Below are 144,179 nucleotides of genomic sequence, written 5' to 3'. Positions count from 1 at the left end.
CCCTACACTCTATACCCTACACTCTACACCCTACACTCTATACCCTACACTCTATACCCTACACTCTACACTCTATACCCTACACTCTATAACCTACACTCTATACCCTACACTCTATACCCTACACTCTACACTCTATACCCTACACTCTATACCCTACACTCTATACCCTACACTCTATACCCTACACTCTACACTCTATACCCTACACTCTATACCCTACACTCTATACCCTACACTCTATACCCTACACTCTACACTCTATACCCTACACTCTACACTCTATACCCTACACTCTATACCCTACACTGTACACTCTATACCCTACACTCTATACCATACACTCTATACCCTACACTCTATACCATACACTCTATACCCTACACTCTACACTCTATACCCTACACTCTATACCCTACACTCTACACTCTATACCCTACACTCTATACCCTACACTCTATACTCTACACTCTATACCCTACACTCTATACCCTACACTCTATACCCTACACTATATACCATACACTCTATACCATACACTATATACCATACACTCTATACCATACACTCTATACCCTACACTCTATACCCTACACTCAATACCCTACAATCTATACTCTACACTCTATACCATACACTCTATACCCTACACTCTACACCCTACACTCTATACCATACACTCTATACCCTACACTCTACACTCTATACCCTACACTCTATATGCTACACTCTATACCCTACACTCTATACCCTACACTCTACACTCTATACCCTACACTCTATACCCTACACTCTACACTCTCTTCCATACACTCTATACTCTATACCATACACTCTATACCCTACACTCTACACTCTGTACTCTACACTCTAATCCCTACACTCTACACGCTTTACCCTACACTCTATACCCTACACTCTACACCCTACACTCTATACCCTACACTCTATACCCTACACTCTACACTCTATACCCTACACTCTATAACCTACACTCTATACCCTACACTCTATACCCTACACTCTACACTCTATACCCTACACTCTATACCCTACACTCTATACCCTACACTCTATACCCTACACTCTACACTCTATACCCTACACTCTATACCCTACACTCTATACCCTACACTCTATACCCTACACTCTACACTCTATACCCTACACTCTACACTCTATACCCTACACTCTATACCCTACACTGTACACTCTATACCCTACACTCTATACCATACACTCTATACCCTACACTCTATACCATACACTCTATACCCTACACTCTACACTCTATACCCTACACTCTATACCCTACACTCTACACTCTATACCCTACACTCTATACCCTACACTCTATACTCTACACTCTATACCCTACACTCTATACCCTACACTCTATACCCTACACTATATACCATACACTCTATACCATACACTATATACCATACACTCTATACCATACACTCTATACCCTACACTCTATACCCTACACTCAATACCCTACAATCTATACTCTACACTCTATACCATACACTCTATACCCTACACTGTACACTCTATACCCTACACTCTATACCCTACACTCTATACCATACACTCTATGCCCTACATTCTGTACCATACACTCTACACCCTACAATCTATACTATACACTCTATACCCTACACTCTACACCCTATACCCTACACTCTATACCCTACACTCTACACCCTACACTCTATACCATAAACTCTATACCCTAAACTCTATACCCTACACTCTACACTCTATACCCTACACTCTATACCCTACACTCTATACCATACACTCTATACCCTACACTCTATACCCTACACTCTACATTCTACACTCTTTTCCATACACTCTATACCGTACACTCTATACCCTACACTCTATACTCTATACCATACACTCTATACCCTACACTCTACACTCTATACCCTACACTCTATACCATACACTCTATACCCTACACTCTATACCCTACACTCTACACTCTACACTCTTTTCCATACACTCTATACCGTACACTCTATACCCTACACTCTATACTCTATACCATACACTCTAATCCCTACACTCTACACGCTTTTCCCTACACTCTATACCCTACACTCTATACCCTACACTCTACACCCTACACTCTATACCCTACACTCTATACCCTACACTCTACACTCTATACCCTACACTCTATACCCTACACTCTATACCCTACACTCTATGCCCTACACTCTACACTCTATACCCTACACTCTATACCCTACACTCTGTACCCTACACTCTACACTCTATACCCTACACTCTATACCCTACACTCTACACTCTATACCATACACTCTATACCCTACATTCTATGCCATACACTCTACACCCTACACTCTATACCATACACTCTATACCCTACACTCTGCACTCTATACCCTACACTCTATACCATACACTCTATACCCTACACTCTACACTCTATACCCTACACTCTATATCCTAAACTCTATACCCTACACTCTATACCCTACACTCTACACCCTACACTCTATACCATACACTCTATACCCTACACTCTACACTCTATACCCTACACTCTATATGCTACACTCTATACCCTACACTCTATACCCTACACTCTACACTCTATACCCTATACTCTATTGCAAACACTCTATACCCTACACTCTAATCCCTACACTCTACACTCTATACCCTACACTCTATACCCTACACTCTTTTCCATACACTCTATACTCTATACAAAACACTCTATACCCTACACTCTACACTCTGTACTCTACACTCTAATCCCTACACTCTACACGTTTTACCCTACACTCTATACCCTACACTCTACACCCTACACTCTATACCCTACACTCTATACCCTACACTCTACACTCTATACCCTACACTCTATAACCTACACTCTATACCCTACACTCTATACCCTACACCCTACACTCTATACCCTACACTCTATACCCTACACTCTATACCCTACACTCTATACCCTACACTCTACACTCTATACCCTACACTCTATACCCTACACTCTATACCCTACACTCTATACCCTACACTCTACACTCTATACCCTACACTCTACACTCTATACCCTACACTCTATACCCTACACTGTACACTGTATACCCTACACTCTATACCATACACTCTATACCCTACACTCTACACTCTATACCCTACACTCTATACCCTACACTCTACACTCTATACCCTACACTCTATACCCTACACTCTATACTCTACACTCTATACCCTACACTCTATACCCTACACTCTATACCCTACACTATATACCATACACTCTATACCATACACTCTATACCGTACACTCTATACCCTACACTCTATACTCTACACTCTATACCCTACACTCTATACCCTACACTCTATACCCTACACTCTATACCCTACACTATATACCATACACTCTATACCATACACTCTATACCCTACACTCTATACCCTACACTCAATACCCTACAATCTATACTCTACACTCTATACCATATACTCTATACCCTACACTGTACACTCTATACCCTACACTCTATACCCTACACTCTATACCATACACTCTATGCCCTACATTCTATACCATACACTCTACACCCTACAATCTATACTATACACTCTATACCCTACACTCTACACCCTATACCCTACACTCTATACCCTACACTCTATACCCTACACTCTATACCCTACACTCTATACCCTACACTCTATACCCTACACTCTATACCCTACACTCTATACCCTACACTCTACACTCTATACCCTACACTCTACACTCTATACCCTACACTCTATACCCTACACTGTACACTCTATACCCTACACTCTATACCATACACTCTATACCCTACACTCTACACTCTATACCCTACACTCTATACCCTACACTCTACACTCTATACCCTACACTCTATACCCTACACTCTATACTCTACACTCTATACCCTACACTCTATACCCTACACTCTATACCCTACACTATATACCATACACTCTATACCATACACTCTATACCGTACACTCTATACCCTACACTCTATACCCTACACTCTATACCCTACACTATATACCCTACACTCTATACCATACACTCTATACCCTACACTCTATACCCTACACTCAATACCCTACAATCTATACTCTACACTCTATACCATACACTCTATACCCTACACTGTACACTCTATACCCTACACTCTATACCCTACACTCTATACCATACACTCTATACCCTACATTCTATACCATACACTCTACACCCTACAATCTATACTATACACTCTATACCCTACACTCTACATCCCATACCCTACACTCTATACCCTACACTCTACACCCTACACTCTATACCATAAACTCTATACCCTAAACTCTATACCCTACACTCTACACTGTATACCCTACACTCTATACCCTACACTCTATACCCTACATTCTATACCATACACTCTACACCCTACAATCTATACTATACACTCTATACCCTACACTCTACACCCCATACCCTACACTCTATACCCTACACTCTACACCCTACACGCTATACCATAAACTCTATACCCTAAACTCTATACCCTACACTCTATACTCTATACCATACACTCTATACCCTACACTCTAATCCCTACACTCTACACGCTTTTCCCTACACTCTATACCCTACACTTTATACCCTACACTCTACACCCTACACTCTATACCCTACACTCTATACCCTACACTCTACACTCTATACCCTACACTCTATACCCTACACTCTATACCCTACACTCTATGCCCTACACTCTACATTCTATACCCTACACTCTATACCCTACACTCTATACCCTACACTCTACACTCTATACCCTACACTCTATACCCTACATTCTACACTCTATACCATACACTCTATACCCTACATTCTATGCCATACACTCTACACCCTACACTCTATACCATACACTCTATACCCTACACTCTGCACTCTATACCCTACACTCTATACCATACACTCTATACCCTACACTCTACACCCTACACTCTATATCCTAAACTCTATACCCTACACTATATACCCTACACTCTACACTCTATACCCTATACTCTATTTCATATACTCTATACCCTACACTCTACACCCTACACTCTAATCCCTACACCCTACACTCTATACCCTACACTCTATACCCTACACTCTATACCCTACACTCTATACCATACACTCTATACACTACAATCTACACCCTACACTCTAATCCCTACACTCTACACTCTATACCCTACACTCTATACCCTACACTCTACACTCTATACCCTACACTCTATACCCTACACTCTATACCCTACACTCTACACTCTTTTCCATACACTCTATACTCTATACCATACACTCTATACCCTACACTCTACACTCTGTACTCTACACTCTAATCCCTACACTCTACACGCTTTACCCTACACTCTATACCCTACACTCTACACCCTACACTCTATACCCTACACTCTATACCCTACACTCTACACTCTATACCCTACACTCTATAACCTACACTCTATACCCTACACTCTATACCCTACACTCTACACTCTATACCCTACACTCTATACCCTACACTCTATACCCTACACTCTATACCCTACACTCTACACTCTATACCCTACACTCTATACCCTACACTCTATACCCTACACTCTATACCCTACACTCTACACTCTATACCCTACACTCTACACTCTATACCCTACACTCTATACCCTACACTGTACACTCTATACCCTACACTCTATACCATACACTCTATACCCTACACTCTATACCATACACTCTATACCCTACACTCTACACTCTATACCCTACACTCTATACCCTACACTCTACACTCTATACCCTACACTCTATACCCTACACTCTATACTCTACACTCTATAATCTACACTCTATACCCTACACTCTATACCCTACACTATATACCATACACTCTATACCATACACTATATACCATACACTCTATACCAGACACTCTATACCCTACACTCTATACCCTACACTCAATACCCTACAATCTATACTCTACACTCTATACCATACACTCTATACCCTACACTGTACACTCTATACCCTACACTCTATACCCTACACTCTATACCATACACTCTATGCCCTACATTCTATACCATACACTCTACACCCTACAATCTATACTATACACTCTATACCCTACACTCTACACCCTATACCCTACACTCTATACCCTACACTCTACACCCTACACTCTATACCATAAACTCTATACCCTAAACTCTATACCCTACACTCTACACTCTATACCCTACACTCTATACCCTACACTCTATACCATACACTCTATACCCTACACTCTATACCCTACACTCTACATTCTACACTCTTTTCCATACACTCTATACCGTACACTCTATACCCTACACTCTATACTCTATACCATACACTCTATACCCTACACTCTACACTCTATACTCTACACTCTAATCCCTACACTCTATACCCTACACTCTATACCCTACACTCTACACCCTACACTCTATACCCTACACTCTATACCCTACACTCTACACTCTATACCCTACACTCTATACCCTACACTATATACCCTACACTCTACACTCTATACCCTAGACTCTACACTCTATACCCTACACTCTATACCGTACACTCTATACCCTACACTCTACACTCTATACCCTACACTCTATACCCTACACTCTACACTCTATACCATACACTCTATACCCTACATTCTATGCCATACACTCTACACCCTACACTCTATACCATACACTCTATACCCTACACTCTATACCATACACTCTATACCCTACACTCTACACTCTATACCCTACACTCTATATCCTACACTCTATACCCTACACTTTATACCCTACACTCTACACTCTATACCCTATACTCTATTTCATATACTCTATACCCTACACTCTACACCCTACACTCTAATCCCTACACCCTACACTCTATACCCTACACTCTATACCCTACACTCTACACTCTATACCCTACACTCTATACCCTACACTCTATACCCTACACTCTATACCCTACACTCTATACCCTACACGCTACACTCTATACTCTACACTCTATACCCTACATTCTATACCATACACTCTATACCCTACACTCTATACCCTACACTCTATACCCTACACTCAATACCCTACAATCTATACTCTACACTCTATACCATACACTCTATACCCTACACTGTACACTCTATACCCTACACTCTATACCCTACACTCTATACCCTACACTCTACTCTCTATACCCTACACTCTATACCCTACACTCTATTGCCTACACTCTATACCCTACACTCTATACCCTACACTCTGTACCCTACGCTCTATACCCTACACTCTAAACTCTATACCCTACACTCTATACCCTACACTCTATACCCTACACTCACTACCCTACACTCTATACCCTACACTCTATACCCTACACTGTACTCTCTATACCCTACACTCTATACCATACACTCTATACCCTACACTCTACACTCTATACCCTACACTCTATACCCAACACTCTATACCCTACACTCTATACTCTACACTCTATACCCTACACTCTATACCCTACACTCTATACCCTACACTATATACCCTACACTCTATACCATACACTCTATACCGTACACTCTATACCCTACACTCTATACTCTACACTCTATACCCTACACTCTATACCCTAAACTCTATACCCTACACTATATACCATACACTCTATACCATACACTCTATACCCTACACTCTATACCCTACACTCTATACCCTACACTCTATACCCTACACTCAATACCCTACAATCTATACCCTACACTCTATACCATACACTCTATACCCTACACTGTACACTCTATACCCTACACTCTATACCCTACACTCTACAGCTTACACTCTATACCCTACATTCTATACCATACACTCTACACCCTACAATCTATACTATACACTCTATACCCTACACTCTACACTCTATACCCTACACTCTATACACTACACTCTACACCCTACACTCTATACCCTACACTCTATACCCTACACTCTATACCCTACACTCTATATGCTACACTCTATACCCTACACTCTATACCCTACACTCTACACTCTATACCCTATACTCTATTGCAAACACTCTATACCCTACACTCTAATCCCTACACTCTACACTCTATACCCTACACTCTATACCCTACACTCTATACCATACACTCTATACCCTACACTCTATACCCTACATTCTACACTCTTTTCCATACACTCTATACTCTATACCATACACTCTATACCCTACACTCTACACTCTGTACTCTACACTCTAATCCCTACACTCTACACGCTTTACCCTACACTCTATACCCTACACTCTACACCCTACACTCTATACCCTACACTCTATACCCTACACTCTATACCCTACACTCTATACCCTACACTCTATAACCTACACTCTATACCCTACACTTTATACCCTACACTCTACACTCTATACCCTACACTCTATACCCTACACTCTATACCCTACACTCTACACTCTATACCCTACACTCTATACCCTACACTCTATACCCTACACTCTATACCCTACACTCTACACTCTATACCCTACACTCTACACTCTATACCCTACACTCTATACCCTACACTGTACACTCTATACCCTACACTCTACACTCTATACCCTACACTCTATACCCTACACTCTATACCCTACACTCTATACCCTACACTCTATACCCTACACTATATACCATACACTCTATACCATACACTCTATACCGTACACTCTATACCCTACACTCTATACCCTACACTCTATACCCTACACTCTATACCCTACACTCTATACTATACACTATATACCATACACTCTATACCATACACTCTATACCCTACACTCAATACCCTACAATCTATACTCTACACTCTATACCATACACTCTATACCCTACACTGTACACTCTATACCCTACACTCTATACCCTACACTCTATACCATACACTCTATACCCTACATTCTATACCATACACTCTACACCCTACAATCTATACTATACACTCTATACCCTACACTCTACACCCTATACCCTACACTCTATACCCTACACTCTACACCCTACACTCTATACCATAAACTCTATACCCTAAACTCTATGCCCTACACTCTACACTCTATACCCTACACTCTATACCCCACACTCTATACCATACACTCTATACCCTACACTCTATACCCTACACTCTACACTCTACACTCTTTTCCATACACTCTATACCGTACACTCTATACCCTACACTCTATACTCTATACCCTACACTCTATACCCTACACTCTATACCCTACACTCTATACCCTACACTCTACACTCTATACCCTACACTCTATGCCCTACACTCTACACTCTATACCCTACACTCTATACCCTACACTCTATACCCTACACTCTACACTCTATACCCTACACTCTACACTCTATACCATACACTCTATACCCTACATTCTATGCCATACACTCTACACCCTACACTCTATACCATACACTCTATACCCTACACTCTACACTCTATACCCTACACTCTATACCATACACTCTATACCCTACACTCTACACTCTATACCCTACACTCTATATCCTACACTCTATACCCTACACTATATACCCTACACTCTACACTCTATACCCTATACTCTATTTCATATACTCTATACCCTACACTCTACACCCTACACTCTAATCCCTACACCCTACACTCTATACTCTACACTCTATACCCTACACTCTATACCCTACACTCTATACCCTACACTATATACCATACACTCTATACCATACACTCTATACCGTACACTCTATACCCTACACTCTATACTCTACACTCTATACCCTACACTCTATACCCTACACTCTATACCCTACACTCTATACCCTACACTATATACCATACACTCTATACCATACACTCTATACCCTACACTCTATACCCTACACTCAATACCCTACAATCTATACTCTACACTCTATACCATACACTCTATACCCTACACTGTACACTCTATACCCTTCACTCTATACCCTACACTCTATACCATACACTCTATGCCCTACATTCTATACCATACACTCTACACCCTACAATCTATACTATACACTCTATACCCTACACTCTACACCCTATACCCTACACTCTATACCCTACACTCTACACCCTACACTCTATACCATAAACTCTATACCCTAAACTCTATACCCTACACTCTACACTCTATACCCTACACTCTATACCCTACACTCTATACCATACACTCTATACCCTACACTCTATACCCTACACTCTACACTCTACACTCTTTTCCATACACTCTATACCGTACACTCTATACCCTACACTCTATACTCTATACCATACACTCTATACCCTACACTCTATACTCTACACTCTAATCCCTACACTCTACACGCTTTACCCTACACTCTATACCCTACACTCTATACCCTACACTCTACACCCTACACTCTATACCCTACACTCTCTACCCTACACTCTACACTCTATACCCTACACTCTATACCCTACACTCTATACCCTACACTCTACACTCTATACCCTACACTCTACACTCTATACCCTACACTCTATACCGTACACTCTATACCGTACACTGTATACCCTACACTCTACACTCTATACCCTACACTCTATACCCTACACTCTACACTCTATACCATACACTCTATACCCTACATTCTATGCCATACACTCTACACCCTACACTCTATACCATACACTCTATACCCTACACTCTATACCATACACTCTATACCCTACACTCTACACTCTATACCCTACACTCTATATCCTACACTCTATACCCTACACTATATACCCTACACTCTACACTCTATACCCTATACTCTATTTCATATACTCTATACCCTACACTCTACACCCTACACTCTAATCCCTACACCCTACACTCTATACCCTACACTCTATACCCTACACTCTATACCCTACACTCTATACCATACACTCTATACCCTACAATCTACACCCTACACTCTAATCCCTACACCCTACACTCTATACCCTACACTCTATACTCTACATTCTATACCCTACACTCTATACCCTACACTCTATACCCTACACTCTATACCCTACACTCTATACCCTACACTCTATACCCTACACGCTACACTCTATACTCTACACTCTATACCCTACACTCTATACCATACACTCTATACCCTACACTCTATACCCTACACTCTATACCCTACACTCAATACCCTACAATCTATACTCTACACTCTATACCACACACTCTATACCCTACACTGTACACTCTATACCCTACACTCTATACCCTACACTCTATACCCTACACTCTACTCTCTATACCCTACACTCTATACCCTACACTCTATTCCCTACACTCTATACCCTACACTCTATACCCTACACTCTGTACCCTACACTCTATACCCTACACTCTAAACTCTATACCCTACACTCTATACCCTACACTCTATACCCTACACTCACTACCCTACACTCTATACCCTACACTGTACTCTCTATACCCTACACTCTATACCATACACTCTATACCCTACACTCTACACTCTATACCCTACACTCTATACCCAACACTCTATACCCTACACTCTATACTCTACACTCTATACCCTACACTCTATACCCTACACTCTATACCCTACACTATATACCCTACACTCTATACCATACACTCTATACCGTACACTCTATACCCTACACTCTATACTCTACACTCTATACCCTACACTCTATACCCTAAACTCTATACCCTACACTATATACCATACACTCTATACCATACACTCTATACCCTACACTCTATACCCTACACTCTATACCCTACACTCTATACCCTACAATCTATACCCTACACTTTATACCATACACTCTATACCCTACACTGTACACTCTATACCCTACACTCTACACTCTATAGCATACACTCTATACCCTACATTCTATACCATACACTCTACACCCTACAATCTATACTATACACTCTATACCCTACACTCTACACTCTATACCCTACACTCTATACACTACACTCTACACCCTACACTCTATACCCTACACTCTATACCCTACACTCTACACCCTACACTCTATATGCTACACTCTATACCCTACACTCTATACCCTACACTCTACACTCTATACCCTATACTCTATTGCAAACACTCTATACCCTACACTCTAATCCCTACACTCTACACTCTATACCCTACACTCTATACCCTACACTCTATACCATACACTCTATACCCTACACTCTATACCCTACATTCTACACTCTTTTCCATACACTCTATACTCTATACCATACACTCTATACCCTACACTCTACACTCTGTACTCTACACTCTAATCCCTACACTCTACACGCTTTACCCTACACTCTATACCCTACACTCTACACCCTACACTCTATACCCTACACTCTATACCCTACACTCTATACCCTACACTCTATAACCTACACTCTATACCCTACACTTTATACCCTACACTCTACACTCTATACCCTACACTCTATACCCTACACTCTATACCCTACACTCTATACCCTACACTCTACACCCTACACTCTATACCATACACTCTATACCCTACACTCTACACTCTATACCCTACACTCTATATGCTACACTCTATACCCTACACTCTATACCCTACACTCTACACTCTATACCCTACACTCTATACCCTACACTCTACACTCTTTTCCATACACTCTATACTCTATACCATACACTCTATACCCTACACTCTACACTCTGTACTCTACACTCTAATCCCTACACTCTACACGCTTTACCCTACACTCTATACCCTACACTCTACACCCTACACTCTATACCCTACACTCTATACCCTACACTCTACACTCTATACCCTACACTCTATAACCTACACTCTATACCCTACACTCTATACCCTACACTCTACACTCTATACCCTACACTCTATACCCTACACTCTATACCCTACACTCTATACCCTACACTCTACACTCTATACCCTACACTCTATACCCTACACTCTATACCCTACACTCTATACCCTACACTCTACACTCTATACCCTACACTCTACACTCTATACCCTACACTCTATACCCTACACTGTACACTCTATACCCTACACTCTATACCATACACTCTATACCCTACACTCTATACCATACACTCTATACCCTACACTCTACACTCTATACCCTACACTCTATACCCTACACTCTACACTCTATACCCTACACTCTATACCCTACACTCTATACTCTACACTCTATACCCTACACTCTATACCCTACACTCTATACCCTACACTATATACCATACACTCTATACCATACACTATATACCATACACTCTATACCATACACTCTATACCCTACACTCTATACCCTACACTCAATACCCTACAATCTATACTCTACACTCTATACCATACACTCTATACCCTACACTGTACACTCTATACCCTACACTCTATACCCTACACTCTATACCATACACTCTATGCCCTACATTCTATACCATACACTCTACACCCTACAATCTATACTATACACTCTATACCCTACACTCTACACCCTATACCCTACACTCTATACCCTACACTCTACACCCTACACTCTATACCATAAACTCTATACCCTAAACTCTATACCCTACACTCTACACTCTATACCCTACACTCTATACCCTACACTCTATACCATACACTCTATACCCTACACTCTATACCCTACACTCTACATTCTACACTCTTTTCCATACACTCTATACCGTACACTCTATACCCTACACTCTATACTCTATACCATACACTCTATACCCTACACTCTACACTCTATACTCTACACTCTAATCCCTACACTCTATACCCTACACTCTATACCCTACACTCTACACCCTACACTCTATACCCTACACTCTATACCCTACACTCTACACTCTATACCCTACACTCTATACCCTACACTATATACCCTACACTCTACACTCTATACCCTAGACTCTACACTCTATACCCTACACTCTATACCGTACACTCTATACCCTACACTCTACACTCTATACCCTACACTCTATACCCTACACTCTACACTCTATACCATACACTCTATACCCTACATTCTATGCCATACACTCTACACCCTACACTCTATACCATACACTCTATACCCTACACTCTATACCATACACTCTATACCCTACACTCTACACTCTATACCCTACACTCTATATCCTACACTCTATACCCTACACTTTATACCCTACACTCTACACTCTATACCCTATACTCTATTTCATATTCTCTATACCCTACACTCTACACCCTACACTCTAATCCCTACACCCTACACTCTATACCCTACACTCTATACCCTACACTCTATACCCTACACTCTATACCATACACTCTATACCCTACAATCTACACCCTACACTCTAATCCCTACACCCTACACTCTATACCCTACACTCTATACCCTACACTCTACACTCTATACCCTACACTCTATACCCTACACTCTATACCCTACACTCTATACCCTACACTCTATACCCTACACGCTACACTCTATACTCTACACTCTATACCCTACATTCTATACCATACACTCTATACCCTACACTCTATACCCTACACTCTATACCCTACACTCAATACCCTACAATCTATACTCTACACTCTATACCATACACTCTATACCCTACACTGTACACTCTATACCCTACACTCTATACCCTACACTCTATACCCTACACTCTACTCTCTATACCCTACACTCTATACCCTACACTCTATTGCCTACACTCTATACCCTACACTCTATACCCTACACTCTGTACCCTACGCTCTATACCCTACACTCTAAACTCTATACCCTACACTCTATACCCTACACTCTATACCCTACACTCACTACCCTACACTCTATACCCTACACTCTATACCCTACACTGTACTCTCTATACCCTACACTCTATACCATACACTCTATACCCTACACTCTACACTCTATACCCTACACTCTATACCCAACACTCTATACCCTACACTCTATACTCTACACTCTATACCCTACACTCTATACCCTACACTCTATACCCTACACTATATACCCTACACTCTATACCATACACTCTATACCGTACACTCTATACCCTACACTCTATACTCTACACTCTATACCCTACACTCTATACCCTAAACTCTATACCCTACACTATATACCATACACTCTATACCATACACTCTATACCCTACACTCTATACCCTACACTCTATACCCTACACTCAATACCCTACAATCTATACCCTACACTCTATACCATACACTCTATACCCTACACTGTACACTCTATACCCTACACTCTATACCCTACACTCTACAGCTTACACTCTATACCCTACATTCTATACCATACACTCTACACCCTACAATCTATACTATACACTCTATACCCTACACTCTACACTCTATACCCTACACTCTATACACTACACTCTACACCCTACACTCTATACCCTACACTCTATACCCTACACTCTATACCCTACACTCTATATGCTACACTCTATACCCTACACTCTATACCCTACACTCTACACTCTATACCCTATACTCTATTGCAAACACTCTATACCCTACACTCTAATCCCTACACTCTACACTCTATACCCTACACTCTATACCCTACACTCTATACCATACACTCTATACCCTACACTCTATATCCTACATTCTACACTCTTTTCCATACACTCTATACTCTATACCATACACTCTATACCCTACACTCTACACTCTGTACTCTACACTCTAATCCCTACACTCTACACGCTTTACCCTACACTCTATACCCTACACTCTACACCCTACACTCTATACCCTACACTCTATACCCTACACTCTATACCCTACACTCTATACCCTACACTCTATAACCTACACTCTATACCCTACACTTTATACCCTACACTCTACACTCTATACCCTACACTCTATACCCTACACTCTATACCCTACACTCTACACTCTATACCCTACACTCTATACCCTACACTCTATACCCTACACTCTATACCCTACACTCTACACTCTATACCCTACACTCTACACTCTATACCCTACACTCTATACCCTACACTGTACACTCTATACCCTACACTCTACACTCTATACCCTACACTCTATACCCTACACTCTATACCCTACACTCTATACCCTACACTCTATACCCTACACTATATACCATACACTCTATACCATACACTCTATACCGTACACTCTATACCCTACACTCTATACCCTACACTCTATACCCTACACTCTATACCCTACACTCTATACTATACACTATATACCATACACTCTATACCATACACTCTATACCCTACACTCAATACCCTACAATCTATACTCTACACTCTATACCATACACTCTATACCCTACACTGTACACTCTATACCCTACACTCTATACCCTACACTCTATACCATACACTCTATACCCTACATTCTATACCATACACTCTACACCCTACAATCTATACTATACACTCTATACCCTACACTCTACACCCTATACCCTACACTCTATACCCTACACTCTACACCCTACACTCTATACCATAAACTCTATACCCTAAACTCTATACCCTACACTCTACACTCTATACCCTACACTCTATACCCCACACTCTATACCATACACTCTATACCCTACACTCTATACCCTACACTCTACACTCTTTTCCATACACTCTATACCGTACACTCTATACCCTACACTCTATACTCTATACCCTACACTCTATACCCTACACTCTATACCCTACACTCTATACCCTACACTCTACACTCTATACCCTACACTCTATGCCCTACACTCTACACTCTATACCCTACACTCTATACCCTACACTCTATACCCTACACTCTACACTCTATACCCTACACTCTACACTCTATACCATACACTCTATACCCTACATTCTATGCCATACACTCTACACCCTACACTCTATACCATACACTCTATACCCTACACTCTATACCCTACACTCTATACCATACACTCTATACCCTACACTCTACACTCTATACCCTACACTCTATATCCTACACTCTATACCCTACACTATATACCCTACACTCTACACTCTATACCCTATACTCTATTTCATATACTCTATACCCTACACTCTACACCCTACACTCTAATCCCTACACCCTACACTCTATACTCTACACTCTATACCCTACACTCTATACCCTACACTCTATACCCTACACTATATACCATACACTCTATACCATACACTCTATACCGTACACTCTATACCCTACACTCTATACTCTACACTCTATACCCTACACTCTATACCCTACACTCTATACCCTACACTCTATACCCTACACTATATACCATACACTCTATACCATACACTCTATACCCTACACTCTATACCCTACACTCAATACCCTACAATCTATACTCTACACTCTATACCATACACTCTATACCCTACACTGTACACTCTATACCCTTCACTCTATACCCTACACTCTATACCATACACTCTATGCCCTACATTCTATACCATACACTCTACACCCTACAATCTATACTATACACTCTATACCCTACACTCTACACCCTATACCCTACACTCTATACCCTACACTCTACACCCTACACTCTATACCATAAACTCTATACCCTAAACTCTATACCCTACACTCTACACTCTATACCCTACACTCTATACCCTACACTCTATACCATACACTCTATACCCTACACTCTATACCCTACACTCTACACTCTACACTCTTTTCCATACACTCTATACCGTACACTCTATACCCTACACTCTATACTCTATACCATACACTCTATACCCTACACTCTATACTCTACACTCTAATCCCTACACTCTACACGCTTTACCCTACACTCTATACCCTACACTCTATACCCTACACTCTACACCCTACACTCTATACCCTACACTCTCTACCCTACACTCTACACTCTATACCCTACACTCTATACCCTACACTCTATACCCTACACTCTACACTCTATACCCTACACTCTACACTCTATACCCTACACTCTATACCGTACACTCTATACCGTACACTCTATACCCTACACTCTACACTCTATACCCTACACTCTATACCCTACACTCTACACTCTATACCATACACTCTATACCCTACATTCTATGCCATACACTCTACACCCTACAATCTATACTATACACTCTATACCCTACACTCTACACCCTATACCCTACACTCTATACCCTACACTCTACACCCTACACTCTATACCATAAACTCTATACCCTAAACTCTATACCCTACACTCTACACTCTATACCCTACACTCTATACCCTACACTCTATACCATACACTCTATACCCTACACTCTATACCCTACACTCTACACTCTACACTCTTTTCCATACACTCTATACCGTACACTCTATACCCTACACTCTATACTCTATACCATACACTCTATACCCTACACTCTATACTCTACACTCTAATCCCTACACTCTACACGCTTTACCCTACACTCTATACCCTACACTCTATACCCTACACTCTACACCCTACACTCTATACCCTACACTCTCTACCCTACACTCTACACTCTATACCCTACACTCTATACCCTACACTCTATACCCTACACTCTACACTCTATACCCTACACTCTACACTCTATACCCTACACTCTATACCGTACACTCTATACCGTACACTCTATACCCTACACTCTACACTCTATACCCTACACTCTATACCCTACACTCTACACTCTATACCATACACTCTATACCCTACATTCTATGCCATACACTCTACACCCTACACTCTATACCATACACTCTATACCCTACACTCTATACCATACACTCTATACCCTACACTCTACACTCTATACCCTACACTCTATATCCTACACTCTATACCCTACACTATATACCCTACACTCTACACTCTATACCCTATACTCTATTTCATATACTCTATACCCTACACTCTACACCCTACACTCTAATCCCTACACCCTACACTCTATACCCTACACTCTATACCCTACACTCTATACCCTACACTCTATACCATACACTCTATACCCTACAATCTACACCCTACACTCTAATCCCTACACCCTACACTCTATACCCTACACTCTATACTCTACATTCTATACCCTACACTCTATACCCTACACTCTATACCCTACACTCTATACCCTACACTCTATACCCTACACTCTATACCCTACACGCTACACTCTATACTCTACACTCTATACCCTACACTCTATACCATACACTCTATACCCTACACTCTATACCCTACACTCTATACCCTACACTCAATACCCTACAATCTATACTCTACACTCTATACCATACACTCTATACCCTACACTGTACACTCTATACCCTACACTCTATACCCTACACTCTATACCCTACACTCTACTCTCTATACCCTACACTCTATACCCTACACTCTATTCCCTACACTCTATACCCTACACTCTATACCCTACACTCTGTACCCTACACTCTATACCCTACACTCTAAACTCTATACCCTACACTCTATACCCTACACTCTATACCCTACACTCACTACCCTACACTCTATACCCTACACTGTACTCTCTATACCCTACACTCTATACCATACACTCTATACCCTACACTCTACACTCTATACCCTACACTCTATACCCAACACTCTATACCCTACACTCTATACTCTACACTCTATACCCTACACTCTATACCCTACACTCTATACCCTACACTATATACCCTACACTCTATACCATACACTCTATACCGTACACTCTATACCCTACACTCTATACTCTACACTCTATACCCTACACTCTATACCCTAAACTCTATACCCTACACTATATACCATACACTCTATACCATACACTCTATACCCTACACTCTATACCCTACACTCTATACCCTACACTCTATACCCTACAATCTATACCCTACACTCTATACCATACACTCTATACCCTACACTGTACACTCTATACCCTACACTCTACACTCTATAGCATACACTCTATACCCTACATTCTATACCATACACTCTACACCCTACAATCTATACTATACACTCTATACCCTACACTCTACACTCTATACCCTACACTCTATACACTACACTCTACACCCTACACTCTATACCCTACACTCTATACCCTACACTCTACACCCTACACTCTATATGCTACACTCTATACCCTACACTCTATACCCTACACTCTACACTCTATACCCTATACTCTATTGCAAACACTCTATACCCTACACTCTAATCCCTACACTCTACACTCTATACCCTACACTCTATACCCTACACTCTATACCATACACTCTATACCCTACACTCTATACCCTACATTCTACACTCTTTTCCATACAGTCTATACTCTATACCATACACTCTATACCCTACACTCTACACTCTGTACTCTACACTCTAATCCCTACACTCTACACGCTTTACCCTACACTCTATACCCTACACTCTATACCCTACACTCTATACCCTACACTCTATACCCTACACTCTATAACCTACACTCTATACCCTACACTTTATACCCTACACTCTACACTCTATACCCTACACTCTATACCCTACACTCTATACCCTACACTCTATACCCTACACTCTATACCCTACAATCTACACTCTATACCCTACACTCTATACCCTACACTCTATACCCTACACTCTATACCCTACACTCTACACTCTATACCCTACACTCTACACTCTATACCCTACACTCTATACCCTACACTGTACACTCTATACCCTACACTCTACACTCTATACCCTACACTCTATACCCTACACTCTATACCCTACACTCTATACCCTACACTCTATACCCTACACTATATACCATACACTCTATACCATACACTCTATACCGTACACTCTATACCCTACACTCTATACCCTACACTCTATACCCTACACTCTATACCCTACACTCTATACTATACACTATATACCATACACTCTATACCATACACTCTATACCCTACACTCAATACCCTACAATCTATACTCTACACTCTATACCATACACTCTATACCCTACACTGTACACTCTATACCCTACACTCTATACCCTACACTCTATACCATACACTCTATACCCTACATTCTATACCATACACTCTACACCCTACAATCTATACTATACACTCTATACCCTACACTCTACACCCTATACCCTACACTCTATACCCTACACTCTACACCCTACACTCTATACCATAAACTCTATACCCTAAACTCTATACCCTACACTCTACACTCTATACCCTACACTCTATACCCTACACTCTATACCATACACTCTATACCCTACACTCTATACCCTACACTCTACACTCTACACTCTTTTCCATACACTCTATACCGTACACTCTATACCCTACACTCTATACTCTATACCCTACACTCTATACCCTACACTCTATACCCTACACTCTATACCCTACACTCTACACTCTATACCCTACACTCTATACCCTACACTCTATGCCCTACACTCTACACTCTATACCCTACACTCTATACCCTACACTCTATACCCTACACTCTACACTCTATACCCTACACTCTACACTCTATACCATACACTCTATACCCTACATTCTATGCCATACACTCTACACCCTACACTCTATACCATACACTCTATACCCTACACTCTACACTCTATACCCTACACTCTATACCATACACTCTATACCCTACACTCTACACTCTATACCCTACACTCTATATCCTACACTCTATACCCTACACTATATACCCTACACTCTACACTCTATACCCTATACTCTATTTCATATACTCTATACCCTACACTCTACACCCTACACTCTAATCCCTACACCCTACACTCTATACTCTACACTCTATACCCTACACTCTATACCATACACTCTATACCCTACACTATATACCATACACTCTATACCATACACTCTATACCGTACACTCTATACTCTACACTCTATACCCTACACTCTATACCCTACACTCTATACCCTACACTATATACCATACACTCTATACCATACACTCTATACCCTACACTCTATACCCTACACTCAATACCCTACAATCTATACTCTACACTCTATACCATACACTCTATACCCTACACTGTACACTCTATACCCTTCACTCTATACCCTACACTCTATACCATACACTCTATGCCCTACATTCTATACCATACACTCTACACCCTACAATCTATACTATACACTCTATACCCTACACTCTACACCCTATACCCTACACTCTATACCCTACACTCTACACCCTACACTCTATACCATAAACTCTATACACTAAACTCTATACCCTACACTCTACACTCTATACCCTACACTCTATACCCTACACTCTATACCATACACTCTATACCCTACACTCTATACCCTACACTCTACACTCTACACTCTTTTCCATACACTCTATACCGTACACTCTATACCCTACACTCTATACTCTATACCATACACTCTATACCCTACACTCTATACTCTACACTCTAATCCCTACACTCTAAACGCTTTACCCTACACTCTATACCCTACACTCTATACCCTACACTCTACACCCTACACTCTATACCCTACACTCTATTCCCTACACTCTGCACTCTATACCCTACACTCTATACCCTACACTCTATACCCTACACTCTACACTCTATACCCTACACTCTACACTCTATACCCTACACTCTATACCGTACACTCTATACCCTACACTCTACACTCTATACCCTACACTCTATACCCTACACTCTACACTCTATACCCTATACTCTATTGCAAACACTCTATACCCTACACTCTAATCCCTACACTCTACACTCTATACCCTACACTCTATACCCTACACTCTATACCATACACTCTATACCCTACACTCTATACCCTACATTCTACACTCTTTTCCATACACTCTATACTCTATACCATACACTCTATACCCTACACTCTACACTCTGTACTCTACACTCTAATCCCTACACTCTACACGCTTTACCCTACACTCTATACCCTACACTCTACACCCTACACTCTATACCCTACACTCTATACCCTACACTCTATACCCTACACTCTATAACCTACACTCTATACCCTACACTTTATACCCTACACTCTACACTCTATACCCTACACTCTATACCCTACACTCTATACCCTACACTCTATACCCTACACTCTACACCCTACACTCTATACCATACACTCTATACCCTACACTCTACACTCTATACCCTACACTCTATATGCTACACTCTATACCCTACACTCTATACCCTACACTCTACACTCTATACCCTACACTCTATACCCTACACTCTACACTCTTTTCCATACACTCTATACTCTATACCATACACTCTATACCCTACACTCTACACTCTGTACTCTACACTCTAATCCCTACACTCTACACGCTTTACCCTACACTCTATACCCTACACTCTACACCCTACACTCTATACCCTACACTCTATACCCTACACTCTACACTCTATACCCTACACTCTATAACCTACACTCTATACCCTACACTCTATACCCTACACTCTACACTCTATACCCTACACTCTATACCCTACACTCTATACCCTACACTCTATACCCTACACTCTACACTCTATACCCTACACTCTATACCCTACACTCTATACCCTACACTCTATACCCTACACTCTACACTCTATACCCTACACTCTACACTCTATACCCTACACTCTATACCCTACACTGTACACTCTATACCCTACACTCTATACCATACACTCTATACCCTACACTCTATACCATACACTCTATACCCTACACTCTACACTCTATACCCTACACTCTATACCCTACACTCTACACTCTATACCCTACACTCTATACCCTACACTCTATACTCTACACTCTATACCCTACACTCTATACCCTACACTCTATACCCTACACTATATACCATACACTCTATACCATACACTATATACCATACACTCTATACCATACACTCTATACCCTACACTCTATACCCTACACTCAATACCCTACAATCTATACTCTACACTCTATACCATACACTCTATACCCTACACTGTACACTCTATACCCTACACTCTATACCCTACACTCTATACCATACACTCTATGCCCTACATTCTATACCATACACTCTACACCCTACAATCTATACTATACACTCTATACCCTACACTCTACACCCTATACCCTACACTCTATACCCTACACTCTACACCCTACACTCTATACCATAAACTCTATACCCTAAACTCTATACCCTACACTCTACACTCTATACCCTACACTCTATACCCTACACTCTATACCATACACTCTATACCCTACACTCTATACCCTACACTCTACATTCTACACTCTTTTCCATACACTCTATACCGTACACTCTATACCCTACACTCTATACTCTATACCATACACTCTATACCCTACACTCTACACTCTATACTCTACACTCTAATCCCTACACTCTATACCCTACACTCTATACCCTACACTCTACACCCTACACTCTATACCCTACACTCTATACCCTACACTCTACACTCTATACCCTACACTCTATACCCTACACTATATACCCTACACTCTACACTCTATACCCTAGACTCTACACTCTATACCCTACACTCTATACCGTACACTCTATACCCTACACTCTACACTCTATACCCTACACTCTATACCCTACACTCTACACTCTATACCATACACTCTATACCCTACATTCTATGCCATACACTCTACACCCTACACTCTATACCATACACTCTATACCCTACACTCTATACCATACACTCTATACCCTACACTCTACACTCTATACCCTACACTCTATATCCTACACTCTATACCCTACACTTTATACCCTACACTCTACACTCTATACCCTATACTCTATTTCATATACTCTATACCCTACACTCTACACCCTACACTCTAATCCCTACACCCTACACTCTATACCCTACACTCTATACCCTACACTCTATACCCTACACTCTATACCATACACTCTATACCCTACAATCTACACCCTACACTCTAATCCCTACACCCTACACTCTATACCCTACACTCTATACCCTACACTCTACACTCTATACCCTACACTCTATACCCTACACTCTATACCCTACACTCTATACCCTACACTCTATATCCTACACGCTACACTCTATACTCTACACTCTATACCCTACATTCTATACCATACACTCTATACCCTACACTCTATACCCTACACTCTATACCCTACACTCAATACCCTACAATCTATACTCTACACTCTATACCATACACTCTATACCCTACACTGTACACTCTATACCCTACACTCTATACCCTACACTCTATACCCTACACTCTACTCTCTATACCCTACACTCTATACCCTACACTCTATTGCCTACACTCTATACCCTACACTCTATACCCTACACTCTGTACCCTACGCTCTATACCCTACACTCTAAACTCTATACCCTACACTCTATACCCTACACTCTATACCCTACACTCACTACCCTACACTCTATACCCTACACTCTATACCCTACACTGTACTCTCTATACCCTACACTCTATACCATACACTCTATACCCTACACTCTACACTCTATACCCTACACTCTATACCCAACACTCTATACCCTACACTCTATACTCTACACTCTATACCCTACACTCTATACCCTACACTCTATACCCTACACTATATACCCTACACTCTATACCATACACTCTATACCGTACACTCTATACCCTACACTCTATACTCTACACTCTATACCCTACACTCTATACCCTAAACTCTATACCCTACACTATATACCATACACTCTATACCATACACTCTATACCCTACACTCTATACCCTACACTCTATACCCTACACTCTATACCCTACACTCAATACCCTACAATCTATACCCTACACTCTATACCATACACTCTATACCCTACACTGTACACTCTATACCCTACACTCTATACCCTACACTCTACAGCTTACACTCTATACCCTACATTCTATACCATACACTCTACACCCTACAATCTATACTATACACTCTATACCCTACACTCTACACTCTATACCCTACACTCTATACACTACACTCTACACCCTACACTCTATACCCTACACTCTATACCCTACACTCTATACCCTACACTCTATATGCTACACTCTATACCCTACACTCTATACCCTACACTCTACACTCTATACCCTATACTCTATTGCAAACACTCTATACCCTACACTCTAATCCCTACACTCTACACTCTATACCCTACACTCTATACCCTACACTCTATACCATACACTCTATACCCTACACTCTATACCCTACATTCTACACTCTTTTCCATACACTCTATACTCTATACCATACACTCTATACCCTACACTCTACACTCTGTACTCTACACTCTAATCCCTACACTCTACACGCTTTACCCTACACTCTATACCCTACACTCTACACCCTACACTCTATACCCTACACTCTATACCCTACACTCTATACCCTACACTCTATACCCTACACTCTATAACCTACACTCTATACCCTACACTTTATACCCTACACTCTACACTCTATACCCTACACTCTATACCCTACACTCTATACCCTACACTCTACACTCTATACCCTACACTCTATACCCTACACTCTATACCCTACACTCTATACCCTACACTCTACACTCTATACCCTACACTCTACACTCTATACCCTACACTCTATACCCTACACTGTACACTCTATACCCTACACTCTACACTCTATACCCTACACTCTATACCCTACACTCTATACCCTACACTCTATACCCTACACTCTATACCCTACACTATATACCATACACTCTATACCATACACTCTATACCGTACACTCTATACCCTACACTCTATACCCTACACTCTATACCCTACACTCTATACCCTACACTCTATACTATACACTATATACCATACACTCTATACCATACACTCTATACCCTACACTCAATACCCTGCAATCTATACTCTACACTCTATACCATACACTCTATACCCTACACTGTACACTCTATACCCTACACTCTATACCCTACACTCTATACCATACACTCTATACCCTACATTCTATACCATACACTCTACACCCTACAATCTATACTATACACTCTATACCCTACACTCTACACCCTATACCCTACACTCTATACCCTACACTCTACACCCTACACTCTATACCATAAACTCTATACCCTAAACTCTATACCCTACACTCTACACTCTATACCCTACACTCTATACCCCACACTCTATACCATACACTCTATACCCTACACTCTATACCCTACACTCTACACTCTACACTCTTTTCCATACACTCTATACCGTACACTCTATACCCTACACTCTATACTCTATACCCTACACTCTATACCCTACACTCTATACCCTACACTCTATACCCTACACTCTACACTCTATACCCTACACTCTACACTCTATACCCTACACTCTATACCCTACACTCTATACCCTACACTCTACACTCTATACCCTACACTCTACACTCTATACCATACACTCTATACCCTACATTCTATGCCATACACTCTACACCCTACACTCTATACCATACACTCTATACCCTACACTCTACACTCTATACCCTACACTCTATACCATACACTCTATACCCTACACTCTACACTCTATACCCTACACTCTATATCCTACACTCTATACCCTACACTATATACCCTACACTCTACACTCTATACCCTATACTCTATTTCATATACTCTATACCCTACACTCTACACCCTACACTCTAATCCCTACACCCTACACTCTATACTCTACACTCTATACCCTACACTCTATACCCTACACTCTATACCCTACACTATATACCATACACTCTATACCATACACTCTATACCGTACACTCTATACCCTACACTCTATACTCTACACTCTATACCCTACACTCTATACCCTACACTCTATACCCTACACTCTATACCCTACACTATATACCATACACTCTATACCATACACTCTATACCCTACACTCTATACCCTACACTCAATACCCTACAATCTATACTCTACACTCTATACCATACACTCTATACCCTACACTGTACACTCTATACCCTTCACTCTATACCCTACACTCTATACCATACACTCTATGCCCTACATTCTATACCATACACTCTACACCCTACAATCTATACTATACACTCTATACCCTACACTCTACACCCTATACCCTACACTCTATACCCTACACTCTACACCCTACACTCTATACCATAAACTCTATACCCTAAACTCTATACCCTACACTCTACACTCTATACCCTACACTCTATACCCTACACTCTATACCATACACTCTATACCCTACACTCTATACCCTACACTCTACACTCTACACTCTTTTCCATACACTCTATACCGTACACTCTATACCCTACACTCTATACTCTATACCATACACTCTATACCCTACACTCTATACTCTACACTCTACTCCCTACACTCTACACGCTTTACCCTACACTCTATACCCTACACTCTATACCCTACACTCTACACCCTACACTCTATACCCTACACTCTCTACCCTACACTCTACACTCTATACCCTACACTCTATACCCTACACTCTATACCCTACACTCTACACTCTATACCCTACACTCTACACTCTATACCCTACACTCTATACCGTACACTCTATACCGTACACTCTATACCCTACACTCTACACTCTATACCCTACACTCTATACCCTACACTCTACACTCTATACCATACACTCTATACCCTACATTCTATGCCATACACTCTACACCCTACACTCTATACCATACACTCTATACCCTACACTCTATACCATACACTCTATACCCTACACTCTACACTCTATACCCTACACTCTATATCCTACACTCTATACCCTACACTATATACCCTACACTCTACACTCTATACCCTATACTCTATTTCATATACTCTATACCCTACACTCTACACCCTACACTCTAATCCCTACACCCTACACTCTATACCCTACACTCTATACCCTACACTCTATACCCTACACTCTATACCATACACTCTATACCCTACAATCTACACCCTACACTCTAATCCCTACACCCTACACTCTATACCCTACACTCTATACTCTACATTCTATACCCTACACTCTATACCCTACACTCTATACCCTACACTCTATACCCTACACTCTATACCCTACACTCTATACCCTACACGCTACACTCTATACTCTACACTCTATACCCTACACTCTATACCATACACTCTATACCCTACACTCTATACCCTACACTCTATACCCTACACTCAATACCCTACAATCTATACTCTACACTCTATACCATACACTCTATACCCTACACTGTACACTCTATACCCTACACTCTATACCCTACACTCTATACCCTACACTCTACTCTCTATACCCTACACTCTATACCCTACACTCTATTCCCTACACTCTATACCCTACACTCTATACCCTACACTCTGTACCCTACACTCTATACCCTACACTCTAAACTCTATACCCTACACTCTATACCCTACACTCTATACCCTACACTCACTACCCTACACTCTATACCCTACACTGTACTCTCTATACCCTACACTCTATACCATACACTCTATACCCTACACTCTACACTCTATACCCTACACTCTATACCCAACACTCTATACCCTACACTCTATACTCTACACTCTATACCCTACACTCTATACCCTACACTCTATACCCTACACTATATACCCTACACTCTATACCATACACTCTATACCGTACACTCTATACCCTACACTCTATACTCTACACTCTATACCCTACACTCTATACCCTAAACTCTATACCCTACACTATATACCATACACTCTATACCATACACTCTATACCCTACACTCTATACCCTACACTCTATACCCTACACTCTATACCCTACAATCTATACCCTACACTCTATACCATACACTCTATACCCTACACTGTACACTCTATACCCTACACTCTACACTCTATAGCATACACTCTATACCCTACATTCTATACCATACACTCTACACCCTACAATCTATACTATACACTCTATACCCTACACTCTACACTCTATACCCTACACTCTATACACTACACTCTACACCCTACACTCTATACCCTACACTCTATACCCTACACTCTACACCCTACACTCTATATGCTACACTCTATACCCTACACTCTATACCCTACACTCTACACTCTATACCCTATACTCTATTGCAAACACTCTATACCCTACACTCTAATCCCTACACTCTACACTCTATACCCTACACTCTATACCCTACACTCTATACCATACACTCTATACCCTACACTCTATACCCTACATTCTACACTCTTTTCCATACAGTCTATACTCTATACCATACACTCTATACCCTACACTCTACACTCTGTACTCTACACTCTAATCCCTACACTCTACACGCTTTACCCTACACTCTATACCCTACACTCTACACCCTACACTCTATACCCTACACTCTATACCCTACACTCTATACCCTACACTCTATAACCTACACTCTATACCCTACACTTTATACCCTACACTCTACACTCTATACCCTACACTCTATACCCTACACTCTATACCCTACACTCTATACCCTACACTCTATACCCTACAATCTACACTCTATACCCTACACTCTATACCCTACACTCTATACCCTACACTCTATACCCTACACTCTACACTCTATACCCTACACTCTACACTCTATACCCTACACTCTATACCCTACACTGTACACTCTATACCCTACACTCTACACTCTATACCCTACACTCTATACCCTACACTCTATACCCTACACTCTATACCCTACACTCTATACCCTACACTATATACCATACACTCTATACCATACACTCTATATTGTACACTCTATACCCTACACTCTATACCCTACACTCTATACCCTACACTCTATACCCTACACTCTATACTATACACTATATACCATACACTCTATACCATACACTCTATACCCTACACTCAATACCCTACAATCTATACTCTACACTCTATACCATACACTCTATACCCTACACTGTACACTCTATACCCTACACTCTATACCCTACACTCTATACCATACACTCTATACCCTACATTCTATACCATACACTCTACACCCTACAATCTATACTATACACTCTATACCCTACACTCTACACCCTATACCCTACACTCTATACCCTACACTCTATACCATACACTCTATACCCTACACTCTATACCCTACACTCTACACTCTACACTCTTTTCCATACACTCTATACCGTACACTCTATACCCTACACTCTATACTCTATACCCTACACTCTATACCCTACACTCTATACCCTACACTCTATACCCTACACTCTACACTCTATACCCTACACTCTATACCCTACACTCTATGCCCTACACTCTACACTCTATACCCTACACTCTATACCCTACACTCTATACCCTACACTCTACACTCTATACCCTACACTCTACACTCTATACCATACACTCTATACCCTACATTCTATGCCATACACTCTACACCCTACACTCTATACCATACACTCTATACCCTACACTCTACACTCTATACCCTACACTCTATACCATACACTCTATACCCTACACTCTACACTCTATACCCTACACTCTATATCCTACACTCTATACCCTACACTATATACCCTACACTCTACACTCTATACCCTATACTCTATTTCATATACTCTATACCCTACACTCTACACCCTACACTCTAATCCCTACACCCTACACTCTATACTCTACACTCTATACCCTACACTCTATACCCTACACTCTATACCCTACACTATATACCATACACTCTATACCATACACTCTATACCGTACACTCTATACTCTACACTCTATACCCTACACTCTATACCCTACACTCTATACCCTACACTATATACCATACACTCTATACCATACACTCTATACCCTACACTCTATACCCTACACTCAATACCCTACAATCTATACTCTACACTCTATACCATACACTCTATACCCTACACTGTACACTCTATACCCTTCACTCTATACCCTACACTCTATACCATACACTCTATGCCCTACATTCTATACCATACACTCTACACCCTACAATCTATACTATACACTCTATACCCTACACTCTACACCCTATACCCTACACTCTATACCCTACACTCTACACCCTACACTCTATACCATAAACTCTATACACTAAACTCTATACCCTACACTCTACACTCTATACCCTACACTCTATACCCTACACTCTATACCATACACTCTATACCCTACACTCTATACCCTACACTCTACACTCTACACTCTTTTCCATACACTCTATACCGTACACTCTATACCCTACACTCTATACTCTATACCATACACTCTATACCCTACACTCTATACTCTACACTCTAATCCCTACACTCTAAACGCTTTACCCTACACTCTATACCCTACACTCTATACCCTACACTCTACACCCTACACTCTATACCCTACACTCTATACCCTACACTCTGCACTCTATACCCTACACTCTATACCCTACACTCTATACCCTACACTCTACACTCTATACCCTACACTCTACACTCTATACCCTACACTCTATACCGTACACTCTATACCCTACACTCTACACTCTATACCCTACACTCTATACCCTACACTCTACACTCTATACCATACACTCTATACCCTACATTCTATGCCATACACTCTACACCCTACACTCTATACCATACACTCTATACCCTACACTCTATACCATACACTCTATACCCTACACTCTACACTCTATACCCTACACTCTATATCCTACACTCTATACCCTACACTATATACCCTACACTCTACACTCTATACCCTATACTCTATTTCATATACTCTATACCCTACACTCTACACCCTACACTCTAATCCCTACACCCTACACTCTATACCCTACACTCTATACCCTACACTCTATACCCTACACTCTATACCATACACTCTATACCCTACAATCTACACCCTACACTCTAATCCCTACACCCTACACTCTATACCCTACACTCTATACTCTACACTCTATACCCTACACTCTATACCCTACACTCTATACCCTACACTCTATACCCTACACTCTATACCCTACACGCTACACTCTATACTCTACACTCTATACCCTACACTCTATACCATACACTCTATACCCTACACTCTATACCCTACACTCTATACCCTACACTCAATACCCTACAATCTATACCCTACACTCTATACCATACACTCTATACCCTACACTGTACACTCTATACCCTACACTCTATACCCTACACTCTATACCCTACACTCTACTCTCTATACCCTACACTCTATACCCTACACTCTATTCCCTACACTCTATACCCTACACTCTATACCCTACACTCTGTACCCTACACTCTATACCCTACACTCTAAACTCTATACCCTACACTCTATACCCTACACTCTATACCCTACACTCACTACCGTACACTCTATACCCTACACTGTACTCTCTATACCCTACACTCTATACCATACACTCTATACCCTACACTCTACACTCTATACCCTACACTCTATACCCAACACTCTATACCCTACACTCTATACTCTACACTCTATACCCTACACTCTATACCCTACACTCTATACCCTACACTCTATACCCTACACTATATACCCTACACTCTATACCATACACTCTATACCGTACACTCTATACCCTACACTCTATACTCTACACTCTATACCCTACACTCTATACCCTAAACTCTATACCCTACACTATATACCATACACTCTATAACATACACTCTATACCCTACACTCTATACCCTACACTCTATACCCTACACTCAATACCCTACAATCTATACCCTACACTCTATACCATACACTCTATACCCTACACTGTACACTCTATACCCTACACTCTATACCCTACACTCTACACTCTATACCATACACTCTATACCCTACATTCTATACCATACACTCTACACCCTACAATCTATACTATACACTCTATACCCTACACTCTACACTCTATACCCTACACTCTATACCCTACACTCTACACCCTACACTCTATACCCTACACTCTATACCCTACACTCTATACCCTACACTCTATATGCTACACTCTATACCCTACACTCTATACCCTACACTCTACACTCTATACCCTATACTCTATTGCAAACACTCTATACCCTACACTCTAATCCCTACACTCTACACTCTATACCCTACACTCTATACCCTACACTCTATACCATACACTCTATACCCTACACTCTATACCCTACACTCTACACTCTACACTCTTTTCCATACACTCTATACTCTATACCATACACTCTATACCCTACACTCTACACTCTGTACTCTACACTCTAATCCCTACACTCTACACGCTTTACCCTACACTCTATACCCTACACTCTACACCCTACACTCTATACCATACACTCTATACCCTACACTCTATACCCTACACTCTATAACCTACAGTCTATACCCTACACTCTATACCCTACACTCTACACTCTATACCCTACACTCTATACCCTACACTCTATACCCTACACTCTATACCCTACACTCTATACCCTACACTCTACACTCTATACCCTACACTCTATACCCTACACTCTATACCCTACACTCTACACTCTATACCCTACACTCTACACTCTATACCCTACACTCTATACCCTACACTGTACACTCTATACCCTACACTACACTCTATACCCTACACTCTACACCCTACAATCTATACTATACACTCTATACCCTACACTCTACACTCTATACCCTACACTCTATACCCTACACTCTACACCCTACACTCTATACCATACACTCTATACCCTACACTCTACACTCTATACCCTACATTCTATTCCCTACACTCTATACCATACACTCTATACCCTACACTCTATACCCTACACTCTACACTCTTTTCCATACACTCTATACTCTATACTATGCACTCTATACCCTACACTCTACACTCTGTACTCTACACTCTAATCCCTACACTCTACACGCTTTACCCTACACTCTATACCCTACACTCTACACCCTACACTCTATACCCTACACTCTATACCCTACACTCTACACTCTGTACCCTACACTCTATAACCTACACTCTATACCCTACACTCTATACCCTACACTCTACACTCTATACCCTACACTCTATACCCTACACTCTATACCCTACACTATATACCATACACTCTATACCATACACTCTATACCCTACACTCTATACCCTACACTCTATACCCTACACTCAATACCCTACAATCTATACTCTACACTCTATACCATACACTCTATACCCTACACTGTACACTCTATACCCTACACCCTATACCCTACACTCTATACCATACACTCTATACCCTACATTCTATACCATACACTCTACACCCTACAATCTATACTATACACTCTATACCCTACACTCTACACCCTATACCCTACACTCTATGCCCTACACTCTACACCCTACACTCTATACCATAAACTCTATACCCTACACTCTACACTCTATACCCTACACTCTATATGCTACACTCTATACCCTACACTCTACACTCTATACCCTATACTCTATTGCAAACAATCTATACCCTACACTCTAATCCCTACACTCTACACTCTATACCCTACACTCTATACCCTACACTCTATACCCTACACTCTATACCCTACACTCTACACCCTACACTCTATACCCTACACTCTATACCATACACGCTATACCCTACACTGTACACTCTATACCCTACACTCTATACCCTACACTCTACACTCTATACCATACACTCTATACCCTACATTCTATACCATACACTCTACACCCTACAATCTATACTATACACTCTATACCCTACACTCTACACTCTATACCCTACACTCTATACCCTACACTCTACACCCTACACTCTATACCATACACTCTATACCCTACACTCTACACTCTATACCCTACACTCTATATGCTACACTCTATACCCTACACTCTATACCCTACACTCTACACTCTATACCCTATACTCTATTGCAAACACTCTATACCCTACACTCTAATCCCTACACTCTACACTCTATACCCTACACTCTATACCCTACACTCTATACCATACACTCTATACCCTACACTCTATACCCTACACTCTACACTCTTTTCCATACACTCTATACTCTATACCATACACTCTATACCCTACACTCTACACTCTGTACTCTACACTCTAATCCCTACACTCTACACGCTTTACCCTACACTCTATACCCTACACTCTACACCCTACACTCTATACCATACACTCTATACCCTACACTCTATACCCTACACTCTATAACCTACAGTCTATACCCTACACTCTATACCCTACACTCTACACTCTATACCCTACACTCTATACCCTACACTCTATACCCTACACTCTATACCCTACACTCTATACCCTACACTCTACACTCTATACCCTACACTCTATACCCTACACTCTATACCCTACACTCTACACTCTATACCCTACACTCTACACTCTATACCCTACACTCTATACCCTACACTGTACACTCTATACCCTACACTACACTCTATACCCTACACTCTATACCCTACACTCTATACCCTACACTCTATACCCTACACTATATACCATACACTCTATACCGTACACTCTATACCCTACACTCTATACCCTACACTCTATACTATACACTATATACCATACACTCTATACCATACACTCTATACCCTACACTCAATACCCTACAATCTATACTCTACACTCTATACCATACACTCTATACCCTACACTGTACACTCTATACCCTACACTCTATACCCTACACTCTATACCATACACTCTATACCCTACATTCTATACCATACACTCTACACCCTACAATCTATACTATACACTCTATACCCTACACTCTACACCCTATACCCTACACTCTATACCCTACACTCTACACCCTACACTCTATACCATAAACTCTATACCATAAACTCTATACCCTACACTCTACACTCTATACCCTACACTCTATACCCTACACTCTATACCATACACTCTATACCCTACACTCTATACCCTACACTCTACACTCTACACTCTTTTCCATACACTCTATACCGTACACTCTATACCCTACACTCTATACTCTATACCCTACACTCTATACCCTACACTCTATACCCTACACTCTACACTCTATACCCTACACTCTATACCCTACACTCTATGCCCTACACTCTACACTCTATACCCTACACACTATACCCTACACTCTATACCCTACACTCTACACTCTATACCCTACACTCTATACCCTACACTCTACACTCTATACCATACACTCTATACCCTACATTCTATGCCATACACTCTACACCCTACATTCTATACCATACACTCTATACCCTACACTCTATATACCCTACACTCTATACCATACACTCTATACCCTACACTCTACACTCTATACCCTACACTCTATATCCTACACTCTATACCCTACACTATATACCCTACACTCTACACTCTATACCCTATACTCTATTTCATATACTCTATACCCTACACTCTACACCCTACACTCTAATCCCTACACCCTACACTCTATACCCTACACTCTATACCCTACACTCTATACCATACACTCTATACACTACAATCTACACCCTACACTCTAATCCCTACACTCTACACTCTATACCCTACACTCTATACCCTACACTCTATACCCTACACTCTACACTCTATACCCTACACTCTATACCCTACACTCTATACCCTACACTCTATACCCTACACTCTACACTCTATACTCTACACTCTATACCCTACACTCTATACCCTACACTCTATACCCTACACTATATACCATACACTCTATACCATACACTCTATACCCTACACTCTATACCCTACACTCTATACCCTACACTCAATACCCTACAATCTATACTCTACACTCTATACCATACACTCTATACCCTACACTGTACACTCTATACCCTACAACCTATACCCTACACTCTATACCATACACTCTATACCCTACATTCTATACCATACACTCTACACCCTACAATCTATACTATACACTCTATACCCTACACTCTACACCCTATACCCTACACTCTATGCCCTACACTCTACACCCTACACTCTATACCATAAACTCTATACCCTACACTCTACACTCTATACCCTACACTCTATATGCTACACTCTATACTCTACACTCTATACCCTATACTCTATTGCAAACACTCTATACCCTACACTCTAATCCCTACACTCTACACTCTATACCCTACACTCTATACCCTACACTCTATACCCTACACTCTACACCCTACACTCTATACCCTACACTCTATACCATACACTCTATACCCTACACTGTACACTCTATACCCTACACTCTATACCCTACACTCTACACTCTATACCATACACTCTATACCCTACATTCTATACCATACACTCTACACCCTACAATCTATACTATACACTCTATACCCTACACTCTACACTCTATACCCTACACTCTATACCCTACACTCTACACCCTACACTCTATACCATACACTCTATACCCTACACTCTACACTCTATACCCTACACTCTATATGCTACACTCTATACCCTACACTCTATACCCTACACTCTACACTCTATACCCTATACTCTATTGCAAACACTCTATACCCTACACTCTAATCCCTACACTCTACACTCTATACCCTACACTCTATACCCTACACTCTATACCATACACTCTATACCCTACACTCTATACCCTACACTCTTTTCCATACACTCTATACTCTATACCATACACTCTATACCCTACACTCTACACTCTGTACTCTACACTGTAATCCCTACACTCTACACGCTTTACCCTACACTCTATAACCTACACTCTATACCCTACACTCTATACCATACACTCTATACCCTACACTCTATACCCTACACTCTATACCCTACACTCTATACCCTACACTCAATACCCTACAATCTATACCCTACACTCTATACCATACACTCTATACCCTACACTGTACACTCTATACCCTACACTCTATACCCTACACTCTACACTCTATACCATACACTCTATACCCTACATTCTATACCATACACTCTACACCCTACAATCTATACTATACACTCTATACCTTACACTCTACACTCTATACCCTACACTCTATACCCTACACTCTACACCCTACACTCTATACCATACACTCTATACCCTACACTCTACACTCTATACCCTACACTCTATATGCTACACTCTATACCCTACACTCTATACCATACACTCTACACTCTATACCCTATACTCTATTGCAAACACTCTATACCCTACACTCTAATCCCTACACTCTACACTCTATACCCTACACTCTATTCCCTACACTCTATACCATACACTCTATACCCTACACTCTATACCCTACACTCTACACTCTTTTCCATACACTCTATACTCTATACCATGCACTCTATACCCTACACTCTACACTCTGTACTCTACACTCTAATCCCTACACTCTACACGCTTTACCCTACACTCTATACCCTACACTCTACACCCTACACTCTATACCCTACACTCTATACCCTACACTCTACACTCTATACCCTACACTCTATAACCTACACTCTATACCCTACACTCTATACCCTACACTCTACACTCTATACCCTACACTCTATACCCTACACTCTATACCCTACACTCTATACCCTACACTCTATACCCTACACTCTACACTCTATACCCTACACTCTACACTCTATACCCTACACTCTATACCCTACACTGTACACTCTATACCCTACACTCTATACCATACACTCTATACCCTACACTCTATACCCTACACTCTATACCCTACACTCTACACTCTATACCCTACACTCTATACTCTACACTCTATACCCTACACTCTATACCCTACACTATATACCATACACTCTATACCATACACTCTATACCGTACACTCTATACCCTACACTCTATTCTCTACACTCTATACCCTACACTTTATACCCTACACTCTACACCCTACACTATATACCATACACTCTATACCATACACTCTATACCCTACACTCTATACCCTACACTCTATACCCTACACTCAATACCCTACAATCTATACTCTACACTCTATACCCTACACTGTACACTCTATACCCTACACTATATACCATACACTCTATACCATACACTCTATACCGTACATTCTATACCCTACACTCTATTCTCTACACTCTATACCCTACACTATATACCATACACTCTATACCATACACTCTATGCCCTACATTCTATACCATACACTCTACACCCTACAATCTATACTATACACTCTATACCCTACACTCTACACCCTATACCCTACACTGTATACCCTACACTCTACACCCTACACTCTATACCATAAACTCTATACCCTAAACTCTATACCCTAAACTCTATACCCTACACTCTACACTCTATACCCTACACTCTATACCCTACACTCTATACCATACACTCTATACCCTACACTCTATACCCTACACTCTACACTCTACACTCTTTTCCATACACTCTATACCGTACACTCTATACCCTACACTCTATACTCTATACCATACACTCTATACCCTACACTCTACACTCTATACTCTACACTCTAATCCCTACACTCTACACGCTTTACCCTACACTCTATACCCTACACTCTATACCCTACACTCTACACCCTACACTCTATACCCTACACTCTATACCCTACACTCTACACTCTATACCCTACACTCTATACCCTACACTCTATACCCTACACTCTACACTCTATACCCTACACTCTACACTCTATACCCTACACTCTATACCCTACACTCTATACCCTACACTCTACACTCTATACCCTACACTCTATACCCTACACTCTATACCCTACACTCTATACCCTACACTCTATACCCTACACTCTACACTCTATACCCTACACTCTACACTCTATACCCTACACTCTACACTCTATACCCTACACTCTATACCCTACACTCTATACCCTACACTCTATACCCTACACTCTATACCCTACACTCTACACTCTATACCCTACACTCTACACTCTATACCCTACACTCTAATCCCTACACTCTACACGCTTTACCCTACACTCTATACCCTACACTCTATACCCTACACTCTACACCCTACACTCTATACCCTACACTCTATACCCTACACTCTACACTCTATACCCTACACTCTATACCCTACACTCTATACCCTACACTCTACACTCTATACCCTACACTCTACACTCTATACCCTACACTCTATACCCTACACTCTATACCCTACACTCTACACTCTATACCCTACACTCTATACCCTACACTCTATACCCTACACTCTATACCCTACACTCTATACCCTACACTCTACACTCTATACCCTACACTCTACACTCTATACCCTACACTCTAATCCCTACACTCTACACGCTTTACCCTACACTCTATACCCTACACTCTATACCCTACACTCTATACTCTACACTCTATACCCTACACTCTATACCCTACACTCTACACTCTATACCCTACACTCTATACCCTACACTCTATACCCTACACTCTACACTCTATACCCTACACTCTATACCCTACAATCTACACTCTATACCCTACACTCTATACCCTACACTCTATACCCTACACTCTATACCCTACACTCAATACCCTACACTCTACACTCTATACCCTACACTCTATACCCTACACTCTACACTCTATACCCTACACTCTATACCCTACACTCTATACCCTACACTCTACACTCTATACCCTACACTCTATACCCTACACTCTATACCCTACACTCTACACTCTATACCCTACACTCTATACCCTACACTCTATACCCTACACTCTACACTCTATACCCTACACTCTACACTCTATACCCTACACTCTAATCCCTACACTATACACGCTTTACCCTACACTCTATACCCTACACTCTATACCCTACACTCTATACCCTACACTCTATACCCTACACTCTATACCCTACACTCTACACTCTATACCCTACACTCTACACTCTATACCCTACATTCTATACCCTACACTCTATACCCTACACTCTACACTCTATACCCTACACTCTATACCCTACACTCTATACCCTACACTCTACACTCTATACCCTACACTAAATACCCTACAATCTATACTCTACACTCTATACCATACACTCTATACCCTACACTCTACACTCTATACCCTACACTCTATACCCTACACTCAATACCCTACAATCTATACCCTACACTCTACACTCTATACCATACACTCTATACCCTACATTCTATGCCATACACTCTACACCCTACACTCTATACCATACACTCTATAACCTACACTCTACACTCTATACCCTACACTCTATACCCTACACTCTATACCATACACTCTATACCCTACACTCTATACCCTACACTCTATACCCTACACTCTATACCCTATACTCTATTTCATACACTCTATACCCTACACTCTACACGCTACACTCTAATCCCTACACCCTACACTCTATACCCTACCCTCTATACCCTACACTCTATACCCTACACTCTACACCATGCACTCCATACTTTACACTCTACACTCTATACCCTATACTCTATTTCATACACTCTATACCCTACAATCTACACCCTACACTCTAATCCCTACACTCTACACTCTATACCCTACTCTCTATACCCTACACTCTATACCCTACACTCTATACCCTACAATTTACACTCTATACCCTACACTCTATACCCTACACTCTATACCCTACACTCTATACCCTACACTCTACACTCTATACCCTACACTCTATACCCTACACTCTATACCCTACACTCTACACTCTATACCCTACACTCTAATCCCTACACTCTACACGCTTTACCCTACACTCTATACCCTACACTCTATACCCTACACTCTACACTCTATACCCTACACTCTATACCCTACACTCTACACTCTATACCCTACACTCTATACCCTACACTCTATACCCTACACTCTATATCCTACACTCTATACCCCACACTCTACACTCTATACCCTACACTCTATACCCTACACGCTATACCCTACACTCTACACTCTATACCCTACACTCTATCCCATACAGTCTATACACTACACTCTATACCCTACACTCTAAACTCTATACCATACACTCTATATCCTACACTCTATACCATACACTCTACACCCTACACTCTATACCATACACTCTATACCCTACAATCTACACTCTATACCCTACACTCTATACCCTACACTCCATACCCTACACTCTATACCCTTCACTCTATACCCTACACTCTACACTCTATACCCTACACTCTATACCCTACACTCTATACCCTACACTCTATACCATACACTCTACACTCTATACCCTACACTCTATACCCTACACTCCATACCCTACACTCTACACTCTATACCCTACACTCTATACCCTACACTCTATACCCTACACTCTACACTCTATACCCTACACTCAATACCCTACAATCTATACTCTACACTCTATACCATACACTCTATACCCTACACTCTACACTCTATACCCTACACTCTATACCCTACACTCAATACCCTACAATCTATACCCTACACTCTACACTCTATACCCTACACTCAATACCCTACACTCAATACCCTACACTCTATACCCTACACTCTATACCATACACTCTACACTCTATACCCTACACTCTATACCCTACACTCCATACCCTACACTCTACACTCTATACCCTACACTCTATACCCTACACTCTATACCCTACACTCTACACTCTATACCCTACACTCAATACCCTAAAATCTATACTCTACACTCTATACCATACACTCTAATCCCTACTCTCTACACTCTATACCCTACACTCTATACCCTACACTCTATACCCTACACTCTATACCCTACACTCTACACTCTATACCCTACACTCTATACCCTACACCCTACACTCTATACCCTACACTCTATACCCTACACTCTATACCCTACACTCTATACCCTACACTCTACTCTCTATACCCTACACTTTATACCCTACACTCTATACCCTACACTCTATACCCTACACTCTACACTCTATACCCTACACTCTATACCCTACACTCTATACCCTACACTCTATACCCTACACTCTATACCCTACACTCTACACTATATACCCTACACTCTATACTCTACACTCTATACCCTACACTCTACACTCTATACCATACACTCTATACCCTACATTCTATACCATACACTCTACGCCCTACACTCTATACCATACACTCTATACCCTACACTCTACACTCTATACTCTACACTCTATACCCTACACTCTATACCCTACACTCAATACCCTACAATCTATACCCTACACTCTACACTCTATACCATACACTCTATACCCTACACTCTACACCCTACACTCTATACCATACACTCTATACCCTACACTCTATACCCTACACTCTATACCCTACACTCTATACCCTACAGTCTATACCCTGCACTGTACACTCTATACCCTACACTCTATACCATACACTCTATACCCTACACTCTACACTCTATACCCTACACTCTATATCCTACACTCTACACTCTATACCCTACACTCTATACCATACACTCTATACCCTACACTCTACACTATATACCCTACACTCTATACTCTACACTCTATACCCTACACTCTATACCCTACAGTCTATACTCTACACTCTATACCCTACACTCTATACCCTACACTCTATACCCTACACTCTATACTCTATACCCTACACTCTATACCCTACACTCTACACTCTATACCCTACACTCGAATCCCTACACTCTACACTCTATACCCCACACTCTATACCCTACACTCTACTCTCTATACCCTACACTCTATACCCTACACTCTATACCCTACACTCTATTCCCTACACTCTATACCCTACACTCTATACCCTACACTCTACGCTCTATACCCTACACTCTACACTCTATACCCTACACTCTATACCCTACACTCTATACCCTACACTCTATACCCTGCACTGTACACTCTATACCCTACACTCTATACCATACACTCTATACACTACACTCTACACTCTATACCCTACACTCTATATCCTACACTCTACACTCTATACCCTACACTCTATACCCTACACTCTATACTCTACACTTTATACCCTACACTCTGTACCCTACACTCTATACCCTACACTATATACTATACACTCTATACCATACACTCTATGCCGTACACTCTATACCCTACACTCTATACCCTACACTCTACACTCTATACCCTACACTCTATACCCTACACTCTACACTCTATACCCTACACTCAATACCCTAAAATCTATACTCTACACTCTATACCATACACTCTAATCCCTACTCTCTACACTCTATACCCTACACTCTATACCCTACACTCTATACCCTACACTCTATACCCTACACTCTATACCCTACACTCTACACTCTATACCCTACACTCTATACCCTACACCCTACACTCTATACCCTACACTCTATACCCTACACTCTATACCCTACACCCTACACTTTATACCCTACACTCTATACCCTACACTCTATACCCTACACTCTAATCCCTACACTCTACACGCTTTACCCTACACTCTATACCCTACACTCTATACCCTACACTCTACACCCTACACTCTATACCCTACACTCTATACCCTACACTCTACACTCTATACCCTACACTCTATACCCTACACTCTATACCCTACACTCTACACTCTATACCCTACACTCTACACTCTATACCCTACACTCTATACCCTACACTCTATACCCTACACTCTACACTCTATACCCTACACTCTATACCCTACACTCTACACTCTATACCCTACACTCTATACCCTACACTCTATACCCTACACTCTACACTCTATACCCTACACTCTACACTCTATACCCTACACTCTAATCCCTACACTCTACACGCTTTACCCTACACTCTATACCCTACACTCTATACCCTACACTCTATACTCTACACTCTATACCCTACACTCTATACCCTACACTCTACACTCTATACCCTACACTCTATACCCTACACTCTATACCCTACACTCTACACTCTATACCCTACACTCTATACCCTACAATCTACACTCTATACCCTACACTCTATACCCTACACTCTATACCCTACACTCTATACCCTACACTCAATACCCTACACTCTACACTCTATACCCTACACTCTATACCCTACACTCAATACACTACACTCTACACTCTATACCCTACACTCTATACCCTACACTCTATACCCTGCACTCTACACTCTATACCCTACACTCTATACCCTACACTCTATACCCTACACTCTACACTCTATACCCTACACTCTATACCCTACACTCTATACCCTACACTCTACACTCTATACCCTACACTCTACACTCTATACCCTACACTCTAATCCCTACACTCTACACGCTTTACCCTACACTCTATACCCTACACTCTATACCCTACACTCTATACCCTACACTCTATACCCTACACTCTACACTCTATACCCTACATTCTATACCCTACACTCTATACCCTACACTCTACACTCTATACCCTACACTCTATACCCTACACTCTATACCCTACACTCTACACTCTATACCCTACACTAAATACCCTACAATCTATACTCTACACTCTATACCATACACTCTATACCCTACACTCTACACTCTATACCCTACACTCTATACCCTACACTCAATACCCTACAATCTATACCCTACATTCTACACTCTATACCATACACTCTATACCCTACATTCTATGCCATACACTCTACACCCTACACTCTATACCATACACTCTATAACCTACACTCTACACTCTATACCCTACACTCTATACCATACACTCTATACCCTACACTCTACACTCTATACCCTACACTCTATATCCTACACTCAACACTCTATACCCTACAGTCTATACCCTGCACTGTACACTCTATACCCTACACTCTATACCATACACTCTATACCCTACACTCTACACTCTATACCCTACACTCTATATCCTACACTCTACACTCTATACCCTACACTCTATACCATACACTCTATACCCTACACTCTACACTATATACCCTACACTCTATACTCTACACTCTATACCCTACACTCTATACCCTACAGTCTATACTCTATACCCTACACTCTACACTCTATACCCTACACTCGAATCCCTACACTCTACACTCTATACCCTACACTCTATACCCTACACTCTACTTTCTATACCCTACACTCTATACCCTACACTCTATACCCTACACTCTATACCCTACACTCAATACCCTACAATCTATACCCTACATTCTACACTCTATACCATACACTCTATACCCTACATTCTATGCCATACACTCTACACCCTACACTCTATACCATACACTCTATAACCTACACTCTACACTCTATACCCTACACTCTATACCATACACTCTATACCCTACACTCTACACTCTATACCCTACACTCTATATCCTACACTCAACACTCTATACCCTACAGTCTATACCCTGCACTGTACACTCTATACCCTACACTCTATACCATACACTCTATACCCTACACTCTACACTCTATACCCTACACTCTATATCCTACACTCTACACTCTATACCCTACACTCTATACCATACACTCTATACCCTACACTCTACACTATATACCCTACACTCTATACCCTACACTCTATACCCTACACTCTATACCCTACACTCTATACTCTATACCCTACACTCTACACTCTATACCCTACACTCGAATCCCTACACTCTACACTCTATACCCTACACTCTATACCCTACACTCTACTTTCTATACCCTACACTCTATACCCTACACTCTATACCCTACACTCTATACCCTACACTCTATACCATACACTCGATACCCTACACTCTATACCCTACACTCTATACCCTACACTCTATACCCTATACTCTATTTCATACACTCTATACTCTACACGCTACACTCTAATCCCTACACCCTACACTCTATACCCTACACTCTATACCCTACACTCTATACCCTACACTCTACACCATGCACTCCATACCTTACACTCTACACTCTATACCCTATACTCTATTTCATACACTCTATACCCTACAATCTACACCCTACACTCTAATCCCTACACTCTACACTCTATACCCTACTCTCTATACCCTACACTCTATACCCTACACTCTACACTCTATACCCTACACTCTATACCCTACACTCTATACCCTACACTCTATACCCTACACTCTACACTCTATACCCTACACTCTACACTCTATACCCTACACTCTAATCCCTACACTCTACACGCTTTACCCTACACTCTATACCCTACACTCTATACCCTACACTCTACACTCTATACCCTACACTCTATACCCTACACTCTATACCCTACACTCTACACTCTATACCCTACACTCTATACCCTACACTCTATACCCTACACTCTATACCCTACACTCTATACCCTACACTCTACACTCTATACCCTACACTCTATACCCTACACGCTATACCCTACACTCTACACTCTATACCCTACACTCTATACCATACAGTCTATACACTACACTCTATACCCTACACTCTAAACTCTATACCATACACTCTATATCCTACACTCTATACCATACACTCTACACCCTACACTCTATACCATACACTCTATACCCTACAATCTACACTCTATACCCTACACTCTATACCCTACACTCCATACCCTACACTCTATACTCTATACCCTTCACTCTATACCCTACACTCTACACTCTATACCCTACACTCTATACCCTACACTCTATACCCTACACTCTATACCATACACTCTACACTCTATACCCTACACTCTATACCCTACACTCCATACCCTACACTCTACACTCTATACCCTACACTCTATACCCTACACTCTATACCCTACACTCTACACTCTATACCCTACACTCAATACCCTACAATCTATACTCTACACTCTATACCATACACTCTATACCCTACACTCTACACTCTATACCCTACACTCTATACCCTACACTCTATATCCTACACTCTATACCCTACACTCTATACCCTACACTCTACACTCTATACCCTACACTCTATACCCTACACTCTATACCCTACACTCCATACCCTACACTCTACACTCTATACCCTACACTCTATACCCTACACTCTATACCCTACACTCTACACTCTATACCCTATACTCTATTGCAAACACTCTATACCCTACACTCTAATCCCTACACTCTACACTCTATACCCTACACTCTATACCCTACACTCTATACCCTACACTCTATACCCTACACTCTACACTCTATACCCTACAATCTATACTCTACACTCTATACCATACACTCTATACCCTACACTCTACACTCTATACCCTACACTCTATACCCTACACTCAATACACTACAATCTATACCCTACACTCTACACTCTATACCCTACACTCAATACCCTACACTCAATACCCTACACTCTATACCCTACACTCTATACCATACACTCTACACTCTATACCCTACACTCTATACCCTACACTCCATACCCTACACTCTACACTCTATACCCTACACTCTATACCCTACACTCTATACCCTACACTCTACACTCTATACCCTACACTCAATACCCTAAAATCTATACTCTACACTCTATACCATACACTCTAATCCCTACTCTCTACACTCTATACCCTACACTCTATACCCTACACTCTATACCCTACACTCTATACCCTACACTCTATACCCTACACTCTACACTCTATACCCTACACTCTATACCCTACACCCTACACTCTATACCCTACACTCTATACCCTACACTCTATACCCTACACTCTATACCCTACACTCTACTCTCTATACCCTACACTTTATACCCTACACTTTATACCCTATACTCTATACCCTACACTCTATACCCTACACTCTATACCCTACACTCTATACCCTACACTCTACACTCTATACCCTACACTCTATACCCTACACTCTATACCCTACACTCTATACCCTACACTATATACCCTACACTCTATACCCTACACTCTACACTATATACCCTACACTCTATACTCTACACTCTATACCCTACACTCTACACTCTATACCATACACTCTATACCCTACATTCTATACCATACACTCTATGCCCTACACTCTATACCATACACTCTATACCCTACACTCTACACTCTATACTCTACACTCTATACCCTACACTCTATACCCTACACTCAATACCCTACAATCTATACCCTACACTCTACACTCTATACCATACACTCTATACCCTACACTCTGCACCCTACACTCTATACCATACACTCTATACCCTGCACTCTACACTCTATACCCTACACTCTATACCCTACACTCTATACCCTACAGTCTATACCCTGCACTGTACACTCTATACCCTACACTCTATACCATACACTCTATACCCTACACTCTACACTCTATACCCTACACTCTATATCCTACACTCTACACTCTATACCCTACACTCTATACCATACACTCTATACCCTACACTCTACACTATATACCCTACACTCTATACTCTACACTCTATACCCTACACTCTATACCCTACAGTCTATACTCTACACTCTATACCCTACACTCTATACCCTACACTCTATACCCTACACTCTATACTCTATACCCTACACTCTACACTCTATACCCCACACTCGAATCCCTACACTCTACACTCTATACCCTACACTCTATACCCTACACTCTACTTTCTATACCCTACACTCTATACCCTACACTCTATACCCTACACTCTACGCTCTATACCCTACACTCTACACTCTATACCCTACACTCTATACCCTACACTCTATACCCTACACTCTACTCTCTATACCCTACACTTTATACCCTACACTCTATACCCTACACTCTATACCCTACACTCTATACCCTACACTCTACACTCTATACCCTACACTCTATACCCTACACTCTATACCCTACACTCTATACCCTACACTCTATACCCTACACTCTACACTCTATACTCTACACTCTAATCCCTACACTCTACACGCTTTACCCTACACTCTATACCCTACACTCTATACCCTACACTCTATACTCTACACTCTATACCCTACACTCTATACCCTACACTCTATACCCTACACTCTACACTCTATACCCTACACTCTATACCCTACACCCTACACTCTATACCCTACACTCTATACCCTACACTCTATACCCTACACTCTATACCCTACACTCTACTCTCTATACCCTACACTTTATACCCTACACTCTATACCCTACACTCTATACCCTACACTCTATACCCTACACTCTACACTCTATACCCTACACTCTATACCCTACACTCTATACCCTACACTCTATACCCTACACTCTACACTCTATACTCTACACTCTAATCCCTACACTCTACACGCTTTACCCTACACTCTATAACCTACACTCTGTACCCTACACTCTACACTCTATACCCTACACTCTATACCCTACACTCTATACCCTACACTCTACACCCTACACTCTATACCCTACACTCTATTCCCTACACTCTATACCCTACACTCTGTACCCTACACTGTACACTCTATACCCTACACTCTATACCCTACACTCTACACTCTATACCATACACTCTATACTCTACATTCTATACCATACACTCTACACCCTACAATCTATACTATACACTCTATACCCTACACTCTACACTCTATACCCTACACTCTATACCCTACACTCTACACCCTACACTCTATACCATACACTCTATACCCTACACTCTACACCCTACACTCTATACCATACACTCTATACCCTACACTCTTCACTCTATACCCTACATTCTATACCCTACACTCTATACCCTACACTCTATACCCTACACTCTACACTCTATTCCCTATACTCTATTCCATACACTCTATACACTACACTCTAATCCCTACGCTCTACACTCTATACCCTGCACTCTACACTCTATATGATACACTCTATACCCTACACTCTATACCCTACACTCTACACTCTTTTCCATACACTCTATACCGTACACTCTATACCCTACACCATACACTCTATACCCTACACTCTACACTCTATACTCTACACTCTAATCCCTACACTCTACACGCTTTACCCTACACTCTATACCCTACACTCTACACCCTACACTCTATACCCTACACTCTACACTCTATACCTTACACTCTATACCCTACACTCTATACCCAACACTCTATACCCTACACTCTATACCCTACACTCTACACTCTATACCCTACACTCTATACCCTACACTCTAATACCCTACACTCTACACTCTATACCCTACACTCTATACCCTACACTCTATACCCTACACTCTACACTCTATAGCCTACACTCTATATCCTACACTCTATACCTCACACTCTGTACCCTACACTCTATACCCTACACTCAATACCCTACACTCTACACTCTATACCATACACTCTATACCCTACACTCTACACCCTACACTCTATACCCTACACTCTATACCCTACACTCTATACCCTACACTGTACTCTCTATACCCTACACTCTATACCATACACTCTATACCCTACACTCTACACTCTATACCCTACACTCTATACCCAACACTCTATACCCTACACTCTATACTCTACACTCTATACCCTACACTCTATACCCTACACTCTATACCCTACACTATATACCCTACACTCTATACCGTACACTCTATACCGTACACTCTATACCGTACACTCTATACTCTACACTCTATACCCTACACTCTATACCCTACACTCTATACCCTAAACTCTATACCCTACACTATATACCATACACTCTATACCCTACACTCTATACCCTACACTCTATACCCTACACTCTATACCCTACACTCTATACCCTACAATCTATACCCTACACTCTATACCATACACTCTATACCCTACACTGTACACTCTATACCCTACACTCTATACCCTATACTCTACACTCTATACCATACACTCTATACCCTACATTCTATACCATACACTCTACACCCTACAATCTATACTATACACTCTATACCCTACACTCTACACTCTATACCCTACACTCTATACCCTACACTCTACACCCTACACTCTATACCCTACACTCTACACTCTATACCCTACACTCTATACCCTACACTCTATATGCTACACTCTATACCCTACACTCTATACCCTACACTCTACACTCTATACCCTATACTCTATTGCAAACACTCTATACCCTACACTCTACACTCTATACCCTACACTCTATACCGTACACTCTACACTCTTTTCCATACACTCTATACTCTTTACCATACACTCTATACCCTACACTCTACACTCTATACTCTACACTCTAATCCCTACACTCTACACGCTTTACCCTACACTCTATACCCTACACTATACACCCTACACTCTATACCCTACACTCTACACTCTATACCCTACACTCTATACCCTACACTCTATACCCAACACTCTATACCCTACACTCTATACCCTACACTCTACACTCTATACCCTACACTCTATACCCTACACTCTACACTCTATACCCTACACTCTATACCCTACACTCTATACCCTACACTCTACACTCTATAGCCTACACTCTATACCCTACACTCTATACCCTACACTCTATACCCTACACTCTACACTCTATAGCCTACACTCTATACCCTACACTCTATACCCTACACTCTATACCCTACACTCTATACCCTACACTCAATACCCTACACTCTACACTCTATACCATACACTCTATACCCTACACTCTACACCCTACACTCTATACCCTACACTGTACTCTCTATACCCTACACTCTATACCATACACTCTATACCCTACACTCTACACTCTATACCCTACACTCTATACCCAACACTCTATACCCTACACTCTATACTCTACACTCTATACCCTACACTCTATACCCTACACTCTATACCCTACACTATATACCCTACACTCTATACCATACACTCTATACCGTACACTCTATACCGTACACTCTATACTCTACACTCTATACCCTACACTCTATACCCTAAACTCTATACCCTACACTATATACCATACACTCTATACCCTACACTCTATACCCTACACTCTATACCCTACACTCTATACCCTACACTCTATACCCTACACTCTATACCCTACACTCTATACCCTACAATCTATACCCTACACTCTATACCCTACACTCTATACCCTACACTGTACACTCTATACCCTACACTCTATACCCTACACTCTACACTCTATACCATACACTCTATACCCTACATTCTATACCATACACTTTACACCCTACAATCTATACTATACACTCTATACCCTACACTCTACACTCTATACCCTACACTCTATACCCTACACTCTACACCCTACACTCTATACCCTACACTCTATACCCTACACTCTATACGCTACACTCTATACCCTACACTCTATACCCTACACTCTACACTCTATACCCTATACTCTATTGCAAACACTCTATACCCTACACTCTAATCCCTACACTCTACACTCTATACCCTACACTCTATACCCTACACTCTACACTCTACACTCTTTTCCATACACTCTATACTCTTTACCATACACTCTATACCCTACACTCTACATTCTGTACTCTACACTCTAATCCCTACACTCTACAAGCTTTACCCTACACTCTATACCCTACACTCTACACCCTACACTCTATATCCTACACTCTATACCCTACACTCTACACTCTATACCCTACACTCTATAACCTACACTCTATACCCTACACTCTATACCCTACACTCTACACTCTATACCCTACACTCTATACCCTACACTCTATACCCTACACTCTATACCCTACACTCTATACCCTACACTCTACACTCTATACCCTACACTCTACACTCTATACCCTACACTCTATACCCTACACTGTACACTCTATACCCTACACTCTATACCATACACTCTATACCCTACACTCTATACCCTACACTATATACCCTACACTCTATACCATACACTCTATACCGTACACTCTATACCGTACACTCTATACTCTACACTCTATACCCTACACTCTATACCCTAAACTCTATACCCTACACTATATACCATACACTCTATACCCTACACTCTATACCCTACACTCTATACCCTACACTCTATACCCTACACTCTATACCCTACACTCTATACCCTACACTCTATACCCTACAATCTATACCCTACACTCTATACCCTACACTCTATACCCTACACTGTACACTCTATACCCTACACTCTATACCCTACACTCTACACTCTATACCATACACTCTATACCCTACATTCTATACCATACACTTTACACCCTACAATCTATACTATACACTCTATACCCTACACTCTACACTCTATACCCTACACTCTATACCCTACACTCTACACCCTACACTCTATACCCTACACTCTATACCCTACACTCTATACGCTACACTCTATACCCTACACTCTATACCCTACACTCTACACTCTATACCCTATACTCTATTGCAAACACTCTATACCCTACACTCTAATCCCTACACTCTACACTCTATACCCTACACTCTATACCCTACACTCTACACTCTACACTCTTTTCCATACACTCTATACTCTTTACCATACACTCTATACCCTACACTCTACATTCTGTACTCTACACTCTAATCCCTACACTCTACAAGCTTTACCCTACACTCTATACCCTACACTCTACACCCTACACTCTATATCCTACACTCTATACCCTACACTCTACACTCTATACCCTACACTCTATAACCTACACTCTATACCCTACACTCTATACCCTACACTCTACACTCTATACCCTACACTCTATACCCTACACTCTATACCCTACACTCTATACCCTACACTCTATACCCTACACTCTACACTCTATACCCTACACTCTACACTCTATACCCTACACTCTATACCCTACACTGTACACTCTATACCCTACACTCTATACCATACACTCTATACCCTACACTCTATACCCTACACTCTACACTCTATACCCTACACTCTATACCCTACACTCTACACTCTATACCATACACTCTATACCCTACACTGTACACTCTATACCCTACACTCTATACCCTACACTCTATACCATACACTCTATACCCTACATTCTATACCATACACTCTACACCCTACAATCTATAGTATACACTCTATACCCTACACTCTACACCCTATACCCTACACTCTATACCCTACACTCTACACCCTACACTCTATACCATAAACTCTATACCCTAAACTCTATACCCTACACTCTACACTCTATACCCTACACTCTATACCCTACACTCTATACCATACACTCTATACCCTACACTCTACACTCTACACTCTTTTCCATACACTCTATACCGTACACTCTATACCCTACACTCTATACTCTATACCATACACTCTATACCCTACACTCTAATCCCTACACTCTACACGCTTTTCCCTACACTCTATACCCTACACTCTATACCCTACACTCTACACCCTACACTCTATACCCTACACTCTATACCCTACACTCTACACTCTATACCCTACACTCTATACCCTACACTCTATACCCTACACTCTATGCCCTACACTCTACACTCTATACCCTACACTCTATACCCTACACTCTATACCCTACACTCTACACTCTATACCCTACACTCTATACCCTACACTCTACACTCTATACCATACACTCTATACCCTACATTCTATGCCATACACTCTACACCCTACACTCTATACCATACACTCTATACCCTACACTCTGCACTCTATACCCTACACTCTATACCATACACTCTATACCCTACACTCTACACTCTATACCCTACACTCTATATCCTAAACTCTATACCCTACACTATATACCCTACACTCTACACTCTATACCCTATACTCTATTTCATATACTCTATACCCTACACTCTACACCCTACACTCTAATCCCTACACCCTACACTCTATACCCTACACTCTATACCCTACACTCTATACCCTACACTCTATACCCTACACTCTATACCATACACTCTATACACTACAATCTACACCCTACACTCTAATCCCTACACTCTACACTCTATACCCTACACTCTATACCCTACACTCTACACTCTATACCCTACACTCTATACCCTACACTCTATACCCTACACTATACACTCTATACTCTACACTCTATACCCTACACTCTATACCCTACACTCTATACCCTACACTATATACCATACACTCTATACCATACACTCTATACCCTACACTCTATACCCTACACTCTATACCCTACACTCAATACCCTACAATCTATACTCTACACTCTATACCATACACTCTATACCCTACACTGTACACTCTATACCCTACACCCTATACCCTACACTCTATACCATACACTCTATACCCTACATTCTATACCATACACTCTACACCCTACAATCTATACTATACACTCTATACCCTACACTCTGCACCCTATACCCTAAACTCTATACCCTACACTCTACACCCTACACTCTATACTATAAACTCTATACCCTACACTCTACACTCTATACCCTACACTCTATATGCTACACTCTATACCCTACACTCTATACCCTACACTCTACACTCTATACCCTATACTCTATTGCAAACACTCTATACCCTACACTCTAATCCCTACACTCTACACTCTATACCCTACACTCTATACCCTACACTCTATACCCTACACTCTATACCCTACACTCAATACCCTACACTATATACCATACACTCTATACCATACACTCTATACCCTACACTCTATACCCTACACTCTATACCCTACACTCTATACCCTACACTCAATACTCTACAATCTATACCCTACACTCTATACCATACACTCTATACCCTGCACTGTACACTCTATACCCTACACTCTACACTCTATACCATACACTCTATACCCTACATTCTATACCATACACTCTACACCCTACAATCTATACTATACACTCTATACCCTACACTCTACACTCTATACCCTACACTCTACACCCTACACTCTATACCATACACTCTATACCCTACACTCTACACTCTATACCCTACACTCTATATGCTACACTCTATACCCTACACTCTATACCCTACACTCTACACTCTATACCCTATACTCTATTGCAAACACTCTATACCCTACACTCTAATCCCTACACTCTACACTCTATACCCTACACTCTATACCCTACACTCTTTTCCATACACTCTATACTCTATACCATACACTCTATACCCTACACTCTACTCTCTGTACTCTACACTCTAATCCCTACACTCTACACGCTTTACCCTACACTCTATACCCTACACTCTACACCCTACACTCTATACCCTACACTCTATACCCTACACTCTACACTCTATACCCTACACTCTATAACCTACACTCTATACCCTACACTCTATACCCTACACCCTACACTCTATACCCTACACTCTATACCCTACACTCTATACCCTACACTCTATACCCTACACTCTACACTCTATACCCTACACTCTATACCCTACACTCTATACCCTACACTCTATACCCTACACTCTACACTCTATACCCTACACTCTACACTCTATACCCTACACTCTATACCCTACACTGTACAATCTATACCCTACACTCTATACCATACACTCTATACCCTACACTCTACACTCTATACCCTACACTCTATACCCTACACTCTACACTCTATACCCTACACTCTATACCCTACACTCTATACTCTACACTCTATACCCTACACTCTATACCCTACACTCTATACCCTACACTATATACCATACACTCTATACCATACACTCTATACCGTACACTCTATACCCTACACTCTATACTCTACACTCTATACCCTACACTCTATACCCTACACTCTATACCCTACACTCTATACCCTACACTATATACCATACACTCTATACCATACACTCTATACCCTACACTCTATACCCTACACTCAATACCCTACAATCTATACTCTACACTCTATACCATATACTCTATACCCTTCACTGTACACTCTATACCCTACACTCTATACCCTACACTCTATACCATACACTCTATGCCCTACATTCTATACCATACACTCTACACCCTACAATCTATACTATACACTCTATACCCTACACTCTACACCCTATACCCTACACTCTATACCCTACACTCTACACTCTATACCCTACACTCTATACCCTACACTCTATACCCTACACTCTATACCCTACACTCTATACCCTACACTCTACACTCTATACCCTACACTCTACACTCTATACCCTACACTCTATACCCTACACTGTACACTCTATACCCTACACTCTATACCATACACTCTATACCCTACACTCTACACTCTATACCCTACACTCTACACTCTATACCCTACACTCTATACCCTACACTCTATACCCTACACTCTTTACCCTACACTCTATACCCTACACTCTATACCCTACACTCTACACTCTATACCCTACACTCTACACTCTATACCCTACACTCTATACCCTACACTCTACACTCTATACCCTACACTCTATACCATACACTCTATACCCTACACTCTACACTCTATACCCTACACTCTACACTCTATACCCTACACTCTATACCGTACACTCTATACTCTACACTCTATACCCTACACTCTATACCCTACACTCTATACCCTACACTATATACCCTACACTCAATACCCTACAATCTATACTCTACACTCTATACCATACACTCTATACCCTACACTGTACACTCTATACCCTACACTCTATACCCTACACTCTATACCCTACACTCTACTCTCTATACCCTACACTCTATACCCTACACTCTATTCCCTACACTCTATACCCTACACTCTATACCCTACATTCTGCACCCTACGCTCTATACCCTACACTCTAAACTCTATACCCTACACTCTATACCCTACACTCTATACCCTACACTCACTACCCTACACTCTATACCCTACACTGTACTCTCTATACCCTACACTCTATACCATACACTCTATACCCTACACTCTACACTCTATACCCTACACTCTATACCCAACACTCTATACCCTACACTCTATACTCTACACTCTATACCCTACACTCTATACCCTACACTCTATACCCTACACTATATACCCTACACTCTATACCATACACTATATACCGTACACTCTATACCCTACACTCTATACTCTACACTCTATACCCTACACTCTATACCCTAAACTCTATACCCTACACTATATACCATACACTCTATACCATACACTCTATACCCTACACTCTATACCCTACACTCTATACCCTACACTCTATACCCTACACTCAATACCCTACAATCTATACCCTACACTCTATACCATACACTCTATACCCTACACTGTACACTCTATACCCTACACTCTATACCCTACACTCTACACTCTATAGCATACACTCTATACCCTACATTCTATACCATACACTCTACACCCTACAATCTATACTATACACTCTATACCCTACACTCTACACTCTATACCCTACACTCTATACACTACACTCTACACCCTACACTCTATACCCTACACTCTATACCCTACACTCTATACCCTACACTCTATATGCTACACTCTATACCCTACACTCTATACCCTACACTCTACACTCTATACCCTATACTCTATTGCAAACACTCTATACCCTACACTCTAATCCCTACACTCTACACTCTATACCCTACACTCTATACCCTACACTCTATACCATACACTCTATACCCTACACTCTATACCCTACACTATATACCCTACACTCTATACCATACACTCTATACCGTACACTCTATACCCTACACTCTATACTCTACACTCTATACCCTACACTCTATACCCTAAACTCTATACCCTACACTATATACCATACACTCTATACCATACACTCTATACCCTACACTCTATACCCTACACTCTATACCCTACACTCTATACCCTACAATCTATACCCTACACTCTATACCATACACTCTATACCCTACACTGTACACTCTATACCCTACACTCTATACCCTACACTCTACACTCTATAGCATACACTCTATACCCTACATTCTATACCATACACTCTACACTCTACAATCTATACTATACACTCTATACCCTACACTCTACACTCTATACCCTACACTCTATACACTACACTCTACACCCTACACTCTATACCCTACACTCTATACCCTACACTCTATACCCTACACTCTATATGCTACACTCTATACCCTACACTCTATACCCTACACTCTACACTCTATACCCTATACTCTATTGCAAACACTCTATACCCTACACTCTAATCCCTACACTCTACACTCTATACCCTACACTCTATACCCTACACTCTATACCATACACTCTATACCCTACACTCTATACCCTACACTCTACACTCTTTTCCATACACTCTATACTCTATACCATACACTCTATACCCTACACTCTACACTCTGTACTCTACACTCTAATCCCTACACTCTACACGCTTTACCCTACACTCTATACCCTACACTCTACACCCTACACTCTATACCCTACACTCTATACCCTACACTCTATACCCTACACTCTATAACCTACACTCTATACCCTACACTCTATACCCTACACTCTACACTCTATACCCTACACTCTATACCCTACACTCTATACCCTACACTCTATACCCTACACTCTATACCCTACACTCTACACTCTATACCCTACACTCTATACCCTACACTCTATACCCTACACTCTATACCCTACACTCTACACTCTATACCCTACACTCTACACTCTATACCCTACACTCTATACCCTACACTCTATACCCTACACTCTATACCCTACACTCTACACTCTATACCCTACACTCTACACTCTATACCCTACACTCTATACCCTACACTGTACACTCTATACCCTACACTCTACACTCTATACCCTACACTCTATACCCTACACTCTATACCCTACACTCTATACCCTACACTATATACCATACACTCTATACCATACACTCTATACTGTACACTCTATACCCTAAACTCTATACCCTACACTCTATACCCTACACTCTATACCCTACACTCTATACTATACACTATATACCATACACTCTATACCATACACTCTATACCCTACACTCTATACCCTACACTCTATACTATACACTATATACCATACACTCTATACCATACACTCTATACCCTACACTCTATACCCTACACTCTATACCCTACACTCTATACCCTACAATCTATACCCTACACTCTATACCATACACTCTATACCCTACACTGTACACTCTATACCCTACACTCTATACCCTACACTCTACACTCTATAGCATACACTCTATACCCTACATTCTATACCATACACTCTACACTCTACAATCTATACTATACACTCTATACCCTACACTCTACACTCTATACCCTACACTCTATACACTACACTCTACACCCTACACTCTATACCCTACACTCTATACCCTACACTCTATACCCTACACTCTATATGCTACACTCTATACCCTACACTCTATACCCTACACTCTACACTCTATACCCTATACTCTATTGCAAACACTCTATACCCTACACTCTAATCCCTACACTCTACACTCTATACCCTACACTCTATACCCTACACTCTATACCATACACTCTATACCCTACACTCTATACCCTACACTCTACACTCTTTTCCATACACTCTATACTCTATACCATACACTCTATACCCTACACTCTACACTCTGTACTCTACACTCTAATCCCTACACTCTACACGCTTTACCCTACACTCTATACCCTACACTCTACACCCTACACTCTATACCCTACACTCTATACCCTACACTCTATACCCTACACTCTATAACCTACACTCTATACCCTACACTCTATACCCTACACTCTACACTCTATACCCTACACTCTATACCCTACACTCTATACCCTACACTCTATACCCTACACTCTATACCCTACACTCTACACTCTATACCCTACACTCTATACCCTACACTCTATACCCTACACTCTACACCCTACACTCTACACTCTATACCCTACACTCTATACCCTACACTGTACACTCTATACCCTACACTCTACACTCTATACCCTACACTCTACACCCTACACTCTATACCCTACACTCTATACCCTACACTATATACCATACACTCTATACCATACACTCTATACTGTACACTCTATACCCTACACTCTATACCCTACACTCTATACCCTACACTCTATACCCTACACTATATACCATACACTCTATACCATACACTCTATACCCTACACTCAATACCCTACAATCTATTCTATACACTATATACCATACACTCTATACCCTACACTCTATACCCTACACTGTACACTCTATACCCTACACTCTATACCATACACTCTATACCCTACACTGTACACTCTATACCCTACACTCTATACCCTACACTCTATACCATACACTCTATACCCTACATTCTATACCATACACTCTACACCCTACAATCTATACTATACACTCTATACCCTACACTCTACACCCTATACCCTACACTCTATACCCTACACTCTACACCCTACACTCTATACCATAAACTCTATACCCTAAACTCTATACCCTACACTCTACACTCTATACCCTACACTCTATACCCTACACTCTATACCATACACTCTATACCCTACACTCTATACCCTACACTCTACACTCTACACTCTTTTCCATACACTCTATACCGTACACTCTATACCCTACGCTCTATACTCTATACCCTACACTCTATACCCTACACTCTATACCCTACACTCTATACCCTACACTCTACACTCTATACCCTACACTCTATACCCTACACTCTATACCCTACACTCTATGCCCTACACTCTACACTCTATACCCTACACTCTATACCCTACACTCTATACCCTACACTCTACACTCTATACCCTACACTCTATACCCTACACTCTACACTCTATACCATACACTCTATACCCTACATTCTATGCCATACACTCTACACCCTACACTCTATACCATACACTCTATACCCTACACTCTATACTCTATACCCTACACTCTATACCATACACTCTATACCCTACACTCTACACTCTATACCCTACACTCTATATCCTACACTCTATACCCTACACTATATACCCTACACTCTACACTCTATACCCTATACTCTATTTCATATACTCTATACCCTACACTCTACACCCTACACTCTAATCCCTACACCCTACACTCTATACTCTACACTCTATACCCTACACTCTATACCCTACACTCTATACCCTACACTATATACCATACGCTCTATACCATACACTCTATACCGTACACTCTATACCCTACACTCTATACTCTACACTCTATACCCTACACTCTATACCCTACACTCTATACCCTACACTCTATACCCTACACTATATACCATACACTCTATACCATACACTCTATACCGTACACTCTATACCCTACACTCTATACTCTACACTCTATACCCTACACTCTATACCCTAAACTCTATACCCTACACTATATACCATACACTCTATACTCTACACTCTAATCCCTACACTCTACACGCTTTACCCTACACTCTATACCCTACACTCTATACCCTACACTCTACACCCTACACTCTATACCCTACACTCTATACCCTACACTCTACACTCTATACCCTACACTCTATACCCTACACTCTATACCCTACACTCTACACTCTATACCCTACACTCTACACTCTATACCCTACACTCTATACCGTACACTCTATACCCTACACTCTACACTCTATACCCTACACTCTATACCCTACACTCTACACTCTATACCATACACTCTATACCCTACATTCTATGCCATACACTCTACACCCTACACTCTATACCATACACTCTATACCCTACACTCTATACCATACACTCTATACCCTACACTCTACACTCTATACCCTACACTCTATATCCTACACTCTATACCCTACACTATATACCCTACACTCTACACTCTATACCCTATACTTTATTTCATATACTCTATACCCTACACTCTACACCCTACACTCTAATCCCTACACCCTACACTCTATACCCTACACTCTATACCCTACACTCTATACCCTACACTCTATACCATACACTCTATACCCTACAATCTACACCCTACACTCTAATCCCTACACCCTACACTCTATACCCTACACTCTATACCCTACACTCTATACCCTACACTCTATACCCTACACTCTATACCCTACACTCTATACCCTACACGCTACTCTCTATACCCTACACTCTATACCCTACACTCTATTCCCTACACTCTATACCCTACACTCTATACCCTACACTCTGTACCCTACACTCTATACCCTACACTCTAAACTCTATACCCTACACTCTATACCCTACACTCTATACCCTACACTCACTACCCTACACTCTATACCCTACACTCTATACCCTACACTGTACTCTCTATACCCTACACTCTATACCATACACTCTATACCCTACACTCTACACTCTATACCCTACACTCTATACCCAACACTCTATACCCTACCCTCTATACTCTACACTCTATATCCTACACTCTATACCCTACACTCTATACCCTACACTATATACCCTACACTCTATACCATACACTCTATACCGTACACTCTATACCCTACACTCTATACTCTACACTCTATACCCTACACTCTATACCCTAAACTCTATACCCTACACTATATACCATACACTCTATACCATACACTCTATACCCTACACTCTATTCCCTACACTCTATACCCTACACTCTATACCCTACACTCTATACCCTACACTCAATACCCTACAATCTATACCCTACACTCTATACCATACACTCTATACCCTACACTGTACACTCTATACCCTACACTCTATACCCTACACTCTACACTCTATACCATACACTCTATACCCTACATTCTATACCATACACTCTACACCCTACAATCTATACTATACACTCTATACCCTACACTCTACACTCTATACCCTACACTCTATACCCTACACTCTACACCCTACACTCTATACCCTACACTCTATACCCTACACTCTATACCCTACACTCTATATGCTACACTCTATACCCTACACTCTATACCCTACACTCTACACTCTATACCCTATACTCTATTGCAAACACTCTATACCCTACACTCTAATCCCTACACTCTACACTCTATACCCTACACTCTATACCCTACACTCTATACCATACACTCTATACCCTACACTCTATACCCTACACTCTACACTCTACACTCTTTTCCATACACTCTATACTCTATACCATACACTCTATACCCTACACTCTACACTCTGTACTCTACACTCTAATCCCTACACTCTACACGCTTTACCCTACACTCTATACCCTACACTCTACACCCTACACTCTATACCCTACACTCTATACCCTACACTCTATACCCTACACTCTATAACCTACACTCTATACCCTACACTCTATACCCTACACTCTACACTCTATACCCTACACTCTATACCCTACACTCTATACCCTACACTCTATACCCTACACTCTATACCCTACACTCTACACTCTATACCCTACACTCTATACCCTACACTCTATACCCTACACTCTATACCCTACACTCTACACTCTATACCCTACACTCTACACTCTATACCCTACACTCTATACCCTACACTGTACACTCTATACCCTACACTCTACACTCTATACCCTACACTCTATACCCTACACTCTATACCCTACACTCTATACCCTACACTATATACCATACACTCTATACCATACACTCTATACCGTACACTCTATACCCTACACTCTATACCCTACACTCTATACCCTACACTCTATACCCTACACTCTATACTATACACTATATACCATACACTCTATACCATACACTCTATACCCTACACTCAATACCCTACAATCTATACTCTACACTCTATACCATACACTCTATACCCTACACTGTACACTCTATACCCTACACTCTATACCCTACACTCTATACCATACACTCTATACCCTACATTCTATACCATACACTCTACACCCTACAATCTATACTATACACTCTATACCCTACACTCTACACCCTATACCCTACACTCTATACCCTACACTCTACACCCTACACTCTATACCATAAACTCTATGCCCTAAACTCTATACCCTACACTCTACACTCTATACCCTACACTCTATGCCCTACACTCTATACCATACACTCTATACCCTACACTCTATACCCTACACTCTACACTCTTTTCCATACACTCTATACCGTACACTCTATACCCTACACTCTATACTCTATACCCTACACTCTATACCCTACACTCTATACCCTACACTCTATACCCTACACTCTATGCCCTACACTCTACACTCTATACCCTACACACTATACCCTACACTCTATACCCTACACTCTACACTCTATACCCTACACTCTATACCCTGCACTCTACACTCTATACCATACACTCTATACCCTACATTCTATGCCATACACTCTACACCCTACACTCTATACCATACACTCTATACCCTACACTCTACACTCTATACCCTACACTCTATACCATACACTCTATACCCTACACTCTACACTCTATACCCTACACTCTATATCCTACACTCTATACCCTACACTATATACCCTACACTCTACACTCTATACCCTATACTCTATTTCATATACTCTATACCCTACACTCTACACCCTACACTCTAATCCCTACACCCTACACTCTATACCCTACACTCTATACCCTACACTCTATACCCTACACTCTATACCATACACTCTATACACTACAATCTACACCCTACACTCTAATCCCTACACTCTACACTCTATACCCTACACTCTATACCCTACACATTATACCCTACACTCTACACTCTATACCCTACACTCTATACCCTACACTCTATACCCTACACTCTATACCCTACACTCTACACTCTATACTCTACACTCTATACCCTACACTCTATACCCTACACTCTATACCCTACACTATATACCATACACTCTATACCATACACTCTATACCCTACACTCTATACCCTACACTCTATACCCTACATTCAATACCCTACAATCTATACTCTACACTCTATACCATACACTCTATACCCTACACTGTACACTCTATACCCTACACCCTATACCCTACACTCTATACCATACACTCTATACACTACATTCTATACCATACACTCTACACCCTACAATCTATACTATACACTCTATACCCTACACTCTACACCCTATACCTTACACTCTATACCCTACACTCTACACCCTACACTCTATACCATAAACTCTATACCCTACACTCTACACTCTATACCCTACACTCTATATGCTACACTCTATACCCTACACTCTACACTCTATACCCTATACTCTATTGCAAACACTCTATACCCTACACTCTAATCCCTACACTCTACACTCTATACCCTACACTCTATACCCTACACTCTATACCATACACTCTATACCCTACACTCTATACCCTACACTCTACACTCTTTTCCATACACTCTATACTCTATACCATACACTCTATACCCTGCACTCTACACTCTGTACTCTACACTCTAATCCCTACACTCTACACGCTTTACCCTACACTCTATACCCTACACTCTATACCCTACACTCTATACCATACACTCTATACCCTACACTCTATACCCTACACTCTATACCCTACACTCTATACCCTACACTCAATACCCTACAATCTATACCCTACACTCTATACCATACACTCTATACCCTACACTGTACACTCTATACCCTACACTCTATACCCTACACTCTACACTCTATACCCTACACTCTATACCCTACACTCTATACCCTACACTCTATACCCTACACTCTACACTCTATACCCTACACTCTACACTCTATACCCTACACTCTATACCCTACACTGTACACTCTATACCCTACACTCTATACCATACACTCTATACCCTACACTCTACACTCTATACCCTACACTATACCCTACACTCTACACTCTATACCCTACACTCTATACCCTACACTCTACGCTCTATACCCTACACTCTATACCCTACACTATATACCATACACTCTATACCATACACTGTATACCGTACACTCTATACCCTACACTCTATTCTCTACACTCTATACCCTACACTTTATACCCTACACTCTACACCCTACACTATATACCATACACTCTATACCATACACTCAATACCCTACACTCTATACCCTACACTCTATACCCTACACTCAATACCCTACAATCTATACTCTACACTCTATACACTACACTGTACACTCTATACCCTACACTATATACCATACACTCTATACCATACACTCTATACCGTACACTCTATACCCTACACTCTATTCTCTACACTCTATACCCTACACTTTATACCCTACACTCTATACCCTACACTATATACCATACACTCTATACCATTCACTCTATGCCCTACATTCTATACCATACACTCTACACCCTACAATCTATACTATACACTCTATACCCTACACTCTACACCCTATACCCTACACTGTATACCCTACACTCTACACCCTACACTCTATACCATAAACTCTATACCCTAAACTCTATACCCTAAACTCTATACCCTACACTCTACACTCTATACCCTACACTCTATACCCTACACTCTATACCATACACTCTATACCCTACACTCTATACCCTACACTCTACACTCTACACTCTTTTCCATACACTCTATACCGTACACTCTATACCCTACACTCTATACTCTATACCATACACTCTATACCCTACACTCTACACTCTATACTCTACACTCTACTCCCTACACTCTACACGCTTTACCCTACACTCTATACCCTACACTCTATACCCTACACTCTACACCCTACACTCTATACCCTACACTCTACACTCTATACCCTACACTATATACCCTACACTCTATACCCTACACTCTACACTCTATAGCCTACACTCTACACTCTATACCCTACACTCTATACCCTACACTCTACACTCTATACCCTACACTCTATACCCAACACTCTACACTCTATACCCTACACTCTATACCCTACACTCTATACCCTACACTCTACACTCTATACCCTACACTCTACACTCTATACCCTACATTCTAATCCCTACACTCTACACGCTTTACCCTACACTCTATACCCTACACTCTATACCCTACACTCTATACTCTACACTCTATACCCTACACTCTATACCCTACACTCTACACTCTATACCCTACACTCTATACCCTACACTCTATACCCTACACTCTACACTCTATACCCTACACTCTATACCCTACAATCTACACTCAATACCCTACACTCTATACCCTACACTCTATACCCTACACTCTATACCCTACACTCAATACCCTACACTCTACACTCTATACCCTACACTCTATACCCTACACTCTATACCCTACACTCTACACTCTATACCCTACACTCTATACCCTACACTCTATACCCTACACTCTACACTCTATACCCTACACTCTATACCCTACACTCTATACCCTACACTCTACACTCTATACCCTACACTCTATACCCTACACTCTATACCCTACACTCTACACTCTATACCCTACACTCTACACTCTATACCCTACACTCTAATCCCTACACTCTACACGCTTTACCCTACACTCTATACCCTACACTCTATACCCTACACTCTATACCCTACACTCTATACCCTACACTCTACACTCTATACCCTACACTCTACACTCTATACCCTACATTCTATACCCTACACTCTATACCCTACACTCTACACTCTATACCCTACACTCTATACCCTACACTCTATACCCTACACTCTACACTCTATACCCTACACTAAATACCCTACAATCTATACTCTACACTCTATACCATACACTCTATACCCTACACTCTACACTCTATACCCTACACTCTATACCCTACACTCAATACCCTACAATCTATACCCTACACTCTACACTCTATACCATACACTCTATACCCTACATTCTATGCCATACACTCTACACCCTACACTCTATACCATACACTCTATAACCTACACTCTACACTCTATACCCTACACTCTATACCCTACACTCTATACCATACACTCTATACCCTACACTCTATACCCTACACTCTATACCCTACACTCTATACCCTACACTCTAATCCCTACACTCTACACCATGCACTCCATACCTTACACTCTACACTCTATACCCTATACTCTATTTCATACACTCTATACCCTACACTCTACACGCTACACTCTAATCCCTACACCCTACACTCTATACCCTACACTCTATACCCTACACTCTATACCCTACACTCTACACCATGCACTCCATACCTTACACTCTACACTCTATACCCTATACTCTATTTCATACACTCTATACCCTACAATCTACACCCTACACTCTATACCCTACACTCTATACCCTACACTCTACACTCTATACCCTACACTCTATACCCTACACTCTATACCCTACACTCTACACTCTATACCCGACACTCTATACCCTACAGTCTATACCCTACACTCTACACTCTATACCCTACACTCTAATCCCTACACTCTACACGCTTTACCCTACACTCTATACCCTACACTCTATACCCTACACTCTACACTCTATACCCTACACTCTATACCCTACACTCTATACCCTACACTCTACACTCTATACCCTACACTCTATACCCTACACTCTATACCCTACACTCTATACCCCACACTCTACACTCTATACCCTACACTCTATACCCTACACGCTATACCCTACACTCTACACTCTATACCCTACACTCTATACCATACAGTCTATACACTACACTCTATACCCTACACTCTAAACTCTATACCATACACTCTATATCCTACACTCTATACCATACACTCTACACACTACACTCTATACCATACACTCTATACCCTACAATCTACACTCTATACCCTACACTCTATACCCTACACTCCATACCCTACACTCTATACTCTATTCCCTTCACTCTATACCCTACACTTTACACTCTATACCCTACACTCTATACCCTACACTCTATAACCTACACTCTATACCATACACTCTACACTCTATACCCTACACTCTATACCCTACACTCCATACCCTACACTCTACACTCTATACCCTACACTCTATACCCTACACTCTATACCCTACACTCTACACTCTATACCCTACACTCAATACCCTACAATCTATACTCTACACTCTATACCATACACTCTATACCCTACACTCTACACTCTATACCCTACACTCTATACCCTACACTCAATACCCTACAATCTATACCCTACACTCTACACTCTATACCCTACACTCAATACCCTACACTCAATACCCTACACTCTATACCCTACACTCTATACCATACACTCTACACTCTATACCCTACACTCTATACCCTACACTCCATACCCTACACTCTACACTCTATACCCTACACTCTATACCCTACACTCTATACCCTACACTCTACACTCTATACCCTACACTCAATACCCTAAAATCTATACTCTACACTCTATACCATACACTCTAATCCCTACTCTCTACACTCTATACCCTACACTCTATACCCTACACTCTACACCATGCACTCCATACCTTACACTCTACACTCTATACCCTATACTCTATTTCATACACTCTATACCCTACAATCTACACCCTACACTCTATACCCTACACTCTATACCCTACACTCTACACTCTATACCCTACACTCTATACCCTACACTCTATACCCTACACTCCATACCCTACACTCTACACTCTATACCCTACACTCTATACCCTACACTCTATACCCTACACTCTACACTCTATACCCTACACTCAATACCCTAAAATCTATACTCTACACTCTATACCATACACTCTAATCCCTACTCTCTACACTCTATACCCTACACTCTATACCCTACACTCTACACCATGCACTCCATACCTTACACTCTACACTCTATACCCTATACTCTATTTCATACACTCTATACCCTACAATCTACACCCTACACTCTATACCCTACACTCTATACCCTACACTCTATACCCTACACTCTATACCCTACACTCTACACTCTATACCCGACACTCTATACCCTACAGTCTATACCCTACACTCTACACTCTATACCCTACACTCTAATCCCTACACTCTACACGCTTTACCCTACACTCTATACCCTACACTCTATACCCTACACTCTATACCCTACACTCTATACCCTACACTCTATACCCTACACTCTACACTCTATACCCTACACTCTATACCCTACACTCTATACCCTACACTCTATACCCCACACTCTACACTCTATACCCTACACTCTATACCCTACACGCTATACCCTACACTCTACACTCTATACCCTACACTCTATACCATACAGTCTATACACTACACTCTATACCCTACACTCTAAACTCTATACCATACACTCTATATCCTACACTCTATACCATACACTCTACACACTACACTCTATACCATACACTCTATACCCTACAATCTATACCCTACACTCTATACCCTACACTCCATACCCTACACTCTATACTCTATTCCCTTCACTCTATACCCTACACTCTACACTCTATACCCTACACTCTATACCCTACACTCTATACCCTACACTCTATACCATACACTCCATACCCTACACTCTACACTCTATACCCTACACTCTATACCCTACACTCTATACCCTACACTCTACACTCTATACCCTACACTCAATACCCTACAATCTATACTCTACACTCTATACCATACACTCTATACCCTACACTCTACACTCTATACCCTACACTCTATACCCTACACTCAATACCCTACAATCTATACCCTACACTCTACACTCTATACCCTACACTCAATACCCTACACTCAATACCCTACACTCTATACCCTACACTCTATACCATACACTCTACACTCTATACCCTACACTCTATACCCTACACTCCATACCCTACACTCTACACTCTATACCCTACACTCTATACCCTACACTCTATACCCTACACTCTACACTCTATACCCTACACTCTATATCCTACACTCTATACCCTACACTATATACCCTACACTCTACACTCTATACCCTATACTCTATTTCATATACTCTATACCCTACACTCTACACCCTACACTCTAATCCCTACACCCTACACTCTATACTCTACACTCTATACCCTACACTCTATACCCTACACTCTATACCCTACACTATATACCATACGCTCTATACCATACACTCTATACCGTACACTCTATACCCTACACTCTATACTCTACACTCTATACCCTACACTCTATACCCTACACTCTATACCCTACACTCTATACCCTACACTATATACCATACACTCTATACCATACACTCTATACCGTACACTCTATACCCTACACTCTATACTCTACACTCTATACCCTACACTCTATACCCTAAACTCTATACCCTACACTATATACCATACACTCTATACTCTACACTCTAATCCCTACACTCTACACGCTTTACCCTACACTCTATACCCTACACTCTATACCCTACACTCTACACCCTACACTCTATACCCTACACTCTATACCCTACACTCTACACTCTATACCCTACACTCTATACCCTACACTCTATACCCTACACTCTACACTCTATACCCTACACTCTACACTCTATACCCTACACTCTATACCGTACACTCTATACCCTACACTCTACACTCTATACCCTACACTCTATACCCTACACTCTACACTCTATACCATACACTCTATACCCTACATTCTATGCCATACACTCTACACCCTACACTCTATACCATACACTCTATACCCTACACTCTATACCATACACTCTATACCCTACACTCTACACTCTATACCCTACACTCTATATCCTACACTCTATACCCTACACTATATACCCTACACTCTACACTCTATACCCTATACTTTATTTCATATACTCTATACCCTACACTCTACACCCTACACTCTAATCCCTACACCCTACACTCTATACCCTACACTCTATACCCTACACTCTATACCCTACACTCTATACCATACACTCTATACCCTACAATCTACACCCTACACTCTAATCCCTACACCCTACACTCTATACCCTACACTCTATACCCTACACTCTATACCCTACACTCTATACCCTACACTCTATACCCTACACTCTATACCCTACACGCTACTCTCTATACCCTACACTCTATACCCTACACTCTATTCCCTACACTCTATACCCTACACTCTATACCCTACACTCTGTACCCTACACTCTATACCCTACACTCTAAACTCTATACCCTACACTCTATACCCTACACTCTATACCCTACACTCACTACCCTACACTCTATACCCTACACTCTATACCCTACACTGTACTCTCTATACCCTACACTCTATACCATACACTCTATACCCTACACTCTACACTCTATACCCTACACTCTATACCCAACACTCTATACCCTACCCTCTATACTCTACACTCTATATCCTACACTCTATACCCTACACTCTATACCCTACACTATATACCCTACACTCTATACCATACACTCTATACCGTACACTCTATACCCTACACTCTATACTCTACACTCTATACCCTACACTCTATACCCTAAACTCTATACCCTACACTATATACCATACACTCTATACCATACACTCTATACCCTACACTCTATTCCCTACACTCTATACCCTACACTCTATACCCTACACTCTATACCCTACACTCAATACCCTACAATCTATACCCTACACTCTATACCATACACTCTATACCCTACACTGTACACTCTATACCCTACACTCTATACCCTACACTCTACACTCTATACCATACACTCTATACCCTACATTCTATACCATACACTCTACACCCTACAATCTATACTATACACTCTATACCCTACACTCTACACTCTATACCCTACACTCTATACCCTACACTCTACACCCTACACTCTATACCCTACACTCTATACCCTACACTCTATACCCTACACTCTATATGCTACACTCTATACCCTACACTCTATACCCTACACTCTACACTCTATACCCTATACTCTATTGCAAACACTCTATACCCTACACTCTAATCCCTACACTCTACACTCTATACCCTACACTCTATACCCTACACTCTATACCATACACTCTATACCCTACACTCTATACCCTACACTCTACACTCTACACTCTTTTCCATACACTCTATACTCTATACCATACACTCTATACCCTACACTCTACACTCTGTACTCTACACTCTAATCCCTACACTCTACACGCTTTACCCTACACTCTATACCCTACACTCTACACCCTACACTCTATACCCTACACTCTATACCCTACACTCTATACCCTACACTCTATAACCTACACTCTATACCCTACACTCTATACCCTACACTCTACACTCTATACCCTACACTCTATACCCTACACTCTATACCCTACACTCTATACCCTACACTCTATACCCTACACTCTACACTCTATACCCTACACTCTATACCCTACACTCTATACCCTACACTCTATACCCTACACTCTACACTCTATACCCTACACTCTACACTCTATACCCTACACTCTATACCCTACACTGTACACTCTATACCCTACACTCTACACTCTATACCCTACACTCTATACCCTACACTCTATACCCTACACTCTATACCCTACACTATATACCATACACTCTATACCATACACTCTATACCGTACACTCTATACCCTACACTCTATACCCTACACTCTATACCCTACACTCTATACCCTACACTCTATACTATACACTATATACCATACACTCTATACCATACACTCTATACCCTACACTCAATACCCTACAATCTATACTCTACACTCTATACCATACACTCTATACCCTACACTGTACACTCTATACCCTACACTCTATACCCTACACTCTATACCATACACTCTATACCCTACATTCTATACCATACACTCTACACCCTACAATCTATACTATACACTCTATACCCTACACTCTACACCCTATACCCTACACTCTATACCCTACACTCTACACCCTACACTCTATACCATAAACTCTATGCCCTAAACTCTATACCCTACACTCTACACTCTATACCCTACACTCTATGCCCTACACTCTATACCATACACTCTATACCCTACACTCTATACCCTACACTCTACACTCTACACTCTTTTCCATACACTCTATACCGTACACTCTATACCCTACACTCTATACTCTATACCCTACACTCTATACCCTACACTCTATACCCTACACTCTATACCCTACACTCTATGCCCTACACTCTACACTCTATACCCTACACACTATACCCTACACTCTATACCCTACACTCTACACTCTATACCCTACACTCTATACCCTGCACTCTACACTCTATACCATACACTCTATACCCTACATTCTATGCCATACACTCTACACCCTACACTCTATACCATACACTCTATACCCTACACTCTACACTCTATACCCTACACTCTATACCATACACTCTATACCCTACACTCTACACTCTATACCCTACACTCTATATCCTACACTCTATACCCTACACTATATACCCTACACTCTACACTCTATACCCTATACTCTATTTCATATACTCTATACCCTACACTCTACACCCTACACTCTAATCCCTACACCCTACACTCTATACCCTACACTCTATACCCTACACTCTATACCCTACACTCTATACCATACACTCTATACACTACAATCTACACCCTACACTCTAATCCCTACACTCTACACTCTATACCCTACACTCTATACCCTACACATTATACCCTACACTCTACACTCTATACCCTACACTCTATACCCTACACTCTATACCCTACACTCTATACCCTACACTCTACACTCTATACTCTACACTCTATACCCTACACTCTATACCCTACACTCTATACCCTACACTATATACCATACACTCTATACCATACACTCTATACCCTACACTCTATACCCTACACTCTATACCCTACATTCAATACCCTACAATCTATACTCTACACTCTATACCATACACTCTATACCCTACACTGTACACTCTATACCCTACACCCTATACCCTACACTCTATACCATACACTCTATACCCTACATTCTATACCATACACTCTACACCCTACAATCTATACTATACACTCTATACCCTACACTCTACACCCTATACCTTACACTCTATACCCTACACTCTACACCCTACACTCTATACCATAAACTCTATACCCTACACTCTACACTCTATACCCTACACTCTATATGCTACACTCTATACCCTACACTCTACACTCTATACCCTATACTCTATTGCAAACACTCTATACCCTACACTCTAATCCCTACACTCTACACTCTATACCCTACACTCTATACCCTACACTCTATACCATACACTCTATACCCTACACTCTATACCCTACACTCTACACTCTTTTCCATACACTCTATACTCTATACCATACACTCTATACCCTGCACTCTACACTCTGTACTCTACACTCTAATCCCTACACTCTACACGCTTTACCCTACACTCTATACCCTACACTCTATACCCTACACTCTATACCATACACTCTATACCCTACACTCTATACCCTACACTCTATACCCTACACTCTATACCCTACACTCAATACCCTACAATCTATACCCTACACTCTATACCATACACTCTATACCCTACACTGTACACTCTATACCCTACACTCTATACCCTACACTCTACACTCTATACCATACACTCTATACCCTACATTCTATACCATACACTCTACACCCTACAATCTATACTATACACTCTATACCCTACACTCTACACTCTATACCCTACACTCTATACCCTACACTCTACACCCTACACTCTATACCATACACTCTATACCCTACACTCTACACTCTATACCCTACACTCTATATGCTACACTCTATACCCTACACTCTATACCCTACACTCTACACTCTATACCCTATACTCTATTGCAAACACTCTATACCCTACACTCTAATCCCTACACACTACACTCTATACCCTACACTCTATTCCCTACACTCTATACCCTACACTCTACACTCTTTTCCATACACTCTATACTCTATACCATGCACTCTATACCCTACACTCTACACTCTGTACTCTACACTCTAATCCCTACACTCTACACGCTTTACCCTACACTCTATACCCTACACTCTACACCCTACACTCTATACCCTACACTCTATACCCTACACTCTACACTCTATACCCTACACTCTATAACCTACACTCTATACCCTACACTCTATACCCTACACTCTACACTCTATACCCTACACTCTATACCCTACACTCTATACCCTACACTCTATACCCTACACTCTACACTCTATACCCTACACTCTACACTCTATACCCTACACTCTATACCCTACACTGTACACTCTATACCCTACACTCTATACCATACACTCTATACCCTACACTCTACACTCTATACCCTACACTATACCCTACACTCTACACTCTATACCCTACACTCTATACCCTACACTCTACGCTCTATACCCTACACTCTATACCCTACACTATATACCATACACTCTATACCATACACTGTATACCGTACACTCTATACCCTACACTCTATTCTCTACACTCTATACCCTACACTTTATACCCTACACTCTACACCCTACACTATATACCATACACTCTATACCATACACTCAATACCCTACACTCTATACCCTACACTCTATACCCTACACTCAATACCCTACAATCTATACTCTACACTCTATACACTACACTGTACACTCTATACCCTACACTATATACCATACACTCTATACCATACACTCTATACCGTACACTCTATACCCTACACTCTATTCTCTACACTCTATACCCTACACTTTATACCCTACACTCTATACCCTACACTATATACCATACACTCTATACCATTCACTCTATGCCCTACATTCTATACCATACACTCTACACCCTACAATCTATACTATACACTCTATACCCTACACTCTACACCCTATACCCTACACTGTATACCCTACACTCTACACCCTACACTCTATACCATAAACTCTATACCCTAAACTCTATACCCTAAACTCTATACCCTACACTCTACACTCTATACCCTACACTCTATACCCTACACTCTATACCATACACTCTATACCCTACACTCTATACCCTACACTCTACACTCTACACTCTTTTCCATACACTCTATACCGTACACTCTATACCCTACACTCTATACTCTATACCATACACTCTATACCCTACACTCTACACTCTATACTCTACACTCTACTCCCTACACTCTACACGCTTTACCCTACACTCTATACCCTACACTCTATACCCTACACTCTACACCCTACACTCTATACCCTACACTCTACACTCTATACCCTACACTCTATACCCTACACTCTATACCCTACACTCTACACTCTATAGCCTACACTCTACACTCTATACCCTACACTCTATACCCTACACTCTACACTCTATACCCTACACTCTATACCCAACACTCTACACTCTATACCCTACACTCTATACCCTACACTCTATACCCTACACTCTACACTCTATACCCTACACTCTACACTCTATACCCTACATTCTAATCCCTACACTCTACACGCTTTACCCTACACTCTATACCCTACACTCTATACCCTACACTCTATACTCTACACTCTATACCCTACACTCTATACCCTACACTCTACACTCTATACCCTACACTCTATACCCTACACTCTATACCCTACACTCTACACTCTATACCCTACACTCTATACCCTACAATCTACACTCAATACCCTACACTCTATACCCTACACTCTATACCCTACACTCTATACCCTACACTCAATACCCTACACTCTACACTCTATACCCTACACTCTATACCCTACACTCTATACCCTACACTCTACACTCTATACCCTACACTCTATACCCTACACTCTATACCCTACACTCTACACTCTATACCCTACACTCTATACCCTACACTCTATACCCTACACTCTACACTCTATACCCTACACTCTATACCCTACACTCTATACCCTACACTCTACACTCTATACCCTACACTCTACACTCTATACCCTACACTCTAATCCCTACACTCTACACGCTTTACCCTACACTCTATACCCTACACTCTATACCCTACACTCTATACCCTACACTCTATACCCTACACTCTACACTCTATACCCTACACTCTACACTCTATACCCTACATTCTATACCCTACACTCTATACCCTACACTCTACACTCTATACCCTACACTCTATACCCTACACTCTATACCCTACACTCTACACTCTATACCCTACACTAAATACCCTACAATCTATACTCTACACTCTATACCATACACTCTATACCCTACACTCTACACTCTATACCCTACACTCTATACCCTACACTCAATACCCTACAATCTATACCCTACACTCTACACTCTATACCATACACTCTATACCCTACATTCTATGCCATACACTCTACACCCTACACTCTATACCATACACTCTATAACCTACACTCTACACTCTATACCCTACACTCTATACCCTACACTCTATACCATACACTCTATACCCTACACTCTATACCCTACACTCTATACCCTACACTCTATACCCTACACTCTAATCCCTACACTCTACACCATGCACTCCATACCTTACACTCTACACTCTATACCCTATACTCTATTTCATACACTCTATACCCTACACTCTACACGCTACACTCTAATCCCTACACCCTACACTCTATACCCTACACTCTATACCCTACACTCTATACCCTACACTCTACACCATGCACTCCATACCTTACACTCTACACTCTATACCCTATACTCTATTTCATACACTCTATACCCTACAATCTACACCCTACACTCTATACCCTACACTCTATACCCTACACTCTACACTCTATACCCTACACTCTATACCCTACACTCTATACCCTACACTCTACACTCTATACCCGACACTCTATACCCTACAGTCTATACCCTACACTCTACACTCTATACCCTACACTCTAATCCCTACACTCTACACGCTTTACCCTACACTCTATACCCTACACTCTATACCCTACACTCTACACTCTATACCCTACACTCTATACCCTACACTCTATACCCTACACTCTACACTCTATACCCTACACTCTATACCCTACACTCTATACCCTACACTCTATACCCCACACTCTACACTCTATACCCTACACTCTATACCCTACACGCTATACCCTACACTCTACACTCTATACCCTACACTCTATACCATACAGTCTATACACTACACTCTATACCCTACACTCTAAACTCTATACCATACACTCTATATCCTACACTCTATACCATACACTCTACACACTACACTCTATACCATACACTCTATACCCTACAATCTACACTCTATACCCTACACTCTATACCCTACACTCCATACCCTACACTCTATACTCTATTCCCTTCACTCTATACCCTACACTTTACACTCTATACCCTACACTCTATACCCTACACTCTATAACCTACACTCTATACCATACACTCTACACTCTATACCCTACACTCTATACCCTACACTCCATACCCTACACTCTACACTCTATACCCTACACTCTATACCCTACACTCTATACCCTACACTCTACACTCTATACCCTACACTCAATACCCTACAATCTATACTCTACACTCTATACCATACACTCTATACCCTACACTCTACACTCTATACCCTACACTCTATACCCTACACTCAATACCCTACAATCTATACCCTACACTCTACACTCTATACCCTACACTCAATACCCTACACTCAATACCCTACACTCTATACCCTACACTCTATACCATACACTCTACACTCTATACCCTACACTCTATACCCTACACTCCATACCCTACACTCTACACTCTATACCCTACACTCTATACCCTACACTCTATACCCTACACTCTACACTCTATACCCTACACTCAATACCCTAAAATCTATACTCTACACTCTATACCATACACTCTAATCCCTACTCTCTACACTCTATACCCTACACTCTATACCCTACACTCTACACCATGCACTCCATACCTTACACTCTACACTCTATACCCTATACTCTATTTCATACACTCTATACCCTACAATCTACACCCTACACTCTATACCCTACACTCTATACCCTACACTCTACACTCTATACCCTACACTCTATACCCTACACTCTATACCCTACACTCCATACCCTACACTCTACACTCTATACCCTACACTCTATACCCTACACTCTATACCCTACACTCTACACTCTATACCCTACACTCAATACCCTAAAATCTATACTCTACACTCTATACCATACACTCTAATCCCTACTCTCTACACTCTATACCCTACACTCTATACCCTACACTCTACACCATGCACTCCATACCTTACACTCTACACTCTATACCCTATACTCTATTTCATACACTCTATACCCTACAATCTACACCCTACACTCTATACCCTACACTCTATGCCCTACACTCTATACCCTACACTCTATACCCTACACTCTACACTCTATACCCGACACTCTATACCCTACAGTCTATACCCTACACTCTACACTCTATACCCTACACTCTAATCCCTACACTCTACACGCTTTACCCTACACTCTATACCCTACACTCTATACCCTACACTCTATACCCTACACTCTATACCCTACACTCTATACCCTACACTCTACACTCTATACCCTACACTCTATACCCTACACTCTATACCCTACACTCTATACCCCACACTCTACACTCTATACCCTACACTCTATACCCTACACGCTATACCCTACACTCTACACTCTATACCCTACACTCTATACCATACAGTCTATACACTACACTCTATACCCTACACTCTAAACTCTATACCATACACTCTATATCCTACACTCTATACCATACACTCTACACACTACACTCTATACCATACACTCTATACCCTACAATCTATACCCTACACTCTATACCCTACACTCCATACCCTACACTCTATACTCTATTCCCTTCACTCTATACCCTACACTCTACACTCTATACCCTACACTCTATACCCTACACTCTATACCCTACACTCTATACCATACACTCCATACCCTACACTCTACACTCTATACCCTACACTCTATACCCTACACTCTATACCCTACACTCTACACTCTATACCCTACACTCAATACCCTACAATCTATACTCTACACTCTATACCATACACTCTATACCCTACACTCTACACTCTATACCCTACACTCTATACCCTACACTCAATACCCTACAATCTATACCCTACACTCTACACTCTATACCCTACACTCAATACCCTACACTCAATACCCTACACTCTATACCCTACACTCTATACCATACACTCTACACTCTATACCCTACACTCTATACCCTACACTCCATACCCTACACTCTACACTCTATACCCTACACTCTATACCCTACACTCTATACCCTACACTCTACACTCTATACCCTACACTCAATACCCTAAAATCTATACTCTACACTCTATACCATACACTCTAATCCCTACTCTCTACACTCTATACCCTACACTCTATACCCTACACTCTATACCCTACACTCTATACCCTACACTCTATACCCTACACTCTACACTCTATACCCTACACTCTATACCCTACACCCTACACTCTATACCCTACACTCTATACCCTACACTCTATACCCTACACTCTATACCCTACACTCTATACCCTACACTCTATGCCCTACACTCTATACCCTACACTCTACACTATATACCCTACACTCTATACTCTACACTCTATACCCTACACTCTACACTCTATACCATACACTCTATACCCTACATTCTATACCATACACTCTACGCCCTACACTCTATACCATACACTCTATACCCTACACTCTACACTCTATAATCTACACTCTATACCCTACACTCTATACCCTACACTCAATACCCTACAATCTATACCCTACACTCTACACTCTATACCATACACTCTATACCCTACACTCTACACCCTACACTCTATACCATACACTCTATACCCTACACTCTACACTCTATACCCTACACTCTACACCCTACACTCTATACCCTACAGTCTATACCCTGCACTGTACACTCTATACCCTACACTCTATACCATACACTCTATACCCTACACTCTACACTCTATACCCTACACTCTATATCCTACACTCTACACTCTATACCCTACACTCTATACCATACACTCTATACCCTACACTCTACACTATATACCCTACACTCTATACTCTACACTCTATACCCTACACTCTATACCCTACAGTCTATACTCTACACTCTATACCCTACACTCTATACCCTACACTCTATACTCTATACCCTACACTCTATACCCTACACTCTACTCTCTATACCCTACACTCTATACCCTACACTCTATACCCTACACTCTATTCCCTACACTCTATACCCTACACTCTATACCCTACACTCTGTACCCTACACTCTATACCCTACACTCTACGCTCTATACCCTACACTCTACGCTCTATACCCTACACTCTACACTCTATACCCTACACTCTAGACCCTACACTCTATACCCTACACTCTATACCCTGCACTGTACACTCTATACCCTACACTCTATACCATACACTCTATACACTACACTCTACACTCTATACCCTACACTCTATATCCTACACTCTACACTCTATACCCTACACTCTATACCCTACACTCTATACTCTACACTTTATACCCTACACTCTGTACCCTACACTCTATACCCTACACTATATACTATACACTCTATACCATACACTCTATGCCGTACACTCTATACCCTACACTCTATACCCTACACTCTACACTCTATACCCTACACTCTATACCCTACACTCTACACTCTATACCCTACACTCAATACCCTAAAATCTATACTCTACACTCTATACCATACACTCTAATCCCTACTCTCTACACTCTATACCCTACACTCTATACCCTACACTCTATACCCTACACTCTACACTCTATACCCTACACTCTATACCCTACACCCTACACTCTATACCCTACACTCTATACCCTACACTCTATACCCTACACTCTATACCCTACACTCTACTCTCTATACCCTACACTTTATACCCTACACTCTATACCCTACACTCTATACCCTACACTCTAATCCCTACACTCTACACGCTTTACCCTACACTCTATACCCTACACTCTATACCCTACACTCTACACCCTACACTCTATACCCTACACTCTATACCCTACACTCTACACTCTATACCCTACACTCTATACCCTACACTCTACACTCTATACCCTACACTCTACACTCTATACCCTACACTCTATACCCTACACTCTATACCCTACACTCTACACTCTATACCCTACACTCTATACCCTACACTCTACACTCTATACCCTACACTCTATACCCTACACTCTATACCCTACACTCTACACTCTATACCCTACACTCTACACTCTATACCCTACACTCTAATCCCTACACTCCACACGCTTTACCCTACACTCTATACCCTACACTCTATACCCTACACTCTATACTCTACACTCTATACCCTACACTCTATACCCTACACTCTACACTCTATACCCTACACTCTATACCCTACACTCTATACCCTACACTCTACACTCTATACCCTACACTCTATACCCTACAATCTACACTCTATACCCTACACTCTATACCCTACACTCTATACCCTACACTCTATACCCTACACTCAATACCCTACAGTCTACACTCTATACCCTACACTCTATACCCTACACTCTATACCCTACACTCTACACTCTATACCCTACACTCTATACCCTACACTCTATACCCTACACCCTACACTCTATACCCTACACTCTATACCCTACACTCTATACCCTACACTCTATACCCTACACTCTATACCCTACACTCTATGCCCTACACTCTATACCCTACACTCTACACTATATACCCTACACTCTATACTCTACACTCTATACCCTACACTCTACACTCTATACCATACACTCTATACCCTACATTCTATACCATACACTCTACGCCCTACACTCTATACCATACACTCTATACCCTACACTCTACACTCTATACTCTACACTCTATACCCTACACTCTATACCCTACACTCAATACCCTACAATCTATACCCTACACTCTACACTCTATACCATACACTCTATACCTTACACTCTACACCCTACACTCTATACCATACACTCTATACCCTACACTCTACACTCTATACCCTACACTCTATAGCCTACACTCTATACCCTACAGTCTATACCCTGCACTGTACACTCTATACCCTACACTCTATACCATACACTCTATACCCTACACTCTACACTCTATACCCTACACTCTATATCCTACACTCTACACTCTATACCCTACACTCTATACCCTACACTCTATACCCTACACTCTACACTCTATACCCTACACTCTATACCCTACACTCTATACCCTACACTCTACACTCTATACCCTACACTCTATACCCTACACTCTACACTCTATACCCTACACTCTACACTCTATACCCTACACTCTAATCCCTACACTCTACACGCTTTACCCTACACTCTATACCCTACACTCTATACCCTACACTCTATACCCTACACTCTATACCCTACACTCTATACCCTACACTCTACACTCTATACCCTACATTCTATACCCTACACTTTATACCCTACACTCTACACTCTATACCCTACACTCTATACCCTACACTCTATACCCTACACTCTACACTCTATACCCTACACTAAATACCCTACAATCTATACTCTACACTCTATACCATACACTCTATACCCTACACTCTACACTCTATACCCTACACTCTATACCATACACTCTATACCCTACATTCTATGCCATACACTCTACACCCTACACTCTATACCATACACTCTATAACCTACACTCTACACTCTATACCCTACACTCTATACCCTACACTCTATACCATACACTCTATACCCTACACTCTATACCCTACACTCTATACCCTACACTCTATACCCTATACTCTATTTCATACACTCTATACCCTACACTCTACACGCTACACTCTAATCCCTACACCCTACACTCTATACCCTACACTCTATACCCTACACTCTATACCCTACACTCTACACCATGCACTCCATACCTTACACTCTACACTCTATACCCTATACTCTATTTCATACACTCTATACCCTACAATCTACACTCTATACCCTACACTCTACACTCTATACCATACACTCTATACCCTACACTGTACACTCTATACCCTACACTCTATACCCTACACTCTATACCCTACGCTCTATACCCTACACTCTATACCCTACACTCTACACTCTATACCCTACACTCTATACCCTACACTCTATACCCTACACTCTATACCCTACACTCTACACTCTATACCCTACACTCTATACCCTACACTCTATACCCTACACTCTACACTCTATACCCTACACTCTAATCCCTACACTCTACACGCTTTACCCTACACTCTATACCCTACACTCTATACCCTACACTCTACACTCTATACCCTACACTCTATACCCTACACTCTACACTCTATACCCTACACTCTATACCCTACACTCTATACCCTACACTCTATACCCTACACTCTATACCCTACACTCTACACTCTATACCCTACACTCTATACCCTACACGCTATACCCTACACTCTACACTCTATACCCTACACTCTATACCATACAGTCTATACACTACACTCTATACCCTACACTCTAAACTCTATACCATACACTCTATATCCTACACTCTATACCATACACTCTACACCCTACACTCTATGCCATACACTCTATACCCTACAATCTACACTCTATACCCTACACTCTATACCCTACACTCCATACCCTACACTCTATACTCTATACCCTTCACTCTATACCCTACACTCTACACTCTATACCCTACACTCTATACCCTACACTCTATACCCTACACTCTATACCATACACTCTACACTCTATACCCTACACTCTATACCCTACACTCCATACCCTACACTCTACACTCTATACCCTACACTCTATACCCTACACTCTATACCCTACACTCTACACTCTATACCCTACACTCAATACCCTACAATCTATACCCTACAATCTATACCCTACACTCTACACTCTATACCCTACACTCAATACCCTACACTCAATACCCTACACTCTATACCCTACACTCTATACCATACACTCTACACTCTATACCCTACACTCTATACCCTACACTCCATACCCTACACTCTATACCCTACACTCTATACCCTACACTCTATACCCTACACTCTACGCTCTATACCCTACACTCAATACCCTAAAATCTATACTCTACACTCTATACCATACACTCTAATCCCTACTCTCTACACTCTATACCCTACACTCTATACCCTACACTCTATACCCTACACTCTATACCCTACACTCTATACCCTACACTCTACACTCTATACCCTACACTCTATACCCTACACCCTACACTCTATACCCTACACTCTATACCCTACACTCTATACCCTACACTCTACTCTCTATACCCTACACTTTATACCCTACACTCTATACCCTACACTCTATACCCTACACTCTATACCCTACACTCTACACTCTATACCCTACACTCTATACCCTACACTCTATACCCTACACTCTATACCCTACACTCTATACCCTACACTCTATACCCTACACTCTATACCCTACACTCTACACTATATACCCTACACTCTATACTCTACACTCTATACCCTACACTCTACACTCTATACCATACACTCTATACCCTACATTCTATACCATACACTCTATGCCCTACACTCTATACCATACACTCTATACCCTACACTCTACACTCTATACTCTACACTCTATACCCTACACTCTATACCCTACACTCAATACCCTACAATCTATACCCTACACTCTACACTCTATACCATACACTCTATACCCTACACTCTACACCCTACACTCTATACCATACACTCTATACCCTACACTCTACACTCTATACCCTACACTCTATACCCTACACTCTATACCCTACAGTCTATACCCTGCACTGTGCACTCTATACCCTACACTCTATACCATACACTCTATACCCTACACTCTACACTCTATACCCTACACTCTATATCCTACACTCTACACTCTATACCCTACACTCTATACCATACACTCTATACCCTACACTCTACACTATATACCCTACACTCTATACTCTACACTCTATACCCTACACTCTATACCCTACAAGAAAACACAAAAAAGCACAGTAAAACCAAAAACACACTGTTGCAAAAAAATCACAGTGGACAGCAAGTGCTAGTAAAAAGATGGAAAAAACAGGGTATTTGGTTGATACGTTTTTTGCAAAAAATGTATATTAAGCCGCTCTACCAAACGTCAAGGTATACCCATATCAGAGCAGTCCTAACTAATGTATGTAATCCCTATCTGATGTATTTAAAACCTGGTCATATGTACAATACCTGTATGAGCAGGATTCAGAAAAGGAATGTCCATGTGGACACGCTGGACAGAACGGCTCCTGTGTGCACAGCTCAAAAAAAGAGGGGTGGAGGCCTCCCCAGTCTTGTGGACACAAGAAAACAATTATATGAAACCAGAACACATGAGCTGCGCGCACAGTGAACAAGCCCGTAGAGACATGTTCACACCACCAAGAGACTTGAAAACACAAAAAAGCACAGTAAAACCAAAAACACACTGTTGCAAAAAAATCACAGTGGACAGCAAGTGCTAGTAAAAAGATGGAAAAAACAGGGTATTTGGTTGATACGTTTTTTGCAAAAAATGTATATTAAGCCGCTCTACCAAACGTCAAGGTATACCCATATCAGAGCAGTCCTAACTAATGTATGTAATCCCTATCTGATGTATTTAAAACCTGGTCATATGTACAATACCTGTATGAGCAGGATTCAGAAAAGGAATGTCCATGTGGACACGCTGGACAGAACGGCTCCTGTGTGCACAGCTCAAAAAAAGAGGGGTGGAGGCCTCCCCAGTCTTGTGGACACAAGAAAACAATTATATGAAACCAGAACACATGAGCTGCGCGCACAGTGAACAAGCCCGTAGAGACATGTTCACACCACCAAGAGACTTGAAAACACAAAAAAGCACAGTAAAACCAAAAACACACTGTTGCAAAAAAATCACAGTGGACAGCAAGTGCTAGTAAAAAGATGGAAAAAACAGGGTATTTGGTTGATACGTTTTTTGCAAAAAATGTATATTAAGCCGCTCTACCAAACGTCAAGGTATACCCATATCAGAGCAGTCCTAACTAATGTATGTAATCCCTATCTGATGTATTTAAAACCTGGTCATATGTACAATACCTGTATGAGCAGGATTCAGAAAAGGAATGTCCATGTGGACACGCTGGACAGAACGGCTCCTGTGTGCACAGCTCAAAAAAAGAGGGGTGGAGGCCTCCCCAGTCTTGTGGACACAAGAAAACAATTATATGAAACCAGAACACATGAGCTGCGCGCACAGTGAACAAGCCCGTAGAGACATGTTCACACCACCAAGAGACTTGAAAACACAAAAAAGCACAGTAAAACCAAAAACACACTGTTGCAAAAAAATCACAGTGGACAGCAAGTGCTAGTAAAAAGATGGAAAAAACAGGGTATTTGGTTGATACGTTTTTTGCAAAAAATGTATATTAAGCCGCTCTACCAAACGTCAAGGTATACCCATATCAGAGCAGTCCTAACTAATGTATGTAATCCCTATCTGATGTATTTAAAACCTGGTCATATGTACAATACCTGTATGAGCAGGATTCAGAAAAGGAATGTCCATGTGGACACGCTGGACAGAACGGCTCCTGTGTGCACAGCTCAAAAAAAGAGGGGTGGAGGCCTCCCCAGTCTTGTGGACACAAGAAAACAATTATATGAAACCAGAACACATGAGCTGCGCGCACAGTGAACAAGCCCGTAGAGACATGTTCACACCACCAAGAGACTTGAAAACACAAAAAAGCACAGTAAAACCAAAAACACACTGTTGCAAAAAAATCACAGTGGACAGCAAGTGCTAGTAAAAAGATGGAAAAAACAGGGTATTTGGTTGATACGTTTTTTGCAAAAAATGTATATTAAGCCGCTCTACCAAACGTCAAGGTATACCCATATCAGAGCAGTCCTAACTAATGTATGTAATCCCTATCTGATGTATTTAAAACCTGGTCATATGTACAATACCTGTATGAGCAGGATTCAGAAAAGGAATGTCCATGTGGACACGCTGGACAGAACGGCTCCTGTGTGCACAGCTCAAAAAAAGAGGGGTGGAGGCCTCCCCAGTCTTGTGGACACAAGAAAACAATTATATGAAACCAGAACACATGAGCTGCGCGCACAGTGAACAAGCCCGTAGAGACATGTTCACACCACCAAGAGACTTGAAAACACAAAAAAGCACAGTAAAACCAAAAACACACTGTTGCAAAAAAATCACAGTGGACAGCAAGTGCTAGTAAAAAGATGGAAAAAACAGGGTATTTGGTTGATACGTTTTTTGCAAAAAATGTATATTAAGCCGCTCTACCAAACGTCAAGGTATACCCATATCAGAGCAGTCCTAACTAATGTATGTAATCCCTATCTGATGTATTTAAAACCTGGTCATATGTACAATACCTGTATGAGCAGGATTCAGAAAAGGAATGTCCATGTGGACACGCTGGACAGAACGGCTCCTGTGTGCACAGCTCAAAAAAAGAGGGGTGGAGGCCTCCCCAGTCTTGTGGACACAAGAAAACAATTATATGAAACCAGAACACATGAGCTGCGCGCACAGTGAACAAGCCCGTAGAGACATGTTCACACCACCAAGAGACTTGAAAACACAAAAAAGCACAGTAAAACCAAAAACACACTGTTGCAAAAAAATCACAGTGGACAGCAAGTGCTAGTAAAAAGATGGAAAAAACAGGGTATTTGGTTGATACGTTTTTTGCAAAAAATGTATATTAAGCCGCTCTACCAAACGTCAAGGTATACCCATATCAGAGCAGTCCTAACTAATGTATGTAATCCCTATCTGATGTATTTAAAACCTGGTCATATGTACAATACCTGTATGAGCAGGATTCAGAAAAGGAATGTCCATGTGGACACGCTGGACAGAACGGCTCCTGTGTGCACAGCTCAAAAAAAGAGGGGTGGAGGCGTCCCCAGTCTTGTGGACACAAGAAAACAATTATATGAAACCAGAACACATGAGCTGCGCGCACAGTGAACAAGCCCGTAGAGACATGTTCACACCACCAAGAGACTTGAAAACACAAAAAAGCACAGTAAAACCAAAAACACACTGTTGCAAAAAAATCACAGTGGACAGCAAGTGCTAGTAAAAAGATGGAAAAAACAGGGTATTTGGTTGATACGTTTTTTTGCAAAAAATGTATATTAAGCCGCTCTACCAAACGTCAAGGTATACCCATATCAGAGCAGTCCTAACTAATGTATGTAATCCCTATCTGATGTATTTAAAACCTGGTCATATGTACAATACCTGTATGAGCAGGATTCAGAAAAGGAATGTCCATGTGGACACGCTGGACAGAACGGCTCCTGTGTGCACAGCTCAAAAAAAGAGGGGTGGAGGCCTCCCCAGTCTTGTGGACACAAGAAAACAATTATATGAAACCAGAACACATGAGCTGCGCGCACAGTGAACAAGCCCGTAGAGACATGTTCACACCACCAAGAGACTTGAAAACACAAAAAAGCACAGTAAAACCAAAAACACACTGTTGCAAAAAAATCACAGTGGACAGCAAGTGCTAGTAAAAAGATGGAAAAAACAGGGTATTTGGTTGATACGTTTTTTGCAAAAAATGTATATTAAGCCGCTCTACCAAACGTCAAGGTATACCCATATCAGAGCAGTCCTAACTAATGTATGTAATCCCTATCTGATGTATTTAAAACCTGGTCATATGTACAATACCTGTATGAGCAGGATTCAGAAAAGGAATGTCCATGTGGACACGCTGGACAGAACGGCTCCTGTGTGCACAGCTCAAAAAAAGAGGGGTGGAGGCCTCCCCAGTCGCTGGTAGAGCGGCTTAATATACATTTTTTGCAAAAAACGTATCAACCAAATACCCTGTTTTTTCCATCTTTTTACTAGCACTTGCTGTCCACTGTGATTTTTTTGCAACAGTGTGTTTTTGGTTTTACTGTGCTTTTTTGTGTTTTCAAGTCTCTTGGTGGTGTGAACATGTCTCTACGGGCTTGTTCACTGTGCGCGCAGCTCATGTGTTCTGGACTCTATACCCTACAGTCTATACTCTACACTCTATACCCTACACTCTATACCCTACACTCTATACCCTACACTCTATACTCTATACCCTACACTCTACACTCTATACCCTACACTCGAATCCCTACACTCTACACTCTATACCCTACACTCTATACCCTACACTCTACTTTCTATACCCTACACTCTATACCCTACACTCTATACCCTACACTCTATTCCCTACACTCTATACCCTACACTCTATACCCTACACTCTGTACCCTACACTCTATACCCTACACTCTACGCTCTATACCCTACACTCTACACTCTATACCCTACACTCTATACCCTACACTCAATACCCTACAATCTATACCCTACACTCTACACTCTATACCCTACACTCAATACCCTACACTCAATACCCTACACTCTATACCCTACACTCTATACCATACACTCTACACTCTATACCCTACACTCTATACCCTACACTCCATACCCTACACTCTACACTCTATACCCTACACTCTATACCCTACACTCTATACCCTACACTCTACACTCTATACCCTACACTCAATACCCTAAAATCTATACTCTACACTCTATACCATACACTCTAATCCCTACTCTCTACACTCTATACCCTACACTCTATACCCTACACTCTACACCATGCACTCCATACCTTACACTCTACACTCTATACCCTATACTCTATTTCATACACTCTATACCCTACAATCTACACCCTACACTCTATACCCTACACTCTATACCCTACACTCTACACTCTATACCCTACAGTCTATAGCCTACACTCTATACCCTACACTCCATACCCTACACTCTACACTCTATACCCTACACTCTATACCCTACACTCTATACCCTACACTCTACACTCTATACCCTACACTCAATACCCTAAAATCTATACTCTACACTCTATACCATACACTCTAATCCCTACTCTCTACACTCTATACCCTACACTCTATACCCTACACTCTACACCATGCACTCCATACCTTACACTCTACACTCTATACCCTATACTCTATTTCATACACTCTATACCCTACAATCTACACCCTACACTCTATACCCTACACTCTATACCCTACACTCTATACCCTACACTCTATACCCTACACTCTATACCCTACACTCTACACTCTATACCCGACACTCTATACCCTACAGTCTATACCCTACACTCTACACTCTATACCCTACACTCTAATCCCTACACTCTACACGCTTTACCCTACACTCTATACCCTACACTCTATACCCTACACTCTACACTCTATACCCTACACTCTATACCCTACACTCTATACCCTACACTCTACACTCTATACCCTACACTCTATACCCTACACTCTATACCCTACACTCTATACCCCACACTCTACACTCTATACCCTACACTCTATACCCTACACGCTATACCCTACACTCTACACTCTATACCCTACACTCTATACCATACAGTCTATACACTACACTCTATACCCTACACTCTAAACTCTATACCATACACTCTATATCCTACACTCTATACCATACACTCTACACACTACACTCTATACCATACACTCTATACCCTACAATCTACACTCTATACCCTACACTCTATACCCTACACTCCATACCCTACACTCTATACTCTATTCCCTTCACTCTATACCCTACACTCTACACTCTATACCCTACACTCAATACCCTACACTCAATACCCTACACTCTACACTCTATACCCTACACTCTATACCCTACACTCTATACCCTACACTCTACACTCTATACCCTACACTCTATACCCTACACTCTATACCCTACACTCTATACCCTACACCCTACACTCTATACCCTACACTCTATACCCTACACTCTATACCCTACACTCTATACCCTACACTCTATGCCCTACACTCTATACCCTACACTCTACACTATATACCCTACACTCTATACTCTACACTCTATACCCTACACTCTACACTCTATACCATACACTCTATACCCTACATTCTATACCATACACTCTACGCCCTACACTCTATACCATACACTCTATACCCTACACTCTACACTCTATACTCTACACTCTATACCCTACACTCTATACCCTACACTCAATACCCTACAATCTATACCATACACTCTACACTCTATACCATACACTCTATACCCTACACTCTACACCCTACACTCTATACCATACACTCTATACCCTACACTCTACACTCTATACCCTACACTCTATACCCTACACTCTATACCCTACGGTCTATACCCTGCACTGTACACTCTATACCCTACACTCTATACCATACACTCTATACCCTACACTCTACACTCTATACCCTACACTCTATATCCTACACTCTACACTCTATACCCTACACTCTATACCCTACACTCTACACTCTATACCCTACACTCTATACCCTACACTCTATACCCTACACTCTACACTCTATACCCTACACTCTATACCCTACACTCTATACCCTACACTCTACACTCTATACCCTACACTCTACACTCTATACCCTACACTCTAATCCCTACACTCTACACGCTTTACCCTACACTCTATACCCTACACTCTATACCCTACACTCTATACCCTACACTCTATACCCTACACTCTACACTCTATACCCTACATTCTATACCCTACACTCTATACCCTACACTCTACACTCTATACCCTACACTCTATACCCTACACTCTATACCCTACACTCTACACTCTATACCCTACACTAAATACCCTACAATCTATACTCTACACTCTATACCATACACTCTATACCCTACACTCTACACTCTATACCCTACACTCTATACCATACACTCTATACCCTACATTCTATGCCATACACTCTACACCCTACACTCTATACCATACACTCTATAACCTACACTCTACACTCTATACCCTACACTCTATACCCTACACTCTATACCATACACTCTATACCCTACACTCTATACCCTACACTCTATACCCTACACTCTATACCCTATACTCTATTTCATACACTCTATACCCTACACTCTACACGCTACACTCTAATCCCTACACCCTACACTCTATACCCTACACTCTATACCCTACACTCTATACCCTACACTCTACACCATGCACTCCATACCTTACACTTTACACTCTATACCCTATACTCTATTTCATACACTCTATACCCTACAATCTACACTCTATACCCTACACTGTACACTCTATACCCTACACTCTATACCCTACACTCTATACCCTACGCTCTATACCCTACACTCTATACCCTACACTCTACACTCTATACCCTACACTCTATACCCTACACTCTATACCCTACACTCTATACCCTACACTCTACACTCTATACCCTACACTCTATACCCTACACTCTATACCCTACACTCTACACTCTATACCCTACACTCTAATCCCTACACTCTACACGCTTTACCCTACACTCTATACCCTACACTCTATACCCTACACTCTACACTCTATACCCTACACTCTATACCCTACACTCTACACTCTATACCCTACACTCTATACCCTACACTCTATACCCTACACTCTATACCCTACACTCTATACCCTACACTCTACACTCTATACCCTACACTCTATACCCTACACGCTATACCCTACACTCTACACTCTATACCCTACACTCTATACCATACAGTCTATACACTACACTCTATACCCTACACTCTAAACTCTATACCATACACTCTATATCCTACACTCTATACCATACACTCTACACCCTACACTCTATGCCATACACTCTATACCCTACAATCTACACTCTATACCCTACACTCTATACCCTACACTCCATACCCTACACTCTATACTCTATACCCTTCACTCTATACCCTACACTCTACACTCTATACCCTACACTCTATACCCTACACTCTATACCCTACACTCTATACCATACACTCTATACCCCACACTCTATACCCTACACTCCATACCCTACACTCTACACTCTATACCCTACACTCTATACCCTACACTCTATACCCTACACTCTACACTCTATACCCTACACTCATTACCCTACAATCTATACCCTACAATCTATACCCTACACTCTACACTCTATACCCTACACTCAATACCCTACACTCAATACCCTACACTCTATACCCTACACTCTATACCATACACTCTACACTCTATACCCTACACTCTATACCCTACACTCCATACCCTACACTCTATACCCTACACTCTATACCCTACACTCTATACCCTACACTCTACACTCTATACCCTACACTCAATACCCTAAAATCTATACTCTACCTACCTCAATGCATTAACCTAACGATCCCTGTGTGGCCTATATTAAAAAAAAAAAAAAAAAAAAAATTAATTAACTGGTTCATGCAGCTTTACATGAACACCCAAGCCTTACACTATGGCTGGTCCGAATAACTATAGCAATTGTTACCATCCACCTCTCGTGTCTCCCCTTTTCCTCATAGTTTGTAAGCTTACGAGCAGGGCCCTCACTCCTCTTGGTATCTGTTTTGAACTGTATTTCTGTTATGCTGTAATGTCTATTGTATGTACAAGTCCCCTCTATAATTTGTAAAGCGCTGCGGAATATGTTGGCGCTATATAAATAAAAATTATTATTATTATTATTACTCTACACTCTATACCATACACTCTAATCCCTACTCTCTACACTCTATACCCTACACTCTATACCCTACACTCTATACCCTACACTCTATACCCTACACTCTATACCCTACACTCTACACCCTACACTCTACACCCTACACTCTATACCCTACACCCTACACTCTATACCCTACACTCTATACCCTACACTCTATACCCTACACTCTACTCTCTATACCCTACACTTTATACCCTACACTCTATACCCTACACTCTATACCCTACACTCTATACCCTACACTCTACACTCTATACCCTACACTCTATACCCTACACTCTATACCCTACACTCTATACCCTACACTCTATACCCTACACTCTACACTATATACCCTACACTCTATACTCTACACTCTATACCCTACACTCTACACTCTATACCATACACTCTATACCCTACATTCTATACCATACACTCTATGCCCTACACTCTATACCATACACTCTATACCCTACACTCTACACTCTATACTCTACACTCTATACCCTACACTCTATACCCTACACTCAATACCCTACAATCTATACCCTACACTCTACACTCTATACCATACACTCTATACCCTACACTCTACACCCTACACTCTATACCATACACTCTATACCCTACACTCTACACTCTATACCCTACACTCTATACCCTACACTCTATACCCTACAGTCTATACCCTGCACTGTACACTCTATACCCTACACTCTATACCATACACTCTATACTCTACACTCTATACCCTACACTCTATATCCTACACTCTACACTCTATACCCTACACTCTATACCATACACTCTATACCCTACACTCTACACTATATACCCTACACTCTATACTCTACACTCTATACCCTACACTCTATACCCTACACTCTACTCTCTATACCCTACACTTTATACCCTACACTCTATACCCTACACTCTATACCCTACACTCTATACCCTACACTCTACACTCTATACCCTACACTCTATACCCTACACTCTATACCCTACACTCTATACCCTACACTCTATACCCTACACTCTATACCCTACACTCTACACTATATACCCTACACTCTATACTCTACACTCTATACCCTACACTCTACACTCTATACCATACACTCTATACCCTACATTCTATACCATACACTCTATGCCCTACACTCTATACCATACACTCTATACCCTACACTCTACACTCTATACTCTACACTCTATACCCTACACTCTATACCCTACACTCAATACCCTACAATCTATACCCTACACTCTACACTCTACACCCTACACTCTATACCCTACACTCTACACCCTACACTCTATACCATACACTCTATACCCTACACTCTACACTCTATACCCTACACTCTATACCCTACACTCTATACCCTACAGTCTATACCCTGCACTGTACACTCTATACCCTACACTCTATACCATACACTCTATACTCTACACTCTATACCCTACACTCTATATCCTACACTCTACACTCTATACCCTACACTCTATACCCTACACTCTATACCCTACGCTCTATACCCTACACTCTATACCCTACACTCTACACTCTATACCCTACACTCTATACCCTACACTCTATACCCTACACTCTATACCCTACACTCTACACTCTATACCCTACACTCTATACCCTACACTCTATACCCTACACTCTACACTCTATACCCTACACTCTAATCCCTACACTCTACACGCTTTACCCTACACTCTATACCCTACACTCTATACCCTACACTCTACACTCTATACCCTACACTCTATACCCTACACTCTACACTCTATACCCTACACTCTATACCCTACACTCTATACCCTACACTCTATACCCTACACTCTATACCCTACACTCTACACTCTATACCCTACACTCTATACCCTACACGCTATACCCTACACTCTACACTCTATACCCTACACTCTATACCCTACACGCTATACCCTACACTCTACACTCTATACCCTACACTCTATACCATACAGTCTATACACTACACTCTATACCCTACACTCTAAACTCTATACCATACACTCTATATCCTACACTCTATACCATACACTCTACACCCTACACTCTATGCCATACACTCTATACCCTACAATCTACACTCTATACCCTACACTCTATACCCTACACTCCATACCCTACACTCTATACTCTATACCCTTCACTCTATACCCTACACTCTACACTCTATACCCTACACTCTATACCCTACACTCTATACCCTACACTGTATACCATACACTCTACACTCTATACCCTACACTCTATACCCTACACTCCATACCCTACACTCTACACTCTATACCCTACACTCTATACCCTACACTCTATACCCTACACTCTACACTCTATACCCTACACTCAATACCCTACAATCTATACCCTACAATCTATACCCTACACTCTACACTCTATACCCTACACTCAATACCCTACACTCAATACCCTACACTCTATACCCTACACTCTATACCATACACTCTACACTCTATACCCTACACTCTATACCCTACACTCCATACCCTACACTCTATACCCTACACTCTATACCCTACACTCTATACCCTACACTCTACACTCTATACCCTACACTCAATACCCTAAAATCTATACTCTACACTCTATACCATACACTCTAATCCCTACTCTCTACACTCTATACCCTACACTCTATACCCTACACTCTATACCCTACACTCTATACCCTACACTCTATACCCTACACTCTACACTCTATACCCTACACTCTATACCCTACACCCTACACTCTATACCCTACACTCTATACCCTACACTCTATACCCTACACTCTACTCTCTATACCCTACACTTTATACCCTACACTCTATACCCTACACTCTATACCCTACACTCTATACCCTACACTCTACACTCTATACCCTACACTCTATACCCTACACTCTATACCCTACACTCTATACCCTACACTCTATACCCTACACTCTATACCCTACACTCTACACTATATACCCTACACTCTATACTCTACACTCTATACCCTACACTCTACACTCTATACCATACACTCTATACCCTACATTCTATACCATACACTCTACACTCTATACCCTACACTCTATACCCTACACTCCATACCCTACACTCTACACTCTATACCCTACACTCTATACCCTACACTCTATACCCTACACTCTACACTCTATACCCTACACTCAATACCCTACAATCTATACCCTACAATCTATACCCTACACTCTACACTCTATACCCTACACTCAATACCCTACACTCAATACCCTACACTCTATACCCTACACTCTATACCATACACTCTACACTCTATACCCTACACTCTATACCATACACTCTATACCCTACATTCTATGCCATACACTCTACACCCTACACTCTATACCATACACTCTATAACCTACACTCTACACTCTATACCCTACACTCTATACCCTACACTCTATACCATACACTCTATACCCTACACTCTATACCCTACACTCTATACCCTACACTCTATACCCTATACTCTATTTCATACACTCTATACCCTACACTCTACACGCTACACTCTAATCCCTACACCCTACACTCTATACCCTACACTCTATACCCTACACTCTATACCCTACACTCTACACCATGCACTCCATACCTTACACTCTACACTCTATACCCTATACTCTATTTCATACACTCTATACCCTACAATCTACACTCTATACCCTACACTCTACACTCTATACCATACACTCTATACCCTACACTGTACACTCTATACCCTACACTCTATACCCTACACTCTATACCCTACGCTCTATACCCTACACTCTATACCCTACACTCTACACTCTATACCCTACACTCTATACCCTACACTCTATACCCTACACTCTATACCCTACACTCTACACTCTATACCCTACACTCTATACCCTACACTCTATACCCTACACTCTACACTCTATACCCTACACTCTAATCCCTACACTCTACACGCTTTACCCTACACTCTATACCCTACACTCTATACCCTACACTCTACACTCTATGCCCTACACTCTATACCCTACACTCTACACTCTATACCCTACACTCTATACCCTACACTCTATACCCTACATTCTATACCCTACACTCTATACCCTACACTCTACACTCTATACCCTACACTCTATACCCTACACGCTATACCCTACACTCTACACTCTATACCCTACACTCTATACCATACAGTCTATACACTACACTCTATACCCTACACTCTAAACTCTATACCATACACTCTATATCCTACACTCTATACCACACACTCTACACCCTACACTCTATGCCATACACTCTATACCCTACAATCTACACTCTATACCCTACACTCTATACCCTACACTCCATACCCTACACTCTATACTCTATACCCTTCACTCTATACCCTACACTCTATACCCTACACTCTATACCCTACACTCTATACCCTACACTCTATACCATACACTCTACACTCTATACCCTACACTCTATACCCTACACTCCATACCCTACACTCTACACTCTATACCCTACACTCTATACCCTACACTCTATACCCTACACTCTACACTCTATACCCTACACTCAATACCCTACAATCTATACCCTACAATCTATACCCTACACTCTACACTCTATACACTACACTCAATACCCTACACTCAATACCCTACACTCTATACCCTACACTCTATACCATACACTCTACACTCTATACCCTACACTCTATACCCTACACTCCATACCCTACACTCTATACCCTACACTCTATACCCTACACTCTATACCCTACACTCTACACTCTATACCCTACACTCAATACCCTAAAATCTATACTCTACACTCTATACCATACACTCTAATCCCTACTCTCTACACTCTATACCCTACACTCTATACCCTACACTCTATACCCTACACTCTATACCCTACACTCTATACCCTACACTCTACACTCTATACCCTACACTCTATACCCTACACCCTACACTCTATACCCTACACTCTATACCCTACACTCTATACCCTACACTCTACTCTCTATACCCTACACTTTATACCCTACACTCTATACCCTACACTCTATACCCTACACTCTATACCCTACACTCTACACTCTATACCCTACAATCTATACCCTACACTCTATACCCTGCACTCTATACCCTACACTCTATACCCTACACTCTATACCATACACTCTATACCCTACACTCTACACTATATACCCTACACTCTATACTCTACACTCTATACCCTACACTCTACACTCTATACCATACACTCTATACCCTACATTCTATACCATACACTCTATGCCCTACACTCTATACCATACACTCTATACCCTACACTCTACACTCTATACTCTACACTCTATACCCTACACTCTATACCCTACACTCAATACCCTACAATCTATACCCTACACTCTACACTCTATACCATACACTCTATACCCTACACTCTACACCCTACACTCTATACCATACACTCTATACCCTACACTCTACACTCTATACCCTACACTCTATACCCTACACTCTATACCCTACAGTCTATACCCTGCACTGTACACTCTATACCCTACACTCTATACCATACACTCTATACCCTACACTCTACACTCTATACCCTACACTCTATATCCTACACTCTACACTCTATACCCTACACTCTATACCATACACTCTATACCCTACACTCTACACTATATACCCTACACTCTATACTCTACACTCTATACCCTACACTCTATACCCTACAGTCTATACTCTACACTCTATACCCTACACTCTATACCCTACACTCTATACCCTACACTCTATACTCTATACCCTACACTCTACACTCTATACCCTACACTCGAATCCCTACACTCTACACTCTATACCCTACACTCTATACCCTACACTCTACTTTCTATACCCTACACTCTATACCCTACACTCTATACCCTACACTCTATTCCCTACACTCTATACCCTACACTCTATACCCTACACTCTGTACCCTACACTCTATACCCTACACTCTACGCTCTATACCCTACACTCTACACTCTATACCCTACACTCTATACCCTACACTCAATACCCTACAATCTATACCCTACACTCTACACTCTATACCCTACACTCAATACCCTACACTCAATACCCTACACTCTATACCCTACACTCTATACCATACACTCTACACTCTATACCCTACACTCTATACCCTACACTCCATACCCTACACTCTACACTCTATACCCTACACTCTATACCCTACACTCTATACCCTACACTCTACACTCTATACCCTACACTCAATACCCTAAAATCTATACTCTACACTCTATACCATACACTCTAATCCCTACTCTCTACACTCTATACCCTACACTCTATACCCTACACTCTACACCATGCACTCCATACCTTACACTCTACACTCTATACCCTATACTCTATTTCATACACTCTATACCCTACAATCTACACCCTACACTCTATACCCTACACTCTATACCCTACACTCTATACCCTACACTCTATACCCTACACTCTATACCCTACACTCTACACTCTATACCCGACACTCTATACCCTACAGTCTATACCCTACACTCTACACTCTATACCCTACACTCTAATCCCTACACTCTACACGCTTTACCCTACACTCTATACCCTACACTCTATACCCTACACTCTACACTCTATACCCTACACTCTATACCCTACACTCTATACCCTACACTCTACACTCTATACCCTACACTCTATACCCTACACTCTATACCCTACACTCTATACCCCACACTCTACACTCTATACCCTACACTCTATACCCTACACGCTATACCCTACACTCTACACTCTATACCCTACACTCTATACCATACAGTCTATACACTACACTCTATACCCTACACTCTAAACTCTATACCATACACTCTATATCCTACACTCTATACCATACACTCTACACACTACACTCTATACCATACACTCTATACCCTACAATCTACACTCTATACCCTACACTCTATACCCTACACTCCATACCCTACACTCTATACTCTATTCCCTTCACTCTATACCCTACACTCTACACTCTATACCCTACACTCAATACCCTACACTCTATACCCTACACTCTATACCATACACTCTACACTCTATACCCTACACTCTATACCCTACACTCCATACCCTACACTCTACACTCTATACCCTACACTCTATACCCTACACTCTATACCCTACACTCTACACTCTATACCCTACACTCAATACCCTAAAATCTATACTCTACACTCTATACCATACACTCTAATCCCTACTCTCTACACTCTATACCCTACACTCTATACTCTACACTCTATACCCTACACTCTATACCCTACACTCTATACCCTACACTCTATACCCTACACTCTATGCCCTACACTCTATACCCTACACTCTACACTATATACCCTACACTCTATACTCTACACTCTATACCCTACACTCTACACTCTATACCATACACTCTATACCCTACATTCTATACCATACACTCTACGCCCTACACTCTATACCATACACTCTATACCCTACACTCTACACTCTATACTCTACACTCTATACCCTACACTCTATACCCTACACTCAATACCCTACAATCTATACCCTACACTCTACACTCTATACCATACACTCTATACCCTACACTCTACACCCTACACTCTATACCATACACTCTATACCCTACCCTCTACACTCTATACCCTACACTCTATACCCTACACTCTATACCCTACAGTCTATACCCTGCACTGTGCACTCTATACCCTACACTCTATACCATACACTCTATACCCTACACTCTACACTCTATACCCTACACTCTATATCCTACACTCTACACTCTATACCCTACACTCTATACCATACACTCTATACCCTACACTCTACACTATATACCCTACACTCTATACTCTACACTCTATACCCTACACTCTATACCCTACAGTCTATACTCTACACTCTATACCCTACACTCTATACCCTACACTCTATACTCTATACCCTACACTCTATACCCTACACTCTACACTCTATACCCTACACTCGAATCCCTACACTCTACACTCTATACCCCACACTCTATACCCTACACTCTACTCTCTATACCCTACACTCTATACCCTACACTCTATACCCTACACTCTATTCCCTACACTCTATACCCTACACTCTATACCCTACACTCTGTACCCTACACTCTATACCCTACACTCTACGCTCTATACCCTACACTCTACGCTCTATACCCTACACTCTACACTCTATACCCTACACTCTAGACCCTACACTCTATACCCTACACTCTATACCCTGCACTGTACACTCTATACCCTACACTCTATACCATACACTCTATACACTACACTCTACACTCTATACCCTACACTCTATATCCTACACTCTACACTCTATACCCTACACTCTATACCCTACACTCTATACCCTACACTCTGTACCCTACACTCTATACCCTACACTATATACTATACACTCTATACCATACACTCTATGCCGTACACTCTATACCCTACACTCTATACCCTACACTCTACACTCTATACCCTACACTCTATACCCTACACTCTACACTCTATACCCTACACTCAATACCCTAAAATCTATACTCTACACTCTATACCATACACTCTAATCCCTACTCTCTACACTCTATACCCTACACTCTATACCCTACACTCTATACCCTACACTCTATACCCTACACTCTACACTCTATACCCTACACTCTATACCCTACACCCTACACTCTATACCCTACACTCTATACCCTACACTCTATACCCTACACTCTATACCCTACACTCTACTCTCTATACCCTACACTTTATACCCTACACTCTATACCCTACACTCTATACCCTACACTCTAATCCCTACACTCTACACGCTTTACCCTACACTCTATACCCTACACTCTATACCCTACACTCTACACCCTACACTCTATACCCTACACTCTATACCCTACACTCTACACTCTATACCCTACACTCTATACCCTACACTCTACACTCTATACCCTACACTCTACACTCTATACCCTACACTCTATACCCTACACTCTATACCCTACACTCTACACTCTATACCCTACACTCTATACCCTACACTCTACACTCTATACCCTACACTCTATACCCTACACTCTATACCCTACACTCTACACTCTATACCCTACACTCTACACTCTATACCCTACACTCTAATCCCTACACTCTACACGCTTTACCCTACACTCTGTACCCTACACTCTATACCCTACACTCTATACTCTACACTCTATACCCTACACTCTATACCCTACACTCTACACTCTATACCCTACACTCTATACCCTACACTCTATACCCTACACTCTACACTCTATACCCTACACTCTATACCCTACAATCTACACTCTATACCCTACACTCTATACCCTACACTCTATACCCTACACTCTATACCCTACACTCAATACCCTACACTCTACACTCTATACCCTACACTCTATACCCTACACTCTATACCCTACACTCTACACTCTATACCCTACACTCTATACCCTACACTCTATACCCTACACTCTATACCCTACACCCTACACTCTATACCCTACACTCTATACCCTACACTCTATACCCTACAATCTATACCCTACACTCTATGCCCTACACTCTATACCCTACACTCTACACTATATACCCTACACTCTATACTCTACACTCTATACCCTACACTCTACACTCTATACCATACACTCTATACCCTACATTCTATACCATACACTCTACGCCCTACACTCTATACCATACACTCTATACCCTACACTCTACACTCTATACTCTACACTCTATACCCTACACTCTATACCCTACACTCAATACCCTACAATCTATACCATACACTCTACACTCTATACCACACACTCTATACCCTACACTCTACACCCTACACTCTATACCATACACTCTATACCCTACACTCTACACTCTATACCCTACACTCTATACCCTACACTCTATACCCTACAGTCTATACCCTGCACTGTACACTCTATACCCTACACTCTATACCATACACTCTATACCCTACACGCTACACTCTATACCCTACACTCTATATCCTACACTCTACACTCTATACCCTACACTCTATACCCTACACTCTATACCCTACACTCTACACTCTATACCCTACACTCTATACCCTACACTCTATACCCTACACTCTACACTCTATACCCTACACTCTATACCCTACACTCTATACCCTACACTCTACACTCTATACCCTACACTCTACACTCTATACCCTGCACTCTAATCCCTACACTCTACACGCTTTACCCTACACTCTATACCCTACACTCTATACCCTACACTCTATACCCTACACTCTATACCCTACACTCTATACCCTACACTCTACACTCTATACCCTACATTCTATACCCTACACTCTATACCCTACACTCTACACTCTATACCCTACACTCTATACCCTACACTCTATACCCTACACTCTACACTCTATACCCTACACTAAATACCCTACAATCTATACTCTACACTCTATACCATACACTCTATACCCTACACTCTACACTCTATACCCTACACTCTATACCATACACTCTATACCCTACATTCTATGCCATACACTCTACACCCTACACTCTATACCATACACTCTATACCCTATACTCTATTTCATACACTCTATACCCTACACTCTACACGCTACACTCTAATCCCTACACCCTACACTCTATACCCTACACTCTATACCCTACACTCTATACCCTACACTCTACACCATGCACTCCATACCTTACACTCTACACTCTATACCCTATACTCTATTTCATACACTCTATACCCTACAATCTACACTCTATACCCTACACTGTACACTCTATACCCTACACTCTATACCCTGCACTCTATACCCTACGCTCTATACCCTACACTCTATACCCTACACTCTACACTCTATACCCTACACTCTATACCCTACACTCTATACCCTACACTCTATACCCTACACTCTACACTCTATACCCTACACTCTATACCCTACACTCTATACCCTACACTCTACACTCTATACCCTACACTCTAATCCCTACACTCTACACGCTTTACCCTACACTCTATACCCTACACTCTATACCCTACACTCTACACTCTATACCCTACACTCTATACCCTACACTCTACACTCTATACCCTACACTCTATACCCTACACTCTATACCCTACACTCTATACCCTACACTCTATACCCTACACTCTACACTCTATACCCTACACTCTATACCCTACACGCTATACCCTACACTCTACACTCTATACCCTACACTCTATACCATACAGTCTATACACTACACTCTATACCCTACACTCTAAACTCTATACCATACACTCTATATCCTACACTCTATACCATACACTCTACACCCTACACTCTATGCCATACACTCTATACCCTACAATCTACACTCTATACCCTACACTCTATACCCTACACTCCATACCCTACACTCTATACGCTATACCCTTCACTCTATACCCTACACTCTACACTCTATACCCTACACTCTATACCCTACACTCTATACCCTACACTCTATACCATACACTCTACACTCTATACCCCACACTCTATACCCTACACTCCATACCCTACACTCTACACTCTATACCCTACACTCTATACCCTACACTCTATACCCTACACTCTACACTCTATACCCTACACTCAATACCCTACAATCTATACCCTACAATCTATACCCTACACTCTACACTCTATACCCTACACTCAATACCCTACACTCAATACCCTACACTCTATACCCTACACTCTATACCATACACTCTACACTCTATACCCTACACTCTATACCCTACACTCCATACCCTACACTCTATACCCTACACTCTATACCCTACACTCTATACCCTACACTCTACACTCTATACCCTACACTCAATACCCTAAAATCTATACTCTACACTCTATACCATACACTCTAATCCCTACTCTCTACACTCTATACCCTACACTCTATACCCTACACTCTATACCCTACACTCTATACCCTACACTCTATACCCTACACTCTACACTCTATACCCTACACTCTATACCCTACACCCTACACTCTATACCCTACACTCTATACCATACACTCTATACCCTACACTCTACTCTCTATACCCTACACTTTATACCCTACACTCTATACCCTACACTCTATACCCTACACTCTATACCCTACACTCTACACTCTATACCCTACACTCTATACCCTACACTCTATACCCTACACTCTATACCCTACACTCTATACCCTACACTCTATACCCTACACTCTACACTATATACCCTACACTCTATACTCTACACTCTATACCCTACACTCTACACTCTATACCATACACTCTATACCCTACATTCTATACCATACACTCTATGCCCTACACTCTATACCATACACTCTATACCCTACACTCTACACTCTATACTCTACACTCTATACCCTACACTCTATACCCTACACTCAATACCCTACAATCTATACCCTACACTCTACACTCTATACCATACACTCTATACCCTACACTCTACACCCTACACTCTATGCCATACACTCTATACCCTACACTCTACACTCTATACCCTACACTCTATACCCTACACTCTATACCCTACAGTCTATACCCTGCACTGTACACTCTATACCCTACACTCTATACCCTACACTCTATACCCTACACTCTATACCCTACACTCTATACCCTACACTCTACACTCTATACCCTACACTCTATACCCTACACCCTACACTCTATACCCTACACTCTATACCCTACACTCTATACCCTACACTCTACTCTCTATACCCTACACTTTATACCCTACACTCTATACCCTACACTCTGTACCCTACACTCTATACCCTACACTCTACACTCTATACCCTACACTCTATACCCTACACTCTATACCCTACACTCTATACCCTACACTCTATACCCTACACTCTACACTATATACCCTACACTCTATACTCTACACTCTATACCCTACACTCTACACTCTATACCATACACTCTATACCCTACATTCTATACCATACACTCTATGCCCTACACTCTATACCATACACTCTATACCCTACACTCTACACTCTATACTCTACACTCTATACCCTACACTCTATACCCTACACTCAATACCCTACAATCTATACCCTACACTCTACACTCTATACCATACACTCTATACCCTACACTCTACACCCTACACTCTATACCATACACTCTATACCCTACACTCTACACTCTATACCCTACACTCTATACCCTACACTCTATACCCTACAGTCTATACCCTGCACTGTACACTCTATACCCTACACTCTATACCATACACTCTATACTCTACACTCTATACCCTACACTCTATATCCTACACTCTACACTCTATACCCTACACTCTATACCATACACTCTATACCCTACACTCTACACTATATACCCTACACTCTATACTCTACACTCTATACCCTACACTCTATACCCTACACTCTACTCTCTATACCCTACACTTTATGCCCTACACTCTATACCCTACACTCTATACCCTACACTCTATACCCTACACTCTACACTCTATACCCTACACTCTATACCCTACACTCTATACCCTACACTCTATACCCTACACTCTATACCCTACACTCTACACTATATACCCTACACTCTATACTCTACACTCTATACCCTACACTCTACACTCTATACCATACACTCTATACCCTACATTCTATACCATACACTCTATGCCCTACACTCTATACCATACACTCTATACCCTACACTCTACACTCTATACTCTACACTCTATACCCTACACTCTATACCCTACACTCAATACCCTACAATCTATACCCTACACTCTACACTCTATACCATACACTCTATACCCTACACTCTACACCCTACACTCTATACCATACACTCTATACCCTACACTCTACACTCTATACCCTACACTCTATACCCTACACTCTATACCCTACAGTCTATACCCTGCACTGTACACTCTATACCCTACACTCTATACCATACACTCTATACTCTACACTCTATACCCTACACTCTATATCCTACACTCTACACTCTATACCCTACACTCTATACCCTACACTCTATACCCTACGCTCTATACCCTACACTCTATACCCTACACTCTACACTCTATACCCTACACTCTATACCCTACACTCTATACCCTACACTCTATACCCTACACTCTACACTCTATACCCTACACTCTATACCCTACACTCTATACCCTACACTCTACACTCTATACCCTACACTCTAATCCCTACACTCTACACGCTTTACCCTACACTCTATACCCTACACTCTATACCCTACACTCTACACTCTATACCCTACTCTCTATACCCTACACTCTACACTCTATACCCTACACTCTATACCCTACACTCTATACCCTACACTCTATACCCTACACTCTATACCCTACACTCTACACTCTATACCCTACACTCTATACCCTACACGCTATACCCTACACTCTACACTCTATACCCTACACTCTATACCATACAGTCTATACACTACACTCTATACCCTACACTCTAAACTCTATACCATACACTCTATATCCTACACTCTATACCATACACTCTACACCCTACACTCTATGCCATACACTCTATACCCTACAATCTACACTCTATACCCTACACTCTATACCCTACACTCCATACCCTACACTCTATACTCTATACCCTTCACTCTATACCCTACACTCTACACTCTATACCCTACACTCTATACCCTACACTCTATACCCTACACTCTATACCATACACTCTACACTCTATACCCTACACTCTATACCCTACACTCCATACCCTACACTCTACACTCTATACCCTACACTCTATACCCTACACTCTATACCCTACACTCTACACTCTATACCCTACACTCAATACCCTACAATCTATACCCTACAATCTATACCCTACACTCTACACTCTATACCCTACACTCAATACCCTACACTCAAAACCCTACACTCTATACCCTACACTCTATACCATACACTCTACACTCTATACCCTACACTCTATACCCTACACTCCATACCCTACACTCTATACCCTACACTCTATACCCTACACTCTATACCCTACACTCTACACTCTATACCCTACACTCAATACCCTAAAATCTATACTCTACACTCTATACCATACACTCTAATCCCTACTCTCTACACTCTATACCCTACACTCTATACCCTACACTCTATACCCTACACTCTATACCCTACACTCTATACCCTACACTCTACACTCTATACCCTACACTCTATACCCTACACCCTACACTCTATACCCTACACTCTATACCCTACACTCTATACCCTACACTCTACTCTCTATACCCTACACTTTATACCCTACACTCTATACCCTACACTCTATACCCTACACTCTATACCCTACACTCTACACTCTATACCCTACACTCTATACCCTACACTCTATACCCTACACTCTATACCCTACACTCTATACCCTACACTCTATACCCTACACTCTATACCCTACACTCTACACTATATACCCTACACTCTATACTCTACACTCTATACCCTACACTCTACACTCTATACCATACACTCTATACCCTACATTCTATACCATACACTCTATGCCCTACACTCTATACCATACACTCTATACCCTACACTCTACACTCTATACTCTACACTCTATACCCTACACTCTATACCCTACACTCAATACCCTACAATCTATACCCTACACTCTACACTCTATACCATACACTCTATACCCTACACTCTACACCCTACACTCTATACCATACACTCTATACCCTACACTCTACACTCTATACCCTACACTCTATACCCTACACTCTATACCCTACAGTCTATACCCTGCACTGTACACTCTATACCCTACACTCTATACCATACACTCTATACCCTACACTCTACACTCTATACCCTACACTCTATATCCTACACTCTACACTCTATACCCTACACTCTATACCATACACTCTATACCCTACACTCTACACTATATACCCTACACTCTATACTCTACACTCTATACCCTACACTCTATACCCTACAGTCTATACTCTACACTCTATACCCTACACTCTATACCCTACACTCTATACCCTACACTCTATACTCTATACCCTACACTCTACACTCTATACCCTACACTCGAATCCCTACACTCTACACTCTATACCCTACACTCTATACCCTACACTCTACTTTCTATACCCTACACTCTATACCCTACACTCTATACCCTACACTCTATTCCCTACACTCTATACCCTACACTCTATACCCTACACTCTACACTCTATACCCTACACTCTATACCCTACACTCTACACTCTATACCCTACACTCTATACCCTACACTCTATACCCTACACTCTATACCCTACACTCTATACCCTACACTCTACACTCTATACCCTACACTCTATACCCTACACGCTATACCCTACACTCTACACTCTATACCCTACACTCTATACCATACAGTCTATACACTACACTCTATACCCTACACTCTAAACTCTATACCATACACTCTATATCCTACACTCTATACCATACACTCTACACCCTACACTCTATGCCATACACTCTATACCCTACAATCTACACTCTATACCCTACACTCTATACCCTACACTCCATACCCTACACTCTATACGCTATACCCTTCACTCTATACCCTACACTCTACACTCTATACCCTACACTCTATACCCTACACTCTATACCCTACACTCTATACCATACACTCTACACTCTATACCCCACACTCTATACCCTACACTCCATACCCTACACTCTACACTCTATACCCTACACTCTATACCCTACACTCTATACCCTACACTCTACACTCTATACCCTACACTCAATACCCTACAATCTATACCCTACAATCTATACCCTACACTCTACACTCTATACCCTACACTCAATACCCTACACTCAATACCCTACACTCTATACCCTACACTCTATACCATACACTCTACACTCTATACCCTACACTCTATACCCTACACTCCATACCCTACACTCTATACCCTACACTCTATACCCTACACTCTATACCCTACACTCTACACTCTATACCCTACACTCAATACCCTAAAATCTATACTCTACACTCTATACCATACACTCTAATCCCTACTCTCTACACTCTATACCCTACACTCTATACCCTACACTCTATACCCTACACTCTATACCCTACACTCTATACCCTACACTCTACACTCTATACCCTACACTCTATACCCTACACCCTACACTCTATACCCTACACTCTATACCATACACTCTATACCCTACACTCTACTCTCTATACCCTACACTTTATACCCTACACTCTATACCCTACACTCTATACCCTACACTCTATACCCTACACTCTACACTCTATACCCTACACTCTATACCCTACACTCTATACCCTACACTCTATACCCTACACTCTACACTCTATACCCTACACTCTATACCCTACACTCTATACCCTACACTCTATACCCTACACTCTATACCCTACACTCTATACCCTACACTCTACACTATATACCCTACACTCTATACTCTACACTCTATACCCTACACTCTACACTCTATACCATACACTCTATACCCTACATTCTATACCATACACTCTATGCCCTACACTCTATACCATACACTCTATACCCTACACTCTACACTCTATACTCTACACTCTATACCCTACACTCTATACCCTACACTCAATACCCTACAATCTATACCCTACACTCTACACTCTATACCATACACTCTATACCCTACACTCTACACCCTACACTCTATGCCATACACTCTATACCCTACACTCTACACTCTATACCCTACACTCTATACCCTACACTCTATACCCTACAGTCTATACCCTGCACTGTACACTCTATACCCTACACTCTATACCCTACACTCTATACCCTACACTCTATACCCTACACTCTATACCCTACACTCTACACTCTATACCCTACACTCTATACCCTACACCCTACACTCTATACCCTACACTCTATACCCTACACTCTATACCCTACACTCTACTCTCTATACCCTACACTTTATACCCTACACTCTATACCCTACACTCTGTACCCTACACTCTATACCCTACACTCTACACTCTATACCCTACACTCTATACCCTACACTCTATACCCTACACTCTATACCCTACACTCTATACCCTACACTCTATACCCTACACTCTACACTATATACCCTACACTCTATACTCTACACTCTATACCCTACACTCTACACTCTATACCATACACTCTATACCCTACATTCTATACCATACACTCTATGCCCTACACTCTATACCATACACTCTATACCCTACACTCTACACTCTATACTCTACACTCTATACCCTACACTCTATACCCTACACTCAATACCCTACAATCTATACCCTACACTCTACACTCTATACCATACACTCTATACCCTACACTCTACACCCTACACTCTATACCATACACTCTATACCCTACACTCTACACTCTATACCCTACACTCTATACCCTACACTCTATACCCTACAGTCTATACCCTGCACTGTACACTCTATACCCTACACTCTATACCATACACTCTATACTCTACACTCTATACCCTACACTCTATATCCTACACTCTACACTCTATACCCTACACTCTATACCATACACTCTATACCCTACACTCTACACTATATACCCTACACTCTATACTCTACACTCTATACCCTACACTCTATACCCTACACTCTACTCTCTATACCCTACACTTTATACCCTACACTCTATACCCTACACTCTATACCCTACACTCTATACCCTACACTCTACACTCTATACCCTACACTCTATACCCTACACTCTATACCCTACACTCTATACCCTACACTCTATACCCTACACTCTACACTATATACCCTACACTCTATACTCTACACTCTATACCCTACACTCTACACTCTATACCATACACTCTATACCCTACATTCTATACCATACACTCTATGCCCTACACTCTATACCATACACTCTATACCCTACACTCTACACTCTATACTCTACACTCTATACCCTACACTCTATACCCTACACTCAATACCCTACAATCTATACCCTACACTCTACACTCTATACCATACACTCTATACCCTACACTCTACACCCTACACTCTATACCATACACTCTATACCCTACACTCTACACTCTATACCCTACACTCTATACCCTACACTCTATACCCTACAGTCTATACCCTGCACTGTACACTCTATACCCTACACTCTATACCATACACTCTATACTCTACACTCTATACCCTACACTCTATATCCTACACTCTACACTCTATACCCTACACTCTATACCCTACACTCTATACCCTACGCTCTATACCCTACACTCTATACCCTACACTCTACACTCTATACCCTACACTCTATACCCTACACTCTATACCCTACACTCTATACCCTACACTCTACACTCTATACCCTACACTCTATACCCTACACTCTATACCCTACACTCTACACTCTATACCCTACACTCTAATCCCTACACTCTACACGCTTTACCCTACACTCTATACCCTACACTCTATACCCTACACTCTACACTCTATACCCTACTCTCTATACCCTACACTCTACACTCTATACCCTACACTCTATACCCTACACTCTATACCCTACACTCTATACCCTACACTCTATACCCTACACTCTACACTCTATACCCTACACTCTATACCCTACACGCTATACCCTACACTCTACACTCTATACCCTACACTCTATACCATACAGTCTATACACTACACTCTATACCCTACACTCTAAACTCTATACCATACACTCTATATCCTACACTCTATACCATACACTCTACACCCTACACTCTATGCCATACACTCTATACCCTACAATCTACACTCTATACCCTACACTCTATACCCTACACTCCATACCCTACACTCTATACTCTATACCCTTCACTCTATACCCTACACTCTACACTCTATACCCTACACTCTATACCCTACACTCTATACCCTACACTCTATACCATACACTCTACACTCTATACCCTACACTCTATACCCTACACTCCATACCCTACACTCTACACTCTATACCCTACACTCTATACCCTACACTCTATACCCTACACTCTACACTCTATACCCTACACTCAATACCCTACAATCTATACCCTACAATCTATACCCTACACTCTACACTCTATACCCTACACTCAATACCCTACACTCAAAACCCTACACTCTATACCCTACACTCTATACCATACACTCTACACTCTATACCCTACACTCTATACCCTACACTCCATACCCTACACTCTATACCCTACACTCTATACCCTACACTCTATACCCTACACTCTACACTCTATACCCTACACTCAATACCCTAAAATCTATACTCTACACTCTATACCATACACTCTAATCCCTACTCTCTACACTCTATACCCTACACTCTATACCCTACACTCTATACCCTACACTCTATACCCTACACTCTATACCCTACACTCTACACTCTATACCCTACACTCTATACCCTACACCCTACACTCTATACCCTACACTCTATACCCTACACTCTATACCCTACACTCTACTCTCTATACCCTACACTTTATACCCTACACTCTATACCCTACACTCTATACCCTACACTCTATACCCTACACTCTACACTCTATACCCTACACTCTATACCCTACACTCTATACCCTACACTCTATACCCTACACTCTATACCCTACACTCTATACCCTACACTCTATACCCTACACTCTACACTATATACCCTACACTCTATACTCTACACTCTATACCCTACACTCTACACTCTATACCATACACTCTATACCCTACATTCTATACCATACACTCTATGCCCTACACTCTATACCATACACTCTATACCCTACACTCTACACTCTATACTCTACACTCTATACCCTACACTCTATACCCTACACTCAATACCCTACAATCTATACCCTACACTCTACACTCTATACCATACACTCTATACCCTACACTCTACACCCTACACTCTATACCATACACTCTATACCCTACACTCTACACTCTATACCCTACACTCTATACCCTACACTCTATACCCTACAGTCTATACCCTGCACTGTACACTCTATACCCTACACTCTATACCATACACTCTATACCCTACACTCTACACTCTATACCCTACACTCTATATCCTACACTCTACACTCTATACCCTACACTCTATACCATACACTCTATACCCTACACTCTACACTATATACCCTACACTCTATACTCTACACTCTATACCCTACACTCTATACCCTACAGTCTATACTCTACACTCTATACCCTACACTCTATACCCTACACTCTATACCCTACACTCTATACTCTATACCCTACACTCTACACTCTATACCCTACACTCGAATCCCTACACTCTACACTCTATACCCTACACTCTATACCCTACACTCTACTTTCTATACCCTACACTCTATACCCTACACTCTATACCCTACACTCTATTCCCTACACTCTATACCCTACACTCTATACCCTACACTCTGTACCCTACACTCTATACCCTACACTCTACGCTCTATACCCTACACTCTACACTCTATACCCTACACTCTATACCCTACACTCAATACCCTACAATCTATACCCTACACTCTACACTCTATACCCTACACTCAATACCCTACACTCAATACCCTACACTCTATACCCTACACTCTATACCATACACTCTACACTCTATACCCTACACTCTATACCCTACACTCCATACCCTACACTCTACACTCTATACCCTACACTCTATACCCTACACTCTATACCCTACACTCTACACTCTATACCCTACACTCAATACCCTAAAATCTATACTCTACACTCTATACCATACACTCTAATCCCTACTCTCTACACTCTATACCCTACACTCTATACCCTACACTCTACACCATGCACTCCATACCTTACACTCTACACTCTATACCCTATACTCTATTTCATACACTCTATACCCTACAATCTACACCCTACACTCTATACCCTACACTCTATACCCTACACTCTACACTCTATACCCTACACTCTATACCCTACACTCTATACCCTACACTCCATACCCTACACTCTACACTCTATACCCTACACTTTATACCCTACACTCTATACCCTACACTCTACACTCTATACCCTACACTCAATACCCTAAAATCTATACTCTACACTCTATACCATACACTCTAATCCCTACTCTCTACACTCTATACCCTACACTCTATACCCTACACTCTACACCATGCACTCCATACCTTACACTCTACACTCTATACCCTATACTCTATTTCATACACTCTATACCCTACAATCTACACCCTACACTCTATACCCTACACTCTATACCCTACACTCTATACCCTACACTCTATACCCTACACTCTACACTCTATACCCGACACTCTATACCCTACAGTCTATACCCTACACTCTACACTCTATACCCTACACTCTAATCCCTACACTCTACACGCTTTACCCTACACTCTATACCCTACACTCTATACCCTACACTCTACACTCTATACCCTACACTCTATACCCTACACTCTATACCCTACACTCTACACCCTACACTCTATACCCTACACTCTATACCCTACACTCTATACCCCACACTCTACACTCTATACCCTACACTCTATACCCTACACGCTATACCCTACACTCTACACTCTATACCCTACACTCTATACCATACAGTCTATACACTACACTCTATACCCTACACTCTAAACTCTATACCATACACTCTATATCCTACACTCTATACCATACACTCTACACACTACACTCTATACCATACACTCTATACCCTACAATCTACACTCTATACCCTACACTCTATACCCTACACTCCATACCCTACACTCTATACTCTATTCCCTTCACTCTATACCCTACACTCTACACTCTATACCCTACACTCAATACCCTACACTCTATACCCTACACTCTATACCATACACTCTACACTCTATACCCTACACTCTATACCCTACACTCCATACCCTACACTCTACACTCTATACCCTACACTCTATACCCTACACTCTATACCCTACACTCTACACTCTATACCCTACACTCAATACCCTAAAATCTATACTCTACACTCTATACCATACACTCTAATCCCTACTCTCTACACTCTATACCCTACACTCTATACCCTACACTCTATACCCTACACTCTATACCCTACACTCTATACCCTACACTCTACACTCTATACCCTACACTCTATACCCTACACCCTACACTCTATACCCTACACTCTATACCCTACACTCTATACCCTACACTCTATACCCTACACTCTATACCCTACACTCTATGCCCTACACTCTATACCCTACACTCTACACTATATACCCTACACTCTATACTCTACACTCTATACCCTACACTCTACACTCTATACCATACACTCTATACCCTACATTCTATACCATACACTCTACGCCCTACACTCTATACCATACACTCTATACCCTACACTCTACACTCTATACTCTACACTCTATACCCTACACTCTATACCCTACACTCAATACCCTACAATCTATACCCTACACTCTACACTCTATACCATACACTCTATACCCTACACTCTACACCCTACACTCTATACCATACACTCTATACCCTACACTCTACACTCTATACCCTACACTCTATACCCTACACTCTATACCCTACAGTCTATACCCTGCACTGTACACTCTATACCCTACACTCTATACCATACACTCTATACCCTACACTCTACACTCTATACCCTACACTCTATATCCTACACTCTACACTCTATACCCTACACTCTATACCATACACTCTATACCCTACACTCTACACTATATACCCTACACTCTATACTCTACACTCTATACCCTACACTCTATACCCTACAGTCTATACTCTACACTCTATACCCTACACTCTATACCCTACACTCTATACTCTATACCCTACACTCTATACCCTACACTCTACACTCTATACCCTACACTCGAATCCCTACACTCTACACTCTATACCCCACACTCTATACCCTACACTCTACTCTCTATACCCTACACTCTATACCCTACACTCTATACCCTACACTCTATTCCCTACACTCTATACCCTACACTCTATACCCTAAACTCTGTACCCTACACTCTATACCCTACACTCTACACTCTATACCCTACACTCTAGACCCTACACTCTATACCCTACACTCTATACCCTGCACTGTACACTCTATACCCTACACTCTATACCATACACTCTATACACTACACTCTACACTCTATACCCTACACTCTATATCCTACACTCTACACTCTATACCCTACACTCTATACCCTACACTCTATACTCTACACTTTATACCCTACACTCTGTACCCTACACTCTATACCCTACACTATATACTATACACTCTATACCATACACTCTATGCCGTACACTCTATACCCTACACTCTATACCCTACACTCTACACTCTATACCCTACACTCTATACCCTACACTCTACACTCTATACCCTACACTCAATACCCTAAAATCTATACTCTACACTCTATACCATACACTCTAATCCCTACTCTCTACACTCTATACCCTACACTCTATACCCTACACTCTATACCCTACACTCTATACCCTACACTCTACACTCTATACCCTACACTCTATACCCTACACCCTACACTCTATACCCTACACTCTATACCCTACACTCTATACCCTACACTCTATACCCTACACTCTACTCTCTATACCCTACACTTTATACCCTACACTCTATACCCTACACTCTATACCCTACACTCTAATCCCTACACTCTACACGCTTTACCCTACACTCTATACCCTACACTCTATACCCTACACTCTATACCCTACACTCTACACCCTACACTCTATACCCTACACTCTATACCCTACACTCTACACTCTATACCCTACACTCTATACCCTACACTCTACACTCTATACCCTACACTCTACACTCTATACCCTACACTCTATACCCTACACTCTACACTCTATACCCTACACTCTATACCCTACACTCTACACTCTATACCCTACACTCTATACCCTACACTCTATACCCTACACTCTACACTCTATACCCTACACTCTACACTCTATACCCTACACTCTAATCCCTACACTCTACACGCTTTACCCTACACTCTGTACCCTACACTCTATACCCTACACTCTATACTCTACACTCTATACCCTACACTCTATACCCTACACTCTACACTCTATACCCTACACTCTATACCCTACACTCTATACCCTACACTCTACACTCTATACCCTACACTCTATACCCTACAATCTACACTCTATACCCTACACTCTATACCCTACACTCTATACCCTACACTCAATACCCTACACTCTACACTCTATACCCTACACTCTATACCCTACACTCTATACCCTACACTCTACACTCTATACCCTACACTCTATACCCTACACTCTATACCCTACACCCTACACTCTATACCCTACACTCTATACCCTACACTCTATACCCTACACTCTATACCCTACACTCTATACCCTACACTCTATGCCCTACACTCTATACCCTACACTCTATACCCTGCACTGTACACTCTATACCCTACACTCTATACCATACACTCTATACACTACACTCTACACTCTATACCCTACACTCTATATCCTACACTCTACACTCTATACCCTACACTCTATACCCTACACTCTATACTCTACACTTTATACCCTACACTCTGTACCCTACACTCTATACCCTACACTATATACTATACACTCTATACCATACACTCTATGCCGTACACTCTATACCCTACACTCTATACCCTACACTCTACACTCTATACCCTACACTCTATACCCTACACTCTACACTCTATACCCTACACTCAATACCCTAAAATCTATACTCTACACTCTATACCATACACTCTAATCCCTACTCTCTACACTCTATACCCTACACTCTATACCCTACACTCTATACCCTACACTCTATACCCTACACTCTACACTCTATACCCTACACTCTATACCCTACACCCTACACTCTATACCCTACACTCTATACCCTACACTCTATACCCTACACTCTATACCCTACACTCTACTCTCTATACCCTACACTTTATACCCTACACTCTATACCCTACACTCTATACCCTACACTCTAATCCCTACACTCTACACGCTTTACCCTACACTCTATACCCTACACTCTATACCCTACACTCTATACCCTACACTCTACACCCTACACTCTATACCCTACACTCTATACCCTACACTCTACACTCTATACCCTACACTCTATACCCTACACTCTACACTCTATACCCTACACTCTACACTCTATACCCTACACTCTATACCCTACACTCTACACTCTATACCCTACACTCTATACCCTACACTCTACACTCTATACCCTACACTCTATACCCTACACTCTATACCCTACACTCTACACTCTATACCCTACACTCTACACTCTATACCCTACACTCTAATCCCTACACTCTACACGCTTTACCCTACACTCTGTACCCTACACTCTATACCCTACACTCTATACTCTACACTCTATACCCTACACTCTATACCCTACACTCTACACTCTATACCCTACACTCTATACCCTACACTCTATACCCTACACTCTACACTCTATACCCTACACTCTATACCCTACAATCTACACTCTATACCCTACACTCTATACCCTACACTCTATACCCTACACTCTATACCCTACACTCTATACCCTACACTCTATACCCTACACTCTATACCCTACACTCTATACCCTACACTCTATACCCTACACTCTACACTCTATACCCTACACTCTATACCCTACACTCTATACCCTACACTCTACACTCTATACCCTACACTCTATACCCTACACTCTATACCCTACACTCTACACTCTATACCCTACACTCTACACTCTATACCCTACACTCTAATCCCTACACTCTACACGCTTTACCCTACACTCTATACCCTACACTCTATACCCTACACTCTATACCCTACACTCTATACCCTACACTCTATACCCTACACTCTACACTCTATACCCTACATTCTATACCCTACACTCTATACCCTACACTCTACACTCTATACCCTACACTCTATACCCTACACTCTATACCCTACACTCTACACTCTATACCCTACACTAAATACCCTACAATCTATACTCTACACTCTATACCGTACACTCTATACCCTACACTCTACACTCTATACCCTACACTCTATACCATACACTCTATACCCTACATTCTATGCCATACACTCTACACCCTACACTCTATACCATACACTCTATAACCTACACTCTACACTCTATACCCTACACTCTATACCCTACACTCTATACCATACACTCTATACCCTACACTCTATACCCTACACTCTATACCCTACACTCTATACCCTATACTCTATTTCATACACTCTATACCCTACACTCTACACGCTACACTCTAATCCCTACACCCTACACTCTATACCCTACACTCTATACCCTACACTCTATACCCTACACTCTACACCATGCACTCCATACCTTACACTCTACACTCTATACCCTATACTCTATTTCATACACTCTATACCCTACAATCTACACTCTATACCCTACACTGTACACTCTATACCCTACACTCTATACCCTACACTCTATACCCTACGCTCTATACCCTACACTCTATGCCCTACACTCTACACTCTATACCCTACACTCTATACCCTACACTCTATACCCTACACTCTATACCCTACACTCTACACTCTATACCCTACACTCTATACCCTACACTCTATACCCTACACTCTACACTCTATACCCTACACTCTAATCCCTACACTCTACACGCTTTACCCTACACTCTATACCCTACACTCTATACCCTACACTCTACACTCTATACCCTACACTCTATACCCTACACTCTACACTCTATACCCTACACTCTATACCCTACACTCTATACCCTACACTCTATACCCTACACTCTATACCCTACACTCTACACTCTATACCCTACACTCTATACCCTACACGCTATACCCTACACTCTACACTCTATACCCTACACTCTATACCATACAGTCTATACACTACACTCTATACCCTACACTCTAAACTCTATACCATACACTCTATATCCTACACTCTATACCATACACTCTACACCCTACACTCTATGCCATACACTCTATACCCTACAATCTACACTCTATACCCTACACTCTATACCCTACACTCCATACCCTACACTCTATACTCTATACCCTTCACTCTATACCCTACACTCTACACTCTATACCCTACACTCTATACCCTACACTCTATACCCTACACTCTATACCATACACTCTACACTCTATACCCCACACTCTATACCCTACACTCCATACCCTACACTCTACACTCTATACCCTACACTCTATACCCTACACTCTATACCCTACACTCTACACTCTATACCCTACACTCAATACCCTACAATCTATACCCTACAATCTATACCCTACACTCTACACTCTATACCCTACACTCAATACCCTACACTCAATACCCTACACTCTATACCCTACACTCTATACCATACACTCTACACTCTATACCCTACACTCTATACCCTACACTCCATACCCTACACTCTATACCCTACACTCTATACCCTACACTCTATACCCTACACTCTACACTCTATACCTTACACTCAATACCCTAAAATCTATACTCTACACTCTATACCATACACTCTAATCCCTACTCTCTACACTCTATACCCTACACTCTATACCCTACACTCTATACCCTACACTCTATACCCTACACTCTACACTCTATACCCTACACTCTATACCCTACACCCTACACTCTATACCCTACACTCTATACCCTACACTCTATACCCTACACTCTACTCTCTATACCCTACACTTTATACCCTACACTCTATACCCTACACTCTATACCCTACACTCTATACCCTACACTCTACACTCTATACCCTACACTCTATACCCTACACTCTATACCCTACACTCTATACCCTACACTCTATACCTTACACTCTATACCCTACACTCTACACTATATACCCTACACTCTATACTCTACACTCTATACCCTACACTCTACACTCTATACCATACACTCTATACCCTACATTCTATACCATACACTCTATGCCCTACACTCTATACCATACACTCTATAACCTACACTCTACTCTCTATACTCTACACTCTATACCCTACACTCTATACCCTACACTCAATACCCTACAATCTATACCCTACACTCTACACTCTATACCATACACTCTATACCCTACACTCTACACCCTACACTCTATACCATACACTCTATACCCTACACTCTACACTCTATACCCTACACTCTATACCCTACACTCTATACCCTACACTCTATACCCTGCACTGTACACTCTATACCCTACACTCTATACCATACACTCTATACTCTACACTCTATACCCTACACTCTATATCCTACACTCTACACTCTATACCCTACACTCTATACCATACACTCTATACCCTACACTCTACACTATATACCCTACACTCTATACTCTACACTCTATACCCTACACTCTATACCCTACAGTCTATACTCTACACTCTATACCCTACACTCTATACCCTACACTCTATACCCTACACTCTATACTCTATACCCTACACTCTACACTCTATACCCTACACTCGAATCCCTACACTCTACACTCTATACCCTACACTCTATACCCTACACTCTACTTTCTATACCCTACACTCTATACCCTACACTCTATACCCTACACTCTATTCCCTACACTCTATACCCTACACTCTATACCCTACACTCTGTACCCTACACTCTATACCCTACACTCTACGCTCTATACCCTACACTCTACACTCTATACCCTACACTCTATACCCTACACTCTATACCCTACACTCTATACCCTGCACTGTACACTCTATACCCTACACTCTATACCATACACTCTATACACTACACTCTACACTCTATACCCTACACTCTATATCCTACACTCTACACTCTATACCCTACACTCTATACCCTACACTCTATACTCTACACTTTATACCCTACACTCTGTACCCTACACTCTATTCCCTACACTATATACTATACACTCTATACCATACACTCTATGCCGTACACTCTATACCCTACACTCTATACCCTACACTCTACACTCTATACCCTACACTCTATACCCTACACTCTATACCCTACACTCTATACTATATACCCTACACTCTATACCCTACACTCTATACCCTACACTCTACACTCTATACCCTGCACTCTATACCCTACACTCTATACCCTACACTCTATACCCTACACTCTATACCATACACTCTATACCCTACACTCTGCACTCTATACCCTACACTCTATACCCTACACTCTACACTCTATATCATACACTCTATACCCTACATTCTATACCATACACTCTACTCCCTACAATCTATACTATACACTCTATACCCTACACTCTATACCCTACACTCTATACCCTACACTCTATACCCAACACTCTACACTCTATACCCTATACTCTATTCCATACACTCTATACCCTAAACTCTACACCCTACACTCTAATCCCTACACTCTACACTCTATACCCTACACTCTATACCATACACTCTATACCCTACACTCTATACCCTACACTCTACACTCTATACCCTACACTCTATACCCTACACCCTACACTCTATTCCATACACTCTATACCGTACACTCTATACCTTACACTCTATACTCTATACCATACACTCTATACCCTACACTCTACACTCTATACCCTACACTCTATACTATATACCCTACACTCTATACCCTACACTCTATACCCTACACTCTACACTCTATACCCTGCACTCTATACCCTACACTCTATACCCTACACTCTATACCCTCCACTCTATACCATACACTCTATACCCTACACTCTACACTCTATACCCTACACTCTATACCCTACACTCTACACTCTATATCATACACTCTATACCCTACATTCTATACCATACACTCTACTCCCTACAATCTATACTATACACTCTATACCCTACACTCTATACCCTACACTCTATACCCAACACTCTACACTCTATACCCTATACTCTATTCCATACACTCTATACCCTAAACTCTACACCCTACACTCTAATCCCTACACTCTACACTCTATACCCTACTCTCTATACCCTACACTCTATACTATACACTCTATACCCTACACTCTATACCCTACACTCTACACTCTATACCCTACACTCTATACCCTACACCCTACACTCTATTCCATACACTCTATACCGTACACTCTATACCTTACACTCTATACTCTATACCATACACTCTATACCCTACACTCTACACTCTATACCCTACACTCTAATCCCTACACTCTATTCCCTACACTCTACACGCTTTACCCTACACTCTATACCCTACACTCTATACCTTACACTCTATACCCTACACTCTATACCCTACACTCTACACTCTATACCCTACACTCTATACCCTACACTCTACACTCTATACCCTACACTCTATAACCTACACTCTACACTCTATACCCTACACTCTATACCCTACACTCTATACCCTACACTCTACACTCTATACCCTACACTCTATACCCTACACTCTACACCCTACACTCTATACCATACACTCTATACCCTACACTCTACACTCTATACCCTACACTCTATACCCTACACTCTACACTCTATACCCTACACTCTATTTCTTACAGTCTATACTCTACACTCTATACCCTACACTCTATACCCTACACTCTACACTCTATACCTTACACTCTATACCCTACACTCTATACCCTACACTCTACACTCTATACCGTACACTCTATACCCTACATTCTATACCCTACAGTCTATACCCTACACTCTATACCCTACACTCTACACTCTATACCCTACACTCGAATCCCTACACTCTACACTCTATACCCTACACTCTATACCCTACACTCTACTCTCTATACCCTACACTCTATACCCAACACTCTATTCCCTACACTCTATACCCTACACTCTATACCCTACACTCTGTAGCCTACACTCTGTACCCTACACTCTATACCCTACACTCTACACCCTACACTTTATACCCTACACTCTATACCCTACACTCTACACTCTATACCCTACACTCTATAACCTACACTCTATACCCTACACTCTATACCCTACACTCTATACCCTACACTCTATACCCTTCACTCTATACCCTACACTCTATACCCTACACTCTATACCCTACACTCTATACCCTACACTCTACACTCTATACCCTACACTCTATACCCTGCACTCTATACCCTACACTCTATACCCTACACTCAATACCCTACAATCTATACTCTACACTCTATACCATACACTCTATACCCTACACTCTACACTCTATACCCTACACTCTATACCCTACACTCTACACTCTATACCATACACTCTATACCCTACATTCTATGCCATACACTCTACACCCTACACTCTACACCCTACACTCTATACCATACACTCTATACCCTACACTCTACACTCTATACCCTACACTCTATACCATACACTCTATACCCTACACTCTATACCCTACACTCTATACCCTACACTCTATACCCTACACTCTATACCCTACACTCTACACTCTATACCCTATACTCAATTTCATACACTCTATACCCTACACTCTATACCCTACACTCTACACTCTATATCATACACTCTATACCCTACATTCTATACCATACACTCTACTCCCTACAATCTATACTATACACTCTATACCCTACACTCTATACCCTACACTCTATACCCTACACTCTATACCCAACACTCTACACTCTATACCCTATACTCTATTCCATACACTCTATACCCTAAACTCTACACCCTACACTCTAATCCCTACACTCTACACTCTATACCCTACACTCTATACCATACACTCTATACCCTACACTCTATACCCTACACTCTACACTCTATACCCTACACTCTATACCCTACACCCTACACTCTATTCCATACACTCTATACCGTACACTCTATACCTTACACTCTATACTCTATACCATACACTCTATACCCTACACTCTACACTCTATACCCTACACTCTATACTATATACCCTACACTCTATACCCTACACTCTATACCCTACACTCTACACTCTATACCCTGCACTCTATACCCTACACTCTATACCCTACACTCTATACCCTCCACTCTATACCATACACTCTATACCCTACACTCTACACTCTATACCCTACACTCTATACCCTACACTCTACACTCTATATCATACACTCTATACCCTACATTCTATACCATACACTCTACTCCCTACAATCTATACTATACACTCTATACCCTACACTCTATACCCTACACTCTATACCCAACACTCTACACTCTATACCCTATACTCTATTCCATACACTCTATACCCTAAACTCTACACCCTACACTCTAATCCCTACACTCTACACTCTATACCCTACTCTCTATACCCTACACTCTATACTATACACTCTATACCCTACACTCTATACCCTACACTCTACACTCTATACCCTACACTCTATACCCTACACCCTACACTCTATTCCATACACTCTATACCGTACACTCTATACCTTACACTCTATACTCTATACCATACACTCTATACCCTACACTCTACACTCTATACCCTACACTCTAATCCCTACACTCTATTCCCTACACTCTACACGCTTTACCCTACACTCTATACCCTACACTCTATACCTTACACTCTATACCCTACACTCTATACCCTACACTCTACACTCTATACCCTACACTCTATACCCTACACTCTACACTCTATACCCTACACTCTATAACCTACACTCTACACTCTATACCCTACACTCTATACCCTACACTCTATACCCTACACTCTACACTCTATACCCTACACTCTATACCCTACACTCTACACCCTACACTCTATACCATACACTCTATACCCTACACTCTACACTCTATACCCTACACTCTATACCCTACACTCTACACTCTATACCCTACACTCTATTTCTTACAGTCTATACTCTACACTCTATACCCTACACTCTATACCCTACACTCTACACTCTATACCTTACACTCTATACCCTACACTCTATACCCTACACTCTACACTCTATACCGTACACTCTATACCCTACATTCTATACCCTACAGTCTATACCCTACACTCTATACCCTACACTCTACACTCTATACCCTACACTCGAATCCCTACACTCTACACTCTATACCCTACACTCTATACCCTACACTCTACTCTCTATACCCTACACTCTATACCCAACACTCTATTCCCTACACTCTATACCCTACACTCTATACCCTACACTCTGTAGCCTACACTCTGTACCCTACACTCTATACCCTACACTCTACACCCTACACTTTATACCCTACACTCTATACCCTACACTCTACACTCTATACCCTACACTCTATAACCTACACTCTATACCCTACACTCTATACCCTACACTCTATACCCTACACTCTATACCCTTCACTCTATACCCTACACTCTATACCCTACACTCTATACCCTACACTCTATACCCTACACTCTACACTCTATACCCTACACTCTATACCCTGCACTCTATACCCTACACTCTATACCCTACACTCAATACCCTACAATCTATACTCTACACTCTATACCATACACTCTATACCCTACACTCTACACTCTATACCCTACACTCTATACCCTACACTCTACACTCTATACCATACACTCTATACCCTACATTCTATGCCATACACTCTACACCCTACACTCTACACCCTACACTCTATACCATACACTCTATACCCTACACTCTACACTCTATACCCTACACTCTATACCATACACTCTATACCCTACACTCTATACCCTACACTCTATACCCTACACTCTATACCCTACACTCTATACCCTACACTCTACACTCTATACCCTATACTCAATTTCATACACTCTATACCCTACACTCTACACCCTACACTCTAATCCCTACACCCTACACTCTATACCCTACACTCTATACCCTACACTCTATACCATACACTCTATACCCTACACTCTACACTCTATACCCTATACTCTATTTCATACACTCTATACCCTACAATCTACACCCTACACTCTAATCCCTACACTCTACACTCTATACCCTACACTCTATACCCTACACTCTATACCCTACACTCTACACTCTATACCCTACACTCTATACCCTACACCCTACACTCTATACCCTACACTCTATACCCTACACTCTATACCCTACACTCTATACCCTACACTCTACTCTCTATACCCTACACTTTATACCCTACACTCTATACCCTACACTCTATACCCTACACTCTATACCCTACACTCTATACCCTACACTCTATACCCTACACTCTATACCCTACACTCTATACCCTACACTCTATACCCTACACTCTACACTCTATACTCTACACTCTAATCCCTACACTCTACACGCTTTACCCTACACTCTATAACCTACACTCTATACCCTACACTCTACACTCTATACCCTACACTCTATACCCTACACTCTATACCCTACACTCTACACCCTACACTCTATACCCTACACTCTATTCCCTACACTCTATACCCTACACTCTGTACCCTACACTGTACACTCTATACCCTACACTCTATACCCTACACTCTACACTCTATACCATACACTCTATACTCTACATTCTATACCATACACTCTACACCCTACAATCTATACTATACACTCTATACCCTACACTCTACACTCTATACCCTACACTCTATACCCTACACTCTACACCCTACACTCTATACCATACACTCTATACCCTACACTCTACACCCTACACTCTATACCATACACTCTATACCCTACACTCTTCACTCTATACCCTACACTCTATACCCTACACTCTATACCCTACACTCTACACTCTATTCCCTATACTCTATTCCATACACTCTATACACTGCACTCTAATCCCTACGCTCTACACTCTATACCCTGCACTCTACACTCTATACCATACACTCTATACCCTACACTCTATACCCTACACTCTACACTCTACACTCTTTTCCATACACTCTATACCGTACACTCTATACCCTACACCATACACTCTACACCCTACACTCTATACCATACACTCTATACCCTACACTCTTCACTCTATACCCTACACTCTATACCCTACACTCTATACCCTACACTCTACACTCTATTCCCTATACTCTATTCCATACACTCTATACACTGCACTCTAATCCCTACGCTCTACACTCTATACCCTGCACTCTACACTCTATACCATACACTCTATACCCTACACTCTATACCCTACACTCTACACTCTACACGCTTTACCCTACACTCTATACCCTACACTCTATACCCAACACTCTATACCCTACACTCTATACCCTACACTCTACACTCTATACCCTACACTCTATACCCTACACTCTAATACCCTACACTCTACACTCTATACCCTACACTCTATACCCTACACTCTATACCCTACACTCTACACTCTATAGCCTACACTCTATACCCTACACTCTATACCCTACACTCTATACCCTACACTCTATACCCTACACTCAATACCCTACACTCTACACTCTATACCATACACTCTATACCCTACACTCTACACCCTACACTCTATACCCTACACTCTATACCCTACACTCTATACCCTACACTGTACTCTCTATACCCTACACTCTATACCATACACTTTATACCCTACACTCTACACTCTATACCCTACACTCTATACCCAACACTCTATACCCTACACTCTATACTCTACACTCTATACCCTACACTCTATACCCTACACTCTATACCCTACACTATATACCCTACACTCTATACCATACACTCTATACCGTACACTCTATACCGTACACTCTATACTCTACACTCTATACCCTACACTCTATACCCTAAACTCTATACCCTACACTATATACCATACACTCTATACCCTACACTCTATACCCTACACTCTATACCCTACACTCTATACCCTACACTCTATACCCTACAATCTATACCCTACACTCTATACCATACACTCTATACCCTACACTGTACACTGTATACCCTACACTCTATACCCTACACTCTACACTCTATACCATACACTCTATACCCTACATTCTATACCATACACTCTACACCCTACAATCTATACTATACACTCTATACCCTACACTCTACACTCTATACCCTACACTCTATACCCTACACTCTACACCCTACACTCTATACCCTACACTCTACACTCTATACCCTACACTCTATACCCTACACTCTATATGCTACACTCTATACCCTACACTCTATACCCTACACTCTACACTCTATACCCTATACTCTATTGCAAACACTCTATACCCTACACTCTAATCCCTACACTCTACACTCTATACCCTACACTCTATACCCTACACTCTACACTCTACACTCTTTTCCATACACTCTATACTCTTTACCATACACTCTATACCCTACACTCTACACTCTATACTCTACACTCTAATCCCTACACTCTACACGCTTTACCCTACACTCTATACCCTACACTCTACACCCTACACTCTATACCCTACACTCTACACTCTATACCCTACACTCTATACCCTACACTCTATACCCAACACTCTATACCCTACACTCTATACCCTACACTCTACACTCTATACCCTACACTCTATACCCTACACTCTAATACCCTACACTCTACACTCTATACCCTACACTCTATACCCTATACTCTATACCCTACACTCTACACTCTATAGCCTACACTCTATACCCTACACTCTATACCCTACACTCTATACCCTACACTCTATACCCTACACTCAATACCCTACACTCTACACTCTATACCATACACTCTATACCCTACACTCTACACCCTACACTCTATACCCTACACTCTATACCCTACACTGTACTCTCTATACCCTACACTCTATACCATACACTCTATACCCTACACTCTACACTCTATACCCTACACTCTATACCCAACACTCTATACCCTACACTCTATACTCTACACTCTATACCCTACACTCTATACCCTACACTCTATACCCTACACTATATACCCTACACTCTATACCATACACTCTATACCGTACACTCTATACCGTACACTCTATACTCTACACTCTATACCCTACACTCTATACCCTAAACTCTATACCCTACACTATATACCATACACTCTATACCCTACACTCTGTACCCTACACTCTATACACTACACTCTATACCCTACACTCTATACCCTACAATCTATACCCTACACTCTATACCATACACTCTATACCCTACACTGTACACTCTATACCCTACACTCTATACCCTACACTCTACACTCTATACCATACACTCTATACCCTACATTCTATACCATACACTCTACACCCTACAATCTATACTATACACTCTATACCCTACACTCTACACTCTATACCCTACACTCTACACTCTATACCCTACACTCTATACCCTACACTCTACACCCTACACTCTATACCCTACACTCTATACCCTACACTCTATATGCTACACTCTATACCCTACACTCTATACCCTACACTCTACACTCTATACCCTATACTCTATTGCAAACACTCTATACCCTACACTCTAATCCCTACACTCTACACTCTATACCCTACACTCTATACCCTACACTCTACACTCTACACTCTTTTCCATACACTCTATACTCTTTACCATACACTCTATACCCTACACTCTACACTCTGTACTCTACACTCTAATCCCTACACTCTACACGCTTTACCCTACACTCTATACCCTACACTCTACACCCTACACTCTATATCCTACACTCTATACCCTACACTCTACACTCTATACCCTACACTCTATAACCTACACTCTATACCCTACACTCTATACCCTACACTCTACACTCTATACCCTACACTCTATACCCTACACTCTATACCCTACACTCTATACCCTACACTCTATACCCTACACTCTATACCCTACACTCTACACTCTATACCCTACACTCTACACTCTATACCCTACACTCTATACCCTACACTGTACACTCTATACCCTACACTCTATACCATACACTCTATACCCTACACTCTATACCCTACACTCTATGCCCTACACTCTATACCCTACACTCTACACTCTATACCATACACTCTATACCCTACACTGTACACTCTATACCCTACACTCTATACCCTACACTCTATACCATACACTCTATACCCTACATTCTATACCATACACTCTACACCCTACACTCTATACCCTACACTCTACACTCTATACCCTACACTCTACACTCTATACCCTACACTCTATACCCTACACTGTACACTCTATACCCTACACTCTATACCATACACTCTATACCCTACACTCTATACCCTACACTCTATGCCCTACACTCTATACCCTACACTCTACACCCTATACCCTACACTCTACACCCTACACTCTATACCATAAACTCTATACCCTAAACTCTATACCCTACACTCTACACTCTATACCCTACACTCTATACCCTACACTCTATACCATACACTCTATACCCTACACTCTATACCCTACACTCTACACTCTTTTCCATACACTCTATACCGTACACTCTATACCCTACACTCTACACTCTATACCCTACACTCTATACCCTACACTCTACACTCTATACCCTACACTCTATACCCTACACTCTATACCCTACACTCTATGCCCTACACTCTATACCCTACACTCTATACCCTACACTCTATACCCTACACTCTACACTCTATACCCTACACTCTATACCCTACACTCTACACTCTATACCATACACTCTATACCCTACATTCTATGCCATACACTCTACACCCTACACTCTATACCATACACTCTATACCCTACACTCTGCACTCTATACCCTACACTCTATACCATACACTCTATACCCTACACTCTACACTCTATACCCTACACTCTATATCCTAAACTCTATACCCTACACTATATACCCTACACTCTACACTCTATACCCTATACTCTATTTCATATACTCTATACCCTACACTCTACACCCTACACTCTAATCCCTACACCCTACACTCTATACCCTACACTCTATACCCTACACTCTATACCCTACACTCTATACCCTACACTCTATACCCTACACTCTATACACTACAATATACACCCTACACTCTAATCCCTACACTCTACACTCTATACCCTACACTCTATACCCTACACTCTACACTCTATACCTTACACTCTATACCCTACACTCTATACCCTACACTCTACACTCTATACTCTACACTCTATACCCTACACTCTATACCCTACACTCTATACCCTACACTATATACCATACACTCTATACCATACACTCTATACCCTACACTCTATACCCTACACTCTATACCCTACACTCAATACCCTACAATCTATACTCTACACTCTATACCATACACTCTATACCCTACACTGTACACTCTATACCCTACACCCTATACCCTACACTCTATACCATACACTCTATACCCTACATTCTATACCATACACTCTACACCCTACAATCTATACTATACACTCTATACCCTACACTCTACACCCTATACCCTAAACTCTATACCCTACACTCTACACCCTACACTCTATACTATAAACTCTATACCCTACACTCTACACTCTATACCCTACACTCTATATGCTACACTCTATACCCTACACTCTATACCCTACACTCTACACTCTATACCCTATACTCTATTGCAAACACTCTATACCCTACACTCTAATCCCTACACTCTACACTCTATACCCTACACTCTATACCCTACACTCTATACCCTACACTCTATACCCTACACTCTATACCCTACACTCAATACCCTACACTATATACCATACACTCTATACCATACACTCTATACCCTACACTCTATACCCTACACTCTATACCCTACACTCTATACCCTACACTCAATACTCTACAATCTATACCCTACACTCTATACCATACACTCTATACCCTACACTGTACACTCTATACCCTACACTCTATACCCTACACTCTATACCATACACTCTATACCCTACATTCTATACCATACACTCTACACCCTACAATCTATACTATACACTCTATACCCTACACTCTACACTCTATACCCTACACTCTATACCCTACACTCTACACCCTACACTCTATACCATACACTCTATACCCTACACTCTACACCCTACACTCTATACCCTACACTCTATACCCTACACTCTATACCCTACACTGTACTCTCTATACCCTACACTCTATACCATACACTTTATACCCTACACTCTACACTCTATACCCTACACTCTATACCCAACACTCTATACCCTACACTCTATACTCTACACTCTATACCCTACACTCTATACCCTACACTCTATACCCTACACTATATACCCTACACTCTATACCATACACTCTATACCGTACACTCTATACCGTACACTCTATACTCTACACTCTATACCCTACACTCTATACCCTAAACTCTATACCCTACACTATATACCATACACTCTATACCCTACACTCTATACCCTACACTCTATACCCTACACTCTATACCCTACACTCTATACCCTACAATCTATACCCTACACTCTATACCATACACTCTATACCCTACACTGTACACTGTATACCCTACACTCTATACCCTACACTCTACACTCTATACCATACACTCTATACCCTACATTCTATACCATACACTCTACACCCTACAATCTATACTATACACTCTATACCCTACACTCTACACTCTATACCCTACACTCTATACCCTACACTCTACACCCTACACTCTATACCCTACACTCTACACTCTATACCCTACACTCTATACCCTACACTCTATATGCTACACTCTATACCCTACACTCTATACCCTACACTCTACACTCTATACCCTATACTCTATTGCAAACACTCTATACCCTACACTCTAATCCCTACACTCTACACTCTATACCCTACACTCTATACCCTACACTCTACACTCTACACTCTTTTCCATACACTCTATACTCTTTACCATACACTCTATACCCTACACTCTACACTCTATACTCTACACTCTAATCCCTACACTCTACACGCTTTACCCTACACTCTATACCCTACACTCTACACCCTACACTCTATACCCTACACTCTACACTCTATACCCTACACTCTATACCCTACACTCTATACCCAACACTCTATACCCTACACTCTATACCCTACACTCTACACTCTATACCCTACACTCTATACCCTACACTCTAATACCCTACACTCTACACTCTATACCCTACACTCTATACCCTATACTCTATACCCTACACTCTACACTCTATAGCCTACACTCTATACCCTACACTCTATACCCTACACTCTATACCCTACACTCTATACCCTACACTCAATACCCTACACTCTACACTCTATACCATACACTCTATACCCTACACTCTACACCCTACACTCTATACCCTACACTCTATACCCTACACTGTACTCTCTATACCCTACACTCTATACCATACACTCTATACCCTACACTCTACACTCTATACCCTACACTCTATACCCAACACTCTAAACCCTACACTCTATACTCTACACTCTATACCCTACACTCTATACCCTACACTCTATACCCTACACTATATACCCTACACTCTATACCATACACTCTATACCGTACACTCTATACCGTACACTCTATACTCTACACTCTATACCCTACACTCTATACCCTAAACTCTATACCCTACACTATATACCATACACTCTATACCCTACACTCTGTACCCTACACTCTATACACTACACTCTATACCCTACACTCTATACCCTACAATCTATACCCTACACTCTATACCATACACTCTATACCCTACACTGTACACTCTATACCCTACACTCTATACCCTACACTCTACACTCTATACCA

Source organism: Ranitomeya imitator, chromosome 7, assembly GCF_032444005.1.
Source record: "Ranitomeya imitator isolate aRanImi1 chromosome 7, aRanImi1.pri, whole genome shotgun sequence".
NCBI classification, from domain to species: domain Eukaryota; kingdom Metazoa; phylum Chordata; class Amphibia; order Anura; family Dendrobatidae; genus Ranitomeya; species Ranitomeya imitator.
Note: the sequence above shows the minus strand (reverse complement) of the source record.